At 51.9% G+C, this 121,896-nt stretch overlaps 4 protein-coding genes and 1 long non-coding RNA gene across 7 annotated transcripts; 3 read left to right on the top strand and 2 right to left on the bottom strand.

The window, feature by feature from the left end:
• The first annotated feature begins 2,718 nt into the window (after positions 1 to 2,718).
• On the top strand, positions 2,719 to 19,119 carry DOLPP1 (dolichyldiphosphatase 1). 3 transcript variants are annotated; one of them, XM_054084507.1, is made up of 8 exons: positions 2,719 to 2,845; positions 10,037 to 10,137; positions 11,696 to 11,780; positions 12,037 to 12,136; positions 12,953 to 13,051; positions 14,344 to 14,472; positions 15,313 to 15,402; positions 16,279 to 19,116. In XM_054084507.1, exons 1-8 carry the CDS (start codon positions 2,770 to 2,772, stop codon positions 16,313 to 16,315), a joined length of 717 nt encoding a protein of 238 aa, XP_053940482.1. In that variant the 5' UTR covers positions 2,719 to 2,769; the 3' UTR covers positions 16,316 to 19,116. The 3 variants fall into 3 exon arrangements, 2 of the variants coding, with proteins under 2 accessions (XP_053940482.1, XP_053940483.1); XM_054084508.1 differs by lacking the exon at positions 2,719 to 2,845 and adding an exon at positions 6,578 to 9,927 and having other exon boundaries at positions 16,279 to 19,119; XR_008453023.1 differs by lacking the exons at positions 15,313 to 15,402; positions 16,279 to 19,116 and having other exon boundaries at positions 12,953 to 13,403; positions 14,344 to 14,470.
• A 107-nt stretch (positions 19,120 to 19,226) lies between these two features.
• On the bottom strand, positions 19,227 to 36,335 carry CRAT (carnitine O-acetyltransferase). Its single transcript, XM_054084505.1, is given in 17 exon segments — positions 19,227 to 22,459; positions 22,989 to 23,126; positions 23,631 to 23,693; positions 24,169 to 24,304; positions 24,660 to 24,782; positions 25,288 to 25,407; positions 25,785 to 25,885; positions 26,904 to 27,082; positions 27,563 to 27,737; positions 28,309 to 28,474; positions 29,438 to 29,491; positions 31,590 to 31,708; positions 32,179 to 32,442; positions 33,766 to 33,868; positions 36,167 to 36,208; positions 36,210 to 36,266; positions 36,268 to 36,335. Coding segments are annotated over 17 exon segments (2,109 nt in total). The 5' UTR covers positions 36,321 to 36,335; the 3' UTR covers positions 19,227 to 22,243.
• A 259-nt stretch (positions 36,336 to 36,594) lies between these two features.
• On the top strand, positions 36,595 to 61,902 carry PTPA (protein phosphatase 2 phosphatase activator). The gene is made up of 10 exons (XM_054084506.1): positions 36,595 to 36,736; positions 39,262 to 39,362; positions 41,146 to 41,232; positions 46,382 to 46,507; positions 47,263 to 47,380; positions 48,881 to 48,980; positions 50,151 to 50,275; positions 50,779 to 50,879; positions 55,437 to 55,544; positions 61,299 to 61,902. Exons 1-10 carry the CDS (start codon positions 36,640 to 36,642, stop codon positions 61,371 to 61,373), a joined length of 1,038 nt encoding a protein of 345 aa, XP_053940481.1. The 5' UTR covers positions 36,595 to 36,639; the 3' UTR covers positions 61,374 to 61,902.
• Positions 61,903 to 76,727: 14,825 nt separating this feature from the next.
• On the bottom strand, positions 76,728 to 78,016 carry IER5L (immediate early response 5 like). Its single transcript, XM_054084195.1, has one exon. The coding sequence runs from the start codon at positions 77,676 to 77,678 to the stop codon at positions 76,743 to 76,745; it is 936 nt and encodes a 311-aa protein (XP_053940170.1). The 5' UTR covers positions 77,679 to 78,016; the 3' UTR covers positions 76,728 to 76,742.
• Positions 78,017 to 113,549: 35,533 nt separating this feature from the next.
• LOC128854109 (uncharacterized) lies at positions 113,550 to 116,542 on the top strand. Its single transcript, XR_008453006.1, has 3 exons — positions 113,550 to 114,132; positions 115,974 to 116,104; positions 116,320 to 116,542. It is a non-coding gene; the product is annotated as an uncharacterized LOC128854109 (long non-coding RNA).
• The last annotated feature ends 5,354 nt before the right edge of the window (positions 116,543 to 121,896 follow it).

The following is a 121,896-nucleotide window of genomic DNA, read 5'->3' as shown; positions in this document are numbered from 1 at the left end:
TAGTATCACACATGGGAACATTCATTTTGGTTTGGTCTCCAAAGCAGATGTTTTCAGTGGCCAAAGGGAGATTGGGGGAAGAAAAAAATAAGGTATTGCTTGGACCAGGCGTTGCGTGGTCTTTGTGGTACCTTTTAAAGGATGTGTTGAGTATCAGCAGAGATATTCCTGAGATTCTGGAAGGACTTTATTTCATGCTTTGCTGTGTTCCCACAGGAGCTGCTGGTCTTTTATGGAGCTATGGAGATGTGGCTGTTAAAACCTATCTTCTTTCTAGTGGTATTTAAAGAAAAAAAAAAAGGCATTTTCAATTTTCAGCAGAGTTTTGGCCCTGTCACTTAATCACTCAATTGCAGAGGCAGGTAGAGGTGTTAGTCCAGAGAAATAACCCCATTATGCAGTAATATCATTTATAAAGCGAAAGATTCCCCTTTTTAAAATTGCAGCACAGCATTCACAGCCAATTGAGGAATGTGATCGTCTTGCTTCACTCTGCACTGGTGCAGCCCCTCTTCAAGTACTGGGTGCAGTTTTGGGCACCACAGTATGAGAAGAATATGAAACTGCTGGAGAGCGTCCAGAGTAGGACACAAAGCTGGTGAAGGGTTTAGAGGAGAAGCCGTATGCGGAGTGGCTAAAGTCACTTGTTCTGTTCAGCCTGGAGAAGAAAAGACAGAAGGGAGACCTCATCGCAGTTTACTGCTTCTTCGCAAGGGGAGGAAGAGGAGCAGGTGCTTATCTCTTCTCTCTAGCAGCCAATGATAGGACACAAGGGAATGGCAGGAAGATGTGCCAGGGGAGGGTTTAGGTTGGATATTGGAAAAGGTTCTTCATGCAGAGGGTGGTGGAGCCCTGGAGCAGCTCCCCAGGAAAGCAGTCATGGCACTAAGCCTGACAATATTCCAGAAGCATTTGGACAACACCCTCAGACACACGGTGTGAATGTTGGGGCTGCAGTTGGACCTGATGATCTTTGTAGGTCCCTTTCCACTCAGGACATAGAATAGTAGAATGGTTTGGTTTAGAAGGGACCGTGAAGGTCATCTAGTCCAATACCCCTGCAGTGAGCAGGGTCACTTCCAACTGGATCAGGTTACGCAAAGCCCCATACAACGCGGCCTCGAATGTTTCCAGGGATAGGGCATCCATCACCTCTCTGAGCAACCTGGGCTAGTACCTCACCACTGTGTGTGAAAAATTTCTTCTTAATATCCAATCTAAAGTTCTCTTTTAGTTTAAAACCATCACCCCTTGTCGTGTTGCTACAGACCCTACTAAAAAGTTTTTCCTTATCTTTCTTATCAGCTCCCTTTAAGTATTGAAAGGCTGCAAAAAGGTTTTCTCGGAGCCTTCTCTTCTACAGGCTGAAGAACCCCAACTCTCTCAGCCTGTCTTCATATGGTAGGTGCTCCAGCCCTCAGATCATCTCCGTGGCTTCCTCTGGACTTGCTCCAACGATCCATGTCCTTCCTGAGTTGAGAACTTCAGAGCTGAATGCAGGTCTTCGGGTGGGGTCTCACCAAAGAGAGGGGCAGAGCATTCTATGACTCTATGATCTTCTCACCCTTGAAAAGGTGATGGGAGAGAAGGGTCGGGTTTTATTCACCAGCAGGGCAGCCCCTCATCACAGTAATGAAAGCAGTAAATCACTCCTGCTACCCTGTAACAGTCATCTGCAATGAGTTTCTGCAGTAAATATTTCCTCTTTCTTTCCAAATAATACGACTTTAATGCTCTTTTTCTTCCTGCAATGCCAGGGAAAGTGTCACCTTTGAAGAGGCCGTCTGCTGGAATCCCCTCTGTTTGTAGCCTTTCCCCAGCTCAAAGGTAAGGTCAGGCAGAGCTGGAGCCGAACTTCCAAACTAGCAAGAGATTTGACTGTTGTTTGGTTCATAACAACATTAAAACGAGGCCTTGGAAAGTAATAGAATATGCATAAGATTTCAAGGAAAACTTATCCATGTAAGTGGAAAATCCATCCTGTCCCAGCTCTTGTCTCGCTGCACAGGATTGATGGGGATCACTCCCTGTTACCCAGCCCTGATAAAGGGCTTTCGAAAACTCCAAAACCAGCTTTAGCATTTTCAGTATCCCTTGTAGGGATGGGATGAGGGGGGATGGCTTTGGAGAGGAAAGAATGGCTTTAAATCGGAGGGAGAATGGCTTCAGGTGGAATATTAGGAAGAAATCCCTCATCGCTGGGGATCACTCCCTGTTGCCCAGCCCTGATAAAGGATACTCCCTTTCTAAAACTCCAAACCCAGCCTTGGAGAGTCTATTTTGCCAGCGTTTTCAGTATGACTTGTAGTGATGGGGTGAGGGGCGGGATGGCTTTGAATTAGAGGAGGAAGAATGGCTTTAAATTGGAGGGGGAATGGCTTTGGGTTGACTATTAGGAAGAAATTCCTCATCGCTGGGGATCACTCCCCGTTGCCCTGCCCTGATAAAGGATGCTCGCTGTCTAAACGCCCCTCATGGCGCCCCTTTCCCACACCCCGGCCCTCAGAGGGTCCCCCCGCTGCCCCCGCCCCGCCCTTCCCTCAGCGCCGCCCGCGATTGGCCGAGCCGCGCTCGCGCCCTCCTCTCGGGCAGCAGCAGCGGCCTCCGATTGGCTGAGCGGCTCCCGGGCTGCCGTTTTGATTGGGCAACGGCCCGGCAGGCACCTCCTGCCATTGGCTCGCGCCTCCCCTCGCCCCCGCCCATTGGCTGCACCGCCCCTTAAGCGCGTTCCCATTGGCCGCCGCCGCCCGGCCCGGTATCCGGGTAAAGATGGCCGCAGTCGGAGAGTGCTCGCTCCCAGCTCCGTGGCGGCCGGTTTCTCTCACTTACGTCGAATATCCTGCAGGTAAAGCTACGGTTTTATCTCAGCCCGGCTTCCAGGTCGGCCGCTCCGCTCCAGCCTCTCCAACGGCGTCTCTGAAGGCTTGGCGGGCGGCTGCCAAATAGTGAGCCATTGAGCGGCCGCCGCGCGTGCGCGCTGGGAAGGCGCTGGGAGCCCCCCCGCTGCCAGATAGTGAGCGTTGGGGTCCGCATGCGGTTGGAGAGGGAAAAGAGGGTCGCCGGGCTCTGGTCTCCCCCGGGGCCGCCCTTCCTGCCTTCCCCGCCCCACAGCGCTGCCTCGTCTGCCTTGCAGCCCCCCTGCAGCCTTGGCCACGTGTGGCTGCCCTTGGGCATTGGGGCAGCAGGCCCCAGTGCTGCCCCACAGCAGCTGGGCAGGGCCAGGAGTTCCCTCCCTGCTGTGCCCCACATCCCTCAGTGCTGCCCTACAGCAGCGTGGTGGGGCCAGGGGTCCCCTCTGTGCTGTGCCCCACAGTCCTCAGTACTGCCCCATAGCAACATGGTGGTGCCAAGGGTCCCTCCTTTGCTGCACCCTATGACCACTGTGGTGCCAAGGGTCCCTCCCTTGCTGCACCCTGTGACCACTGTGCTGCCCCACAGCAGCATAGTGGAAACAAGGGTTCCCTCCCTGCCGTGCCCCACAGCCCCCAGTGCTGCCCCACAGCTCTTGTGCTGCCCCACAGCAGCATAGTGGGGTCAGGAGTCCCCTCCCTGCCGTGCCCTACCGTCTCTGTGCTGACCCACAGCAGCGTGGTGGGGTCAGGGGTCCCCTCCTTGCTGTGCCCCACAGCCCCTGTGCTGCCCCACAGCAGCGTGGTGGGGTCAGGGGTCCCCTCCCTGCTGTGCCCCACAGCCCCTGTGCTGCCCCACAGCAGCGTGGTGGGGTAAGAGGTCCCCTCTGTGCTGCGCTATCAGGCGCACAGGTGGGAGCAGGACCCTCTTGAGTGAAGAGTCTGGAGAACGAGTCTTTTGAGGAGTGGCTGAGGGAGCTGGGATTGTTTAATCTGGAGGAGGCTGAGAAGAGACCTCACCCTCTCTGCAGCTCGCGGAAAGGAGGGTGTAGTGAGGTGGGTGTTGGTCCCTTCTGCCAAGTAGTAAGTGATGGGATGAGAGGCAACGGTCTCAATTTGGACCAGAGGATATTTGACTGGATATTGGGAAATACTACTTACCTGAAAGGGGTCTCAGGCAGTAGAACTGGTTGCCCGGGGTAGTAGGGGAGTCACTTAGAAGTGTTTAAAAAGATGTGTAGATGTGATTTGGTTTATGGCTGTACTCTATCTTAAAGGTCTTTTCCAGCCTAAGTGGCTGTGTGATCTGGGTCGGTGCTGGAGGTCTGGCTCAGTGTGTCCCAGGGACAGTGAGCCCTGCTGTGCCCTCATGGCACCAGGAGCTGTGCCAGGGCAGCTCAGCCCCAGGGATGGGCTTGGCTTCTATGTTCTTCTGCCATTCCTCTTTTCAAATATATTGGTGTGACAGTCTGAGGGAGATGGGGGAATTAATCTTTCCAATAGTTCCGATATATTCATCTTTTTATCCTGTGTCCTTATCGGAACCTGGCGGTACACAAAGTGTCCTGTGTACTGTTCTTGGGATTGGATTGGGAAATGAAGGTGGTTGGCGTTGCTGCGCAAGGGTTATCTGTCAGACCTTAAAGAATGTGACATAAAATGATTATTTTCCTTTCTGCACTGAGTGTTTTTATACAGGTCATTGAAGGTGGTGGTTGCGTGGAGGGGGGTAAATCACCACTGAGATTCAGGTTATGTATTGAGGGGGTGAACACTGCGTTTGTCTTGGATAAAACATGCAATTACAGAAGGCTATAAAGTGCTGACAAAAGGCTAAAATGTTAAAACAGCTGGAGGTACAAAACTATCTGAATTTATTGTGTACTAGAGAAACGAGTTGCAGGAAGGTGATGAGTCTGTTCCTTTTACCTGGATTTTGGGAAAGTACTCTAACTTTATTAGGAAAGCGGTGTACGGCTGAAGTCCAGATCCATAAAGCCGCTAGATAATGTATATTTATAAAACAGTGATGTTGGCAGTCTGCTCAGCACCATGGAATTAATGCAGCCTTGTGCTGATGGAGAGGAGTCAGAATGAGAAATAGATCCTGCTTTTACCAACATACATTATTAAGCTGTCTTGGTCTGTCCAGTGTTGTGTGGCAAACGTCTTTTGCTCTTGGCTGATCCTGGAGGCTGCCAGCCTGGAGCACAGCGTGCTGAGCCGCTGTGGTAACCGGCTCTTAAAGTCTCACGTCTTTAAAGACTTTCAGTGCAGAGCTGCTGTCATCCCAGCTTTCATCTGCTGAGAGCAATGGTCCCTCTCGCTGTGATCAGGTGAAAAACAGTCACTGCTGATTTCTCTCTGGCAGATGAAGCCCATTACTGAGCTTCTGCTTTTAATCGTGAAGGGGAGAGGTGTCTCCAGAGCAGTGCTTGCCCTCCTTGTCTTTACCTAATGCTCCTTATCAGTAGTGCAAAAAAACTAATGCCCATCCTTACTGCTTGTGTGGCTGCTCTGTTCCCTGGGGCTATATCAGGATATATCATCCTGATACTGCTTTCAGGAATGTTTGGTCCTGGAGCTTTTCCTTTTAGCAGCTGTAGTTTGGTGAGACCAGGGAATGATCTGGCCTGGTGTTGGGTTGCTGGCAGGTACGTGTTTCCAGGAATCAGCTGAAGATTGCATTGGGATTGTTAGACCTTTGGTGCATGTTTAAAAGCTACACTTTGAATATGTCTACTTGCTCTTTGAACCCATTTCTGCTTTGGATCTCTCGGTGTCTTTGGCACCAAGCTTTGTAACTTAATGTGGTGGTTGTTTCTTCTCTGCTTTTAAGTCTACTGCTCAATAATTTCTTCAAATGCTATCTCATATGCAGTGAGAGGTAATAAATGTTTGCTCTCTGTTTTTCCATATCTTTCATGACTTTCTACAGCTGTTGTATCTTCCGTTTTCCTTTTTCAGCTGAAAATTTGAGCTATTTGATATTTTTTGAGCGGCTGCTGTTTCGTTCTTGTTACCTTTGTTCCCTTTCTGTTTGTGTTTTCTGTGTTCGTTATCCCTTTTCAGGGGGTGACACCAGAATCGCATAATAAGTTTTTGCAGTGCTGTAAAAGTGTCTTGTTTTGCTCTTCAAAATGTTGTTCTTGCCTTTTTGATGGCTGCCGAGCATTGGATTCTGCTCTGAAGGTATTGGCTCACACTAAGCCTGAGGGCTTCTTGTTTGATAACAACTAAACTGAATCCCCTCATGTTGTGTGTATAATTAGGGTTGTTTTTTCCCGTATGCATTGCTTCGCATGGGATGACTTTTTGTTGCAGACTTAAAACTCATCTTCAGGGACTTCCTGTCTGCAGGGTGAGTTTCACTGGAGAAACATTGAGTTCCTGGCTTGTTTGGGTTTTTTTATTATTATTTGGAGAAAAGAAAAACAACTTCCTCTCCTCAGTGCAGCTGGGATCCTTACAGCTCTGGGGCCTTCTGGGCCTCCTCGCAATGAGCGAATCCTTTAAGGAGAGAAACTTGGTGTGCGGACACCTTTCTCTGCAGAGTGATAAGGAACCTTCCCATTTTCTCGATTGTGGAGGGTGTTTGCCGCAGTCGGGCAGAGTTGGAGAAGCAGGCGTGCGGAATCAACTCATCGGAGCAAAGGTGCTCATGCTACATGCTTCTGCTCAGCAGATCTCATTGCTGTTTGCTGTCAGCACATGCTGCTTCTCTAGGAATGTTTGTCCTGATAACCTTTGCTGTGATGTCCGTTCAGGACGTTAGCTTACCAGTCAGGGCTTGTTTCGTGGCTGAGTAATAATGTCTGTGGAAAGAAGCAGATACTACTCAGTTCTTTGGCTTCTTTAACACTGGGTTTTATATTTAATCTTCCTGCAGAAGTCTCATGTCTGATGTGTGCCTTTTATGCGGTAATTTAAAGCCTCCTGAAGGTATTTTTACTGTCCCCCAACTCGTGATACCAGGATATGCGCAAACAGAGGAAATGAGGATCCATCGTGAATATTTACTGGTGTGAACGCAAGTGACATACATACGCTGCGTGTTGTCTGTGCAGCTCGCATGCATGCATCTCGTCAGGAGCATCCGACAGCGGCTGTGCCACAAATAGATGCTTCAATAGGAAGCAGTGGTGGTAAAGCTAGATTTTGTGGTAGGATGTGGTTTAGACTGCTGTCAATTCACATTTTTACATTCGATACAGGTTAGGCTTGGATGTTTCCGCTGAAAGAATGCTGGGTAAAATGTTGAATTGGAGCAGAAGTAGATGATGAATGAAGGCTGAAAAAAATAGCGTGCTTCTGAGCGAGCTATTAATAGTGTTTCATCCTATTTATGCCTAAAAATGAGGTGCTTGGGTTCTTTATTTTTGCATCTCAAGCACCAAAAGATGACCAGGGGACACTGGGCTTTAAAAAAGGAAAAGTACAGACAAACAAAACCCTGAAATACATATTACATGGATTTTCCTTTTGCATTTTTCCAAAGGTTCTAGTGGGCTGTCTTCTTACTGGTAGGAGGAATTGCTCTGAAATTCCTGAGCTTAGTAAAATGAAGAAAAATTAATTTAAAAAAACCCAAACCAACGGTGTTGGGAGCATGTTTTAGATCTGACTGGACTGCAAACTGTCAGCTCTCCTGCAATTCCCCTTTCCCTGGAAATAAGTCTCTGAGCGCACTGGAGCATGAGAGTGGATAGAAGTGACACAAGTAATCATGCTCTAAGGCAGCACTGTGCGGTGATGAGTGCTGGCCTTTTTCTTGGAGCTTGCTTTGCCTTCTTCACTGGGGATTTCCCATCCATTTGGAGCTGCTGTAGTTTGTGTAACTCTGCCTTGAATCGCTAAGCTAGCGCGTACTTTTATGATGGCATTAGTGCATTCCTGGTGTAGCTCCCAGGGCAGAGCACAAGCGCTGCCTTCAATCAGTGCCCAGCTATCGATTTGCCTTCTCCTCTAGAAAAAGCGGCTTCGGAATGTGATTCTGTTTGATTGCTGTCAGGCACAGCAATATGAAATATTGTTAATGCTATCTCTGTTCCGTTCTAAATGGGCAGTTGAAATGTTTGTGTTAAGATCACTGGAGTAAAGGACTTGGTAGTCTGCCTGCAGGCAGTGTTCTGGAGTGATGATTTCTGACTTTCCGTCTCAGGCTTGAGTGCGGGTTGTGTGCAGGTGAAGTCTGTGTGTCTTTATTTGTTATAGAACATAATAAAGAAGCTTGCGTTTGATAGAGCTAATGCTATTGAAATTAAAATACTGCTTCCTTAAGTATTCTTCCACCATCTGCGCAAGAAATGGAAACCCCTGAGAAGACGAAGAATCTGGTTTGGTTTTCTACTTGGCAAAATTAGAGCTTTTAGTCTTGAAATGCAGAGCCTTTATGTGCCACGGATGAACAGTGAATGATCTGAAACACGGCGATTCCTCTGTGAGGAGCTGTCTTCCATCGGTGACACTGGAAGCGAAACTATCGGGATGTATTCCTAAGGCTTTCAGGGAGGTGTTGATTGCCTGTTGGCTTGTCTCATGATTCTCCTCATCATTTGAGACCAGATCCTTTACATAGGGAGTCTAATTTGTGTAAAACCACAAGGGGTTTGGTTCTCCATTTCCAGGTAATGGGTACTGTCGCCTGCATCCACTTGGTGTAACCATAACCCATTGTTGTTCTGCTCTGGGGGCATTTGGAATCTGCCTGACGTAAGGCTGAGCTGCCCTGGTGTAAGAAGACTTTCAGATTCAGTGTCTTGTGATGCTTTTCAGGTTAAAACCAAAGTAGAATGTCCCTGCAGTAAAAATCCAGCATCCTTGGAGGTTTCGTCCTCCAATTCTTCCTGGTTTCACTAGTGTTGCAAACTAAAAATCTTCAAAATGATCCTTGCTGATGGTGTTGCTGTTCCCAAATCTAACCTGGTGTCTGGAATTTAGGAGGGATCTGTGCGCTGTACCTGATGTAACCACAACCATGTGCCAATACCATCAGCAGAGTGAACTTTGTAGCAGTGCAATAACCGTTTTTTCCAGTTCCCGTATTCAGTGGTGGAGGTTAAGGTCCAGTTTGCCAAGTGCTGTTTTAAAATGTGAGTGCGTGGGCTGGGGAGACTCAGTCTCTTGCAGTAGAATTGATCTAGGAACGTGTCCAATGCTCAGCCTTGCAGAGGCATCCTGTTTCCTTTTGAGAGGAGAGAGGAAGGATAAATTTATGTGGGGGCTGATCCTGTTGTGCTTGTTGATGGGATGGAGAAGATGTGGTCTCTGAGAACCCAATATAAGAATTATGCTTTCTTTTAAGCTGCTCGCTGGGTTCATACTGCGTTGTTGTAGCGACTGCTGCCTCTCTGGTAGTTTGTTCTCACTCTCCTGATGTGAGTTGCCAATCTTAGAGCAAAATTACTCTGATTTTTTTGTTTCCTTGGAGTTTATGCTGACATTTCTCCAAGGACTTTTGTGTGTGTCCAAGAGAAATGGAGACTGAAAATGCGTAGTTGTTCTGTTTGCCTGTTTCTGTGTCTGTGACAGTTCAGGATGAAGCAGATGGTTTTGAGGTGCCTTGCCTGCCCCCTGTTCTTCCTGGGGCATGAAGCTTGTTGACTATTTGAGACAGAGGCCCAAAGTCACTGGAGCGATACTGGTTTGAAGAGCAGAGCCTCCTTCTTTTATCTCCCTCTGTGTTTAGCTATTTATTTCCTCCCCATTTTGCTAATGCTAGTGTTCGTGCAGACACATAGTGAGACAGATTAGGGAGCTGATCCAGCTGAAAACTAACCCATTTTAGTAAGGGAGTGGGAAAGGATTTGTTTGGGGAGTGTTTGCTGGTAATTGCTGGTGCAGGGAGGTGATATGAATGAGGGGGAGGGAAAGACACTGCCTCTTTTGCAGCAGCCTGTGCTTATGTTGGATTAAAGTGACTCTGGACCCACACCCATGGTCGCTGCTGTAAATTGCCTGGCGGTAATCTCTGCTGAACGATGCCGAGCTCCTCTCTTGTGAACCTGCATGTGGGCACTGCTGCCTCCTTGCCTCGGCTCCTCAGGAGCAGTCGATCTGCAAAGTGAAGCAGGGCTGGGTTTGTTCTTCTGCTCTCAACGATTCAGAGTCCTGACTGACCCACGCTCTGGTGGCAGGTGGTATCTGTGAAGTTCAAGCTGATTTGTTTCTCCTGTTTATTTCCCTAGGTGATTTCTCTGGTCAGCTTTTAGCTTATTTGAGTCTTGGTCCGATATTCATTATTGTTGGCTTTGTAACACTCATCATATTCAAGAGAGAGCTTCACACGGTGAGTCCTTCTCTCCCTTCCCAGCTTCTCCTTATGACAAAAGTCTTTCCCTTTGTCACCTGGTGCTCCTGTTTTCACATTTCTTTTTCCGCCTTCAAAGAGCGGGCTTAGGTGAGGTGATTTTCCTGCCAAGGAGCAGCAGGAGACACTTAACACTTGCACCTTATTTAAAGACTGCTTAGCCTTTGCTGACTTCTCTGTTGCTCTGTGGTGTGTTTTGGGCATTATGTGTCCAAAAACATCAGTGGAGCTGTCTGAGGAACTAAAGAAAGCTGCTGCAGAGTGGGAGCGCTCCCAGGATCCAGTAGGATGGTAGCACTGGTAGGTCCCTGCAAGATGGGCAGTGTGTGCAGAAGGTGGTGTCTGTAACTCAGTGGGATGTAGTGTCACAAGGAAGCAGATCTGTCTATAAGGGCTGATTCCCAGCTGTTTGTTGAATATCAGGGACAGAAGAGACTCTTGCTTCTGTCCAGATGACCAAATGAGACATTTTTTTGTAATACAAAATGCTTTCTGTCTGTTCTGACAGGTAGTTGGGAATCACGGTCACGGATAAATTCCCTTTAGGAGGTGTAAACCATTACTTTTATTTGCACTCAGGAAACAGATAAAATGAGGCCAGTGAAAGGATTTTGGCAGCAGATTTCTAATCAAACATCTTGGAAACAGTGGCTCAAGGGAGCTGGGATTGGATTTTGAGATTACGAAGCTGATGATGGCTTCGCTATCCAAAGGCTTCTTGTTGACCCAAAATAGAGAATAAACCCGAGTAACTATTGCAGAGATTAATAGTTTTTTTTAACACAGGGGTTTGTTAGGTGTCGGTGAGGAGGCAAATGGGTTGATTCCTAGTTCTTTGTGTGGGAAGTCACTCTTGAGCTGGGGAGAGCTGCTAGCAGCCTAACCCACAGCTCAGGATACAGAGTGAAAAATTGCTTCATCATCTGCAATGAGACCAAGCACTAAGGAAGCAGAGTGTCATTGATCATGGCAGCAGGACTAAATTAGGGGAGGTGTGTGTACCATTGAATTGAGGAGTAAAAATAAACTCTACCCATCTGGCTTGGTTCAGAATGTGACTTCATTTTAGACTGAAGACAGCGAATTCAGGATTAAAATGTTCATAGATGGAAAAGCCAGAAAGCCTAAAAAGTCACCTTTTTTAAGCTATTTACCCAAGTAGCGGTGTGTGCGCTCCCCCTGTTGGTTGTCGTGGAAAGACAATCCTGTAAAACCTGTCCTGGTAAAAAATGTCACTTTACATACTTGCTGGTGGAACTCTGCTAACATAACTGCTGTTGAGCATGGTATTTGTCTCTTTCTGTGTTATCATTTGCTGAAAAGCTGCATGTTTGTAATGTGTTGCCAAAGACACAAAATCAGCTGAAATAGAAATGCTTTTCTTCCTCAGGGAGAGAATTTTGAAGCCGTTGGTTTTAACTCTAGTAGTCAAAAAAAGAAAATTAGAAAGAGATGTTTTGGGATTTTGTTAATAGAGGGAGCCTGGTAAGTAGATGAATCTTTTAGCTGGGATGACATGGTTGTCTTGCCTTCACAGATCTCTTTCTTGGGAGGGCTGGCATTCAACGAGGGAGTGAACTGGTTAATAAAAAACGTTATTCGTGAGCCTCGGCCCTGTGAAGGTATGGTATGGCCCATCAGTATCACAGTGTTGGTTGGGTTTTGAGTAGATTGCTCACTGGGGGGGGGTGGTTAGAGGATGTTTCCCCCTTTGCCTCATGTTGGCTTTGGTTGTTTGGGTGTCAGGGGTCTGGCAGAGCCATCTGAGCAGAGACGTGTCCTGTGGACTCATGTGCTCGCGGTCTGGCTTCACATCTAGAGTGTTCTAGCTGCTGCGTACAGAGTAGACCTTGACCATGCTCTTTCTTCTCTTCCCAGAAGCCCATTCAACAGTGACCACAAAGTATGGGATGCCGTCCAGCCACTCCCAATTCATGTGGTTTTTCTCTGTCTATTCCTTTCTGTTCCTTTATTTAAGGTAAAAATTCTATGTCAGTTTTGGTTGTTAATATATTGAAACACCTCAAATGGATGGCTCCCTTGGTGTGTGCAACCTAAGTGGAATAATGGGATTAAACAAGAGGACTGCACACTTTGCTGTGGCTGAGCTGGATGGAGCATGTCTGACTGAAAACCAAAGGGTATGGGTGGGCCTCTGATGCTTATCTGGGTACAAGTCTCCTGACTTGCTTTTCCTAAGCCATGGTGATCCACCAGTGTGAGGAAAAAGGGAGCGGGGATAGGGAGAAGGAAAGAATTGCTGCGTTCTCATTTGTCTACTTGGTTTTGTCAGTGGGGTTGTCTGCAATCCTTTAGGTAATACCTGTTGCCCACTTGCATGACTTTTTAGTTCATATCCCTACCAAGTACTGGTTTTATACGCTGTGCTGTGCTTTCCTGAAGTTCTTGCTGAGGCATGGCTCTGTCTTGTGTCTCCACGTGTGGAGGAAGACAAAACTCACAGTTCCTCTGAGCTTTGTGGACAATGGAGGGACTCTGACGTCTTGGCTCCCTGTTGCATATGCTCAGCATGTGCCTTTTGCATCAGTCGCAGTAATTGTGAGCATTCTGCCTTCCATCACAGCAATCCCTGTTAACGGTTGGAGAAAGAGGTGTGTGGCTTTCTGGCTTCTCTGTAACTACTGCCAGTGGGACCGATTGCTGCTGGGATGGTATTGAGCTGCCTGTGACCCCGCTGAAGTAGAGCTTCCCTCCCGCTGCAGAGATAGTGAGAACAGAGATAAGGACCGCTCCGCTCCCTGCCACCGTGCTAATGGCTCTCCATCTCTTTCAGAATGCACCAAACAAACAATGCGAGGTTTCTGGATTTACTATGGCGACATGTGCTGTCCATCTGCCTCGTCACAGTGGCTTTGCTAGTCTCATATAGTAGGTATGGAGCAACTGTTTGTCTTATGCTCTCATACAGTCCTGTGGCCTTTACCAGCCAGCAGACCTGTCATTCCTTATCCGGCGCTTCTGATCTAATTCTCGACGACTGCGTTGTACAAGTCAGAGCTTTGCAGAAGTCGCTGTGTTGCCATCGGACCCTTCAGATAAGCAAAGGTGGTGCTTCACAGAAGCATTTGTAGAACCCAGGACCAGCTGAGCTTGCACCAGCTCCCCATCGGCTCCATCGCCATGCTCTAGCCTCACTGCCTCGCCCTCCTTCCAGCACTAATCATGGAAGCATTGTCCCATGCCTTGGCACACCAGCATCTGCAGCATGCCGGTTGCTACAGTTGGTCAGTCTGATTGTTTTGCTTGAGCCTTAGTGAATAAAAACGTTTGTAGCTGTTTGACTGGCAGGATTGAGCTGTGTGAAGGTGAATAAAGACAATGTAACTTTGATAATGATCTTTCCCCCGTCTAGTAGATTTTATAAATAAATATATACACATTTATCCATAGAATGAGCTCCAGTGGTTGGAAATCCGACAAATTCAGGCTAGAAGCAAGGCCATGTTTTCCACAGGAAAATGATTGCCTGTTGGCACAGCTGATGGTACACCAGAGCTGGTTTCTCAGTCCTGGTTCTTTTTAAAATGCCAACAGGACAATTTCATAAGGATATATATGGTCTAATTGAAATAAAAATTAATTTGAGGGAGTCCAGTGGCCTGCACTGGGCAGAGAGTTGGATAAGATGGTCTTAATGGCTTTATGATACAGAAGTGAGAAGAATGTTGAATGTGACTCCATAGCTCTTGTGCCTGGTAACTGAACAGACCATTAACACAGCTTTTTGAATGGCTGCTGTCACATTTGAGAGCATAGACAGCATTATGTTAAGATTTTGCTGTTAAAAGCCTTAAGCTCCAACTTTGGTGGCTTGGAGAGGACCTGTCCTCTCACTGGCTTTGGAAAAGTCTCCTGTGAGAACCAACAGTAGTAGTTCCTCAGCTGAGCCCCGGATACATGAAGAAGAATGTGGAGGGCTATTGAGTTAAGCTCAAGGGAAAAGTGCTCTAAGCTGAAGCTGCTGTAGCAGAGAACACATTTTTTCCTCTTCTTTTCTCCACTTTTTTTTTTGCCAGCTTTTTAGTGAAAAAAGTCAGATATCCGCTTTTAACATCTGGAGGAGAACGTGCTCAGAAACTCTGAGGGTCCAGTGAAACATCAGCCCTTGAGTTTTGCCTTCTCTTGTTTTAAAGCCTCTCTGGTGACTCTTCTTTTCCACTGCAGGGTTTATTTGCTTTACCACACCTGGAGCCAAGTCCTATATGGAGGTGTGGCAGGAAGCATTATGGCCATAGCCTGGTTTGCCTTCACACAAGAGATATTAACTCCTCTCTTCCCAAGGATAGCTGCGTGGTAAGTCTTTCTCTTCTGTGGAGGTTTCATTCCTGCAGGTGTGCACTCTGTGGTTTGGTGTTTTGCTCATTAAATGAGTCCCTTGCACTGAGCTGGTCACACAGGTGGAGTGGAATTAATTGGCAAAGGAAAATTTTCATTATCACTTAATGTGAAAATTATACCTTGCATCTGAAATAAAACAAATGTAAAGCTGCTTCAGTCTCTAAAATTTTAGTTGTAGCTGTGCAAGCCCTGACCACCCAACATGGGCTGATGGTTGGACTTCATCTTAGAGGTCTTTCCCAACCTTTAATTCTCTGATTCTGTAAATGAGCTGCTCAGACTCCTATGAACAGCCTAAATTAGGGATGTCAGAACTGAGAATCCCCGTGTTCCGTTCCAGTTTCGCGTCCTGACTGTTGTGTAAGCTGCTTGTACCTCTCTGTTTTCTTGTGCATGCATATATGAAGGATCATAGATCCTTGCCTGATAGGGATGATAGAGAGGGAGGGTTTAAGCAACTGTTAAGTTTGTAAAGCCCTTCTCAAGTTGTGAGGTGTGGCAGAGCGCTGGAGGAGCTTTCAAACAGAACAGACCTTTCTTAATGAATGTCTGGTGACTTGGTGAAATTGCAAAGCCATTTAAATGTAATGTAGTCTGAAATATTGTGTAAGGAAAGAAAAGAAATCTGTGTTTTTAAAAATTTCAATTTAACAAGGAGCTCCTTGCCCAGACTGAAGGGCGGTAGGAGAGTAATGTTAAGTCTGGAGCAGTTTTTGTGCTAGTTTTTCATTTTAATGAGAAAAGTGAAGGAAGTCTTAATTATTTATCCCTTTCCCCTACCTCGTCTGTTCCCAGGCCGATTTCAGAGTTCTTTTTAATCCGAGATACCAGCCTCATCCCTAACATCCTGTGGTTTGAATACACAGTCACGAGAGCAGAGGCGAGGTGAGTGACCCTGGGGTGGAGGAGCTGTGTATGGTTCTACTCTGCAAAAGTAATTATTCATTCATTATCCAATGTCTTGAGAGCTGCTGTGGGTAGAACAGTGCAGAGAAAAGAAACAACAAGTTGTGGGTTAACTACTGTATCTGGTGAGTCTGTTGGGGGGTGTTCGGAGTTAAAGGAGGTTTCATTTAAATTGCTGGTATTCCCGCTCTCCCTGGTCCTTGTTCTTTGGATGCCATTGTTTATAACCTTGCATCCACATGTCAGAGGGCTGGAGAGAGAGCGTTGGGGTTATTCAGCCTGGAGAAGAAATGGCTCCGAGGAGACCTTGTAGCGACCTTCCAGTAGCTGAAGGGGCTACAAGAAAGCTGGGGAGGGGCTGTTCAAAAAGGTCTGTGGTAATAGGACGAGGAGGAATGGGGTATAAACTGGAGAGGGGCAGATTTAAACTAGACGTGAGGAATTTCTTCACTGTGACAGTTGTGAGGCACTGGAACAGTTTGCCCAGGGAAGCTGTGGCTGCCCCACCCCTGGAGGTGTTCGAGGCCAGGTTGGATGGGCCTCGGGCAGCCTCATCCATGCTGCCAACCCCCATGGCAGGGGGGTTGGAACTAGATGATTTTAAACGTCCCTTCCAACTCAAACTGTTCTATGATTCAATTATTCTATGATTCTATGTGAACTTGTGCACAGTTAAGACACAGTGGATGTTCTGGGTCTGAAAAGAGTAAGGACTGATTGATCTCCCTGTAGAGTGGAGGGAGGGGCAGGTTTATTTTGTGTGGAGCTATTAGAGCCTTACTTTAACCCTCCTGTCGTTTCCCCCCGTGGTAGAGTTGGGGTCCCCTCTCACTTTGCCCTCTGTTGCCCTTGCAGAAACAGACAGCGCAAGCTGGGTACGAAGCTCCAGTGACTTGGGCAGCGTGGGGACCAGAGTGCACGTTTTAACGGAGATGGCGAAGAGCAGAGACCTGGGAGCAGCAAGGAGCCTTTTAACAAATGGACCAAAGGAACAGGCAGGGACCATACCCAAAACCTGAAAGCCTTTGCTCTGCTTTAGCAGCTAGCTGGATGCTCCCTGATGCATGTGGGACTGTGCAGGAGTGGAAACTCATTTTCAACACCGATGCACATTGCTGGTTGGAATGTACCCATCATGTCTACGTCAGGGGAGGGGGGAGAAGATGCCTGGTGTCGTGTTTGGGGGAGGGAAAACCAAAAACGAATTCTTTCTGTGACTTTTCTTTTTTTTTTTCAGCATGAAATATACACATTATTTATTTATTTTTTTAAACTGAACTATTGTTTTTGGGGTGGGTGAGGCATCGTGTGTTTTGGTTTTGCTTTTTGTTTGGGTTTCTCTTTTTGGAAGAAGATGACAAAACTAATCTCCACTCGATCATGCATAAATAGGGCTTTTAATTTTTAAGAACTTCTTAGGAGGGAGGGGAACTGGGATGGGGTGACTTAGGTGGAAAGGGGAGGAAAGCTTCCTTGCCTTTCTGCAGCCAGTTTGGGAGATCAAAATCGATTCCAACTGCACTTTGTACAGATAGAAAGAGAGACTAAAGATCTGATTTTTAACACTAGTGATGGTTCTGCAGGGAAGCCTGCACGGATACCAGTAAGGGGGAGTGCGTGTGTGTAAAACAAAGGAAAAACTGAAATATACTGACTATTCTTTTTTCCACTGCTGCTCCTGTTGTGTAATTAGCAAGAGTGTTTTTCTCAGAATCTCTTCTAGGTGGCAAGGCTATCGTGCATATCTCACATTTATTCCATCTCTTCCTTTATACTTTTATTACCTCAGGGTTGCTGTGATCTGTACAGCTGCTGCTGCTGTGCTGAGCGCGCTGCCAATGGCAGCAGAATGCCTGTGGGTTCTAAGCGGTGCTGTGCTCCAGTGAGAGTCAGCCCAAAGCCTTACACAATTCAGTCTTAAGCACTGGAGTTTATTTTTTTTTTTTCCTGTTAAAGGGAGGGATTTTTAAGAAAGAACAAAGTGACAACTGTGAATAACAAGGCGAATGAGCAGGAACTGGCTCAGCTGCTGTCTGAGTCCTGTTAGAATCCAGCTGTGTACTCGAGCACTGAGCTTGTCCCAGCGGAGACTCCCACCAGTTATAGCAGTAGCTTGGTTGGGGTTCTGCAGTGGTAACCTCGAATGCTGAGCTCCTGCAAGCAAGATTTGCTTTCTATCCTCCTTCCATTCCGGTTTTCCGTTTGGCCGGTCAGCTCTCGGGATGCTGCATCTCTGTGGGAGCGTGCCTGCCATCTGTGTGTGCTGGTGACGCCTACGACTTCTGCCATCTATGAGTTAACCTGGCAAGGGCTCTACTGGAAGTGCTTCAGGGCTGTGCATGGACACTTTCTGCCTCTCAAATGTAACTACAGAGGAGTATTTATTCAAAGCACAATTGACTTGAACTTTCACAGATGAAGGACAGCTTCTGAAGGGGCTCAAAGGTCATCGGTGTGCCTTCAATGCAGTCATTTCAGCAGAGGTAAAACGACTGTCACAGCTCGGTCTTGTTGCCTGTTTCACTATCTCCACTTTAATCTCCTGCACTATAAAGCTCGTTGGAGTGAGATGTGTTTTTGTTCATCTCGATTTGGATTGTTTTTATTTTCTTTAAGTTTTCATCTGTGCCTGTTGCCATAGGAGTTTGTGTGTGTGTGTACGGAGCGGGAGCTGCTCTCAGAACTGTTGGCTGAGCAGAGTGTTAACTGCAGAAAGCAGTGATCCTGATCTAGGAGATCAGGAATGAAGGCTGTTTAAATTACTGTGTTTAAGTAGCTATGGGCAGTAAATTAATTGTTTTCAGTTGTTACAGCAAATGCTTTTTTTTAAGAACTGTTTAGTATTTGTATAAGATGAGCGATCCTGGTAACGTCTGAAGGATGTGGGCACTGGATCTGCTCTGGAGGTGCATCAGAATAAAGAGGCATCTCACAGCTTTCGCGAGGAGATTTGGTCAGACTGAGAACAGCCCTGTTAGGACAGGACATCAGATATGGCGGTACTGTATGTTTCGGTTTGTGAGCTGGTACTGATCACTTGTTTCTTGCAAACCTGTTTCTTTTCTCTTTATATCTTTTAAGTTCACTTACAAAGCCAGAGGGGAGATACAAACTCTCTTCCCCAAGGACAAGGCTGAAAGAGTGGGTTGTTTAAGAGTGGCTAGCGCTTCCCTAGCCTCTTTCAAGCTGTTATGACAGACTGCTGGAAAAACGATGTGTGGAAGCACCTTCTGAGAACTAGAGCGCAGGGAAGAGGTTTTACCTCCTCATGGAGAGCAGTGAGGTGTATAAAGCTGTTTGACTTCGTTGCCTTCAACCCCAAGCTTCCTACACTAGTTCTTAGGAGTAAGGGAAAGGAATAAGAGCTCTTGTAAGACATTGTAATAAACTCTCCTCTGTTCTCTGAGTTGTGTGTAATCTACATCTTCTGCCAGCTTCTGCTGTACCTGTCGGGAAACCTCTGCAATAATTGATATGGTAGAAATTCCTTAGCGATCCTGTGGATTACCTTAAGTAAATGGTGCTGTGCAGGAAAAAAGATGTGAGCTCTGCCTTATTCTCCTACACTTGTATGGAGTCTCCTGGCACTAGTTTTCTGAAATGGAATATTTTCTTCGCAGTATGTGGCTTTCTGTTCCTCCCCTGTACTCAAGGGGGCTGGATGGAGATGCTAAGACAATTAAAGGAAGGTGACAGAATGCTGTGGTTCACTGTTCCTGCTGTCCTCACACAAACATCTCCCCGTAAGGGCAGTTACGCAATTTCTGTAGTGTCTTAAGGAGACTTTAGCCTTTTCTTTTTTTTTTTTTTTTTAGCACTTCTGTTTATTGTGTCTCAGTTTATTCAAAGAACATCTCAAAACTTTGCATGACATGGATTACGCTACCGAAACAGTACTGAACACAGCTAACCAGCAAAGCATGCAACACCACCAGGCTGTGTCACAAATTGCACTCATCCCCCAAGAGTTATCTGAGTATTTTCAGTCTATGCGTTTCTTTGTTTTCTCCAAATTGGTAATTTAAGTTTCCTTCATTTATGTGCCCTTACGACAGTGGACATCTCTCGATAAAACAATCTGCAACAGGGAGGAGAATAGTATCCTCTAAGCTGTCACTGAAAAGACCAAGAAGGTATGAATCAGGACATCACATTTTAGAACTTGTACAACAAGGAAAGACTTTATAAAGGAAAAACTTTGTACTGATTTTAGTGTCCTTTCAAGCACTTAAAAAATCGGCTTCATTCATCTGAATTTCAGCTCCATCTGTCATTAAGGATGCATTAAGTGGTTTATGGATCTTGTATCTCTTTCCATGTGGCAGTCTGCTTCTTGCAGCTGTACTCTGCTGAAGCTATTGGGATATACAGATTTAGATCCAGAACAGATCAATCCATTCTTCTGCGATGCAGTCACAGCAGTGTGTGCTTCTGCTTAATCTTTAATAGGCACTTTCCTTTTGAGAGCCTTCCCCTTTGAGACAGAAGTGGAAAAGGGCCAGCCTCAAATACTTCAGAGGCAATACCGTAGCCTCAGTGGTCGAAAGCATTGCAGACAGTGAAAAATACCTCATCCCCTAGCAAGAGAGGTTGGAGGTTGATTCAGTACAGGGGGAAGATTACTTTGGCAAAAGGAATATTATTTTAATGTAAAAGGCTCCTCCAGATGTTATCTGGGCAAGGTTTGGTATCTTGTGTAGTATTTGCACGATCACTTACACTGTGATAATATGGAATATCCTCTTGCAGTTTTCAGGCTAATTCAGACAGAGGAGTCAGGAGAGCAGGGTTGTAGGGCTCCTGCTGTATCTCAGTCCACTCGGGATTCTTGTAAAAGATCAACTAAATCCATGTAGATGACATGAAAGTGGCAGTTCATACAATCACTGGCTGTGCAGGTGAGTTTCAGTTAAATTTTCCATTTTAAGAATTGTTTAGGTGTAGAAGCTTTGAAAGGACATCCTTTTAGGAAAAATGGAGTAGTGTTGGCTTATGTCTTTCAAGAAGCAGATGAGGGATTTTTTTCTCTTTTACTTTGAACAGATTTAGTGCAAATTTCTTCACAGATGTTCGCTAAGGCACTTTGTTCCTATTCCTCGCTGTTCTATGATCAGAAAAGTAGCAATTATGATCAAGTATTCCCCTGTAATGAACCAGCCTGTCAGACTCCTACTGCTTCTTGTTCGTGGCGATGTCCCAGCAGCCGCAACTTGGAAGGTGCGCAATTTAAATATTCAATTCCTCTTGCAGAAAAAGCACTGGGATTCTTCGTTACCATATACTTTTAACAAGTAAAAGTATAGTCGGGAGCTTGGATCCTGGCAGCTTCATTGGAAGAATGCTTACAAAAATTCCTACGCTACAGCTGTATGTTAATTATATAGTCTTTTCCCGTCTCAAGTTTGACGGCTGAACATGAAAACACTGTCATGAGATCATTCTCTCGCAGAACAGAGCTGACACAAAGCTGAGTTGACACGGCAGTAAGGAAAAACTCCCAAGAATGGCAGAAAAGGTGCTGTAGTTACTACAGAACAGTGGCTGCCACAGTGGACAAACATCTACAGTGCCCACGTATTCCTAGCTTTTTTCCCCGCTTTCCAAGGCCTTCTGCCTTCTTAAAGCAGAGGGATGTAAAAGAAGGGTGGTTTTGCAGGTGTTTCTCCTTTGATTCTAAAAGATTGGGACTCTGTGGGCCAGAAACGGAAGTTTGTTCTGCAGTTCCTGCTCAGAAACATTCTCATTTGTCCACAACTTGAGCACAACACCTTGTGGACAAATATGCTGTTTCTGAAAGCAAGGGATAAACCCATGCTGGGTTAACGTCTGCGCCCTGAAGGAGACAAGGTGTGTGGCCATCTGGGCAGTAAACAGAAGGTCAGCATCTGCTGCTTTTCCTCAATTCCAGAGGAAGGGACAACAAAGCAAGTGTCCTAAATGCATAGGCAATCCCTTCTCACCTCTCCAAAGCTAGCAAAACCTCTATGAGAAAGAAGTTTTGTGAAGCTTTGTGGGGAAGCAGCTTTATGCTGAGCCTGAAGATCCATGGCCAGGACCACAACAGCAGCTTAACAAAAAGCCCAGAACAACAACAGCAATAACAACAAACCCAGATTAGTTTGTAGCGAACCATATTCTGTTGTTAATGGGGTCAGTGCAACAGAAAGGAGATCCCAGCATCCTAAAACAAGGGGAAGGGAGTGTTCCCAGGCCTGTACTGCATGTAATGGTTGGAGTGCGCAGGATTAGTGCACTGCACTCTTAACAGGACTGGATTTGCTCTGACTTAAGAACTTCTTTCTCCCCTTGCCGAAGTTCAATGGTGGTGTTTTGCTGGAGCAGCAGAAAAGTCCTCAGTCAGGTTTGAAAGACGCTGCGCTCTTCGGAAGCTAAACCAGCAAAAAGACTTGGTCTGACAGTAGTTCCATCATACAAAAAACATTCTCTGCTTTTCCTGGAGAACAACCTTCCTCACCAAAAGGATTTAGATACTGGTAAGGACTGTGCTTTCTGTATTCCTTTACAGTAAGTTCCATACAAATCATGTGTTGGTCCTCTTTGAGGACAGGAAGGTGCACTTTGCATTGATGGGAGAGGACCAGTCAGTTATATTTCAGCTTAAGACAATGTTTCTTCTCCCCACAGAGTCCGATATCTGCGGGTGACCACTCTGTAACCTCTTGCTGACCACAAATGGTAGATGCCCTCCTAGGTTCCAGTCAGGGAAAGCCATCCTCTCAAATAATTTTCTGAGGAACTGGGAACTTCAGCGCACGAGGGGTAACCCCTTTAGTTGGGGGTTTCACATCGTGTTTGCCTCTTAGAGTTTGGATCTGGGAGTGGACTGGAGCAAGACCCTCAGGTCTAGCAGTGCTTTCTCAAGATAATGTGCCATGCGGGCTGCGTTTGTTTCTGCACAGCTGTTGAACGCCGAAATTGCGAAGTTGATGTGTTCATCCATAGGGTTGTAACAGACTCCATAGCCATCTGGAACCACGGGACCAAAGCACATCACACAGTCTGTCTTTGCTGGGACCTGTGGAGACAATGTGATTAAAAACCTCTATCCGGACAGAAACAGAGACATCAAACGCTAAATGGTGCTGTCAGCAGCACGGGAAGCTGCCATCTCCTAAAGATCCTCTGGAAGACGGCATTTTTGGTCAGACCCACCTACGTGCTGGATTCTGCCACTTTGCAAAGGCACATTGTGAAGGAACACTTCTCCCCAGGATTGTAAGTCAGAAGCAGAACTAGATCAGTAAGAATCACAGCACAGATGAACATAAAGCTGTTCTGGCAGCTAACTTCAATTGCTTTTGCTTCCAGGTAGAGACCAACCGCTTCTGGTGATGTTGGCCTTGGCTGTGCTGGTGTTTTACAGGGTTGAGACAGACTGAGGCAGCCGTAAATCAGATCTGCAGCTTTATGGGATGGATAGGAGGCTTAAAAATTTCTGTCCCTAATGAAAATTAGTTTCTAACAGAGGAAATGAAGGAGAAAAGTGGAGAAGAAAGGCAATGAAAAGAAACAAAGAGCATTTAGGTTTTGCAGATGAGTCCTACCTGGCTGGTTGAGAGGTTGAAGTGCATCGCAACAGCGTATGCAGTGTCCATGAAGAGCTCTGGCATGCTCACTAGGTCCTCGATGGCTTGAAGCTTCAAGCCCAAGAGGTGGCGGTCTATTGCATGGCCCCTTATTGCCTGTAAAGAAGGGAGATGAACGCCCGATAGCAGGCAAGCGAGCAAAACTATCAATTCCTTAGGGTTAAAGAAAAGAACACTTCTAAAAATCTCTAAATGTTTAAAGTTAGATGGAAACTACATCTTGCCTTTAGGATCAGAGGTCAGTCTTGTTGGTAAGGGTTGTGAAAGGAAATATGCCAGTGGAACCAACCTTACGGCCCCTGCCTAGGGGCTCCCAGTTTTAAGGGGTCCTCATGCAACTCTGGCATTTACCACCCACAATGACAGCAGGAACTGAAGCTGGTTTTATATTTGATTTTCTCCTTTGGGTCAGTGGCAAGGGACACACAAGCCACTGGCTGAGAGAAAGGGTTCATCTAGAGCACTGTCAGCTGAGAGTGAGGCAACAGTACTAACAGCCATAGCGCTACACTGGCAGAGAAAGCTCTGAAGGTCTCATCTTTCACCAGAACCCTCCCCTGCTATGTAAAACCCCAAGCCTGGCTGCAGCAGGGCACTCACCATATCCGTGTATTCCCTGTGGGCCTGGGTAGCTCGGTGCAGCAAGTCTGCTTTCTCCTGGTCCTGAGAACACACAGATCTGTCTGTAAGTTTTGATGCAGCATGGAAACCCTCACTTTATCTGCTCCACTAGGATAGAGGGCGTTTCTGCCCTGTGTGTCTATATTAGACTAATTCTTAGATTTACTAGATTGAATTTTATATCATTTTGCTTGGCTGTGTTACTTCATTCTGAATGGAGTCCTCCATCAGTCTGTAGCAAAGCTTGAGTAGCTAAACAGAGACTTTTAGAAGGGACATGCTTCTTTTTGGTGGGATTAGAAATGTCCATGTTGTTTCCCAGGCTTTCAATAAGTGTGAAAGAAAAGCCACATGCAACCCAAGGTGTGTGACTCTATACTCCAAGCTATCTTTCAGCTCAGCATCGTACTGGATGCAGTTCTTAGCTGAAACTGGCTGACAAAGGGTTGGCCAAGTAAGCAGCTTTCCTCTTTTTCTGGAATGGAGTCCTCTTACTCCACAAATTTGAGATCCTCACCGATTTGTCAGGGCTGTCCATTGCTTGCACAAACTTAAGGGAGGCTATAGAAGTGGAGCGGATGGTGTCTGTGCGGCCCAGGCGGAACATTCTTAGCGATGCACTCTCATATGTGGCACAGGGGTGGCCATACATCCTGGGAGATGGAAAACAAAAGTCACTGAAGTGTTTGTCCTGAGAGGAATGGCCTCTCATGAAGCCAAAGAACTGAGAGGCAGGTGAAGACTTTCTGTGACTGTGTCCCACTGACAGCTGATCTCTGATGCTTCTTTACTACAACGTGTACAGGCACAGAGTGGTTAATCTTGTCTGTTGCTTGGCAGCTGCCACAAGTGAGAGCTGCTGTTCAGCCCCAGTGCATAGGGAACACGTGGAAACTGGGAAGCAGGCAATAGCAGCCTGCGAGAGACTCGTCTGTGCCACCTTTATCAGGGTCACAGCTTTGAGCCTGGTGGTGAACATGCAGAGAAACCAACTCTTGGCGGTCTTACCTGTAATACGCTAGCTGCAAGGCAAGCTGGATAAAGGCATCAGGGCTTATCTTCTCTGACTTGGGGAAGGTCTTCCCAAATTGATGAAAGACCATGACTTTGATATCCAGGTCTTCAACCATTCTGCACAGAAAGAAAGAGGAACTGTTCTTTTACCTGCTGCTTGTTCTTGTAACATAGAGGTACGGACTTTGCTTTCATGAGGCTCAGAGAACAGACTATTTGGATCCGATCTATGCAGGGACAGAAGGAGCTCAGCCACGCACAGACTTGTTTGGGCAGTGCGACAGAGAGAAGCTTTTAGCCGCTACTGAAAATCTTCACCAGGTTAGATGGGTGTGTGCGTGCGTGTATGCTCTATTATCCCTAGTTTGATCCTGTAAAGCCTTGCTCTTTGTCAGTGAAGTGGGATGGATCAGCATTTACCCCTTCCAGCAACTCTGGCTTGATTCTCAGCCAGTGGTTTTAGGTTGACCTTCAGGTAGGTTTGATGTTGTTGACCCAAGGAGTCACTGGGAAAACTCCTCAGCTGCACTGGGGGAAGCCTCATTTAAACCACTGCTGCTTTCCAAAGGGAGACGACAATTACTCAGTTGCTCACCCGACCTCTCCACTGCTTTGTACTTACATGTTGAGGTTCTGCTTTGCTTTCTCTATGTCATTCTTGATTTCTGGGGTGATGTTAAACCGCAGCTTTTTGGGCATTGGCAAAGGAATCATGGGTGATCTGACCAGCTCAGGTTTCTTCCTGCATACAGAAATGATCATAATTTAGGTAGAACTTTTAACGCTACAGCCTTCACAGCGCTACTAGTGTTTTTGAAGAGTATGAACGAAATGTTTTCCGTGCCTTCTGTCCAAAAGAAACTTCTCTGCCAGGCAAAAGTCCTGTTAAGTCTGTACAGTGTAATTCCCTGAGAGTGGAAGCAGTAGCAAAATTTACCAGATTAGCTTGGCCACTCCATTCTCATTACAATTAGAACTGCAATATGTAATCAGCTGACCTTTACCTTTCCTCCAGAACAAATTCCTATGGGCTGAGCTGTGAAGAGGCCTGTTGCTAGGGAGCAGGTGGTTTAACACCTATCTCCAAAGATAAGGAGCAGTAGAGGAGGCAGGACTCACGTGTACTCCACGATGTGATCCAGAAGAGCGACAATGGGTGGCCCTTCTGAGGGAGCATGTTCGTACACCAGACCGCAGGAGCCATCTTCAGCGATGATGAACTAGGAGAGGAGCAGGAGAGGACAGTGTTGGAGACGTGCTGTGTGTGAGGCAGGAGCGATCGGAGAGATCTTAGTATCTCCCTGCTTTGTATCAGAACGGACAGCAATCCTATGCTTGCACACTGGAAGGGTAACGCAAGGTCTCATTTAGCACAACTGCAACGCGAGCCTTTCTGAAGGCCTAGAAGATCTGGTGGCACTGTAAAATGAACTGGGTAAGAGCGTGCCTGATGGATACACTGGTGTGCTCAGTGTCCTGGAAGTACAGAGCTGTTCGATGGCTTTGATCTACTGCAATGCACACACAATAACAGGAATAATATCGCCATGTGCTGGCTTACCTTTACTTTTCAATTAACATCTAAGCTTTATCCTAACAATGAAGAGTTCCAAATAGAAATAAAATAGCTGAAAAGATTGAAGAGTTCAGCAGGTAAAAGAAGACTCTTAAAGCACTGTTGCTACTATCCATAAGCCAGGATCTACCAACTAATGAAACTCGAATAGCAGCTGCTGTTGAAGGCTTGACAAGGGTGAATTGAGAAGAGATCAGAGCGATGCCATGGGATGGCAGCTTGTGTTTGAAAATAACAAAACAAAAAGCCATTGGGCAGCTCCTGGCAGAAACAGGAAAAGCGAGCCTAGAGGAGACACAGGGAACAGATCTCCCTATGTTTGGGCTGTCTCCAAGCAGATGAGGCGTTGTTCACCGCAGGCAGAAAATTGATTTACAAGGAACACAAAGAACTGCTACACGGAATCTGTGTGGGCAGAGGCAGTAAAAGAAACAAAGCCCTTGAGGCAGGAATGAGTGCTTGTGGTGGCTGCAAGGGAAACCCTGGGATCTCATACTGCCAGCCACTACACCTTGTCTCCCCTGTCCTTTTGCTCTCTTGATATGAGGAAAAAAAACCTTTCCAGCAAAAGGTTTGTGGCATTTCTTGGACCTTTGCCGTGTCAGGGAAGAGCATCTCCTCTAGACCCGTGTCTTCAGCACCTTGGGAGTATCAGCACTTACTTGGAGGGTTTTGTCGAACCATCGGTTCCCACTGTTCCAGCGACTGCCTCCGCCGTGCAGCATCTGAGCGGCCACGCGGCTCTTGTAGACGTCTTCAGACACCCGTGGCATGGGCGCGTCAAGGCAGACGGTGCAAATGCTCTTCTCAATCATACGCACGGATTCCTTGTTGGTCTTATCTGAGAGAGAAACGAACAGCAAATAAGGAAGGGGAGTTGAAAAGCTTTCGTTTTAGTTAGAGGGAGACTGAAAGTTGGCAGAGCAGGTTTGAAGGCCCCGGTGTTGGATTTCTACTGTACCTCAATGCCATACTGGTCATTTAGGGGTGCACACAGTTATTAAAGCTGTTTTCAGCTGGGCGGTTACAGATGGGAGCATGCTGCATTTTCCCTTCTTTTTTTCATGTTTCTTATGTCCCACCTATTTGCAAAGCAACAAACTCTAGGATTTCAGGTCTAACAAACCAAGCTGCACCTGCGTGCCTTCCAAAACAGGAATAACAAAACTCTGCAGTGAAATCAAATCGCTTTGAGGTGGAAAGCTCACATTATCTGTCCAGAACAAGCTTCCAAAGGAAGAACTGAGCAGAGCACAGCGGTGAGGTTGGTAGTTCAAGCACTTGTGGTGTTTGGTACTTGGATGTTAGGGGCACTACAGACCTTTCAGAAGGTTGTTGTAGGCTTTTGCCCAGCTGTTCCGGTGGTTGGTGGTGAGGATCCCAATAGGTTCTTTGTTTGTTTGGAGAGAGGTGTTCCATATCTTCTCCAGCTGAATGAAGAGCTGGTCAGTGGTAAGGGGACTTCCATCACTGTTGTAAACATCCAGCTCAAAGAACTGATGGTGAGAAGAGCAGAGAAGGACAGAGAACGTGAGAGAAGATCTTTATTGTCCAGCCCCAGAAAAAGGGAACAGCCACTTTGAGGAGGTGAGACCTGACCTGAGGAGGGAAGGACTCTGCTTGACCTTTGAAGGACGCTCAGAATTGGGAGACTGAGGTCCAACATCCCTTGCAGGGCATAAATACAGTCCAGGTTTTAAGAAGCTTGGAAATCATGGTAACGAGGGCCAAAACACACCAGGAATTTCCATTCCTGAGACTCACCCGGGTGGCAGGTTTTATTATCCAGTTTCCCCTGGGACTTTCCAATTCCAGACATGATCTCTGGGCTTTGAGAGATGGGAGTTGCAGGGACAAGAGACAGAGGAAGAAAGCATTTTTCTGCCTCATACTCTGTTGCTCTCACACAGCAATCCCAGCTACGGCCAAAGGGGATGAAGGGAGCAGGAACGAATCCCTGGTGATGCCAACTTTGTGGGCAGGGGCTTTCTGTTGTTCCCTTTCCTCAAGACCACAGCTAGCTGAAAGGGACACCTGCATCCAAACAAAAACTGGGAGCTGCCGTACCTGGAAGTTGTGAACCACTGTGATGTGTCTGGATTGCTTTTTGCCTTTGGCATAGTTGACAATGGAGTCGCGCTTGGGCCCAGGAATGCGGCAGGATGAGAGGATCTGGTAGTACTGGTTCATGCAGAGGGGCTTCCCACCCATGTACTCCACTGGGAGGGTCTCACTGGAGACACAGCAAGGGAAGAAGGAAGGGGAAGAGAAAACACAGCAGTGAGAAGGCTGGCACTCCCCAGGTAAGACAGGCATAGGCTCAACCATGCAGCTTCTGTCCCTCGCTCCAGCAAGACCTAAGTGTGCTGGTGGTATGAAAAAGGGGCCGTCCTTCCCCATTCCTACTCTCTTCCGTAGAAGGGACTGCAGAGAAGTCCCTATGTCCTACAGCACCAGAGAAACAGAGCTCTGGATCTACTGCACAGCTTAGCATACGCTGTGTTGTCTGCAGAGGAGAGAATCAGGGCACAACATACGGGGAGATGTATTGTTTCCACTGAAATAGCAGAAAGAGGTTTTTGGCTATAATCTCGAGTGGGTGTCTGATGTGCTGTTGGTGACTCACCAGCTCGACTGGGACTCAGTCGATCGTTTGAGCAGTCGTATTTCAACTGCCCTTCTTGCAGCTGGCCCTGAGCCTTGTCTGAGTTGGCTGTAAAGGTGTGATGTTGGTAATATGTTGGTAAACATGGTTGGAATATAAATAAGACACGGTCAGCAAAGGGTGGTCAGTGACTGGAGGAACAAGTTTCTCTAGAGCTCATCTTGTCTAGCTAGGAGATGAGAAACACCAGAAACCCAAATTGAGAGGAACAAATTCCTGTTGCCTGAGCTGTAAATTGTTCTGTGGGCAAACAACAGCACGTAGCCGCACAGGACTGTCAGCTAGGCTCACTCCCTCTAAGCACAAACACGTGCCAATGAAAGCATTAAGGTAAACAAAGAACATGAAGAAAAGTAAAGTAAATTTGCTTTTTTTCTAGTTATGGTGACCTTGGCAGCGATGTTGATTACAATATCTTCAAACGGTTTGTCTGCTCTTGCCTTCCTATTCGGAAGAGAGATTTACTGATTAGGCTCAGCCTCTCTGGGACAGTAAGGAACCTGGAAGAAGTCAGGAGGGTCACCAACTCACTTGTCAATCATGGTCTTGAAATCCAGGATGCCCTCGATCAGCTTGGCAGCAAACCTGGAAAAGTATAAGATGTGACACGTTGAAGTTGAAATGTAGAACATCTGGGGTGGGGAAGGGCTTGCAGAGCTTCTCTCTGCTCCTTACAAAGTTTGGCCTCCACCAAGCCCCTCTTGTGCCCATCTCTGGTTTGTTGGTGTGGCCACTTTGGGGTTGTGACTTGAGATTGCTGATAGTCCTACCATGTGGCACTTCTTTATGGGTCTTACTGAGCAACCAAGGAACTCTGGACAGCTTTCAAGGAAGCAGGGTTCAGTCCAGATGCATTAATGACCTCTAGCAGCAGCATTTTTTACTGATGCATTGTGATTTTATGGCATACTATTTTTAAGTCTTAGCACTAAAACCACACTGAGAAAAGAGGATTTCTGCCCTAACCTGTCCAGGGGCCACCTGGATCTCCCTGCATCTGAGTCGCCACTCCTGACTTGGTTCCTCCCCACTGAATATTCTGCTGATGCAACTCTTCAGAGCATTCCTCTGGCATTGAGGGATCTGAACCAAATGCAGGCACACTGACACCGAGGTGTTGTGTTTACCAGGATCAACATAAACACCGCCACTGCCAGCTCCCAGCAGGAAGGGGGGCTGTGACAAGGCACAGACTGCTTCGCTTGGAAGGGACACGATGGCCTACTCTGACCAGAGAGCTCCCACCCATGCATGGGAGGAAGGAGGCAGGAGGTCACTGTGACGAGAGGTTGCAGCTTCAAAGGCTTTAAGGTGGTGCAAGCATTTGGCATTAGCAGGCAGGGTCATCTAGATTTGCCCAGCCTACTCATCCCTAGCAAGGATCAAAGGATGTAACTCCAAGAACCTTAAGGGCTGCTAAACAAATAATATCCTGCAAAGTAGTTTCAATAAAAATTTCCCAGCCTCACTGCAAAACTTGAGAAGGTAAAACAGTTGGGAAACAACAGCAAGAGACTCCGTGTTCCCTTCCAGAGAGCAAACAGCCCGGGAGCAGAGTTAGGGATTGAGGGGGAGATGTTAGCTGACTTGTTTTCAGCCAGCAGTGTTGCCAGATTAAGGAATGGAGAACACTTTCTAAACTTGCTTTCTGAAGCTTTAGTCTCAAGCTATGCTGTCAAGCTTCTTTCTACAGCCACAAACTATACCAACATGCATTTAAATTGTATTCTACGTGGGAGGCCAGCGCAGGTGCTCGATTCCCTGGGCTGGGGCGCTGCTAGTGCTCCAGATCTTTTCTTCTCTTTAGATAACTTGAGAGCGAACAATGTGAGAGAGAACTTTCAAAGATGTTTGTCTAGTTTTGGTGTCCCTGTAAGGCTCACTCTCTCCACCCCTGCTCCGGGGTATCCAAAGGAGCAGAAGAGAGGATTCATTCCCAGCCTCGCTGCTCCCTTGGCTCGTACTTTGGATCTGCCAGAGCACTGGTGACTAGTAACTGCGGTGAAGGTAACCCTGTATAAAGGTCAAGGCAGAAGCTCTGCCAAGTGGATTTAACACACTTGTAGCTGTGGTTAAAAATTAAAGGGAGCCCACAAGGGAGGGAGGACATGTCACGGTTTGATTGCAAATCAAAACTAGGGGTGGAGAGAGGCGGGTGACTTGTTTTCCAAAACATAAATCCACAAGTGACAGGATAGAGTAGGGCACAGTCCTCGCAGCAGCTACCCCTTTAATCCACCTGACTCCAGAAGCATTTCTGCTTGCTCTCCCTCACATGCCAGGGCTAGTTTTCATGCCTCCTTCAACCACACGCACAATCTTAGTGCCTCCTTCTCTTTAGTGTGTCCGATATACCCTCACCATGCCTCCAGCCAGCAACATGGCCATCTCACAATGAAGATCTGTGCCAGAGCAAAGACCAAGCCGCTGGTTTTCAGTCCCAGTTTAGCACCTGAACCACTGGACTTTTTGGTTTTTCCTCCTGATGAAATATTTTGTCTGGTGCAACAGCCTGGCAGCCTTTCCTTATCTGTACAGCCCTCCTGCACAGCCCAAACAACTATCAAAATTGGGGGCCACCTGCTAATTACTATTTCACAATCAGCTTGAACACCCTCCTCTCTGTCCAGCAGAGATACCTCATCTGATCTGAAACCCACGGAAAGGCAGAAAAGGACCTTACCTGAGCTGACCTTGTCGATCTAGAAAATCCTGCTTAGGTAGAACCACACCTGGGCTGGAGTGGACCACAACCGGCAGGCGATATTCCAGGTAAGCTGTCTTCAACCACCAGTCTGAGAGCTGGGAGGAAGAAAGGCAACATGCAGGCACAGCTCCTGCTTGTTTGACCCAAGCCCAGCTTAACAGTCTCCCCATCCTGCCCCAAGCTCTGTCCCACACTTGGTAAACAAACTGTTTGGGCTTTATGCTTTGCTCATGGAAGGGTAGAGGGGGATTTGAAGGTGGCAGCGGGGGGCTCTGGGTGCAGGGCTCGAGCAGAGGATTTCCTTCAGCTTCTCGAGTCAGCTGTGTGATGCTGACAGCTCGGAGGCTTCAGCAGCCACAGGTAGGGGCAGCAGCTCCCAGTTCTGCCATAAATCTCTGCTCACCCAAGTCCCGGTGAGGAGCTTGCACAGCTCGGGGAGGGCAGCAGCAGACTGGTGGTGAAGGTGATGCCATAGAAACACATGGATGCACACCAGACATTGGAGAGGTTCACATCAGACCTCCACCCTCCCTAACCAGAACCTGGGACCAGAGTCTCGACCTACCCAGTTCTCCGTTTTCTTGGCTCTTCTCTCCAGGCCTTTCTGTAGCCTCTCCCCAACGCCTCCAGGCTTGCGGAACTCAGCCACCAGCTCCTGCGTATGGTTCAGCTCCTCCTCGCTGATGATGGGCTGCAGAGCCTGTAGGTAGCGGTCCAGCGTTTGCTGGAGCGGTGGCACAGGGAGATGGGGCAAAGCTTCCTGGTGAAGTTGGAATCTGCCTGGGATCTTGCCTAAGGCCGTCGGCTTCAGCAGGCCGTAGGGCCTGGCCTGCAAAGCACAGAGCAAATGTCGAGACAAAAACTTCCCCCCAAAGTGCACGAGGTGGCAAACAACCTGGGAGTCTCCATCCCAACCTCTCTGAGGGCACACAAGTGTTTCAGCATGGAAGCAGAGCACATGAAGCGCAAACACAAGGCGCAGATCTACTGGTTGCACGCTAGAGACGGTTGTAGGACATCCAGAAAGGCTGCAAAAGAGAAACTTAACCTCCCAAGATACCAATTCTCAGCTCATCAGAGGAAACACTGCTAGGGCAATGATACATCCCCAACTCTCTGGGCACCTTCCAGCTGAGAGTCTCTGTGCATTCAACAGTCAAACTCTTCCATTTCATGGTAAATGGGAAGAAAGCAAGTAATGAAAGAAATATCTTGTGTACTGTCAGAAACTGCTTCATTACTTCTTACAGCAGTGTAAAGAGATAAGCAGAACCCTTGTGCCAAACCAAACTACCCTTTGGTCTTTGAGGAGAGAGAATTTAGTGAATAGCTCTTCTCTGAGCGACGAGGGATGGTCCGGGAAGAACTGGCTGGGAATGGGCAGGTGTTGGGGCAATGCTCCCTCATGCTGGTGAACCTCCTGGTTACTGGAGCACCCAGCTACATCGCAACCTCTATTTGCTTGTACCAGTAAGGGACTGGCCAAATCACAGGAGTCGTAGAAGAGGGAAGAGTGAGAGCTTTTCAGGAAATTGTGGGTGACGCCAGCAGTCTTCTGGGATCTGATAGAGCCACGTGGGAGGGGAAAACCTTAGAAAGCACCCGAGCATTTCCCTGGGTGAAGAAATGAAACAAAGCAAACCCAGCTGCTAACCATGAAATGAACTTGCTAGTTTTGGCCTAAAAGAATGACATCCTCCTCTTGGGTGAATGAGGCTGGACATCTAGAGGATGTCAGAACTGAACTGTTTTCAGTTCCCTCTGTTCCTTCCGCTCTGCTGGATCCACTGAATCAGACACTCTGCTGCAGGACTCCGGATTTTGCATCCTCAGTGCATTGAGAATGAGAAGCCAGAGAGAACATGCCCTTTGATTTCCACAGCAATGAGCAAATAGCCGTCCTTGCGCCTCCTTCCAGGAGTTAAGGACAGAGAAAAAGAAAGAGCGAGCTCAATCTGCAAGGTGACAAAGCCTCTGCGTGGTGCTGAGCCTCCAGAGAAAACGCTCTACACCCTACCTGGCCAGAACTACGTGATTGAGTTTGGAGAAGAAATGTTAAGAACAAGAGAAGGGGGAATTACAGAAGCATGAAAGGAGAGTGGAGCTGGGAAGAAATGAAGGCGTTAATCATGGTGGCGTGGGCATACTGTACCTTCTCTGCTTGCTTCTGCTTGCTATCCATGGCTGGGAGGACAGAAAAGATGGTAAACCTCTCCCTCGGCCTCTCTCGGTTTCCTCTTCCACCTGGCAATGTGCTGCCCGTGCAGGGCGTCAGCTCGTTAGCAAACTGCCCCCTGACTGCCTGATCTGAGGGCTCACGGCCTGGGAGCGGCCAGGGAATTGGACCTTCGGACTGCGTCAACGCCACGAAGGTGCCTTTCTGGGAAGCCCTCCCACAGCCACCGATTGTCAGCCCCGTGTTGCCTGGCTGGTGCTGGCTGATCAGTACTGTGTGGGCAGAGTTCCTTTCTGCTCGACACCTCGGGGCTGCCAGACGTGGCAGAAGATACTGAGGACTTTGTTCCCTCAGCCCTCACCTGCACTGTCAAACTACAGCAGCCATTGTGAGAGATGCCTGAACATCTCCAGGCAGGAGAGACCCCAATTCCATGTTCTGGAATGGGGTGGTGTGGGCAAACTGGTCCCTTTGCTTGGGCAAAGGTGGCCATAGGGTGTAGGAAGAGCAGGGATAGGATAAGGGGCAACGGTTTTCAGCTGGAAGAGGGGAGACTGAGATGAGATCTTAGGAAGAAATGTTTTGTTGTGAGGGTGGGGAGGCACTGGCCCAGGTTGCCCAGAGAAGTGGTAGTTGCCCCATCCCTGGAGGTGTTCAAGACCAGGTTGGGATGGGGCTTTGAGTAACCTGGTCCAGTGGGAGGTGTCCCTGCCCATGGCAGGGGGTGGAACTGGGTGGGCTTTACCCAAACCATTCCACGATTCTAGGACAGCTTTCCAGCAGGATCTCAACAGCGATCCAGCATCGCTGTGGGTGATGTAGGATCAGTTAGAGATGAGAGTAGATTCGGTTTGGGGCAAAAGGTGGACCTCTTGCATGCACGGTCATTGTTGCAAGCAGAGACTTTGGGGAATTCTGGGTTGTCAAACCTTAAAAAAAAGGTATCTCCAAAGCAGGTCAACAAGCAAACTGGGCAGTCACACAGAATATCACCCCCTCCTTCATGTTGGTTTGATTGACTGAGGGGCAGATAAACACAGCCTCCCATGCAGCTATGCTCAGGTATGGTGATTCCAAACAGTTTCAGGTTTTCCCTGGGGTAACTGTGAGAATCCCAAACCAAATGAACTGAAAATACTGCCTGTTAAAATGTGGAGTGGATTTGTATCTTTCTGTCCTCTGCCGGTTTGGTTTGAGGTCAAATTTGAGCGTTTGGGAGGACAGACAGTGATCACAGCTGAGCAGAGGCGGCAGCTGGCAGCGGACAGAGCAAACAGTCCACCTTTCTCCACAAGCAACAGGGAAGAGGGACACCAGCAGAGTGCGAGGCGTGCAGCACGGCCAGCTCACGGGCTGGCATTGCTCCCCAGCCACGTTCCAATGCGGCAGATGACCTTTTCCAGAGCCTACAAAGCTGGTGGGAAATCCACCAGCAGCCTTGGGGGCAGAAGGAATTTTAGAGCAGTGTCTGATTCCCAGCACGGCCACCACGTTTCGTGTCAAATGACAGAGGTTTCTCTTTTACTTTCAAATTAGAAGCCTGAGAGCCCCTCAAGCCCAGAGCCAACCAGCCCTGCCTGGCCCCAAGAAGCTGTCATGGGGTGAATCCATTGTGGAGCTGCAGCCGTCCTGCTCTGCCTCCTCCTCCCTGGGATCTCTCAGTGTTTGCAATAAGCGGTTGCCAAGACCAGGCATGGGGCTGATGGCATGTGCAGGGAAAGCTGTGTTCCGCAGGTGGAGCCTGCAGAGCACCGCTCCTGGGCCTGCCATGGCCATGGCCAGCACCCACCTTGTCCAAGACTATGGCCACCACCTCCCTCACCATGGCTATGGCTACCACCTGCCATGGCCACCATCCACCCTCTCCAAGGCCATGACCCACCCTTGCCACGGCCACCAGCTGCCTTGCCATACCCATGGCTTCCAACCCTCCTCTCTGTGGCCACCATGCCCCCTCGCCATAGCTACCATCCACCCTCACCATGGCCACCACCCACCCCTGCCACAGCCACCAGCTCTCTTGCCATACACAAGGCTACCACCCCCCCTCGCCATGCCTATGTCCACCACTCACTCTTGCCACGGCTACCAACCACCCCTGCCATGGCCACCATCCCCCCTCGCCATGGCCACCACCTCCTTCACCATTGCTATGGTCACCACCTGGTCCCTTGCCATGGCCGTGATTACCAACCACCCTCTCTGTGGCCACTACCCACCCTTGCCACTGCCATGGCCACCATCCCCCCTCGCCATGGCCACCAGCTCCCTTGCCATACCCATGGCTTCCACCTCCCCTCTCTGTGGCCACCACTCCCCTCGCCATGGCTACCAGCCACCCCCTCCGTGCCCCCCCGGCGCTGCCCCCCCGACTCACCGCGGCCCTGGCCACAAAGGCCAGCATGGCTCCGCGCCCGCCCCGGCCCCGACAAGGACACCGGCTACACCGGCCGCCGTCACCGCCCCCTTCGCCCGCCGGGGCTGGGCCGCCGCGCCGCCATCTTGGAGCGGGGTGAAGCCCGCGCCGCCATCTTGGGGAAGGGCAAACCGGCTGCGAGGGGCGGGAGAACAGCGGCCTGCCTCCCGGCTCCTCTGCCAGTCGTCTTCACCGACAGTCGGTGAGAAGCGTTCTCCTGCTCACAGAGGCACGCGTCCCTCCTCCCACGACCGGGGCGGGCCCGTGTGGGCAGAGAGGGCCGTGCCCTACACAAACATGGCGGCCTCTCGGGCCGCTGTGGGCAGAAGGGGTCATACCCTACACAAACATGGCGGTTCCCCGGGTCACGACGGTGGCCGGGAGGGGTCAGCACCGCCCGCTGGTAGCGCGGGGGCCGCGTGCCCTGCTTAAAGATGGCGGCGGTGCCGGCTTCAGCATGTCCGGAGGTGAGGGGTGAGGGGTGGCGGCGGCCGGGCTGCGGGAAGATGGCAGAGAGTGAGCGGCGAGCAGGTGAGCGGCGCTCGGGGGCTGCGGCGGGGGTCGTGGAGGGGCCGAGGAGCCAGAGGGCCGGGACACGAGCAGGGAGCGCTTGGGCTGCGGGGCGGGCGGGCGGGAAGGGGCCCTGGAGGCCCTGGGTCTCAGCGGGGGGAGGGGCCGGGATCTGGGAGGGGATGGTACCCCCTGGAGGGGCTGCGTGTGAGGGTGTGAGCCCCCCTCGAGGGGCTGAGTGAGGATCTGTGCCCTCCTCGAGGGACTGAGTGAGGGTATGGCACCCCCTGGAGGGTCTTGAGAGAGGGTCTGACCCTCTGAGAGGGGCAGGGTGAAGGGCTGAGCCCCTCAAGAGGGGCAGGGTGGGAGTCTATGCCCCCCACCAGGGGCCTGGGTGAGCGTCTGAGGCCCCTGAGGGGCTGGGTGAGGGGCTGTGCCCCTCTGGAGGGATTTGGGTCAGGGTCTGAGCCCCCCTGGAGGAGCTGCTTGAGGGTCTGTGCCCCCTTGGAGGGATTTGTGTGAGGGTCTTGGACCCCCAGGAGGGACCTGGACGAGGATCTGGGACCCCCAAGAGAGGCTGGCCTGCGTACTCTCAAGGGGTCTGCACCCCATGTCTAGGATGGGTGCCCACTGCGGTGAGGCAGCCAGGATTCCAGCTGCTGCTAGAGCATCGGGAGTCAGGGCACACTGGTGGCTTAGTCCATGTTCTGTGACTCTTGCTGAGATGGTTGGTGTTTGCTAGTGCGGAAAATCAGTTTCTTGGCCGAGTTTGGTTCTCCCACACCACAGGTGTGAGAGGGGGAGTGTCTCCCTTCTCCAAGTTGTTTCTCATCATAAACCAGATTTGCTTCTGCCTTCATCACATTATAGGCTTCGGACTTTTGCTTATGTATCTGTTTGTAGTATTCTAATGGCTGCAGCCCTCCCTCTGCTTCCTTCCCTGAGTATCTGTGGTCTCCTCTGCGAGAGGAAACACAAATTGCACCTCAGAGAAGTGGTGGTTGAGAAACAAATGCAAAGAGATGAAATGAGTTCCACGATGGGACAGAGGTTAGGATAACATCTGGATCCCCTTGGTGCAGGACGCTGCCCTGGACGCATCTCTGGGCTTTACGTATCCTCTGTATTAATGGATAATTCCATGTTATCTGGAGTTTGTTTTCACATTATAAGTTCTTTTAAAGTAAGAGTTCCATCATCATGGTGCGAGTCATGAGCACGTGCTGAATTTTCAGCAGAGAGGCATGCGTGTCTTTCATTTAAATTTTTCGTGCAGTATTCCTCTCGTCCCTGTACTGGGAAGTTTAACTTATGTGCAGGATTGAACTGAATGCTGTAACACCCTAGACAGCGGATGAGACTGCCTTCGTTCTGTGGGTGGGCAACTGGAAAGGCAGAGAAGTTAAATGGCTTTCTAAGGTGATGGAACAAGTCTCTGCGTGGTTCCTGGGATTCCTTTTCTCCTAATCTGCTTCCTCGACAGTGCTGCTCTACTGCAGAAAAGGCTGCTCACGCTTCTGGGTAGTATTTTCTATGTAAATAAAGCTAGTAATACTTTAAGGAGTTGGATTTTGGTGTCTGTTAGGAAGCCGGTGCCTGAGCTTGCTGTAGCATGGAGCGCAGTCGCTGAAGTGTCGCCAGGGGGCTGGTGCTGAACAAATGCCTTTGGATTTTCTAGGATCAAAAAGATGAACTAGGTGACTGTAACAGAAGTCAGAAATTCGCATTAGCACCCTGTTTCCTTAACAGCAGTCGGTCTGCTGCGCTGCCTTCTGTTAAGAGTTGAAAGCGTAGGAGCACAGTGCAAATTACCTCTAACCTTGTGGAGCATTTCTGGCTCTGCAGTGTCCTGGTGTGGGACTGCTGGCTGAAAGCAATGCTCCGGAGAGCCTGGGGTCAGGCTCAGCTTCTTGGTTCCAGGAGAAAAGAGCCCCTCTAATGCCTTAACAGATTGCATTAAATATTATATTCTGGACTCTGAGAGAGTTTCAAAATTAAACTTTATTAATAGTTTCCACTTGGAAGAGGCTGTGTCCTGCATCCTCCGGGCTCGCCTGGAGGGGAGATGTGGCTCTGGGCCGCCATCTATTGAATTGCTCTGCTGTGTCTTTGTGGGACTTGTCCTTTTTAGAGGAAAGCAATTCAGGCTTAACATCCTAAAACCAAGGCACAATTAGTTTGTAGGAGAGCACAGAGTTTCAGCACAACCCAGGCCTGTCTTCACAAGACAGAAATAATTAAACTAACTGGGTGTTGTCTTCGTTATCTCCTGCACCAGCCTCGCTGTCTGGACAGGAAAGGCATCTTTAGTGGTGCAAACAAGCGTAATGCCACTTTGTGAAGTCTTGTGGTGTCCTTAGGAGTGTATTATCTGTGGATCGATAGGACGTTGTTTGGTGAGGAAGACTTCTAATAGAGGCATAAGCTGGGCTGGATTTGTTTGCTTTCTCTCTCCTGAGAAATTAATGTTGATTTCTAAGAAAGGAAGAGAAAGGTTTTCTTCTCTTCACTGCCTTTATTTTACCTCTTGTTTTTGCATCTCTCAGGCACCTCTGAGGAGATGGCTCCTCCCATCCAGCAGAGCTTCATGATCCCCAAAAAGGAAATAAATATGGTTTCCGACATGGCCAAGTGGAAGCGCTCTCAGGTATGGTCTGGGCTCAGGGAAAACAGTTAAGTGCTCTTTGTGCTTCGGTAGCAGCCAGGACTTGTATGGGAGCAGTCGGGGAATGAGTAAAGCAGGTATGGGCAAATCAAGGCAAATGAACTGATTTGTGTTTTAAAGCAGAACTGTTTTAAAGCTGCCTGTCGCTGCCAAGGAAAAAGCCTTGTGTGGAGTCTGGCAGCCAAACGCTCTAATGAAGGAGTGAGCCAGGGAGAGCCTAGAGGCTGAAGGAGACCAGAGGTACTTAAACTCATTACTGCTCTCTCCCAACAAGCCAGACAGGAAGCTGGTAACTATTTCCTCCCACCTGTCCTGTACATTACGTCAAAACTGGGTTTACCCAGTGCTGTTTGAACTCAGCTTGAACATGGTCTTGCTGCTTGGCCCTCAGTCGGCATCAGGCTGGGCTTGTTCCTGGGCCCTTCCCACCTTGCTGTGCTGGAAAGGGCTCCTGAGCCCAGGCTTTAGGTTTCCTGGATAATTTTTGTTTATAGTCTGTGTGGAGCTGGTGGAACAGGAAGGTTCTCCCCACTCTGCCTTGGAGGGATTGGTGTGTTAGCCCAGACATGTCCCACCTCTTAGGAGCAAGGTATCGCATGATGACTGATCTGGGATATCTTAAGAGAAGCTGAAGTTATAGCCGGGTGTCAAGCAAACCTCTGGGTGCAGCTTCCTCTGTTAAATTTCCTGGGTTTAAGGACTTGTTCCTAGTCAGGATTTCTGTGCAAGAAAGGCCAAAGGAGGGAGAGGTAGCAGTGAGCTAGGCTGGTGTTTTCAAAGACTCAGAACTGTGCTGGATATGATACTTAAAAAGCAGTGAATTTAAAGAGAAGGAGCACTGAGGAGCTGGGCTGTGTCTCACTTCTCCTGTGCTTCTGCGTGATGGAGAAGAGTAGAAGGAAGAAAGGGGAGAGAAACACACAGGTCTGGGAGAAGCAGTGCGGAGCAGGACAATAGAATCATAGAATGGTTTGGGTTGGAAGGGAACCTAAAACCCATCTAGTCCCACCCCCTGCCATGGGCAGGGACACCTCCCACTGGATCAGGTTGCTCAAAGCCCTATCCAACCTGGCCTTGAACACCTCCAGGGTTGGGGCAGCCACCACTGCTCTGGGCAACCTGGGCCAGGGCCTCCCCACCCTCACAGGAAGACAAGATCTCATCTCAGTCTCCCCTCTTTCAGCATAAAACTGTTCCCCTTCATCCTATCCCTGCTCTCCTTGATCAAGAACCCCTCCCAGCTTTCCTGCAGCCCCTTTCAGTACTGGAAGCTGCTCTAAGGTCTCGCTGGAGCCTTCTCTCTTCCAAACTGAACAACCTCAACTCTCTCAGCCTGTCCTCGTATGGGAGGTGCTCCAGCCCCCTGATCATCTTTGTGGCCTCCTCTGGACGCACTCTGAAAGATCCATGTCCTTTCTGTGCTGAGGATGTTCACAGCTGAGACTGCAGAGCCGAGGAGTTTGAATTTGACCTGATAGGAGGCAAGGAGCTGAGGGAATGATTTTGGGGGCAGTGTGGGAATTTTTAGGATTCTCCTTGCTGTAATTTTTACGGTGTTCTTGGTGCAATCATCATCTGCCTCTGAGCTCTGCCAAAAATAGCAGTATCTTCACAGCAGTCCCTGTATTCCAGGTGTCTCCCAGAAAGCAGTGTTACATGCTGGCAAGGATTCCCTCGGTGTGCAGGAGTGCTCCCATGCTGCGTTGCTAGCTGAAACAGACCATGGATATTCACTAATGCTCTGCTCTCTCGGGTGTGTTTGCAGGCATACGCAGATTACATGGGCTTCATCCTCACTCTGAACGAAGGTGTCAGAGGCAAGAAGCTGACCTGCGACTACAAAGTTTCAGAGGTAGGAAAAGAGTTTGGATCCCCTTGTTTCTCCTTTTTTTGACTTTTTTTTTCGGCTCTACAATGAATATTTCTATGGCAAGGCATGAGTTGGCAGCTTTTCTGGGAGCCAGGGAGGATAAATGCAGTTGGTTTATGTTTGGGGATGCAAACGTCACCCTGCAGTCCTCCCTGCAAGATGCAGAAGTTCTGTGTGTGCTTGCTGAGTGGGAAATCAAATAAGTTACAAGCGGGTAGGAGCTGTTGGTGAAAGGAGGATGCAGAAAGGACAAGGTTTGACCCTGCTTTTGCAGTCTGACTTCAACCAGTGATGTTTCGGTATCCCTTCCTGCCTGCAGGCAAAAGGCTGAGATGTCTGTACCATTCTGTTTCTCCCACTGGTCCTCCTCTGTCTGTTTGTCCCTGGACGTCTTCATTGCTCGGACTATGTTAACAGCACTGATCTCACTCCACGCTGTGGCTGGTTTGACAGCGCGTGGGCTCAAGGCATGTCCTTGTTGTGGACCTGAGGGCTGCGGGGGCTGCGGAGCTCGCAGGAGGGCTGGGATGAGAAGGTGCTTTTAGCCTGTGGGGCAGAATTGTCCCTTCTGAGGTGTTAAACAGAAAGGACCTATTTTTCCCCTTGCATTAATGTGATGCCATCTAGTTCTGTCATGGCTCGGTTTAGTGCCTGTTCACCTTATATCATTTGGAGCTGGGGGGAAGAGCAGGCATCTTCAGCCCGAGTCTCTGTGCTGCCCTGATCTGCAGAGCATACCTTGGCCACCAGCTTGGCTTCTGTGTGGCACACTGGATCCCGCTCCCTTTTTCTGCGCTGCAATGAGGAGATTCTTGGGTACATTTTTACTGTTTAAATTTGGCTGTGCAAGAAAGAGGGCGATGGTCTAAAAAGATCTGGGTGGAATGGGTAGCAGATTGTGTTTCTAGCTTCGTTCTGGTGAGGGAAGCAGCATTAGATGGTCTTTAACCTTATCGTTTATGTTTAAAGCAGGCGTGTTTTTGATCTTTAACCTAATCATTTATGTTTAAAGCAGGCGTGTTAAGTCCAGCCTTCTCTTCTAGGAGGCCTGTGTGAATAGCAAACTTGCTTGTAATTCGTGGGGGGGATCAGGGATAACGAATCTCTCCCTAACAGGCTTTGTGTTCCCCTTTTGTTCCTTCGATTCAGTAGAAACTGCTGTCAAATGCTGCTTTTGCTTTCTGCTGTTTGCATTTCACCTTTGAGTTCTGTCTTTGTGGTGATCTCGCTCATTCCCAACCATTCACAGAGCAGTTCTAGGGAAACAAAGCATTAAAAATGAGCTAAACAAAGAGGGGGGAAAAAAACCCTCTTCCTCCAACCCCTTTGAGCTGTCAGCTGTGTAGGAAAAGCTGTATCAGGGCTGTGTGCTGTGCAGCGAGTCCCTCTTGGAGTGAACGTTTTCCATCCGCACTCCCAGTCCAGGTGACAAACAGACACGGGCCTGACTGCTTGAGAAGCGGCAGGGAACGTCTCATTCCCCTCGTGCTGGTCTCATTCCCCTCACAACGGTCTCATTCCCCTCACACTGTGGAGTGCAGAAGCCTGTGACTTGCGGCACAGGTGGAGCATCCCCAGGGTTGCCTTGTTGATGAGGTTGCCTGTTCACGCGGGTTCGTTTGTAGATCAAACTGCTTATCTGTGCTTTTAAAAGCTCAGCCCCTTGTGGCCTCTGCTTGCATCTCTGCTCTGCTTTCTTCTCTTTTGCTGTACCTGCTGCTGATGCGCTTTTGTGCCGTCCCATCTTCCTCCCTGATCAAATGCTGGGGACGCCTGCCTTTGGCAAATGACCTCCTGGAATCCTTTCAGCTGAACACAAATCCTCTCCACGACTTTACCGGTATTGCTTTGCCATGAAAAAAAAAAGCAAGCATGGTCTGCCCTGCTTTGAAAGAGACGGCTTAATGGTTTCCAGAATAGTGTGTGTCAATACCAAACTGTCTGCTGGAGTGAGAGCTGAACCCTTGGGGGGCTGAGCCCCCTTGGAGATTTGCTGAGCCTGCTCAGCTCTTATGGAGAAATTGCATGGAGCTGTCTGGGGTTTTGCTGGAGGCATCTGACAAGCAGTGATAGCCGAGCTGTTGTTCAGGACTCCAGCGTAGACGCTGTGTCTGGCATAAGGTTGTATGAGTGATAGGCTGTGACCTGCCTTCTCCTCCTGGAGGAAGTGCTTTTCACGTGGGATCCGTGCAGTAACTGCTAGGGCTGCAGCCTGGAGCAGTGTTTCAAAGCTGTGGCTTTGATCAGAGGAACAGTGCAGCACAGAGGAGGTTAGTTTTGGCCATGTGAGGAGCAGACCTTCCCTTCAAACAGTTCTCTACATTGGGGGAAACTGGCCAGCCTTTGGGCTTGCTCTGATTCCTGGGGAGTGGGTGAAGCAGCAAATGCCCCAATTTTAGCATCACCCACCTCCGACAGGGCCCAAGGAGCCTGCAGGGATGAGCTTGGTCCCTGTGGGTGGCTCTGGCTGCTGCGATGCCTTCTCAGCATCTCTGGCTGCCTGGCCCCTGTTCTTGAGAGATGCTGACAGGTCTATGCTCTGTCGGAGTCTCTGTGCTTTGCCTTTGGGACCGGTGGCAGGATCAGGGTCAAGGGGATGCAAAATCAGCACAACGAGAAGAGCAGGGAGAGCGGGAGGGGGAGCTGCCCTTGCTTTGATCACTGGAAAGGTAAAGCAAAAATAGAGCTTAAAAATCCAGCCAGGCAAAAGAAGGCTGCAAAGGTGCTGATGGTTGTGTTCCCGTAAGCTCTGCTCTTCCCCTCCTTCTCCCGCACTGGGGTCAGCCCTGGATGCACAAGTTTTCTCTGCTGGACAATGGGAAGCTGCTTCTTTTAGCAACCCCCTTTCAAAGGGCCTTGAGCCCAAACCGAGCCTCATCTCTTTAATTATTTATTGGCTTGGCTGAGCCGGCAGCTGGGTCCTGCTCTCCTGTGTTCAGCCGGGCTGGGCTTTTTAATCCCTTTAAAGCAAGCGAGTGGGGAAGCGGAGGTTGGACTCTCGCTCTCACCAAGGCCTGCGGGCAGATCTGGGGAGGGGGAAGGAGCCGGTCCTTGCCAGCCATTTATCCAGGCAGCACTGAGTGCTCTCTGAGAGGGGTTTGAAATACGGTGGCTGCTCGTAATGAGCTGCTGGTGCCGGCGGATAAATCACCAGCACGATTTAATTATTTAATGCAACCCAGTGCTGGGGATGGTGTTGCTTAATTGGAGGGGAATGCAATTGCCAGGAAGGAGTAGAGCTGAGTCCGAACCTGGCCCAGTGCAGCAGAGAGACACCGAGTTTCCGCAGCGTTTTGTGCAGCAGGGAGCTGAAGCAGAGCAGGTCACGCTGTCTCAATCCACGTGAATCTGGGGCACTGGTCTGTTAGTCGCTCCAGGTTGTAGCCTCACAGGGCACCCAGAACTTCTGCCCTCAGCATCTCTTGTCACTTGGGTCTTTTCTGTTCCTGCTGTGTCCAGGTCTTGTCCTCTATCCCAGCCTCTAGCCTGGTGCAGTGGCCAAATGTCAAGGTCCTGTGGAATGGGTGGATCCCTCCTCTACCTGATCCCTCTTCCTGCTGGCTGATCCCACCATGCCCTTAGGATTGCACCTCGGGAACTGCTGTCTGTGGTGCCATGAGACCCTGGGGGCGGAGGGCATGGGGAGCGATCCACAGCTGGTTCAGCGGCAGCACGGCTCTGCCATACCTGTCTCTCTGCCCGCCTCTTCGGGTGGCACTTCAAGGGCTAGAAACTTGCTGGGCTCGGCTGTTTCCTTGTCCTCCCGGCAGGCAGCGTGAAGAATTGAACCACAGCCCAGGAGACCAGCCGGCTTCACACGGTCGATGCCTCCAGCAAAGTCAAACCAGCCGCTGCTTCTGCTGTCCTCTTTGTCCCCTTGAAGGAGGAATCCCCTCTTGAGACAGAGGAGCCTACATTGCCCGGGGCCTGGCCAGCTGCTATGGCGGCTGATGGCTCTCCCGGCTGCTTGGAGTTGGGTGAGGAGAATCCCAGAGCCTCTAGCAGGCTTGGCCGGTTGTCGGCAGCGCCTCCTAAATCTGTTTGGAGCTGCTCAAGGTGCTGCCTGTGGTGTCGCCTCTTGGTGTGTGGGGTATAGCCGTTCCCCAGCTGTACAGGCAAGGCAGGGAGGAGGCTGTGTGCACTGGGCAGGCCTGAGCCAAACCGTATGCCTTGAAATGTGGCACTGTTGCATCTCTGTTCTCCTTTGTGTGCACAGCAGTGCTCCCTCCAGTCACTCTCACACATCCTGCAGAGGCTCTTTGCTTTCTCCTTTCAGTGCTAGGTGTAAGGAAGATGTCTCTTTTGTCCTGCTGTTGTCTCCCCATCAGCTTTGTGTTTGTGTTGAGACCTTTCTCTGAGAGACAGGAACTTCTCGTGCTTGCTTTGATGAGACCACTGGTGGGCAAATCAGACTGCCTCTTCGCTTGAGTATGTTGTGTTTTGCCATGTGCACTTGGTATCCCTGGGTTGGAACTGCGTGGCAGTCGGGCTGGTAGGAGTTTGGAGCAACAGAAACCATGCTGAGAAGACTGACTTGTGATTAGGCCCTGCTGTGCTGGGCACTGTACAAATGCTAACACCATCACTGCTAATCCTGGTACCTTAGAGGCAGTTCAGGACAAAGATTAGAGGCTGTGAGAAGGGCCTTTAAATCGCATCATTAGCCACTGGTGAGGATGCTCCCACTGGTGAGGATACATGGTATGTGCTGAGCTGAATCCTGCGGGGAATGCAGGACCCTCAAGATGCAGAGCCCGAGTTTTGCATTGGGAGAACGCTGAATTGTGTAGCTCTTCCCTGCTTCCCAGCCCCATACACCTTAATGTAGGAGCCTGCTGGAGCTCTTCTCCCAGAGGTTTTAGTGCTGTCAGAGCTCATGAAAGGCTGTGTGGGCGACTGGAGAGCCTGCCTCATGCTGGGCTTTGTACTGGGCTGATCTTCTAAGGGGAAGGACGCTTTTCCCAGCTCCTCTACATTTCAGGGAGGGTTGGCACATCCTGTTTCCACTTGCCACCCTTGGGAAGGATGATGTGGGCTTTAATGACTCCAGTGCAGGGCAGAGATGTCGGAGCCTGAGGGACTGCTCTGTTTTATGTCACTGTTGACTCTTCATCATCTTTGTTCTCTGTAGCCCATTGAAAAGCTGGTGGCTCTTTTGAACACCCTTGACAGATGGATCGATGAAACCCCACCGGTGGATCAACCGTCTCGCTTTGGGAACAAAGCCTTCAGGACCTGGTATGCCAAACTGGACCAGGTGAGCATGTCTTTCATGTGTGGTGTTACGTGCAGCACTTACAGAAGAGCCGTGCATCCAGCAGGGGTAGCAGAATGGCTCTGTCATTGTGTGGCAGCCAAGCAGCCTACAGAGGAATTGCTTGGGTAAGCTGTGAAGGATCCACCTCTTGGTGTGCATCACTTACTTCTGATCCGGTGCTGTCTTCTCCTCTTACGAGAGCATATGGCCCGTGTAAATGCTCTTGGCTGGGTCTCCAAGTCCTGGATGAGCCATGAGGGCTTCTCCAAACCCAAGGAACTCCTTTGCTCTGTAACTGCCCATTGTGTTTGCCAGCTGATGATGACACACAAAATCAGAGGAAGGTTGTGAAACTGCTCAGCTTCCTTCAGCTCAGAGCACTTGCCCTGTGCTCTGGAGGTGGCACAGGCGCAGTCCTAGCAGCGATGAGCTTGCAGGTGGTCTGGGGCTCTGTCAGTGCCTTTGTCCTGGAGATGACTCTGGGTAACTGGGTTGATGTACTTGGATGGTGAAGCTTTGTTTTCCCTGCATGATACACGTGGCCTGGATAAGTGTCAGAACAAGTGCTCCTTGAATTGCTTCATCTCTGCAGATGAGCTCAACAGGAGAGCTCGCCCCTCTGTCGTGCTGGCTCTGGCCATTGTAGGAGTGCACCATTGCAGCTCCTACTCTGCAGTACTGTCTGAGCAGGGGGTGACTTGTTCCTGGGACTGACAGATCTGCGCTCACTCAAGAGAGTCTCTTGTGTCTTTCAGGAAGCAGAAAAGTTGGTGGCCACAGTAATTCCCAAGCATTTGGCTGATGCTGCACCAGAAGTGGCCGTGTACCTGAAGGAATCTGTGGGGAACTCCACCCGCATTGACTATGGCACAGGTACAGGGTGTGCATACTGGCTGAGGCTGGACTCCCTCACGTGGTCACCCTTTGGAGCCTGGTGCTGCATTGATTTTAAATAGATTATTGCCACTGTTTTTAGTGCCAGCTTGAAACAAACACCTTCCTTCCATGGCCTCCTCTCCTCTATGTCCTCTGCGGGCCATGACTGAGAGCTGGGCTGTGCTAGAGCTGTGACTCCCTTTTCACCTCTAATCCGAGGAAACATGAACCGAGCTATGCAGGCTGTTCTGGCATAAGCTGTAGGAGCCGCTTTACTGCATACAGCAGTCCTGCACTCGCTGGTCTGCAATAGGCAGTTTAAAGGCATAAAATATAATTGCTTGAATTGGAACCGCAGTGGGAAACAGGTTTGTGTTCCGTGGGAGGTATCTTGAGGACTGGTACTCCCTGGAAGTGACATCACTATTTGCAGAGGGACTTCAAATACCCAAGGTAGAACCATTTAAGCATTCTGCACTTAAGGAGATACTTAACTGCAGTATGAAATAACTACACTGGCTTCAGTTAAATGTAAATCAAGAATTGTCTACATGCTCTGCTTCTCTGTCTGGAGGACAAGGATGTCCTCACCAAAAAGCCGGAGAGCAGGACGCTGTGGGTGCAAGGGACCGTGACTTAAAACCTGGGCAAGGAGAGGAAGAGGAGGACGTGGGTAGAAGGATGAAGAGCTGGAGGCTGTGCAGTGCCTGCCATGAGAGCTGCGGCTCGCTGGCACCAGGGGGAGATGTTGTCTTTGGAAAGGGACCCACTGGCTGGGGTTTAGTCAGCTCGGGGAAGGAAATTCAGCCTTTCCTCCCCTCCTGTGTCCCCCAAGCCAGAGGTCCATGTCGTAGCTGACAGTGGCTAGACCATAGGTGCACTTTGTTCCTGTGCTGGAAGCTGTGCTTCTTCACAGTGTGGAGCTGCTGGTCTTGTACTCTTCCTTCCTCTGTGGTCCCTTCCACTAAAAGTAGTTTTGGGGTTTGCTGGTGTTTCTTTCCATTGCTGTTAGCTGGAGGACCAAGCTGCAGAGGCTCAGCCTGACCTCCCAGTACCTACTGGGACAGACTGTTCCTGGCAGCATCATGGAATCTGCATCCTTCCGGCACAGAGATATTTTTGAAGCGTGAGGGAATCTGTTTACTTGCAGATGTGAGGTTCTCTCACATCCCCAGAGCAGACGACTCTGCGGTGCTCCGCTTCCCCTGCTGTGCCAAGCTCCTGGGAAAGGCCCTGCCTTGCTCCCAGCATGCCCAGAGTTGGAACTGTTTTCCCTCAAGAACTTTTTCTTTTCTCAGAGCTTGTAATCACCTTATGAATATCTAGAAGGTATTTTTGGGTGAGTGCTGTGTGGGGATGAAATATTGTCAGCTCATGGCATTAATAGGGACAGTAGGGTTGGAGCTCTTGAGAGAGGAGTGATTCTTGAAGAGCTATTGTGTTGTCCTGGGGACCAGAGACACCAGTGTTACATCTCTTCATGTCTTTTAACTCTAGGGCATGAAGCTGCATTTGCAGCCTTTCTCTGCTGCCTCTGCAAAATTGGCGTGCTCCGAGTGGATGACCAGATGGCTATTGTCTTTAAAGTATTTAACAGGTGAGGTGATGGAAGAAGGGCTGGAAGCACTGGGCTGTTTGGGTGCAGGTCCCTGACAGTGTATCCTCCCAGCTGTCTGAGATGTGCGAGATGTTACTGCCTGTCCTGTGTGCCAGACTCCTCTTGTAGTCAGGGCTGATTGTGCCCCCTTTCTTCCACGCATCTGCTCCCATTTTGGAGTGACAAGTTATAAGAGTCTCCTCCAAGGGTGTGAACTGGGCAAAGCAAGGTCTTTCTACAAAGACGTGTACGTATTTAGAGAATGTGAGTGCTTAAGGGGTTGTGCTAGGGAAGAAGGGCAGAATGGGAAGACTGAAGGCAAATTTAGACAAAATTAGGAGGTAGGTGTCTTTTTTAATGGACTGTATGGTGACCCATTATAGCCATCTCCAGAAGGTGACGGCACCTTGTCTGTTAGAGGCTGAGTGTCTTTCCGGAAAGTTACTTTAGCTGACCACAAGTTATTGAGTTCTGCAGAGGTATGTGGCAAAGCTCTGTGCTTTGTGATCGGCAGGAATTTCTGATCAGAGGACTTAACATCTCTTCAGGCATTAAAAAAAACCCCAAAACTATGAAACTTGCAGATATCTGCTTGTCCTCTAGATGTGTTTGCAGCTCAGGAGATAGAATTGGTGATGATGAAACTGGTGGAATGGGTGTTTGGAGTGCAGAGATCTAATCCCAACTGTATCGCTGTTTGGTGGCATGGAAACAATTACCTTCAATAGTACTTCCAGCTTTAATTTTCTACCTGAAAAGTGAAAGTAGCGGTTGCTGTAAGGCGGAAAGCTTTCTGAGCTCTTTTGGAAGTTGTTGAAAGAGAGTGAAGTGTCAATGTTTTCAGACAACAATGGGCGTGGGGAAAGATCTACACCAACATAAGACACTACAGATAAAATAAACCTCTGCCACTTGATTTCTTAATGAATTTGGTGTAAAAAAACCCTCAGTTTTTATAAGATGCTGATGCTTTCTACTATATGAACCACCAGACTGCTTTCTAGGGCAAAAGAGATGAATATATCTTCTATGTACTGTGCTGTATGTGGGGTCCTGCTTGCAAGTGATGAAGCTGTGTCCTTCTCCAGCCTGGTTGGTTGTGTCCTCACGTAAGTCAATGAAGACAGAAGGAAGCCTTGTCTTAACTCTTCCTTCTTTCTTTGGTCTCAGGTACCTAGAAGTGATGCGAAAACTTCAGAAGACCTACAGGATGGAACCTGCTGGCAGCCAGGGCGTGTGGGGCTTGGATGACTTCCAGTTCCTTCCTTTCATATGGGGCAGTTCCCAGCTGATAGGTACTAACAAAAATCTTCTTGTGTCACAACCTTCCCCGTCTGTCTGGGTTGTGAAGATGATAGTGTTTGGGACCGACTTTTAAATGTGTCAAATTTGTGTATGATACAGCAGAAGAGTTTGCTTGGAGCTTGGATTTATTTATTTTTTTTTTCACACAGGTTTCTAAATAATGCTACTTGCTTAGTTTGGGATATGGGAGGCTTCCTTGTACAGTAAATTTGTCTTTATTACAATGACTGCAAGCTTTTGAAAAGGAGAGTTTTGGTTTCGGTGCTAGAAAAGATATTTTCTGCCCTGCTGAGTTTACCAGGTGCTCTCACTGCTGAAGCACTGAGGTGGGAGATGAGATGGCAGAGAGGAGCAGCTCTGTGCTGACTTCTGAAGAGCTCCGATAGGAGGATTGGGTTTCTTTGGGAGGAGGGGCAGGGCAAGACCTGGTTGAATGTGGTCTCAGAAGAGGGTGCCATATAGGTCACTTCCTCTTGTCTCTTACTCTTTTTAGATCATCCAAATTTGGAGCCCCGACACTTTGTAGATGAGAAGGTGGTAAATGAAAACCATAAGGACTTCATGTTCCTGGAGTGCATCCTCTTCATTACAGAGGTGAGGTTTGTCCCACAGCAGAGTTCTTTTGACGTTGGATACTTGGCTTTGACTGTGGCTTTCTCTTCCTCCTTTGCTTGTTTGTTTGCTCTCATGGAACTGTGCGGATGAACTATTGTTGTGTGTTTGAGGTGCTCTCCTTGAAAGAGTTGAATGGGGATGTTGAGAGGGAAGTACAATTAATCTAGAGGGGCTGTGGATTGCAGTTGAAGGGAGCTGTAGCAAAAGCAAACAAATAACCTTGTATCATCTCTTGGATCACTCAGTTAGAGCTTGGATGGAGAAGACTGGAATGCAGGTATGCTAGGAAGGTGGAGTAGGAGCTGTGAAAGGATGGGGCTTGCCAGGATAACTTCCTTTCCCTCCAGCCACTGGATGCTCCCTGGCAGGCCCTGGCTCTCCCTGTGCTTAGGGCAGGCTCCCAGCCTCCATGCAGCTTGGTCTCCTCCAGATTCTACCAAAAGAGTCCCCCATTAAACGCATCCTCTTTGCAAACAGTGTAGAGCAGTGATGGTGCTAAGATTCACCCAGCTGGCAGTACTATTAGGACCATGTTTGTGCTCAAGCACTGTGGAGTCCCTAGGGTGAGAGACCCGTGATACTCAGCTTGTCACCAACCGTGGGTGGTGGTTCTCGGTGGGGGAGCTCAGGACTCCCTTCCCTCAGCTGCAGTGGATGGTCTGGCTGTGTTTCTGCCGTGCTGCATGCCCTGGGCAGTGAGAGCACGAACCTTACGCTCTGTTTTGGTGAGGGATTTCTTCTGTCTGGTGAGAGAGAGTTGATGGGATTGATTTTGAAGGACAGAGTGTGGTTCTTCCCCTTTGTTCTGTTCGCTTCTCCCCCCATCCTTGCCTCTCTAATTTAGTGATTAGATGAGAAGGGAGGTTACCAACTATGAACTTGGCCTTTCATGTAGAACATTTTCAGGTCCCAAACGCTGGGAGGTGCTGTGTCAAGTCCTGCTGTATATAGTAGGGTTTGTTGGTGCTCAGCACCTCACAGGGTTTAACCCTTAATGCAGAGATAAATCATGCCATGGGTAGTAAAGAGGCGCTGGTGGGAGAGATCACATGAGGACAGGAAAGCAGGAGCCAAGATGCTAAAAAATGTATTTTAATACATGCCTCTTTAATAACCAGATTGCGCACTAACCTGTTAAAAACATGGAAATATCCATCTCGTAATGTGTGTACAATGCTCTGCAGTACACAAATGACACTTAAAGTTTAAAATACACAGCACCGTGCTGCTTCCTCAGGTCACTCTTGCTTTTGCCTGCAGGAAGTTAGCCTTGTATTAGGCTCTTAAAATCAGCGATTTCACTTCTTTTTCTGCACATTTGCTGAGAATCATGGAATTTCATGTTTCTGCCAAGTTCCTCAGTGCCACCTGGTGGCAGGGAGCCCTCCTGTCCGGCCCTCCTGGCGTGAGCCGCTGCTAAGGGATGGCAGCGACCTGGATTATCAAATGCATGGCATGTTCAATCCATCTTCATGCAAGCCCTTTTTATTTTTATTGTAGAGATTTGGCTTTTAAAATCTGGATTTTTTCCCTCCCAAATGCCTGGGAAGGCTGTTACTGCCACTAGGGGGGGCTGAAACAGCCCTGAGTGCCCTCCAAATGCTTTCTCTCCAAAATCAACAACAAAACAAAATAGCAAGGAAAAAGACAGAAGGGATTAAAGACTTCAATAAATGAACGATATTATTTTCTCTTGAGCTTGTCAGCTGGAAGCAGCTCTCCTTTAAAGGTGTTAAACGTGTAGCAAGCACCACAACAGTTCCCATAATGGGTCTAGTACGTCTTACCGACATGAGAGCAGGTTTTGTTTCAGCAGGCTACAACCGAGGGAGGTTGTTTTCTTTCAGCTGAGAGAATATTCTCTTGAGCAGGTATTTTTCTCAGCCTCTGAGTGACGTTTCAGGGATATGAAGGTACACTGCTGTGGTGTTTGCCAGGCGTACGTTTAAACCTCAGGCTCTTAAAGCAGCAGCGAGATGATGTCCAGGCTGCACCCGCTGAGGCATTCTCCCTACAGCAGCACCACCCTGCACCGCACGCAGGCACGGCAGCGAGCCTTTGCGTAAGCTGCCTGCTGTTGGGAAATCTGCAGGGTGGGTTTGAACCATGGTTCGTGAATAAGATGGGATTTGTGGAGCTGGCTGGGACTTGAGCTATCCCCTCGCTGCCACCTTGCCTTGCCACAGCGTGCTGTGGTACCTGTAGGTGCAAGGATGAGGGGGATTTGGGAGCATCTCTGGTGCCAGCTGCATTAGGGGCTGTGGACAGCAGTGGTGGCAGGGCTGTGTGTTTTTGTGCAGGAGAGGGGTGCCGGGTATGTTCCAGCTGTTACACTGGATCAGTGCAGTCGCCCAGATGCTTCTCCAAGGGCCCACGGCAGGCAGCAGGAATTTCAGCTTCAATCTGGCTTCTAAATTTGGAGGTTTGGGAAGGGAGGGCTCAGGTTTCGACTGGAAGGGAAGGAGCTGACAGGAAAGCACGGCCTCAGCCGTCCCCCTCCCCCCGGCACTGACAGAGGAACCATTTACAAAAGGCCGATTCTCTTGGGAACCGAGAGGCAGGAACGCCGCGTCTGTGAGTAATTTCCTGCTCAATATGGCTGCTCTGACTCACTCCGTTCCCCTGGGGTCACTGCGGGACTGCAGCGCACTCGCTGCCTCTCGCTCTTCCCCCCAGCTCTCCCTCTTCGCCCTTTGTAGCTGGAAGGAGATGATTTTGTTATTTCCCCCCCTCATCCCCCTTGTTTTTCCCTCTCCAGTTTCAAACCATAGCCAAGCTGTCCCTCGCTGGGTGCCCTGGGTGAGGAGGGCCACGGTGGCAGCCGTGCCAGGCACGAGTGTGGGGCTTGCCAGCCGTGTTTGTTGCCTCTGTGCTCTCCAGTGTGCCTGTTCCGGCTTGGGAAGGAGGGGAAGCAGCGCATAATAGTGATGGCTGATGCAAGCTGTGCCCCTGCGAAGGGCGGTGATGCTGGAGGAAGGTTTGGTATCGAAACGCATGCAGCCACATCCCCTGTACAGGGAGCGGGGATGCTTTGAGTTGACCCGCTTGGTGCTGAGCTCCGTGGCAGCCTTTAATGAGGGTGCCCGCCGGTGCCAGATCCTTGTGCTTAATAACACGCTGGCTCTGTCGAGTAGCATCGTGCTTTGTGTTTCATCTTGTATCTGCAAGGAAAGCGCGCACGGCAGAGGGGAGCGGGAATGGCTGAGTGGCTCATCCGTCATCCCCCAGCTCGCAAGAACTGCCGAGGGGAAGTGGGGATGTGTCTGTGTTCTTCCAGCAGCGGGCAAAACTACAACCCTGCTTCCTCTGGTGCTCCAGCCTAGGGGTCAGCAGGTTTGGAACATGTTCTCCTCCAAGCAGTGGGTTGAGTTCCCCCCACTCCTTTCACTCTCTTTCTTTCTCTGCTGCAGGCTGGTGCCACACAGCCCTTGCAGAAGGGCAGCAGCAATTTCGCGAAGCAGATTGATTGGCCTTACTTGCTTTTACAGCAGGCAGAGAGGAGGTTTTGGAGGCTCTTTTCCTACCCTTGCTCTGGGCCTGTGCGTGCATGGAGGGAAGGGGTTAGTTGTTCGAGCCCTGAGTCAGGAATGAGAGTCCAAGAGATTCCTCTCTCCCCACACTCGTTTTTAGCGTGAGCTTCGGCCTTGTGGTTTCTGATGTCATGGGAACTTCACTCAGTCAGAGAGGCTGTGTTGTATTTCTTTTTCTCCCTGAGGATCTGTTTTTGTTCATGGAGGAGAAGGAGAGACAACTACCCAGGGAATCCACACGCAACAGTCCCTGATTGTAATGTCCCCCCTGCCCTCCTTCCTCTGAACCCCTCACCGTGGGAGGAGAAACGCTGGAGTGTAAAAAAATGAAATAAAACTAAAACCATTTAAAGCATCCGAGGCAAGCCTGCAACTTGCAGCTCTGGCACTGGTTTGGGAAGCGGGACTGGAGCATGGCCCCTTTGCTCCTGCCTCCCACAGCGCCCTCCTCTGCTGCAGGCAGGTGTGGAGTGGGCTGCGGACACCAGAGCTGCTGCCAACTTGCGCTGCCCTCTGTTCGGGGAAGGCAGCAGCGGTTGTCGCTGTTGTCGCTGCCGCTTGTTGTTGATCTGAATGGGGAATGAGTCATTTTCTTGGAAAGCCCAGCAGTGCTGCACTGGGAGGTTTCTGGGTAGAATAGGAACAGCACTGAGCCAGGCTCTGCTGGGGGGGAGAACGGAACTTATGTGGGGCTTTTTAAAGCACTCATTAAAAGGGGGTGTGCAGAGGGAGGTCTGATCAGGAAAGCGTGGCAGGAAAGGGCCTAATTCTGTCAGGGAAGGAGGGGGAGCTGGATTGCCACGGCTTCATGTGATGTGGCTGTGGAGGGAGGGAAAGAGGGAGGAAGGGAGGCAGGGAAGGGAAGGCACGGTGAGGTGGCTGGTGTGTGGGTCACAGGGCTTGGTGGGAATGTTTGCTTGGAGAGAGCGTGAGTGTGAGTCACTGCTGGTGCACGAGCTTCCTGGCTGGCCTGGCTCCCTCAGCCCTGCTCTTGTGTCTCTTTCAGATGAAGACGGGCCCCTTTGCCGAGCACTCCAACCAGCTCTGGAACATCAGTGCTGTGCCCTCCTGGTCCAAGGTCAACCAGGGCCTCATCCGCATGTACAAGGCAGAGGTGAGCGCTGTGGGCAGGGGGAGGCTGCTCGGCCACACGCCTCTCCCCTTCCACTTCACTGTACCTCAGGCCTTCTGCTGCTCCCTGGGTGGGGGCCCTGTGCTCAATGTGGCTTGGGAGCCTTTGGCTGTTCAAGTGCTGCTAACTAGAAGGAGGCTTCTGCCTGCCTTTTGTTTATCCCCAAACCAATCCCAAAGTGGCCATTCCTTGCTGACATGAATTTGCCATTTCTTGTTTTCCCATAGTACATGTTGCAGGTCTCCAAATTAGGGACAATGTCTTGACATGCTCATCCCTCTTGTTCCCACACTGCTTTTTTACCAACTGGAGGAGACTTAAATTATCATCCCATGTTTTGAGAGCCCCAGAGCAGGCTGAATGCTGTCTACTGACCTCCCCTTCTCTGTGCAGTATGCTGGACCAGGGAGGCCAGTGCTATCTCCATGGCTTGGCAGCTCTCCACCTGCCCGGGCTTTGCTGGCGCTGCCCCAGCAGGCTTTCCTGGCGAACCCTGACCTGGGGAACTGGGCAGTTTTGGCTGTCCCTTATCTCTCCTTCCTGCTCGAGCTAACTCTGAGCATGAGGAAGCAGGACAGGAACCATTGCATCTGGGCCTCTGAAGGGAACGGCTGACAGGCGGCATCTCTTGCTGGGAAGGATGGGACTGTGGTGACTCTGCAGGGAGTCATCGTTGGAGGAGCCCAGGTGGCACAGCTCTCTGGTACACCCGGAGAGACTGATGGGGTTTGAAGGACTTAATCCTGTGTCCTATGTTCTCTACTCAAGGCATCCGTGCTCCTGTTGCTGGGACATATGGCAGAGGCTGAGAGGGCAGCTCCACTTAGGCCCAGCGCACAAAGGGGTTAACTGTGCTGAACTCCACGCTCCCTCCCCCAGCCCTTCCTCTGCACTGCACATCCTGTGTTTAGGTTCCAGGCCACATACCTCTCTAATCTGCGAGGTGTCACTCCCAGGCCCGCTGGCTCCTTCCGCCCCCAGCTCAGCTTTCCTCCTGGCCTCCAAAGAGGAGAAGCGGGGCTGGCAGTCGACCCCCTCCACTGGCTGCTCCTCGGAGGGGTGCCCCTGAGTTCCCCCTCCGGGACTGCCACCACTCACAGCTCTGTCATGGGGGCTGGAGATGCTTCCAGCTGGGAAGCCCTGAGCTGGAGGGGCTGGAGGGAGAGCTGGAGGGGCTGGTGGGAAGACCGCAGTGTTGGGAGTGCTGTTAAAGTGAAACATTGGTCCTCTAAAACCTAGAGCCCGAGTATGGTCTGCTGCTGCCTGAAGAGCCCTGCCTCGATCCTCACTTTCCTTTGGCCCAATTCCTTCCCCCACTGTTCAGGTGCGGCACCTCCTGTACCGGTGGTGTCTGATGCCCTGCATGGGGGATCCCAGCTCACGCACCGTGAACTCTGCCAGAAGAACTTGGCAGTGGTATAACCAGTGTGCAACACGCACATCCACTTGTGTCTTGGAGCCACCACATCCCAGCAGATAGGAGGACAGCACGGCTCAGGGATCCTCTAGAGACTGGGAGATTCTTTTAGGTACCCCAGACATGGGCTTTTCTGGAGGCCTTGGTCTGTTTTGAATAGTAAGTGATGTTCTGTGTAGAAATGCTGGATCCAGTACTGGTGGGTTTCTAGAAACATCTAGACGTGTAGGTATGTCAAAGGAAGAATGCAGACACTTCTGGAAAGAGTAATGGCATAAGTTTAGGCTGAAGTGTGGAAAACATTGAGTCAAGCAGAGCGCTTTAAATTTATTTTCTTTTCTCAAAGAACATTTGTAGGTCTTGAAGGACCATTCCTAAGCACGTGATCCTCATGCAGCAATGTCTTCTCCTGCCACTGCAGGGTGCCATGTTCTCCTGGACAGGCAGTGGAGGTGGGGATGCCTGCCGAGGAGTCTTCACTGGTGCTTTAAATCTGCTCTGGGGAGTATTCCACCCTGCTGCCGGCTCAGCCCGTTCCTGCATGCCTTGGGAGATGAAAGGAACTTGGATGTGGCAGCGTGGCTGGGTAGAGCTTTTAGTTATGATGTGCTGGTTTTATCAACATTTGTAACTGGAGGATCTCTTTGACTAATTTTCTGGGAGTGACACAATGTTCAGGAGTCGCTGAGGCTTCGTCCTTTGAAAACTGAATCCTTATGGATGTTTCAGGCTAGGCACCCAGTCACTGCTGAAGATGCTCTCTGCTTGTTGCTGGGTCCTGGACCAACTTTCTCCTCACCGTACCCAGCTGTGTAGCCTTCACCATTGCAGTCTTTCTCCAATGAGCCGCTGTCAATGTTGGCAGAAGATAAGTGAGCCAAGAGCCCCCAGGTGCTGATGTGGCTCTTCATCCAGCTTTTCTGTGGTATTGCTCAGGGCATGTGATGGAAAAGAAGGGAGGTTTGGGGTTGTGTTGCTTTTTGTCTAGCTGGCTAAGGTGAGAGCAAGATTGTGCAGAGACAGGATGAAGAGTAACAGTTTTAAGCTGAAAGAGGGGAGATTTAGATGAGATATTGGGAAGAAATGTTTTTCTGTGAGGGTGGAGAGGCCCTGGCTTAGGCTGCCCAGAGAAGTTGCGGCTACCCCATTCCTGGAGGTGTTCAAGGCCAGCTTGGATGGGGCTTTGAGCAGTCTGATGCAGTGGGAGATGTCCCTGCCCATGGCAGGGGGTTGGAACTGGATGGGCTTTGAGGCCCCTTTCAACTCAAACCATTCCATAATTCTGTGATTCCCTTCTTTGTTTTCTTCTCCCTGCCCCTCTGTTCACCCACTGCAATTAGATCAGGTGAAATCAGACACTCGCATGGAGGCTCCGGCTCCTTAAGACATCTGTGGTGACTGAGAAGTGCTCGATGCCAGACAGCCCTGAACACGACCAGGTTTTGAGTGGAGGCAGTGGCAGGGCGAAGGGGTCACTTGCTGTAAGCAGAAGAGGAGAAATCAAATGCTCACTCGCAATCTGCTCTTGCTTGGTAGGAGTGGGATAGTCCCCAAACCTGGTTCATTTAAAAAGCACTCTAGATGCTTTATTTTTGCTCTGTTCCCTTCACAGCATGGCTTTAAACCAGCATCAGGAAGATCAGGTGTGTCCATGTGGCTGGGAGCTCTAGCCTCGTTCCAGGCACTCCACAGTGCTTGCTGCAGGGCATGTGGATGGGCAGTGGACTGAAGGCGATGTGTGTTTAGCTCTGGGTGTTTGTGAAATCTCAAGCATGTCACTTTATACTGTATAAATATAATGGGTAAAGATGTGTTCACTTGGAAGCACAAGGGCTTTTCTTATTCTCTCCATCAAAGAGGAGTGAAGAAGTTGATGGAATAGAGTGTGGTTACAGCAGCAGCCTTCATGTTTCTCCCCTGAGCCTGCCTTTGAGTCTCCTCACCTTTCCTTCTCTGCTGAGTAGGGCTTCAGTGTGATTGAGGTGGTGGCAAGAAATAAATAAGCCTGTCCCCTCCACTGAGTGAGTGTTGGCTAAGTTTCACCCAAAAGTGATGCAGGGAAGGTCCTATCTCTTGGCATGTCTAATCATCCAGTAAATTTGTGCTAAACCTGCTGTCTAGAGGAGAAAAATTTGTGTCTTCTTGGGCTGGCGACGGGTCAAGTAGAATGGATACCCATTCTTCCTGCTGATGGTAAAGTCTCTCCATCCAGAACCCAAACCAGGCTGGTCTTCGTGAGACTCTTGGACCTGGTTGGGCTGACATTTCTGGCTGTCAACATCTCCAGTTTTCATTTCTCTCCTTCCCTCACGTCACTGCTGTCCAGCACTGCTTCCTCTGAGGCTTTGTCTAAGTGGTTGTGCTGGGAGACGGCAGCAGCTCTGAGCATCCCACGCATTAGGAAGCTTTGAAGGGGATGTGCCCTAATGGTCATAGAGTTTCTTTCTCCTTGGTGCCTTGCCATAGATGCTTGTGGGTTTCCGCATGGCTCTTATTCCCTGGGAGTGGATGCAGCCATGCTGTGCTTTCAGCACCTCCAAACTTGCTTTGGCTCCTGCATGCTTGCTAGCAGTTCAGTTGTGGTGGAACCCATTGTCTCACCTCTGGCTCCAAAGGGATTATCATAGGCATGGGCTTCCGAGAACAAATCCTCCTGCTTGCTCATGATGACAGCATGAGGGCAGGCTGCCTGCCCTTGCCTGTGCCCTGCCTTGGGATGAAGGGCTGCCCAGAGCACACCGACTGCTTCCTTCCCACCCCAGAGCTGGGATCTCTTCTGCTGCAGCAGATTCTGCTTGGCCCTGTGGAGGGCACAAAGCTCCTTCCTTTGGAAAGGAGGCTGGTAACATCGGCATGGCTCTTGCCTCCCTTTGGTAGGAAGGAACTGTGCTTCAAAAGTAGTGCCTGGAGGAACCGAGCCATGCATCTTGTCCCCAAGATCTGTCTGGGAGGCTGCTGGCTGCAGGGCTTAGACACCCACCTGCTTTGGCGTCTGCAGGTTGTGGGGAGCTGGGTGCCTGCCTGGTGCAGCACCCCATACCCCTGGCTCTGAGGAGATCCTCTTTGTGCCAAGGAATGTTGGGGCTGGATGGACTCCTGTTGGTTGATAGCTGCTGTGCTTTTGTAGTGTGTACTTCACATCTCTGGTAGAGCAAGACTCCCATGAGCAGACTGATGCCTCGGCTGGGTGCAGGGAAAAGCTCTCCTCCCAAGACACAGGCACTTGGATTCCCTTTCTCCTCTTTGTATCATGCTGTCTGGGGAGGGAAGAACTTGACCCTCTGCCTGCAGCGAGGAGGTGGCCACCATCTCAGTAGCCATGCCCCGGGTGATGAGTCCTCATTGCAGCGCTCTGAGGTGATTATCACCCTTGTTTAGAACAACTGCCGTGGGGATGTTAGTGCAGGCGCAGCAGCTGGGTTGGTGCACACGTACGTCTGAGGTTTGTGTGTCTGGAGGTGAGTCTGCTCTGTGCTCTGAGTTTTGGGCAGTCTGAATCTGCAGTGAAAAAAACAGAGCTCTGAGTGGCTCTGCCAGGCGAGTGCTGGCAAGCTTTGATGTGGTTATTGACCACAACCACTGACCTTCCTGCCCTGGTGGGGTGATGAGCAGAAGAGGCTTTGCCCTTGCAGCCCAACTCTCCCTGTGCGGAGCAGGGCTCAGCTGGAGGAAGCAGCTCTGAGCTCAGCTGCCCTGTAGTGGATGTGTGTGACGGATCTGTGATCCACACCCCCTCTATCATTGCTCTGCAATGCAGGGTGGGAATTTCAGGAGAGAAGGGACGTTGGGAATAGGGTCACGTCATAAAACTATGGCAGCAAAATCACTGGTGCTTGCCTAACAAAGACCTGAGATTCTGGAATGCAGTTGGGGCAGCGCTTTGCAACTGTAGGATGGTGCCTTAAACCCAAAGCGTGGGCTCTGTCCTGGGGTGGGAGAGTCTCTTCCCTGAGGGGTTTCTGCAGCTCTGAAAGTGTTTGTAGGTTGAAGCTCTTCAAAGAGATCAGCTTGAGCAAGGAGAAGTGGTGAGAGAGAAAGCTGCTGACATACACATGCCTCTTCTGCTCATGCTCCAGGCCTGAATTTCAGCAAGGAAAAGGCTCTGGCTGAAGGAAAGGGGATGGGGCTATGAAGTGTTACTGGCCTGTGGAGCCTGGTGGAATGTTGGGGGAGACATGGGGCTGATCCCTCTGCCTGGGGCTGAGCTGAGTGGCCCCACTCTTGCTGCCTCCTGACCCGGAGGCAGATTGTAGTTCTGACTGTGTGCATAAGGTGGAAATGTCTCCTGATTTCACCTCTCTTTATCTCTCCTCCTGCAGTGCCTGGAGAAGTTTCCTGTGATCCAGCACTTTAAGTTCGGCAGCCTGCTCCCCATCCAGCCTGTGACGTCCTAAGGAGGCTGCGGGAGGAATCAAGGCAGCGGAGGCGTAGCGCGGCGCTCTTCCTCCTCCCCTCACCCCCTCCTCATCACCTTGCCCGTTACACACAGCCCGTTCATTCCTGCACATCCTCATCGGTAACCACAGATCCAAAGCACTCGCTGGCCTTGCACGGGAGACAGGACCTGGAGCAGCTCCTCCTGCACGTCCCCAGTACGGGGATGTCTCGCCAGCGTCCGAGCTGGGGCTGTGCCTCTCTGCTCTGCTGTGTCCACGGGCAGCGTGACTGCCGTTTGTGTGGTTCTGGGCACGTGAATGGGGTTTGAGTAGGGGCTGCCTTGCCGCAAAGGCCCTCTGCTTCCCTTCCTGGGAGGAAGGGGGTGTGGAGGGGAGGAAGGCACGCGTGTTTGTATTGGGCAGTGGGAACTGCAATTTCTCTTGAATTTCATTGAAGTTTCCTGTTGCTGTTTGGTTTGGGAAACCACTGCGAGGGGTGAGTTGTGGGTCTGCACGTGCCTGTAGGCAGCCACCTCTGCTTGCACTAGGGGGTAGAGGAAGTTGTAGGGAAGGTCTGTGGGTTGCTGGAAGCCCAAGGTGCCATCTCTCCCTTATTCTGGGTAACTAAAGCCCCCTCCTTCCTCCATCTCTTTTACAAGGTTCCCTAGGTCTTCCTTTCCCGCCACTGCCTCTTCTCTTGGGTGAAGCTGGGAACCTTCTGGGCTGTGGGGGTCTGAGCTGGCTCTGAAGCCAGAGATAAAGTCCCTGGAGGGACCCAGCTCTGGGGGAACAGCTATGCAAAGACACTGCTCGAACGGCGCCTGCTCAGGCCCCCTCTTAATGGGCACAAAACCTCCTATGCTAACGTGTTCATCGCTGGGTCCAACCTGCCCCCTGCGCTCCCTGTTTCCTCTCCGTGCTTTGCTGCCCCGGGGCTGGGCTGGCCTCAGTGGCACAAGGTGACTGTGGTTGCTACTGCTTGGTCGTAAATTGTAGTGACAGCCCCATCATGAAGGGATTTCCCCACCAAGCAGTGTGTTCCCTGGCTCTTTTAGGGAAGCATCTCTGGAGCAAAGGCAGCACGAGGGGCGAGCGAGCAGCTTTACCTGCATTTATGTACTTGTGCTGGAAACAAAAAGCATGAATAACCCAAGACAGGGGATTATACCTGGAGGAAGCTCTTTCCCTTTGCCATTCCCTGCTGGACCTCGGGCAGAGGGACCACCACATTTCCATTGCCAACAGCAGGCAGGTGAATGAATGGGGATGTGGTCCAGATCACACCAGCAGCATCACTAGGAGGGCAGAAATCGCTGGTGCCGTGTTTGAATTGAGCCATTGTGTCCACCAAGGTGGTCCACAACTTTGCAGCTGGAGAGGAGATGTTTCTTCTTTGGGTTTCTGGGCTGGATGTGGGGAAACAAGGCTCCGGTCTGGTGTTTGCTGGGGGTCAGGGCAGCAGGAGGGGACGGTGGGGCTGCCCCCTGCGAGTCTGCTTGGCTTTCGCTGCCGTACGGCTTTACTGGGTGGGGGGGGAAGGAAAAACAAAATGCCTGCTTGTGAATATTTTTACCCACAATTTTCTTTTTGCCAGACTTACTCGTTCCCTCTTGTAAAGGTTCTCGCAGGCGCTCAGGGCAAGGAGAGCAAGAAGGGAGTTGAAATTAAGAGCCAGTGAAATGCAGGTGTCTGCAGAGTGAAAGCAGGGCTTTCCAGCACTGCTACTGTCCTGTCTGCTCCTGGCTTGGCCCTGGGCGGGAGGGGACAAGGATATTCTGACCAGCCTGAAACAACTTTATAAACTTGCATTATAAATGAAAATGGAAGGCTGGAATTAAGTCTTGTTTTACTCCTAAATGGAATGTATCATTTATCTTGGCTTTCCAAATGGAGCAGTGCTGGAGATCTGTGTTCTTGCTGGGACTTGATGAGTCTAACTCCAGCGGAGCAGTTTAGCAGCCACTGCCTGGATTGGAGACCCCAGGTGTCTCCACTTGTGTTCCCTCTCGTTGCTATGTGGCTTTTGGCAAGTGTCACCGTGCTTTAAAGGGCTGTGCAGCATCTGGCCAGCAGCAGCTGAGCTAAAGCCCATGGTTTCCAAAAACTGCCCAAGGGTTGGGTGTGCATCTCTCCTGGTCGTGTCATGGAAACGGGGCTTCCATGCAAAAGGATGAGTGGAAATGCTGACATCCATGCATGGGAGGGACATCAAGAATGTGAAATACAGCACCAAAAAAGGGTGGGGAGACTCACGTCGTGCTCTGTGTTTCTTGCTTGCCTGAGTCTGCATGTCCTGCTAGGGATTTTTTGGACTTGAAGCAGCTAATTCTTGTTCGAGGCTTCCCGCTTAGGATGTGTCCCCGTCACGTGGCGGTCAGCAGCTTGTGCTCCTCTCACCCCCACCGGTGTCCGTCTCTGGTTCTTGGGGCTCTGCTTCTCTCCTGCTGGGTCCATGCATGTAGCAGCACCCAGGGCTGCTCAGTGTCTGAAGCGCCACTCCGCCACCTCCTCCCACATTGTGGTTTTAATTAAAGTCTCTGTGTTTTGCACTGGTGGCTGTGTTGGTCTCTCTCAGCCTGGGGTTTGCTCCGCTTTGGGAGCAGAGCCAGCGAAGCTGATGGCTGGAGCCTTTGGCGCAGGGAAGAGGCTTTGTGGAGGCACTTGCCTTGACAGTGGTTCATCTCTTGCACCAAATTGACTCGTTATTTAACTGCATGAATCAAGTATATCCAGTCTGTCTTTGTATCCTTCCGAGGTGTCTTTTTCTCAGTATAGTATGTTTTATTTATTTATTTAACAACTTTGCTGTGTCCACCCGCCCCTCTCTCCCAGCTTGGATTTGGCAGGTAGGTGATGTGCAAAGCCTGTTCCCAGGCCAGCAAATACCTCTTGGAAGATCAGAGACTCATAACCAAAGGACGTTTTGAGCCTTGTTTTTGAGGCAGGGTGAGAATTGGAACCTTTTCCTTTAGATGTTTTTCCTGTCCTGCTGCAGGGGCTGACTCGGGACTTCCAGCACCAGTTTAGAGCAGCAGTTTCGTTGGATTTATATAGAAAATTATACCTGGACCTTCTTGGGAGTGGTTGGAGGTAGTGTAGATGCGCTTAGCGAATGCTGGTTTCCTTGTTGCTGGGTTAAATCTTCTCCGTCAACGCAGGCCAACTGTGTGAGCGCACGTTGCTAAAAGTGGCAGCAGCGTGGAGGGACGGATGGTGAGCAGAAATGTCATCTTGGATCACAGATGTTTTCTTTGAAGGCGCTTAAATTCATCTTGAATGTGTCCCTTGGTGAACGTGACGTGCAGTGAAGGGGAAGCAGACGTCGTGTGGGTTTCTCACCATCTTCCCGCTCAGCCCACTGCCCAAGCCAGTTTTTGTTTAAATTGAGTTTTCAGAACTGGATCCTTCGGCGTTGCGATGCGTAGGCCGGTTTGTGTTCCTGTTTAATAGTCCTTGCCTTTACAAGGGGTGCGTTTCCGAAATCGCTGTCAGCCTGCCCCCGTCTTTTTCTTTGCAGCCCTCCTTTATAAATGAGCATTCATGGCAGCCAGTAATAAATGAAGAGTTAAGAAGAGCAGCCTCATCTGGTGACAGCAGGAAAAGAATAAAAGGTGGAACTGTTTCATGCCATTGTTGCTGTATTTGCTTGTCCCTGGTGTGCGGCTCAGTTCCATTACGCAGTGCTGGACTCCTGCTATTAAACAATGAAGTCCCCACTGTAGGACCAGTGTTTATTGAGCAGCAAAATCTGAGCTGGCAGTTTCCAGGATGATGATGATGATGTTCTTCCTACCCCAAGAAGCTGGTGTTGAACCCCACAAGAGCCCTGGATGCTACACTGTGACCCTGCAACTGCACTGACTTACTTCCCGAAAGGGAGAAGGAGCAGAAATGGGTGGGAGAAAGTGGAATTGGTGTAGCGATAACTACTAATGTAATCTGAACTTTCCTACTGCCAACATGCTGGTGGGAACCTTCTATGCTTGAGAAGCTCACAGGGATCTCAGTGCTTCAGCAAGGGCTCTTCTGGCTCAGATGCAGAATTTAACAGGGCGTTTGGAGGTCATTTCATGCTCTAATAGCCAAGAGGATTGATCTTCTCCTTGAACGTTGCTTCCCCGTAGGTGGATGAGCACTCTTCCCATTGACAATGGAACAAACTCCTTGAGCATCTTGGGTTCAGACACGTTGTTTTCCTGGACTGATCTTCTAAAAATGGTGCCAAACTTCAAACTAGGATGAGCTCAATTGAAAAAGGACTGCCTCCACATCAGATTTAGCGAGGGCTGAACCATGACGGGCATCTTCAGCTTGGAGATATGCTCGTTGGAAAGAGCAGAAGGCTGTGAGCAGGCTTTGGAGGTTCAAAAAGGCTTTTGAGGGGGTGGAGTGGGAGCTTTTGCTTGCTATAAAAAGCCTGGGCTTGGGAATGTCTATATCGGCCGGCACTACGCGGGGCGTAAATACAGTTGTCGCTAAAATTGGAATGAGTCACTCCCCGTGTTCCCAGTTGCAACTGTAACAGAGATAATAAATTACGTCGAAATCCCTCATCCGAAGGTGGGCTTCGTAATACTTGGTGTGTGTGAACCCAGGGAAGCGGGAATGGGGTCCTGCGGGCACCGAGGTGTTGCTTAAGTCCTCCTGAGCGCAGACTTGCTTCCTTTTGTAAAAATGGATTAAGGATGTGCTCGAGGATTTGCTGAGCATATGAATGCAGGAAGGGGAGAAAGCAGAGGAGCAGCTTCCTATCACTTCTGTTTCTAAGACACTTGGGAGAGAGAAACCCAAACAGACCGTGCAAGTCAAGGTACCCAAGTTATCTATTTTGATTTGAATTCCTCACAGTGTGGAAATGTTGGGTTTGGGAGTTTTTTTTTGGAAATGGAGAGGTCTGTGATGCTGGACCCAGCCTGGTGAACGGTAACGGTTCATAGAATCATGGAACGGGTTGGGTTGGAAGGGACCTCAAAACCCACCCCCTGCTATGGGCAGGGACACCTCCCACTGGATCAGGTTGCCCAAAGCCCCATCCCACCTGGCCGTGAACACCTCCAGGGATGGGTGAGCCACGAGTGCTCTGGGCAACCTGGGCCAGTGCCTCACCACCCTCATGGTGAAGAATTTCTTCCTAATGTCTGATTTAAATCTTCCCCATTTCACTTTTAAGCCATTTGTGGAGCGAATGAGGTGCCCAGCACTGCAGCCTTCATGTAGACAGAGCGCTTCGGGATTCAGCTGGAAGTGGTTACGATGCTAAAGGAGATAAAGGAGACGTGTGTGGTACTACTGCTAAAAGAGCAAAGCATTCTCATATTCCTGAGTCGATTTGTCCTGTGATGGCTACGAACTGTATAAAATTGACTGGTATGATGGTTGGAAAGGAATCTCATCTAGAGTGAGATGCTGGAGCGTGTTCTTTCATTGGTACCATCTCATCGCTAAACGCAGCGACTCTGCGCCGGGTCTCACTGTTCCTTGTTTGGAGCATATACCTTTAAAAATATTAGTTTAGGTATTACACATCCCCTTTGAAAAAATTCCCTTGTAGGCAAGAATAAAACTTACAAAAAGGCTGTTAGAGAGATCATCAGCTCTGTATTAGATAGTGTGGAATATGCTCCACTAGCACCAGAGTTTAGTCTTCTCCAAATTACTGTAGAGGATTTGACTGTATCTTGCTGATCCATCCACATTTTAATTTCCTCTGCACGGATACATATTGCAGGATGCTGGAAATCCCCAAGCCCACTGGAGCTGCAAGACTGGATGTTTCATCCTGTAACACCAATAAAATGTTAATGCATACTAATAGCAACAGCAAAGGGGTTTATGGAGCGAGCGGGGAAGTGTTTTATAATTGCCAGGGTATCCGTGTCACAGAGAATTTGGGGTTAGAGTCATCAAGTGTTGAGCTTTTGTCAACACAGGGAAAGGAAACCCCTCAAATATACCTCAAACCTACTAATTTTTATAATTAGAGGGAAGACGGGAGATGAGTCCCCAGGGAGAGTAAAACATAAATTGCATATAGATGTGAGAGCTGCCCAGTGCTTTGGGTGGAAGCAGATGTGGGTTCGGTTGTCTCCTCTACTGCCAACCCTTCTGTAACCTCAACTAAGGACACCACCTCCGTGTCCCACCTGGAGACTGAGAGGAAAAGCACTGTCCTGTGAATCCAGGCATGAGGTGACATCCGGGAGTGCAGGGACTGAACGAGGAGTAAAGGCTTTAAGCTGAAAGAGGAGAGATCGAGATGAGATTTTAGGAGGAAATGTTTTCCTGTGAGGGTGAAGCCAGAGAGGTTGTGGCTGCCTCTGGAGGTATTCAAGGCCAGGTTTGATGGATCTTGGAGCCCCTGATCCAGTGGGAGGTGTCCCTGCCTATGGCAAGGAGTGGAAATGGATGGGCTTTGAGGTCCTTTTCAACCCAAGCCATCTATGATTCTCTATGTACAGCAGTGATGTGAAATCTAGGGAGCTGAGGCGTGGGTTGGCTTCTCCATGCGTTGCACTGCTTGGCTGGAGCATCTCACAACTTCCAGCAGCTCCTCCCATTTCTGCTCAGCCCTGCCTGGTGGTGCAGTCCTGTTTACTGCAGTCTAAGATACAAAAAAAACCCCAAAAAACCAAAACCCAAACGAAACAGAGATAAATTTGAAATTGGGGTCGGAGAGACCAGGTTTCTTCCATCTTTCGACAGCTCCACTGTTTCTTGCGTTGGACCAAAGCACATGGTCTCCGTGGTCCACAGGCAGAAGAGGAAAAGCCTGGATGATCACAGCGCTGCTTGTTTTAATGGAAATGCTCCAAAACCTGAGGATTTTCCAGAATCAACGGATCCCAAGCCAAGGTTTAAACCAGAGGCATTGCCTAACCCAGCAGGCACGGAAGGGCCAAGCTGAAGAAGCTCTCCATGTAAACGTTCCTTAAACAATATTAGGCTGAGTTAATCCAGACGCAGCTCTGGAGGGACAAACTGAAGGCTCTATTCTTCCCATTATCTCTCCACTTGTCTCAAAGCCTGGGATGTCCGTGTCCCAGCTTTTGAGGCTTTTTAACCACGTTCTTGCCTTCTGGTTCACCCCAGAGCAGAAGAACTGGAGTACTTGTGGTGCTGCGGGGACCACAGGCATGGCTTGAGGGGAAACAGGTGATGGAGGAAAGCAGCGGTGGCACCTGGACATGGGGTTGTCTCCTGGTCCTGAGAGTCCTCCAGGCATTCCTTTTGTGGCATCTGTAGGACCACAGCCACAGTGCTGTTTTGCCCCTGCACGGGGTCATCCCGCATCCTGACCTGAAGGAAGGGACGCTTTCCCTTGCCTTACTCCACCACGGGGTGATGGAAGACGGACACTTCACACACATACTTTGGGCTGGCGTTTGCTCTCCAGCGCCAAAGCAAATCATAGAGTCATAGAATGGTTTAGGTTGGAAGGGACCTTAAAGCCCATCCAGTTCCAACCCCCCCTGTGATGGGCAGGGACACCTCCCACTGGATTCGGTTGCTCAAAGCCCCATCCAACCTGGCCTTGAGCACCTCCAGGGATGGAGCAGCCACAGCTTCCCTGGGCAACCAAGAAATAAGGGGTTTCCGGAACACCATTCCCTGAGCTGTGCATCCAACGAGCCCTGGCTCTCTGCTAGGAGGGAGCTCGTAGAGATATCCCTGAATCCTGGGCACCCTGGCACTGCGTTTCCCAAAGGTTTAGGAGCAGGAACAGGTTCCTGTTTGAGATGTTTTGTTCCGTGTGTGGAAACACTGGCAGTGCCGGGTGGGATGCAGGCAGCGGTGGTGGGACAGGGAACGGCATGGTGTGTCCATCCTCCCCAGGGAGAAGGGGAGAAACAAAAGCTGGAGCAGCGCAGGGCACGGGGCTGCCTGGGCGAGGAGTAGAGGAAAATCATTGTGCAGGATTTCATCGGGGAGCTTGAAAAGGAGGCGATTTTGCGAGCAATCCGTCGCCTCTCGGAGCAGAACTTCCCAATCTCCGATTTCAAAATTCCATTCACATCAACGTTCACTTTCATGTTGTAAAACCTGGGGAAAAAGGGGCAGGGGGGAAGCAGCTACACACATTTCAGTGCAAAAAAAGCTTCATTTCAGGGAGGAAAAAGGGAAAAGCATGGCTTTGGTGGCAGTTTATGAAAAAAAACCCCACCAAGCTCCCAGAATGAAACTGTGGAAATATGCAGCGATAAGGAAATTTTCCGCTCCTGCCACTGTGGGGCTGAGCCTGAGCGGAGCTGTGAATTGGCCACTGGAGTCCAGCTCCAAGTTTAATAGATGCAACTTTTCTCTTTATCCAGGCTGGGAAGAACGTAAAGCAGAATTTGTTGGGATCGACCTTAGGAGTGGCTCTGGCTTCATGCTGGAAAGGTGGGAGCACGGGGCACGGTGCTGTTGATCCGTGTGGGTCCTTGTTGGTCCGGTGTGACAGGAGCCGGGGAAAATGCTCCCCTCCTGGTCATGGCTCTGGTCTGAGGGGGACCTGCTGGCCAGGTGGGAAAGGTGGCAAGGAGCAGGAATGGTCCATGGCAGCATCCAGGGCTGCTCTTGGGGTTTCATCACTTTGGGGAAAGCCCTTTTGCCCTCCTCTGAGCAGCAGCACATACTGGGTTAATGGTCCCCACAGGTGTGGGGCAGGTGTCTCTGCTCAGCGGCCCAATCATGGGGTCAGAGAGGAGAATAAGAGCAGCGTTGGGTGGATTTTCTCCTCTTGTCCTTCTGTAGGACATCAAGTGCCTCCCTTGAGGAAGAGGAGCCAAGGCAGCTCGGCTTGCCCTCTCCTTCCAGGCTTGGCTGACTCCTCTTCCTCGTGCTGGCCTCCACGTGCGGTTTGGCATTGGTTAAGATCTGGGCAAAGCTCATGGCTTTCCTGCCTGTCTGGCATAGAAACTCCAAAGAAAAAGCTCAGCTGGAAATGCCTTTTGTCCTGAGGAGCAGCTAGAAAAGCACTCTGCCTCCGAGGGTCTCGGCCAGTGGCGTTCTAGACCTGCCCCAGGTGTTCCTGCAGGAGAACCAGGACCATCAGGAGCAGTGCAGCCTCCTCGCCCAGGGGACACCGTGCCTAGGAGAGCAGGTGAGCTCCCTTATGGATTTTGCTCTGCTGAGCTGGATTAGTCCCAGTTTGGAGGATTTAGCAGCTGAGTTTCCCCGTTTGCGAGCTTGTTGGGGTAGCAGGTCCTTCTCAAGAGACCCAGTGTTGGGTTTTTGCTGTGGAAAGATGGATGAGGGGGTCTGTGCACCTCGCTTTGCTGCAGGGATCTGCCCTGCTTGCGTCTCTGTGGTTCCAGTGACCCTCCGAAGCACCCGGTGTTGGAACCTTCCCGATACCGGAGGAGGCTTTTGCTTCTCCTACCATGCAACCAAGATACTCGTGCGCTGATGGTGGTGGAGGTGGTGCTGCTGAGATGGCTGCTTTGTGCTCAGCGTCTGCTGCTTCTGTGCAAGGCGGTTTTGACTCTCATTTTTCAGTCGTGTTGTTTGTGCTCGTAGAAACAAGGGACAGCATCTTCCGTCACACAACAGCCTCCTCTTAACTTTCCCGACGCGCGCTGGTAAATCCAGGGTAGGCTTAACTCAAGGAGCAACATTAATCATCAAATCTATAAGCAGGATATAGAAAGGCCAAGCGCGAATAATTACTGCTTAGATGCTAATTACCCAGGCTCAGACCAAGCCCAACATATTAAACACGGCGCTAACGGGAGTAGCCTCTCCACCGCGTTGCGGTGACCCCCAATAGCTCTTAGATGTTTGGAGGAGTCCCTTGAAGATCCTAAAATCTATCTCCGCTCTTCCACGTTTGAGCCAGGGAAGCGGGATGGGAGAGACTCACAGCTGATGGGTTGCAGGAAGGCCAAATCCTGCACTGTGACTGGCAGAGCACAAAGTGGCTCTTCTAGGGACTGGGTGCAGACTTGTTCTTGGCCCTCCAGGTTTAGGGTGCGGAGCAGCTCCGTTTGTGGCTCAGCACCCAGGAACTGGTGCCTGATTTGTGATGGAAGGGTGGGATTTTCTTGGTTGGAGCCCAACCCCTCCCAGGGGAGCTGGGTGCAGAGGGCAGGGCTGGGTTGGTGGCCCAGGAGGCAAGAGAGGTATCTTCTCCACCACTGTGTCCATCCTCATCCCTCCCGGTGCAGGGGGAACCCGTTGGATGTGCAGCAATGAGCTGCGCCAATGGCACAAAGACCTGGCTGAGCTGTTGGCTTTGGCACTGGATTTGATGCACGAGTTCCCAATCTGAGCCCACCAAACACCCACCGGGTGTTGCTGGTTCTGGGCACAGCCTCATAACCCGTAAGTGCTGGGGACCACGCTGACCCTCTGCTATGGATGAGCTCAGCCCTGGAGCCACATCTGTGCTTGCAGCTGAAGGAGATGAAGGCAAGAGCCGTGCTGGACCCTCCTGGGCTCCGCAGGCGGCTGCCAGCCACGTTCTGCCCCTCCTGCCCACGAGAAGCAACGTAGGCTCTGGTGATGCACCACCTTCAGGATGGGTTTCTGTCTCTGTTACCAGAAGCAACATCTTTTTCCCGGGGTAGAGTGATTCTTACCCTAAACCATGGGGGCTTCAGTGGAGGGGCCACCAAGGGCACCCCAAGAACTAGATCTGCCTGTGGAGAGGGGATTGGGTGGTGTGAGTAAGGACACAGCTGTCTCACAGCTGGTGGAACAAGGGCTGTGTGTGGGGAGGTGGTTCCCCTGCTGTGGGGCAGTGCAGGACCCCCAACTCCCTTTGCTCTCTCTGATCTCCCACCCTCTCCAGCTCTGTGTTGGCCAAATTCCCTCCCATTTCCCCAGGGGATGCCTCTGTGCCTCGTTCCTGGTCAATGCCCGTTCTCCCCTGGCCGAGGGGGCACTGATGGGAGAGGGGACGTGGGAGAATTCTTAGGGTGTCCCTTTGGCATCAGCAGCACCATCTCTGGGGCTGGGCAGCACTGGGACCCATTGAGCCGTGCTGGGAGCAAATGTGGGATGGGGACAGAAGCCAAGGTGGGAGCAGAGCTGGACTGGGGAGGTCAGGAGGTGGCATTGAGCTCCCCATGACTTTGGGACCTTCTCTTTGCTCCAACCCATCTGTCCAGCATCACCGAGACAGGGACTGTAGCGGTGGGGCATGAGGTGGTGGTCACCTCCTGGGGTGCGAGGAGGTCACAGCCCCTTCCTCACGAGCGCCCAGGGGGTTCAGCCGAGTCGCGAAGGGATCAAAACATTTTGTGCCTGGAAGACGAGGAGCATGTACAAGAGTGAGGACGGGCTTGTGTTGGGGGGTGCAACCTTCCCCTGTCACCTCCCTTCTAGCCTGAATGCTTCTGCCATCATGATTAATTTATCAGGTACTTATGAATATGCAGATGAGACTCTGATTTCCAGGCTCTGCTTTCAGGAGAGAGGCTGTGTGATGGGCTTTCTGCTTGCTGCCGCCTTCGTAGAGAAGAGAAATGTCATGTACTGGGGTTGAAAATAAATAAATAACTGTGCTGCCGAGAGCGTCGGAGTCTCAGCGGCTCCGTGGAGATGAGGGTCTCCTCCTTCCTTGGTGTCAGGGATATTTGAGGGTCCCCATGGCATGTGCACCCCCATCTCTCCCACCCTCCCCATGGTGATGCAGAGGCATCTCGGCCAGTTCCAGCCTTTGAAACCCTGACTGAACCCCCAGAAACTTCCACTGGGAGCTGGGGCGAGGGCTGGGTGCCACTGGGAGGGGGGAGGTTTGGGGAAATGGGTGTCACTGGGAGGGTCACGTCCTGTGGGGATGGGAGTTCTCCCCACTTTAGCGCTGGTAACCTCAAGGTCTTGGAGATAGGGAACGGTTTGGGAGGGTGGTGAGTGCGAGTATGCGGACGCCTCGCTAAGACAAGATCTGCCCCCCCCCGTCCTCAGGGTTTGGGGTGCAGAGCTCTGTTGATCTGTGGGCATCTGCAGAGGGACTTGGGGTTTAAAACGTCCCCCAAATCCTGCGTGCAGCGGGCAGGGCTGTGCGTGCAGGAGCTGCTGCTTCTGCTCACCCCACTGCCAGGGCCCCTCTCCAGTTGCCTCCAGGCTGCGGAACTGGGAACTCTGGAGCTGGGGGAGGACTTGGAGCTGCCCCAGGGTCCCAACTCCAGGGTCTGGAGCAATGAGAGGGCTTCTCTCTGGCTCCATGGGTGAACCCCTCCTGGCCACAGCATCCAACTCCAGGGTTTTGTAGAGCAGTTGTGTTCCCACCAGCGCTCCCGGCAGTGCTGCTGTGCCTGGATGTGAGGCTCACATAGGCTTTATGTATTTCACTTTATTGTATTTTCTGGGGTAATTTGGAGGGGCAGCAGGAGAGGGGAGTGGGGCTCAGCCCTGGGGGGGGGTGTGGGGCTGCCCCCAGCTGCTTCCTCGGCCCCATAGTGGGGTGGAGGTTGCCCCCAGCCCTTTCCTCTACCCCATACTGGGGTCAGAGCTGCTCCACGGCCCCTTCCTCTGCCCCACTGTGGGGCCAGGACAACCCCCAGCCCGTTCTTCTGTTAGGGAGCAAGGGAAGAAGCTAGGGGGCAGGGGCAGGGCAGCCCCCAACCTGCTCCTCTGCCCCATAGTGGGGTCGGGGCAGCCCCCCCAGACCCCTCCTCTGTCTTCCAGACCCTTCCTCTGCCCCATAGCAGGGTGGGGGCAGCCCCCAGCCCCTATCCCTTGCCCCATAGCAGGGTTGAGGCAGCCCTCCCCAGCCCCTTCCTCTGCCCCATAGCGGGGTCGGGACAGCACCCCATAGCCCCTTCCTCTGCCCTATAGCCCCTTCCTCTGCCCCATAGCGGGGTCGGGGCAGCCCCCAGCCCCTTCCTCTGCCCCATAGCGGGGTCGGGGCAGCCCCCAGCCCCTTCCTCTGCCCCATAGCGGGGTCAGGGCAGCCCCCAGCCCCTTCCTCTGCCCCATAGCAGTGTCGGGGCAGCCCCCAGCCCCTTCCTCTGCCCCATGGCAGAGTCAGGGCAGCCCCCAGCCCCTTCCTCTGCCCCCCAGCCCCTCCCTCTGCCCCATAGCAGGGTCGGGGCTGCCCGCAGCGGGTCTCTCCCCCCGTGGCAGCCCGCGGGCGCTGCGGGCCCCGCTGCGGGCGGCAGGGGGCGCTGTGGGCGCGGGGCGCAGAGCGGGGCTGGGGAGGGGGCACCCGCCGAGCCCCCACCCGCCCCGAAATCCCATCCGTTCAACCGTTTTTTTAGTACGGGAAAGGGGAAGGCTGCGGTCCTGAGGGGCTGCGGAGCGGGGTTTGTCCGTGAGGAGGGCTGGGGGGGGGGGGTCCCCCGGCGATGCTGGGGGGGTCCCCGACGATGCTGGGGGGCGTCCCCGGGATGCTGGGGGGATGCTGGAGAGGTCCCCGAGGATGCTGGGGAGGGTCCCGGGAATGCTGGGGGAGGCAGAGGAGCGGCTCCAGGCACTGGTTTTGAGCTGGATGTGGGAAATTGGGATTTAAAAGAAGAAAATCTCTCCCATGCTGAAGTCGGGGGGAAAGGGGAGGGGGGCTCGCCCCCCTTTCCCCCCGGTTCGTTCATTCGGTTTAAAGGAGGGGAAGAGGGCGAAAAATACACACACAAAAAAAGGGGGGGACCTTGGAGGTGGGGGGGAGAAAGGAGGAACCCACCCGCACCACCCAGCGGCCCCGCGCGGGGATAACAAACTCCGAGTTAAAGTTCCCGAGCGCAGCGGGGGCGCGGAGGAGGCGGCGCTGCCCAGGTGTGGGGATGGGGGGGCTGCCAGGTAGGGATGGAGCTGGGGCCGGGGTCCCCCCGGTTCCCCCCCGGCCCCTTCCCCACTTGGGAAGCACTGTGCGTGGCATCCCCAACCCCAAAGAGGGGCTGTTGTTGCCTCTTGGGGGTCGCAGAGGGGGTGGATGGTGTTGGGGAGGGGATAAAGGGGGTTTGTTAAGCTTGGGGGGGGGGGGTCAGGGGGTGGGGCAGAACCTCCAAAAGGGGTCTCAGACACAGGTGAAGGGTTTCCGTGGGCTGCAGCGCGAAGGAAAGTGAGGGCACGGCAACTTTATCATTGACTTTTTATTAAGATTATAAATTTAAACAAATCTGAACAGTTTTACCCGGTGATATACAATTTCATATGCACAAAAATACAGGCTTACAAACAAAGGGGGGGGGAAAAAAATGAGAAAAGGGGAGGAAAAAAAAGGAAAAAAAGACCCCAACAGACCGTTTGGCAAAGCATCCTCAGTTACACATAGTGCTGATACTGTGAAGTTGAGAGCGGGTAGGCTGCAAAGAAACAGGGAGGGGGGGGGGAAACACGACCAGAAAACCCACCTTTTTACAACAAAAGGTTTTTCTTTTTAAAAAAAAAATATATTAAAAAAACCAAAAATAAATCGAGAGACTCTACAGGAGACAGATCTCTTCACAAGACCAAACAATGCTGGTTTTAGGGGTTGGAAGGCTGAAAACCAGAACAGTTGAACTTTAAGGAGAGGGGGGGGAAAAAAAGAAGAAGCTAAAGGAGAAAAAGAAGAGTAGGAGACACAGCAGAGCGGGATGGGAGCAGTGGTACACGGTTACCTGCGGCATCACAGACACACAGCGGGGCGGGGGCTTTGGGGGGCTCTCCCCCTCCCCAGCGGGGAGCAGCCCCGAGGGACCCCCCCAGCCCTGCTTTTTTTTTTTTTCCCTTTATTTCCCCCAAATCCATCTCTCCTAACCCTCCAGCGTTACCCTGGCACAAGCGGTGGGAAGGAGAAGTCGCATCGCACGCGTTTCTTCTGGGAGGAAAGTTGAAATGTTTTCAGTTCTGCCTCGTTTTGTTGGCTTTTTTTTTTTTTTTTCTCCTTTCCCCCCTTTGAAATACATAAAGAAACGCACAAAAGTGAACGGGCAGCGGCTGCCTGGGCCCTCCCCGCACCCCAAAAAACGGCCGAGGAGGGGGTGAGGTCCCCGCCGGGGGTCCCGGCTCTCACGTGGCGCTTCCCTGCCCCGGGAAAGCCTCCTCGAAGAGAACCCCGAGCGGACACAAAGAGGATTATTTAAATAGGTGCTTCGTTGTTTTTTTTTATTATTATTATTTTGTTTGTTGTTGTTTGTTTTGTTTTCGTTTGTTTGCTTTTTTTTTGTTGCTTTTTTTTTTTCTCTCTCTCATCTCTGCAAAAATAAAGTCCCAAGATCTTAGATTTTTTGTCCTTTATTGTACAATTTATAAAACACTAGCGTGGCTCTGCCCTCCCACCTCCCCTGCGCACCCCTCGGCACCCCCCACACCCCCCCTCCTCGCTTCCCCCCAACCCCCCCACCCCCCAACCCCCTCCTCCTCGCCTTTGTTTCAGGGTCCCCCCCCCTCCGGAGCCGCTGTCCCTCGGATCGCACCCCCGTTTTTCAAACCCCCCACCCCTTGTCCCCCTTTTTCCTTCCCCCCCCCCCCTTTCTTTCCTCTCTAAAACGCGACGATGGCCCGAGTCCAGGCTCCCAGGCTCGCCAGCGCCTGCTTGCTGCACAGCTGCCCGTTGAGGGGCTGCTCCGAGTCCTGCTGCCGGCTCACCAACCCCGTGAAACCGGAACCGAAGATGGAGATCAAGTTGGAGATGTTGGAAGAGTCCTGGGGGTGTTCGGCGCTGTATTCCTCGAAACGGGCGCGTTTGGTGCACGGGGCGAAGGGGGGGCCGCCCGCCACCCCGCCTCCCCCCGGCTCCCCTTCCTCCACCCCCTCCTCTTCCTCCTCCTGCCCCGGGTAATACTTGCGCTTAGTGCCCGGCGTGGGCGGCGGGGAGGCGAGCCCCGGGGCCGGTTGGCAGCAGCAGGGACACTGCGAACAGCAGTCTTGGTGCAAGTACCCGTTTTCCACCGTGGTCACGACGTGAGTGTCCAAATCCAGCACGGTGGTTCGGCTGCTACAGTGCGGTGCCCCGAAGTCACAACCGGCGGCGTAAAGCAACCCCGGGGCGGCTCCGACTCCCCGGTAAAAACCGGGTGAGGAGTCTCTGCAAGGGGTTCGCTGCAGCTCCGGGGGTGCCTCCAGCAGCTCCGCCGAACCCCGCAGCGCCGAGCAGCCCCGCGCTTCGCGTTCCTGCGTGTCGGGGGGCTGCGGGAGAGCCGGTGGCTCCGGGGGGGCGGCGGGCGGCGGGCAGGACGGCATGGCGAGCAGCGGGGAGCCCTCGGGGTAGTGGTGCTGCTGCTGTCGGCGGTAAAGCTCGGCGTAGCGTTCGCTCAGGTAGAGCTGCCGGGCGTTGCGGAGCACATAGGAGACGAGCAGGTTCTTGTGGAGCTTGATGCCGCCTCGCTGAGTGCGGGAGCTGTGGATCTTCCGCAGGGAAATACTGATCAAACTCTGCGCATCGAGGGTGCACTCCATCCTCCTCCGGCCCCTCAGCATCTGCTCTCGCCACCCCAGCAGCCAGGCACCCCGGGCCGCATCCACACGGCAGCCGGGAGGGTCGCAAAAATAAAAACGGAGGATAAAGAAGCGAAAGGAGGGGTGGGAGAAGGGAGGAGGAGGGGGGGGGGGAGGGAATAAAAGGAAGGGAAAGGGGGGAAAGAGGGGAAAAGGGGGGGGAAGAAGAGAGAGTGAGGTCGCTGGAGAAGGAAAAGGAGGGGAAAAGAGAGAGGGGTGTCTTCAGGGGGCGGCCAGCGGCGGGAGCGGAGCGGGCATCGCCGTGCGCGCCGGTGGCTCCCGCTGCTGCTGCCGCGATCCGTGCGGGCTCGGCGCGTGCAGCCAGCGCCGAGCGCGCCCCCGCCCCCGCCCGCCCTCCGCGTGTGCGCGCCCGGCACGCCCCCTTCCCCCCGCCCCTGCCGCGCAGGCCACGCCTCCTGCCAGCGCAAGCCACGCCTCCTTCCAGCACAGACCTCACCCTTCCTCTGCATAGGCCACGCCCCCTTCCCACACAAACCACTCCCCTCTCCACACGGACAACATACCTTTCCACACAAACCACGCCCCTTTCGCTCAGACAACGCCCCTTTCTACGCTGACAACGCCCCTTTCTACTTAGACCACGCCCCTTTCTACTCAGATCACTCCTCTTTCTACTCAGATCACGCCCCCCTTTCCACACAGGCCACGCCCCCCACCCCACTGGCCGGTACCTGTCGCGCAGCGGCACTGAGCGCCCGCCCGCACAGCCCTCGCCTTATATAGCGCCGGGCCGGGCTGGCCCCGCCCCCTGCCGCGCCTGCAGCCAATGGGAACGCCGCGCGCGACTTGACGGGCGGGCGCGCCGGCCAATAGGAACGAAGCGGGCTCCTCGCGCAGTTTAAACGTTGACAGGCTCGGCGCGTCCTGCCAGTGCGGCGGGGGGTGACCCACTGGGGGCTGCCAGCCCCTTGTTCTCCTCCTGCAGCCACCAGTGCCCCATTCCTGGCTAGACATAGCCCTTTACCCCCTCCTGGCTGGCCAGAGCCCCTTGCCTCCCCTTTTGCAGCCCTCGGTGCCCCTCTCCTGGCTGGGTGAAGCCCTTTGCACTTCTCCTGCAGCTCCCGATGCTTCCACCCCACTCAGCCCCTCCTCCTTCTCGCCCCCCCGGCTGGATGCAGCCCCTTGACCCTCTCCTGCAGAGCCCGATGCCCCTCTCCTGGCTGGACACAGCCCCTTGCTCCCCTCTGCACCCCCCACCCCCCCCCCCCCCCCCCCCCCCGGTGCCTCCCTTTCCATTTGAGTATGCTCTGAGGTGTTAAAGGTGATAAAGGGCTGGCGCCACTCCCACTTTGCAGATGCTTATCTTTACCCCACACTTCATGGACAGGCATTGGATGTTGCCCCCCCACCCCCCCGAAGTGGGAGTAGGACTGTGCAACAGTCACTGCTCAGAAAGTACCCCAATCACAGCTGGTTTTCGCTTAAAGTGGATGCAGGACAGCGCACAGCTCAGTACCCGGAAAGTGTCCCAATCACATCTGTTTTTCCCCTGAAGCGGGAGCAGGACCATGCACGGGTTGTCACCAATCCAGGGCTCCCACCCCACCTTGTTGCACACAGATGCCTTGAATCAGCAGGGCTCCCTGCTCCAACAGGTGCCCCTCATAGGGTACATCCATGGGGAGGGGGCTAGGCAGGCCCTTAGGGGCTGGAGGTCCTCAGGGGGCTGCAGGGGCTCAGGGTTGTTCCTCTGCTTGTTGCTTGAGGGATCTGCCCACCCAGGGACCCAGCCCTTGCCCAGGGAGCAGCCGAACTTGGAGAAGGCAACGTTGCTGCAGAGGAGCAACTCTTGGCCAGCAGGTAAGAGCCAGGGCTGGGAGTGCAACTGGGGGGCTTTGGGAGAGGGCTGGGAATTGGGGAGCCCGGGAGAGACTGCAGGGCTGGCAACGGGAGCTGCAGAGCTGCTTCTGAAACAGCATCCTCTGTAGAAAGCAGAGGAGAAAAGAGGGGTTTTCCCTCTATGCATAGTTTCCCCAGGCTCGGTGCACGCTTTAGGGGATGAGCTGGTGTGCGTAGTTTAGTGGTGGCTACGGGCAGCCTCATGTCCACATGTTGCGGGGAGCCCACTGGATAACAAACCTCCAAATCCCTTGTTTCTGCCCAACATCCACACTGCAGGGGCAGTCGCATAAGGTGGTTGCTGAGCTTGTCAGCCTTGGGGGTGCCGTGCAAAGTGAAGCTTTGTGGGGGTGCCGTGCAAAGTGAGGCTCTGTGGGGACATCCTCGGGGGGCTCAGGTTGCTTCCTGGCCTGGCTGGACTCTGCTGGCTTGGCTCCCTCATGTCCTCCACCCAAGGGAATGGGAGCAGGTCCAGCGCCACAGAGCGTTTTCTCCTGGTGGATACGTGCTTGGGACAGCAGTAGGGCTGGGGGTCCTCCTTGCTTGTGTAACCTTGCTTGGGGAGCATCCTTCTCCACCATCTACTGTAAGCCATGCAAACTGGGGTGAAAGACACTCTGTGCATTCCCAAGATCTTGTAGGATGCTTTTGACATGCTTTCCTTGTTGGGAATGTGCAAAATAATCACAGCCTTGTCTGGAGGGTGGCTGTAGCTCATGGGCAGCGTTAGAGATGGGGAATTGTGCTTTGTCCTTTCTCTCCACCACCAGCCTGTTTTGCAATACTACTTCGTCTGCAAGTCGCCTTTGCTAAGGCTGTGGCTGAGCTGCAGCTGGAGATGTGGGAGGTGGTACCTAGAGCTGGTCTGTGCAGATATTGTCGACTTGAGCAGCGCTGGGGTTGGGGTGCATCGCACAGACCAGTTCTGAGCTTTGGGTGCTTTGGTGGCTGGAGCCAGGCTCTGCTCCTGCTCAGTCAGATCGAAGGCTCTGCCCTTGCTGGGTGTTGGTGCCCATGGACTGAGCCCAGCTGCAGCTCTGCAGTATTTTCTGTGGCTTCCTGGGTACTGGGGAACCAAAAGAGTGAATGCCACTGCTGCCACCAGCCCACGCCGCATCTTCCACCCAGTCAGCGCAGACAGTGGTTGCCTCTCTTGCTACTCTCTGACCCATCTCCAGCTCTGACTCCAGCCTAGGTGGTCCCAGGTTAAAAGCATGAATAGCCTGGTGGCTGCAGGGTGGCTTGGATACTGTGGATGATACTGGCCACAAAGCGTCATCTTGGTGAGCATCCTCAGGCTCACCATCCCGCTGTGGCTCAGACCTGCAGCGTGGCCTCGGGACACTGCCCAGTGCCAGCTCTCTGCTCTTTAATCATCGTGTGGCCCCTCTGGCCTTGAGTTGTGGCTTTAACTGAAGGGTCAGGTGGACTTGAGACCTCATCTGGAGTACTGTGTCCAGTTCTGGAATCCTCAAAATAAGAAAGAGATGTAGCTGATGGTACAGGTCCAGAGGAGGGCTACAAAGATGATCCAAAGGCTGGAGCACCTTCCATACGAGGACAGGCTGAGAAGAGTTGGGGTTGTTCAGCCTGGAGAAAAGAAGGCTCCGAGGAGACCTTATAGAGACTTTCCAGTACCTGAAGGGGCTGCAGGAAAGCTGCAGAGGGGCTGTTCACAAAGGCTTGGAGTGATAGGATGAGGGGGAATGGGTATAAACTGGAGAGGGGCAGATTTAGACTGGACATAAGGAGGAATTTCTTCACCATGAGAGTGGTGAGGCACTGGCACAGGTTGCCCAGGGAAGCTGTGGCTGCCCCATCCCTGGAGGTGTTCAAAGCCAGGTTGGATGGGCCTTGGGCAGCCTGAGCCAGTGGGATGTCCCTGCCCACTGCAGGAGGGTTCGAACTAGATGATCTTCAAGATCCTTCCAACCCAAACTATTCTATGATCTTATGACTTTGCAGAGCCCTGCCTGCAGCAGTGCAGGGTTTACGGAGGCGCAGATGACCTTGCGGAGGGTGATGCATCCTTGGGGCTGTTTGGGCATCACGGGGCAACTCTGATGCAGGAGATGCTGCCGTCTCTGGCTGTCGGGGAAGTGCCCTCTGCTGTAGCTGCCTGAGAAGCTCCGTGGCACCAGGAATACCCAAGAGCACAGCAGGAGCCTCTAGGAGATGAAGATGGAATTAAAACTTTAATCTTATTTAGAGTCTGGATAATTAATACAAAAGCTATAAAACACGGGCCTGATCCTCTCGCTGACTGCTGGGCACCACGTCGTGGCTGGCGAGACTGGTGGTGGCTGAAGGCTTTCTCTTCTTCCCGACTGGCTCCCTCAGCGGGGGCGAGTGTTTTGTTTGCGGACACAGTGACTTTAATCCTGGAGCCGGGACAGTCAGCGCACTGCGAAAGCTGTGCTGCTTCAGTTTGGGCTGTGGACTCCAAAATCTCATGGAGACAGGAATCTGGCTGATACCTGTCTTGGCACATGACTGTAAGCTCTGCTTTTCTAAAAGAGGATGACGAGTCTTGTCCATTTTCTGGCTCTGCAGCAGCAAGCTGGGGCAGGATGGGATTGTTTGGTGATTGCCTTTCCCAGGAAAATATCTATATCCTATCTGGCATCCCTATTTTCCCATCTCTGCTGGGGTTTGTGTGCCCTTGCCATGCAAAAGGACCTTAAGGACCCTACTGCGGTTGAGGACATTTGGTCTGAACCATCTCAGTTAAGCGTAATTGCGGCTTTTAACTGGCCGTAAAATGGCAAGTGCCACTACTTCCCCAAAGGAAAGGAGGATGGGCCCAGGATTTGCTGTCCGGAGGGCTGTAGCTGCACCTTTCCCGGGGCCAGGTTGTGGTGTGGGTGCTGTGGGGCTGGCCCAAGGCTGGGGCAGCTGTACCGCGGTCGATCCAGCTCTGCCGATGTCCTGGTGCCAGGGCTGTTCTCGCAGCCGTCGATCCCGCAGCGCGCTCCAGCAGCAAAACCTGGCGGTCCGCTGCTCTCAGCTGCAGAGTAAACAAGCTGGCAAGAGAAACCATTTTGCTTCAGCTAGTAGGAGAAACCCTTTTTAGGTAGCACTTCCAACTGGCAATGCTCTCCTTCATTAACCCCCTCCTTCCCTTTCCAATGAAACGTGAAGTTGCAGGGCTCGGAGAGCAGGCACTTGCCAGGGCAGCTTTGCCACCCAGAGCAACAAACACAGACGTGAATTTACTGCTTGATCTCGTAATTTCAGTGCAATTAGACTGGCTGCTATAGAGCAATTTCCCCTTAAGCCTCAGAGTCCTGGGTCTAGGCATTGCTTGGCTTTCCTCAGACGAGGAAGCAGAGGCATTTGGGTATTGGCTGAAACACGAGGTTTTTTGGGTGCACCTGGAACTTGACTCCCTGGAGATGCGTCTGCGAGTTGGAGCTGTGGGTGCCTGGCATGTCTGAAAAGGAGCCTGCTTTTCAGGCTCACTTATTACAAGTCAGGCACCCAAAGCTAGAAGGGAAAGCAAGCCAGAACAAGGTTTTCAGGCTGAGCTCTGGGGGCAGGGTTGGCCTCTGCAACCCCCTCCCCTGTGCCAGGCGGGCACGATGCTGCCTGGACCCCTATGCTGCTCCCTGACTTGGGGGAACCTCTAGCATGGACCCCTGGGGTTTACTGCAGCGAGCAGGAGATGGGCACGTCGGCTTCAGAAGCCCTCGGAGCGGCGTATCCACCCTTCCTGATCAAGTGGGCTGTGGGGAAGGCTGTCACTGTACTGTAGTAGCCGTTACCTTTTTTCTTACAGTTGTGGTAGCGCAGTCAAATACGTTGTATGAAATCCTGGAGAAAACAGAGGCAAAAAAAAAAACATAATGAAAAATCATCCCTTTAATATTGTTCCTCCTCGCTTTGAACCGGCGAGCTGCACAACGCCTCCCGAGCACCGCTGTGGAACAGGGCATGGGTGAAGTGCTCGGTACTTTGATCTGCTCTGTTCCTACCGAACTTCATCGACTCGTCTCCTACATTTCTTGTATCCTGGGCACTGCTGTGCAGGGTATGGGTGCAACGGCTTTGCTGCCGTTGCTTCACAGCCTCACTTCTGCATTGCCAAGCACAGCCTGACCCATCCCTGTGCCCAAAGGGAGTGCTTTCAAACACTCCCAGTGCTTTCTGCGCTCCTACCAAAGTGTTGTGAGGTCCTCTTGGCCAGCAATTGCGTGATTCTTTCTTTGACTGATCCCGGGAGGCTGGAATTAAGGAGGTGGTTGATTGCTACCAGGGTCTTATTGCCTTCACAGTGGGCTCAGCTTATCGTGCCGTGAGTGGGCAAATGCTGGCTGTGTTGGCTTCTCCCAAAGGAGAAGGGGGTCTTTGCTTGCACCAATGTATTTTAGCCCATGAATCCATGCATCGTTTTGTTACTGGCTTGCTGTACCCACACGTCGCTCTGCAGTAGCAGATCTGCTCCTTGCTAGAGCGGAGAGGAATGAGCTGTCGATGATGTGAGCGGAGCTGTGGGTGTTCATGGGGAGGTTGCAGTGTCCCAGTTGGTCTCATCGAGGTTTGCTTGGCTCGCCTGGCACACGGAGCTGCCGGGGTGATGCTCTGCATGGGCAGCATTGTAAAGCTTCTGGCACAGGTGCTTCCCTACGTCTTTAGCAAGCCTATCCTACTGCTTTAGTCTCTGCTGGTGCTTTGTCTCCCTGTTTCCGGCATATGGAGGACACAGATTGCTACGAAACCATTGTTGGATGCTAAAGCTGCGAGATAAACTGGGTGCAGCAAGCTTAGGAGCAGCTTTATGTTTCACACCTTGGACTGGGCGCTGCACTGTACCCTGACACCTCAGGGAACTTGTCGTAGCTCCAGGATAGACATGGCACTCATCCTCCTGGCGGCAAGAGGGATTCCAGGAGCTCCTACACAGGGCAGGCACAGACCCCGTGGCGGCTACCTGGGGGCTTGCACAGGAGCCTTGTGTCAGCAGCATCCTCACAGCTCCCATCGTGTTTCTGAGCTGCTGCAGAGGTCGGAGCACCCACGGCCTCGGCATTGCTTGACAGGGACTTGCAGGTGATCCAAGACCTGCAGCTTGCAGTGGGAATGGCACCAAAGCTCAGCCTGGCTGCAGGGCTGCGTGGCTCCAGGCTGGGCTCTGCTGCCTGGGTGCTTCCCTGGCTGACCTGAGGGAGCTGTGCCGAAGGGTTTGATGATTTGGGGTGTTTCTGTCCATAAAACCTTATTGTGCCCGGCACTAGGTCTCACCTAGGCAGAGCTGTGACGGGGGATCAGAGTAGGACCCTCATCCAGGGGGATTGGGATCATGGTTTGTGGCATCACTGCTGGGAGGATGCTTTTACCTGTGGTGGCTCTTGGGTTAGGGATGGGGATAAATGTCACTTGGAGCCAGTGGACAGGTGAACACCAGGCTAAAAGACAGCTTTGAGCTCGGTGTGGGAAACGTGCTTTTGTCCCCATGGTCTGTGTGTGTGTTGAGCAGTCAGGCTGTCTCTTCGCGCTGCTGTTTGGTCCCATCTTCTGGGAAGAAACCATGACAAAAGCCTCAAAGTCATTTGCTGCATTTTGGTGCAAGGTCCTCAGAGTTGCTTTTGTTGGAGGCTGTAGAAGTGACCACCACCTCCTCGGAGAAAGCAGTTCTGTGCCAGGGGCTCCCCCAGGAGCTGGTGGTGATGTGTTCTCCAGACCCGCTTTGGGGGGGTCTCACTGCTGCCACCCCGGAGCATCACTTCCAGGAGGAATAAGATACTCTAGGCAGCAGCGCTGTTTGCTGGGTTGTGGTGTCTAATAGCGACTCTAATTGAAGGTCAAATATCGCCAAGTTTTTAGTACTGCATAGCCAAGGGTTGATCCGTGGGCTTGGACCCGTTGTTGTAGCTGTAAATGTGGTTGTGTTGGAGCACTGTCCTTACCTTGAGGGAAGATCTGTCGGCAGGACTGGCGCGAATAAGGGATGTCACCTGCAGATCCCTTTCCCAGCTGTCCTGGGTGGACCAGGATAGGACTTGCTGAGGACCAAGTGGGATTTGCAACCATGTTCTCTACAGGTGATGGGACCAGCAGGCTCTTGGAGGAACCCGGCCAACGAGCTTTATATGGTGATGAGCAGGCATGGACAGCAGGCGCATGTGATCCAGGGCTAATTGTGTCTCTCTGCCTCAGTTTCCCCTCCCACCTTTACCCTGTCCTGTGGTCTGTAGGTGCTAATCTGTGCAGGATGGGGCCTGTCTTACTGCACTGGCACTGTCAGGTGCGCAGGATCCTTGGGTGACTCCTGCAAAAGGAATTGCCCATCTCCAGTGAGAGCATCAAGAACAACCAAAGCAGCAAATCCTTCCCTGTTCCCCCTGCCGGAAAGGCGGTTGGGGCACAAACTGTATTAAGTTGGGGCTGTGGCTTGGGTGGTTAATAAACTCTGGGATGGTGCATGGGACCTGCCTGGGCTCCTGGCCCCAGGCACGGTGGTGTCCCCTTCCTAGCTAAAAGTGACCCGAGGCATGCGTGAGCGTTGCTGCCAGGTGACGCGGGCTCTGAAATGGTTAATCGCTGTCTGCTTGTGATGGAAACTGCAGCCTTCTCCAGCCCAGCTGGGGAGGAGCGTGGCCTTGCAATGCCCGGTGGAAGGATGGATGGATGGATGGGTCAACGGACAGATGGATGGATGGAGAGGAGGACTACAATCCCCGTCAGGGAGCAATCCCTGGGGGTTCCCCGGGGGATGCCGGGACTGGTAGTCTGGACCTGGCTTGGGGGTCCCCGCTGCCACTAGTGGCTGGGGCGGGGGACCCAGAGGGAATGTACAGTCTCGGGGAGGAGCCAATGCGTTCACCCACTTTGTTGTTAAATACCTTAAAGGAGCAGTGGCTGTGCCCGAGCGAGCTCCCTAGTGGAGCCGCGCAACCTGGGCTGTGGGCTTTTTAAAGATAAAAATCACTCGCATGGCCTTCGTTATTAATGACATCTCTCGTACTCGGTAACTCCTTCGGTGCCTGGGCAGTGGCAACCCGGCACGGCGGTGGGGCTGCGAGGCTGCAGGAGAGACGCTGGACCACCACCGATCCTTCATCCTCTCCAGAGCATCCTCCTCCTATGCTCTGCGCCCAGAGCCTGGTTCTGCCGGCAGGCAGATGCCGAACCATCCGATGCTCTCCATGCCATGGGAAATCGGCACCGTGGCTTTTTCCTCCCAGGGCAGACATCCCTGCTCGTGAGCTCCACGGATAAAGAGCCATGGAGCGAAGTGCAGAGCAGTGATGGCGTGGGCAGCGAGGCAGATTTCTCATGCCACTGTGGCACAGCTGTGACCTGGAGTTTTCTTCCCCCTCTGGCATAATTCAGTCTGGCACCCGGTGCCTCCAGCCGAACACCCTGGCCTGGCCCTGGCACGTGCCCAGCAGACACCCACATCAAAGCCACCGCGTTTTGCCCAGCCTCTTGCCAGCAGCTACCTCTAGACAGCTTGTGCAAACCTGGAGGGAGATGACAGCAGAGCATCCAGCCCCACAGCATCCCCTGCCTGCGGTGGGGCAGCCAGAGCTGGCTTGGGTGCGTGGTGGGAGCCACGGCTGCGTGGGTGACCCTGCACTGGGATCATGATGGGGGTATCTGTCAAACATCTGCCCCAGCAGACCCAATCCGCCATGGGTTGGCCCCTGGTTGCCTCAAATTGCTTTGTCCCTTCTGCCTTGTCCTGGTGGTCCTTGCCTCGGTGCCTCCTTGAGCTTCGGTGGAAGGGGTTCAAATCCCTCTGGCAGGGAAATGTGCTGGAGAGGGGCTGCTGGAGCACAGCACAGGAACCTCACTGACTGGAAAAGCAGGAATAACCACCAAAACGCAACTGGAGGGAAGGGCTGTGGCGCTTCAGGGAGCCGGCAGCTGGGCCGGCTGGCGCTGGGTGATGCTCCGGGGCAGATGGCCCTGGTCTGCCTGTGCTGCCCGAGGTTGCACGCTACAGCTCACCTGTGGGTTGGCACGGGTGTAAAGGCAAGGGGAGAGCTTAGGTGGCAGGGCTGAGCCCGGTGCTCTCAGCCTGCCCTTTCCCTGCTGGGCTGTTGGGTGCAGCTCAGCCTCCTCGCAGCATGGGCGTTGGGTGCTTGCCTGCCAAGGGGCTGCGCTCTATGCCTTTTTCCTCTTGGGTGCAGGTGTTAGAGAGAGGATTGGGCACGCCTGATCCTGCCTGGAACTGGGCTCCAGCTGGTCCATGCTGTGAGTTCAGGTTCATGTCCATACTGCTTCCAACCCCATGGACAGCACTACAGGTCTTGCTTGGTTTTGGGGTTGTCTGGGTTAAAACTCTTACTCAGAGCAAAGAAACTCTTCCCTAGCACGCAGAGAGCTCCTGGTGCATGTGTGGCACCGTAGGAATGGAAGAGCTGAAGCCCATTAGAGCTTGTGGCTGTGGAGGCACCTGTGCTGGCAGGACCCGTCTGTCCAGGCGCGGCTGCCCTGTGCGCTGGGACTGTGTGTGGTTGGGTGCTGGATCGCAACCCAGGCAGCTGTGACCTTCTGGGTGCATTGAAGATAGCATAAAACCCCTTCTGGGCTGTGACGGAGTCTGCGTTGGGTTCTTTCTTGTGCAGAAGGAAGCAGTGGAGTGGGAGAGGCTGCCTGCGGTGAGCTGCCGGCTGCTGCATCCAGCGAGGAGCCTGTGGTGCCCGGGGCACAGGGAGCACATGCTGCTTCTGTGCTGCGGGTGCAGCTAGCCTGCTGTCTCATGGATGCTGAAATAAGGAGCCTGGGGGGCAACTCGCCTGTCTGCAGCCAGCCTGTAGGAGCGCAGAGTGACCTGTGCATCCTTTACGGTGTGCTATGAATGGAGATGATCACGTATGGGGAAAGAAATTCATCTTGCCTGGATGCAAGAGGGTGGGGGGTCAGTCTGACACCCCCTGAGGTGCCTCGCTCCTCGCCAGGGGCTGTTCAGGGACCGGCTGAGGTAGTATGTGCTGTGTGCTGGGCTGCACAACTTGTCCTGCAGCCACTCTGCCTGACTTTGATCCAGTCGCTTGGTCCCTGTGCTCCCTACGCTCCCTGGTGCTGCGACGCTGACATTTGCTCCTGTGTGTGTGCTGTGCCTGGCCCAGCAGGGACCCTCCTGCAAGGCTGTGTGAGCCCTGATACAGCATCTGAGGAGGGGTCCATGAGCTGCATAGGGACCTGGTGAAGGTGTCTGGTGGAGAAAGGCGCAGGAAAACTCCCCTACAGGCTTGTCTAGCTCTGTTGCTCGTTCCTTTTTGCTTTTTCATCTCTTGCCTGCCATTCGGGAGCCTTGTACCAGCAGCCACACGGCTGCTTAATGCATTGTGATGGTTGTGTTGCTGCAGGCGCCTCAGAGGAGCCCTGCACCAAGGCTGCTGGGGTGTGAACCCCTCCACGTCCCCCAAGCTGATTGCTTCCCATGCAGTCCTACCCAGAACCGAGCCTGGACCCTTCTTGCTCTGACGTTGGAGCAGAAATCCCAAAGGGTGAAACGCAGCCACTGGAGGCAGCGGCAGGAGGTGCAGGTTGGGGATCCTGGGGTGAAGCTGGCTGTAAACAGCTCCTGGTGTGCTGCTGCTTTGCATGCCGCATGATTTTCCCATGCGCACAGGCATTCCCAAACCTGAAAGGAACTTTACCCGCTCTGGAAAAAGGGTAGAAATGAAATGTGGATAACATTGCTAAGGTAGCGTTGCTAGAGGAATTAAGAGCCAAGCAACTGCATCCATAGGAACCTCAGTTCTTCCCTTATCCCCTTGCACATCGAAGTTAATTGCATTTCCAACTGACACTTCAGGCTGTCCTGCCACGGTCGTCTGCAGCAAAGTCAGCGCGTAGTGGTTGCTCTGGGATATAAACTTCACCTCTGGTGGCTCTCTCTCTCGGGGATAACGTCTTTCCCAGGGCTGTTTGTGCTGTGGTCAGGTCTTAGGTGCCTAGGGCTCAAGCTGAGCGTCTTGCCAGGTCTTTACGGGTATCTCTCGAAGGTGAGACTTGTCAGGCTTAAGCAGTGGATGAAATTTTTTTAATGGGCGTTCAGCAGCCACTGTGGAGATGCTTAAGGGCATACATTTTTTAAGAGCGTAATGGATGTTAAGCTCTCAAAAATAAATCCTAAGTCTCTCTAGCCTGTGTTTCCCAAGCTATTGGTGCCTAACTTAAAATGAGAGAGCAAGTGAAATGAAATAAAAGGCTTTTAGATGGTGCAGAGCACCAGTGTAGGGCTTCTGCTTTCTTTGTGTGTCTGACTTAGCCCTCAGTGTTTCGAGATGCTGAGCGTCAGGACAGCAGGGTCTTGGTCTCCAGAGAGTGCTTTGAGGACCCACGTTAGAGAGCAGAGTTAAGGGTTTTCCCCGTGCCAGGAAGATCGGTTGAGCAGAGTAAGCAGTGCCAGGCTCTAAAAACCTCCATAAGACTTACTGATGGCATCAAGAGCCTTCTGCAGAACTTCATGGAGGCTATCCTGATGAAGCACAGTGAGCAGACCAAGGGTGTGGAGCTGAACCAGCGCCTTCCCACCTCCCGCAAGGGGCAGGAAAGCTTGGACACAGCAGCTCTGCCCAGACTATTGTAGGCAGCTGATGATGGAGCTGGAAAGAGCTGGTTTCATCTCAGAACAGGAGCCTCCTCTTCCACTCTGTGCAGATGAGCCTTTCCTGGGGAAATGACAGCCCTGTGCAGGGGTTTCCTGCCTGGTCCTTGTTACAGCAGGAAGAAGACACTCTTTTTTTCTGGCTGGTGCAGTGACCCAGGGCTGGGAAGTGGGGAGGCACTGTCTCCATCCCTCCCCAGCTGCTGTTACTCCCGGGCTGGGAAGAAGAGACATTCCCTCTTTGCAGACACAAGGAGGAGAGAGGGAAGCGGAGGAGAACTGTGCAGGCATGGGTGGCACTGCTGAGGGTGCTGGGAAGCCAACAGCCCAAAACTTGTTCAATGCTGCTTTCTTCTCCTGCCTCTAGAGCAGAGACAACAACAGCACCAGGATAACTGAGCTCCTGCCTGTCTCCTCCTGCCCGGGAAGGCTGGCTCAGGGAAAGTGGGAAAAGCTCCGATCCTGTGCACAACCCTAGGGAAGCAACGGGTGAATGCGTTTGCTGGCATCCTGCAGTGCTGCACCCTTGCGTTGCTCTTGCCAGCTCCCCTCCCAAGTCTGGCTGGAAACCTTCCTCCCTTCCCTTTGAGGTCAGCTCCACTGTGGCTCTGCTCTCCGAGGTCGACTTGTACTCGCTGGGGGCTTGGCCCTGTTTAATGGAGCTTTTCCATGAGGTGTGCCCTGCGACTGCCCTCCTTTGGGCTGTGGGAACAGCGCTCGTCTCCAAGCAATGCCGGTGCCTTCAGGAGCCTGATGAGGTTGGGGTGCAAGCTACTTGCGCCAGGTCTTCCTGCTCCTTGCTTGGGTTTTGAGGCAGATGTTGATCTGCTTTGAGGTGGCAGGTCCTGAGCGCATCGTTGTGCGTGTCTTGCAGGCAGGAAGAAGTAAGAAAAGTGGAAGATTTGGAAATGACCATGGAAAAATGATTCCTTGATGTATGTTTTGATGTAGAAATGTCACTTGCTGCTTCTCTAGTTTGGCCTAAGCCTCTGCTTCGGTTCTAGCAGTGATTCGTGTGCAATTAGGGGATTTGGAAAAGAATTTTGTCCTGATTTGGAAAATCTTTGGCCTTGCTTGGGAACATCTCCCAGAAAAAAATGTCTTTGAGTGGCTGAGCACCAGGAAGTCCCAGAGAAGGGAAGTACACTTCTAGCGCTGGTAGTGAAGGTTTTTGATGATCCAAAGTCCTGTTTTCCACTCCTTTGTTGGTAGGACATGTGTGGGCCATGGTAATCTTGTATCTGCCCGAAAGGCTGTTGTTTATGGGGTCTGCTTGGCTGCGTTCACCCCAAAGGCAGCTCTGCATTCTCTGCCTCCGTCACTTTCCAAGTCCCAGGCATCCATCCTGGTGAACCCAAGGGACAAAAAGCTCTATCTTATCCCCCTTCCTGAAAGCTGTGAGAATCAAGGCCCCTCAAAAACACAAGGTGAGGGTGCACCACAAACTCCTGACACCCCAATGCCTCCTTACTCTGTTTGGTTTGCATGTCTGGATTTTCTTTCCTGCTTCTCCAGCACGCTCCAAGAACCGCTCATCCCTGCTTAGGCTGGGAGAGCCTTTCCGGATAATTGCTGCTGGAGTGACCAAGGGTGGAAAAATGCCCTCCCACCCAGAATGAGTTTGCAAGTTCTCTGGGCTCCCAGTTGTGCTGCTGCTGCCTCGTAAGGGAGGAGAGGAGGAACCAAGCAGAGGTCTCTGCTCCTCGGCACAGCTGCACTGGAGCTGTCTGCAGCTTCCAGGCACGACAGCTCTCCCCCAGATGGAGGATGGGGGCCTGGGGGCGTTGGCCGTCTGCTGCTTTTCTGCCCATAAAGGCCTGGAGGTTGTTTGACGCTGCTGCTCTGCTGTTATCCACTGAATTGCACCGAAAACCATGCTCCCTTCCATTATCCCTGAAGATGGTTGCAGATGACTCTCCTCCTGACATGTGCATGATCTGTACACGCTTGGCTCTCCCCTCTTCCCGGGCAGCTGGCAGGTTATTTTTGGTTCTGTAGCGGCCCAGATCTGGTTTCTGCTGGGGCGAGTCCCTGCCCAGAACAGCTCTTGCATCCCCTAGGCTCATGGGAGATGCGATACGTTGGCTTCCCTTGCTGCTTGGCCAGAGCCCGCAGGGATGCTCCAACGCTCACCTGCCGGAGGGCTGGGTCTGTCGTCTCTGTGGAACGGCTACAGAGAAGATGATGTCAGCCAGGTCTGCAGGGACTCACCTGGACGTATCAGCCCCAGAAACCCGATCTGTGGGCCTCTTTGCGGGGAGAGGGATGGGCAGGAGCAGCTGGTGCTGTCGCAGGGCTTGGAAATCCAAGCCAACACCTAGTCACGTGTGTGTCCCCTTGGCTCAAGGCTGGAGGAATGGCAGCCCCCTTCTCTCAGCTCCTGGCCTCCCGCCTCGGTCCTGCAGTGGAAACCCCTTTGGAGGGGCATTTGGGGGGCTGAAGAGTTTGCTAGGGGCAACCCTGGGGAGATGCTGAGACCTCCTGCTGGGGTGTTCCAAGGGAAGGGGTCACGGTGGGAAACGTGGGTGCTGCTATTTGGCTACCTCGCTGCAAGGATGTCCCTCCTCTCAAGCCCCACTGCAACTCCAGGATGCTTCAGCCCTTTCTTAGAATCAAGGTTCACCTCAGCAGTCCTGGAGCAGACCGGTATTCTGTATACCCCAATATCTGGTCTGGTGCTCCATACGGATGCTCCAGAGCCTGCGTGTCTGGCAGTGCAGGTGGGGTAAGAGTGTGTTCCCAGGTCGTGCTGGCTGCCGTGGCTCAGGACACCACAGCCAAACATTCCAGGCATCCAACAGGGAGAAAGGGCCTAAAATGGTGTATTTTCAAGATGATTGTGGGCAAAGGTGAGCTGCCCGAGCTGCTGCAGGTTGACCTGGATATCAGAGCTGCCCTGAGCATCAGGGCAGGCTGCAATACTACCCTGTCCAGTGCTCTCCATCCTCCCTGGCACAGCTACTGAGCCAGGACAGCTTTTTCTCACTCAAAACTGTACCCTTTCCTCCAGGGAGGGAGCATCCACACATCCTCCCACGCGCCTGCTCATCCCCTTTTCAACAAAATGCCACTCAGACGTTCCTCTCTGCTCCTGGCAGGGATTGAAGCTGTTTCCAGTCTCTAACTGTGGGGCTGCTGGTGTAGGCTCACAGGTCTGGGCTTTCCTGCTCCAAGCATCCTCCTTTTTCCTCTCTGTGTGGGTTTTCTGACTCGCCTCCCAGGGCTGACCTGGCTCCTAACTCTGCAAGGCTGACTCCTGCCAGCTCTTCTGTGGGGGAGATGATCTCCCCATGAAGCTTGAGGGTCTCAAATGCTACCAAAACCAGAATTAAATCAGCTGTGACTAGGCTTTAACTTACTATTCAGAAATACAATAGAAAATCAAATAGATGCTACATCTCCTTCGGCTGTCTGTGTGCCCGTTTTTCTTTGTTGTAGGTGACTGGGAGAAAGAAAATAGGTTTGTTATGAAAGCACCAGGTCCAAACTGCCCCGCGCTGTTAATTTGGAAACCAGGAGATGTGAAAGAGGTGGCTTGTGTGGTCCAGGGCTGCTGCAAGTGGGAGCAACGTGTGCCTGAGGCTGGTGACTCTGCAGTGCTCAGAGACCACCTGAGCTCTGCGTGGCACGATGGGTTTGGTGCAGACGGCTTTGTCCAGCTGTTCAACCACACCAAAGCCCTTGCAGAAGACAGGCTGCCTCCTTGTGCCTCTTGGCTTTTGGCTGTAAAGCACAGAGCACATCTCGTGCCTCGGTGCCGGTTTGTGCTCTGCTTATTCCTTGGCCCGGCCGCTCTGTTTGGTTGGGCACAGTCTTTGGCAAAAATTGCCTGGACTGAGAGTGAAATTCAACTGCACAAAGCAAAATATTTGGTGTGAAGCATCTCGGTGCCGCCACGATATCGCATGGGGTGAGAAAGAGGGCTATGTTGTGCCATAAAGATGCTGTCAGGGATGTGGTGCTGAGCAAGGAGGAGAGGACAAGGGTTTCTCTCTCCTTCCAGCAGAGCTGATTCCCAGGAGCTCTCCTTTTGGGATGTGTTGGTTGGCTGAGGGCTGAATCCCATCCCTGCAACCCCTCCCTGTCCAAGCCTTCCTCCCACCTCTGGCTTTCCCGGTGCACCAAATGGGTGGACAAATGGATGTCCCTGCCTGAAGGGGCTGTGAGGCAGCAGCGTTGCATCCTTTGAGGTGGCCCTGGTGTGGGTGTGGGCAGGAGCCTATGGTTAGGCAGTGCTTCGGACAGGAGTGCGATGGGAACTCGAGTTTCCCTTTTGAATCCACACCTGGGATTTCCCCCACCCACCAGGAGGGATGAAGACCAAATAGAGCAGTGAAGAAAAAAAAAAAAAGAGAGAAGGAAAAACAAAAAAAGAAAAAGTCGTCTTTAAAGTGCTCATGAGGACACGTCAAGGAGGCAGAAGTTAAAAAGGCCTCTGGGGGAGGGCTTGGTGTGTGTCTTCTGGCCAGCCAGCTCTGACTCGCCGAGTGCAGGTACAACCCTGCCGCAGCCTGGTTTCAGGTTGAGCCTCGCTTGCCATGTGAAGCTGAGCGGGGTTTGCAGAGGTAGGTGGGAAGAGGAGAAAAGGGAAGAGCTATCACAGCTTGCACTCAGCTTCTTGGCATGTGATAGTCCTGAATAGTGTCCCCTCTCTTGCCTACCATACGCATCCCCTCCCCTCCAAGCTGCGCTGCAACCTCGGGTGAATCAAGACATCCAGAGTCTGGTCCCACTGATGTAAAGGTTGCAGGATTAGGCTGCCTTAAACAACAAAGACTTGCTCTGCCTGTCAGACAGATACCCCAGAGGCAGACTGGAAGGGTGTGGAGTGGAGGCTTCTCTTTGCAGAAGTAGGATGGGAACGTTTTCTGCTCTTGCCTGTCTGGTTTAGCACTCCTGGCTGGGGTTGGATGATCCGAAAGAAAGCTTGATCTGAGATGCGAGGCTATGACATTATTATTTAAAACTTCTAAAGCGTGAAGCTTTAACTTGGGCCCAGATTCACCTGATAGACCTGATCTGCCAGGGATAGGGTGGTGGACACAAGGTGGGATGTGATGCCTGTTTGTGGAGGGTTGCGCTGGTGCGGCTGCAAACAAGACCTGCAAAGGTGGTGATGGGATCACAGGCTCTGTCCTTTGCCTTCACAGAGCTGTGGGCTACAGCTTTTAGGTTTGAAGTCAAAGCTTTAGGGGATTGAAGCTGGCTGCCTTTGGCGTCCCAAAAACCCAGGCTTGACTCACACCTAGAGTAAGGTGTGTCCTCATCTCTCTGGAAAGAAACTGGCATTTTATGTGGCTGAGTGTGGCCAGGTGAGTCTTGCCAGTGATGGAGGATCCACTTGACTCTGCTAGAGCCTAAACGATGCCTGTACCCATGTGGAACAATGCTTGGTCCAGCTTGCCTTTCGGAACCCTGAGAAAAGACAAAAAGTGGCATTCTAGTCCCTGATACCCCATCCTGGGGCTTAGGAGGAGAAGATACCATTGTCAGAGCTGCTGTCACCACACGTGCCCCTACTGGGAAAAAGGGCTGAATGCCAGTGTGCCTCTGTGACCAGATGGTGAGAGGTGTCCCAGCTGGAGCTCACAACAGCTTGAAACAGCCACCCTTTATGGGGTTGCCCCGTGAGGTTAAGCTCTGTAAGGCATCAGAGGGATGCAGCTCCTGGAGCTGGAGGGAGCTGCTGATGTCTTCTAGTCCTCAGAAGGGCGAATGGCTGGGCCATCCCCCATTCTAGTGGCGTCAGGACTGTGCCAAGCTTTGTATCTAGGAGGTATTCACTTGGTGAAGTGAGTCCACCCATCCATGGCAGAAGGAGAGGCGCTTTGTGGTCTGGAGGCAGCTGGGGTCTGGCTGTACCGTCATCCCAAAAGCTTGGGGTCCCTTCATCTTCCCACCTTCTTGGCCATGCACAACCATCATGAGACCATGCCCTCTTGTTGCGGGCAGCAGGGTTCAGCCTTCTGAATTTTGCCTCTCTGAATGTCACGGTCCGTTTCTCCTTTGGGAACTTGCAGACTGCTGCAGAAAAGAGCAACCGCCTGACCCTGCCTGAAGGCATCCTGCCCCTGGCACCGCAGCCGTGCCAGATGCTGAGGTGTGGGGAGCTACACCAAAATCACTATTTCAGCTGGAGCTGCTTGCTCCTACCCTTGTGGGAGGGATGTTGCGTACCAGTTGTTCGCTGCAAGAACCCTGTGAGTGCAAAGTTGATCAGAGAGCTGCTGGGATGCCCACCAGAAGGGAAAGACAAGCTTTGCCCTTGCTCTCAATCCCAGCGCTGCGGACTGCAGGGTGGTGGAGGTGGTTGTTTACCAACAGGGTACAATAAATGTGCCTGGATGCTGCTGTTCAACACCCATGTTTTGAGCATTTCCATGTGAGGGGAGGCTGCTTTGCGGGTGGCGTTGTAGGCAAGTGCTGTCTCTGTGCCACGGGTGTGTTCCTTTAGGTGGAGAGGAGCCTGATCCGTGCTGCAGAAGAGGGGAGCTGATCTGGGGAAGGCTGCCTGCGCTTGGCAGATGGGTTGCAATAGGAAGAGTCTCTTCCAAGAAGCCCTTGATGGAAATGAGCCTTGCACAGCTCTGAGGGTGGGCTGTGGGGGTGAAGGGTTGGGAGATGACATGCACGATGGCTGCTAAATTTAGGAGGACACCATTTTGTTGGTTATCTCCTTGCCTGGTGTGCTCTCTCACGGCCACGGCTCATAGCCTGGTCCTGACTGTACCTGTGAGCTCTGTGGTGCCTATCTTTGGCCATGCATGGGAGGAGATTCTTTCCTTCCACCTCCCCTTGCATCCTTAAGACCTTTAATCTTTCGTGCTATCTAAACCAGTCCCCTTGGGGAAGGAGATGGTTAATTAACCCCTTCTCCCCCAACTCCTCACTGTCCATGTTTCTGGACCCCTCTGGCTGGTGACCCCCTCTGCAATGTGTCTGTGAAGGTTGTTATCTGCCCTGTACAGATTTCCCTGGTGGGAAGGAGAGGTGATGCTGCAAAGGCTCCAGCTCCCATCACGTGTGTCTGCCAAGGCATGGGGAGCTCTTCTCAGCCTGGCCAGCTTGTGAAGGTGTCTGGGCTGCTCTCTGCGCCCAGATCCCAGACAAGATGGGAGGACATCATCCCTGAGCAGCGCTGGTCCTGAGATGGCGTGGAACCTGGAGGGGACAGGCACTGCTGCGCTCCTCTTCTGAGTGGGAGGGAGGCAGGCGGGCATCCCTCGCTAATGAAGCAGGATCCTGGAGAGCTGGGCTGCTTTAGGGCCTTTCCTCCAATTCTCTGGTCAATGCTGGTTCTTCTCTGTCCTCACCTGTCCTGAGAAGGCTCAGCTCATTGCAGGTGTGCCCTACCTGAAGCTAATCCCAGCAAGGATAAAACTCCACTCCAGCTGGCTTTGTGCCTGGGGGATGGTGGGGTGATGTTTCTTGCCTTATCCAGGCTGTAAAAGAAAAAGGAGAAGGAAGAGGGGACTGGATCCACAGGCACCTGGGCTCAGCAGCATCCTGCTGCGTGTGCAGGAACTGCTGATCCTGCAAAGGTGCCATTGCTGTCTCCTGCTTGTTTTCCTCTGAGCGGCATGGGATCGCGTGTGTGTGCATATAGCGGTGCTCCCATGCCTCTCTGTTTATGATGCAAAGGGAAACCAGCTCTGCTCTCCCCTGGCCAGGCTGTGCTTTGGGCACCAGTGTAGATGATGGGGTGCCCGGGAGAGGGGTGCTGCCAGCGGGTTTCTCCCCCTCCATGCCAGGGTTAACCTCCTCTAGCGGTGTCTCCTGTGGCTGGGCCAGATCTGCCTTCTTCAGCTGGGGCAGCAGAGGGGAGGAGGAAGCTGGCTGTGCAGTTGTTCGTAGAAATCAAATGTGAAAGGAGTGGGAATGCAGTGGCGCAGAGGAGGGCATCTTCAAGGGGAACCTGCACTGGGTCCTTCAGCCTCCTTCCAGTCCGGATGCTGAGCTCAGTGCTGCTGAGACACAGGGAATGGTGTCCCTTGAACCCTCCTTCCCTTTCCTCACACAGTGTGGATTAGGGTTAGCAGTAAAACCGACAAATGCCTCATCCTAGAACAGTGCTTCCTGCCAACTTCTCTTACCAGACCCCGTGCTTTCGCCTAGAGCCAGTAGCTGTAAGGATGGAGATGGGGGGAACAGACTGCTGTTACGCTGCTCTCTTGCCTGCAGCCTGTTTGCATTCATGATTGCATCCGTGCATTAAAGTGCTTTGAGCTCCTCGTTACCAAAGTGCAGACTCTGAGTTTTAATGAGCCACCCGTGGGAGCTGGGACTGGGAGAGACGAACCACCGTCCTGCTGAACCGAGGCAGAGCTTGACAACAGGCACTGCTGCCTGGAAACGGTGGGCAAAGGCTTTATTGACCACTGGAGGTCACTTTTTCAATAATGCAGTACAATCCAACTTTATTTTGTCAGTACCTTTCATGCAGGCTGCTTCCGAGCTGCTCAACAGATCCAATGCAAAGGGAGGGAGAGGAAAGACGACTTCTCTAGCTGGGGAGGTGGAGGCTGCTCGGCAGCGCGGGGTGCAGAGGAGAAGGCTCTTGTGCTTCAGCCAAGAGCTAGAGGAGAAGAGTAGAAAATAAAGCAGCCTGGTGCTGCTCCCCTGTGCTCTAGAGTCACCTTCAGGGTCTTCATAAGCAAATGAGCACGTTTGGCCCTGGGGGGGCTGGAGGGATGGTGGAGGAGGCAGGAGGGTGCTGGGGAGGGATGGCAGCTCGGCACAGGGTGGGTGCCACACCGGGAAGGTCAGCCTGCGTTTCTTGGCTAAAGCCAGCCAGCTGAGGGGGAACGAAGGCCCTACAGCAGTGCAGTCAGAAATCCAGCTTGCTGCAGCTGTTTGCTTCTAGAGCGAAGGTGCTTCAGAAACACTGTGATTTGAGCTCAAGAAAGAGCTCAGACATGGGCAGGTTCAGGCTGTTTCTGAGCCAGAAATTGCACCTGAATTGTGATTCTTTGCTCTCCAACTGATGCCCAGTCATTCCTGAGGAAGGATTGCGACCCCACTGCCTGCACCGCCTGCCTTTTCCAGGCGTCAAAGCGAGGTTTCTGCACAGACTGATGCCCCACAAGGGCTTGGTCATGCACCTCCTCTCAGCCCCATGCAGGCAAAACCCTGAATGCTCTCCCTGGACAAGAGGAGCTGTGGGGGATTGTGAGAAGAGTATCTTTGGTCACCCCAAAATCCCATCTTGGAGTGAGAAGGGACATCCTGGGACCCTTTGGTGTTGGCAACTGCTGGTTTTGTGGAAGTACTGGGGCAGTTTCTGTGCTGGGGAAGAACAGAGTCCCGAAGCACAGGAAGAACTGGAGGTTGGAAGTGGAAAACCCACTGTGCTGAGTGGAAAACAAGTGCTGAGTGGCTTGGGGTGCAACCCTGCACCCACTGTGTTCTGAGGTCTCCTTGCTCTGCTTCCAGCATCTTCTAGGTGCTCAGGCTTAAATTTTCCCCTTCTGCCTGTGTAAGTCTCCTCCTGCCTCAGCTGATAGAGCTGCTTGGAAGGATCTCGGGATTTCAGCAGGACTCTGAAGCCCAGAGGTATATAGCCCAGCACTGGAGAAATTCAATCTTCTCATGTTTCTTTTTGCTGTGTTGGAAGTTGATTGGGAAGCCAGTTGTGCCAGATCTGCCAAGTGGGAACCATTTTTCCCTGCTGCCCTTTGGGTCTGGTGTTCAGGCTTGCCCAGGGCTGCGAGTGAACGTAGATGTCCTGGAGGATCCTTGTGTCCAGCCTTCAGGCCCCTGAGGCAGATGATGGCATTACTCTTGTGATGTTGCTTCTTCCGTTCGCCATCCCCCGATTCTTAATTCTGGAAGTTTGTTCAGATGGTGATGTTTCCATCATCACCAAAACGAGCAGATCTATTTCTTTTTGGCTAACTTGATACTATCGTTCCTCTTTGAGAGGTGGGAAAGGAATAACTGATTTTCACATCTGCTTCTTCTACAGCTCAGGGAGGAAGGGGATGGGTTTGCATGGAAAACTCTCTTGGATCTGGGCAGGGAATTGCAGCCTTGCAGGAGCTGCCCTCCACAAGTTGCTTTGGGAGCTGGACGGGTGAGGACTATGAGTGTTTAACCACCACAGCAGATGGGACTCAAGACACGTCAGAGCAAATATTTAAAGATCCAGTTTTATAAAGCCGCTTTTTGGCCTATAAACCGTGCGCTCCGTGGCTTCCAGTGCCCATTGCTGTGAACTCCGCTGTTTGCTGCCCTGCCGATCAGCAGGACTCAGCTAAATGCGCTACTTCGGTTTAGTGTTGCATTTTTCCTCTTTCCTCCTACCCTGGGGTTTTATTTAATGTATTTGTTTGTTTTATTTATGGAAGGGTTTTTTCCTGCTCTCAGCAGAGTGGAACGGGAAGTGATTGCTCTGCCAGGGGAGTCTATATCCCACTCACTGCCCAGCTCTGTCCCTCTCTCCTTCCTACTCAGGCAACAGTTTTTACCATCTCAGCTGCCGTTGCTGGAGCAGCAAATGGTGAATCTCCTGTGCTGGGAGGCAGGAGCGCTTCCTCCCTGTGCTGCCTCTCTGCTCTAATACAGCCTGGGAAGTGGGGGTGAAGGAGATGCTGTTGGAGGGGAGCTCCGAGCCTCCCTTTACCCTGTAACTCTCATATGGGTTTCCCAGGCTTGGAGAGGCACCAAGGCTCCGTGACATGTAGCCAGATCCTGGTGGGTGTCTTCCTGCTGCCTCAAATTCATTTTGCAAAAGGCTGAACTGAGGAACCGTGTCTCCAGAAGGTGGTAAGGCTGGGATCTCGTGTCCTCTTTCACTCCAGAGTACATCAGGCACAAGCGTTGGGTTCCCAGAAATGATCCTTGACTCGTTTACACAGCGTGGAGTGGTCTATGGTTTGCTCTTCCTTTGTTGCTTCGTCTTTCGACCTGGGTCCCGTGGAGCCAAGAACTGACGTGGCTGCAAACACGAGCAGCTCTGCTCCTGAATGAGCAGAAGAAAAATAAATAGCATCTCAAATTGCAGCCTGTGTGCAATGGGCCAGGTTTCTGCTCTCTTTCCAGGTCTGCTACTCGGGGTAGTTACTTCTGTCTTGCGTTTGCAGCAAAAGTAAGATGGTGATTTGGCCCAGGGATATTTTGGGATAGACCCAGTTTAATCTCCTGGTGCTTCCATTTCTGCCTTGTGTTAGACCCTGCTCAAACTCTCCTAGGAGAGTTGCTAACATAACTCGCTGGTATCGCTGCATTGCTTTGAGATCCTCAGATGCGAGTGGTTATAGAGGTTTTAATAGCAGTTAACTCCTCTGGTTATGGAAGTCCAAAGGAAGGGGAAATTCATAATGGATAACAAAAGCCATGTTGGTGTGCTGGGTTAAACCCAGCATCATGCCCTCTAATTATGTAGCGGTGGCCTAGGCTGCCAGAGTAACCGGTGAAGATGGGATGGTTGTGCTCGGCTGGGGGGAACCAGGGCTTGATTTAGTGCCTGTTGAGATCAAGGGGCCTTTGATTTCAATGGGTATTGAATCAGGCACTGCAATATCAAATAGGCCAATCAGATAATGACTTCAGATCGTCTGAGAGATTCCTTTCCCTGAGTTGGGGCAGGCGGGATAAATTGGGCAGCCAGCTGGGCGAGGCTGCGTGAGCCGGCAGGCTGGCGACTCGTCCCTAATGAAACGGGATGTCCAGTAACAGACTGGTGACAAAGATGCTCTGGTAGCTGGCGTAGGGTCAGGCACTCTCCCTGCCAGGAGATCCAGTATGGGCCTGTGCTCCTCTCCCACCTTGTTTCTGGGTGGGACCTCATGCAAGGGCTGGCGCGCAGGATAGCGGCTAGAGGAGCTAAAGACGGAGAGGCCTTTGGGGTGATCTCGCATTGTTAAGCCCATTCTTCCAGGCTCCCACATGCTTCCTGCAAGAAAGGTGGGTGTTTGGTGTTTTTTTTTTCTGTGCAGCCCTCAAAGTACCGAGCTGGCACCTGAAACAATCTCTGCTGTCTTCTAAATGGGGAAACTGGGGACAGCAAGAGGCGTGCTATAAAGGGAAGGATGCTCTGGTACTCCTCAAGCACGTTACGTCTTCAGGGTGCTTGTTTGCAGGGCTCTTGTCTTGAGGCTTGAGGTTTCTGATCTTGAGTCTGGCTGTCCTGGCAGGAAACCCATTCTGGAGCACGGGGCATGATCCTTTTCCCAGCATCCCCAGGGAATTTTACCCTACTCTTGCAGGAACGTGAGATGTTTGCAATGTGCTTGTCCTCTCCCGCTCTGTACCTGTGGTTCATTCACTGGAGTTCTTGGTTGATTTTCATTTGGCAGTGCCTGGGAAAGAGTGTGGTGGCTCACAAGGTATTCTGGGATGGGGTACATCTCTACAGTGACTGTAGCATCACCCACCTCTCTGCTACTAAATTTACCACATGCCACGGCTGCTCTTCTGAGAGAATGGTGGCTGTTGTGATGTGACCAGCTCTGAAAGAGCTCCTCCAGCAAACACCCAAGGCCCAGGGTCTCGCTTCATTTCTGGCGAGAAATGTAGATGGAAAGCGTTGGGTGTGCTGCTTTGCAGGAGTTGGAGCCGGCAAAGCCTGGTTCCTCTGGCTTCGTCTAGCAGTTGGGTTTTAAGCCCCAAGCTCTAATTCTGAAGCTTGTTCTCTTTTTTTTCCCCTGTCATCAGGGAAAAATAATCCTAGTGTCTTGCTTTGTGTGCATTGTATGATGTCTTAGCAGAGTTTGCACCCCAGTCCACCCCATGATCTCTCTCTGTGGCTGCAGGAATGTTATCTCTGAGGTCTTTATCTGCCCTGATAAATTTGGCTGGAAGTGGGTCAGTAGATTTAAAAGTTCTGGGGAGATACGTTGTGACCCTATCAGCATGATGCCGTGAAAGAAGCAGGCTGAAGTCAAATTCAAGGCAACAATGGAAACTTGGAGAGGAACGGAGAGAAGAGGCAGTGGATCAGCAGATGCAGAAATCCCTCTGGGTCCTATCAAGTGTTTTGCCAGGGTTTAATGCTGAGTAAAATATAGTATCTGAGGGATCAGATCACTGGGTATTCCCTCTGGATGGGGAGACCCGGGCTCGAATATCTGTCCAGTGACTCATCTTCTGGAGCTGTCAGAACAGAGATCTGGCGTGGGGTTATCGCTGTGTCCAACTGGCTGCAAGGGGTGACGTTGCTTTCAAGCTATTTGGGCAAAACTACTTGAAGGAGATGCTTGAACAGCATCATCCAGCTCTCTGCTACTAAAGCTAGGTTTCCTGGAAACTTGGATTCAGCAGCAGCAAACAAAGACCTTCTGGGATGGCCTGAGCATCCAAAGCCGAGGTTAACAGGAGAAGGGGCAACCAGAGTGGTTTTGGCAGGAGTGTACTCAGCTGCTGTTGTCCAGAGAGGGCTTGGGGGAAACCAGACCGCAAAACTTGCTTCACAAAAGCATCTCCTGAATTTGCAAGACTCACTGAAGGGCCCTTCCAAGTCTTCAGCAGCCTGTGGCTGTTTTGCTAGATCCTCCTCTGTGAGCCAAGAGGTGGGTCTGAAAAGACAGAAGAGGCCAATACAGGAGAAGGAGGCAACAGCTAAACAACCTTCGTGAAAGGTGTTCAAGAGCCAGTTAGATTTTTTGCTTTGCTTTTTCCTTTAATCGATCACAAAGACTCTTCCAAAGTGGAGAGCAGACGTGAAAAGTCTGTTCTCTGCTGTAAGGAGAGTATGGTGGGAGAGAGAGGACAGCACAGCCTTCATGATGCTGTAGTGATGGATCGTCCTTGCTCCAGAGTCTGGTCTAGGGGCATGCTGCCCCTCTCTGTTGCTTTGGAGAGCCATGTGTCAGCTGGAGCCGGTCTTGACGACTGCCTGGCTCCATTCTTTTGGGATCAAGGAGTCGGAGACAATCTGTGTGGACAGCATAAGAGTTGCAGATGGTCCTCTTGCAAAGCTGCAGAATTACTGGGAGGGGGAGAGGGTTTAACTCGTATCTCTTCCAATAAATCATCGCAGTCTGGGCCTCCCTGCCCCCACGGGCACTCGTGTGCACGTATTTGAGAGAAAATCCAAACCGCCCTTTGCTTTACCGATCCCTGCTCAGGTCTGCCCAGCCTTGCACCAGGACAACGATTGCTTAAACACCAATAATGTTGTCTCAAGCCGTAAGTAAAGCAAAGCTTGCCTGCGCTGGGCTGCTCTGCGACTTCACTCTTTCGATTACAAACAGCAAGCTGTTCCTGCGCGTGGGCTACCATTGCTGCCAGGAAAGCTATTCTCAGTCAGGAGAGAGAAATGAGCTGTGCAAAACGAAGGCACGTCTCATATTGATAGGCATCGCTTGCCAGTTCAACCAGTATGTGCTGGTACTGCTGCCCAGGACGGGCTCGGTAGGTATGATACGGGCATGTGTTTGATGCGGGTGAACCTTTGGACTGTGCCGATATTGATAGAGAATTGCTGTGGCTAAAATCGGTGTGACCTGTCCTGAGCGGGATTCTGCAGCGGTTACTCACAACAGGAACAGAGTGAGACACTGCAATGTGACACAGTCCCTGTGTGTCATGTTGGTGTTAAAAGAGATGTCCCAGTGCTGCTCCCAAGGCATTTTCACCCCTTCTGGCCCCAAAAGAACAATGGCATAGAGATGCCTTGGGCTGCTTTTTGGGCTGCTTTAGTCTCTTGAACGTTTTTCCTTGGGTGATGTTTGAAGCTTGCTGAGGATGCTGCCCTCGCGCTGCGTGAGGAAGGGATTTTTTTTTCCAGCCCTTCACTTGCATCTTCTAGGAGGAAACTCCTGGGAGTTTAAAAAGAATTATTGACACTGACCTTCCTTTTGGAAAATTTCAGCTCCTGGTGGAGGTGTCTGCGAGTCGAGCGGAGCCCTTGAAGCTGCCGACTGGGTGGAGGGTGACGGAGCCTCTTTGTGCTGTAGCTCGAGGGCTCTGATTTTCAGCAGTGCCGGGCTGGTGGGGTGCCGAGCTGCGGGAAGGCTCCGTGGGTGCCTGGATCTCCTGCAGATTTGGGATCTGCTGAAGTGTGTCCACCCCGATGCCAGCCTGCCCTCGGGTCTGCTCTTGACTGCTTGGAGGGTTCGTGTGCGTGCCTGCCCTGCGATCCCTTGGCCCATTGAGGAGGTGGAGGCTGCCTGTGAGGTTGCTTTCACCCTCAGTTCAACATGGGGAAGCAAGACAAAAGGAGAGGACTGGGGTTGAAGGAGAGATTGAAAGCCACGTGTCTGCGTTGGTAGAGGAAAGCTCAACTCCTGTATGTCTCATCTTGCTGTATTCCCCCCTCCTCTCCTCAAAAAAAGTCCCCAAAAGCTAAGCAGGGAAGTGGGAACCATTGGAGGAGAAGACCTCAACCCAACTCTTCCTTGCTGGGATGCAGCCCCATCCTCTCCCAACCCTCTGGGGAGCTGCAGGGTGCCTTGAGTCAGGGAGCTGGTGTGTTCCCCACCATGGGAGAGGCCCCCGTCCTGCTGCGGGTCCCGGACCATGCCGGATGTCAGGGAGCCAGACGGGCTGCCCCAGCCTTCGCCACAGCTGAGCTCCCGGCCCCAAACAATGGGGCCATTGAGGGGCTGGAGCTGGGGGTGAGGCCGGCCGCCCCGGCTGCGGGCTGCGGAGGGGGAGGACAGCTGAGCCTGCTTATTCCACCCCAGCCAAGCTAAGACCCAAAATAGGCACCTGGTGGCCATTTGGAGGCTGGGCCTCTTTGTCTGGAGGCCACGACTTGTTTACGCGTGGGGATTTTGTGGAGTATTTAAAGCTTGGAGGAAGGAGGAATCCTGGTATTTGCGTGAACTTATTTTTATTTAGGTTTGTTTTTTTTTTTTGGTGCTAGAAAGGCAGGATCGCTGGTATTTTTATTCCTTTTCTACACCTTCCCATAGGTGCTTACGCTTCCTTGCAAGCTGAGTACCTCTGTCCTGGTGCAAGAGTGAGAAGCTTGGTTGCCGTGACGGCTGGGTGATGAGGATAAAGGGCAAAAGCCTCATGGTGGGCTTGTGGTGCTGCCAAAAGCCCTTGACCACAATGAGTGAGAGGGTCTAAGGATGCTGTCAACAGCTGGTGAAGCCACTAAGTTGTCCCTGTTGTGCGTGTTTGCCGTTTCCATCCACCATCCTGGTCTCTAGTCCTGGGCTCCCCTGTGGTTTCCAGAGCCGCCTGCTGCCCCGTGGGGTGTGCATGGGTGTCTGCAGATACCAATTCCCTGTCCTCCCTCACCAGACCCCCTCCGATCCGCTTTCCTGGCGCTGAAACGGATACTGTCTGGCTCTTGTAGACAGCAAGCATCTGCTGTGCCCAGTGACTCTGAAAATCTTACCTCTTCCATAGCCACGCGTGGATTTAAGGACTCAACGTGAGGTGGTTGTGGTTCGAGCCCGCTCCGAGTTGTGCTGCTGGAAGTGGGGGGGTTACGTCTGCATTGGGAGGGGTGTAAAATTAATGCAATGTTTGGAACAGCTCATTAACTAACTGTGCCGGTCCAAATCTTGCCCTTGGAGGCATGTGTGTTGCTGCCAGCACCATCAACATAAAGACTCTCCCCAGCACAGCCAGGGATAGGATTTGGCCTGTTTATATTCATGGTGCAAAAAGAACCGAAGGATTAATGACTGATTACTTCTCAGGCCAGCGGGAGCTCTGGGTACCCATCTAGTCTGCAGATAAAACGCAGGGTAGACCAAGACAAAGCTTTGCAACAGAATCCTCCCAATTACCTCACCGATCTCCCCGAGCGCCGTAAAATGCACTGTCAGCTCTGCAACCAGTTAGCCAGCGCTCAGCCCCGAGACGAAGCACCTCCTGATGCTGCCCTGAGCTGCTCTGCGAGGTTTTGGGGGGAGCAAAGCCTCTATCATCCCTCCACCGTCTTGCCCCTCTTCCCAACCTGGGCATCATTTGAAGGTGGTTTGATGGAGCCTTGACTGGTCCCTACCTGCCTGTTCATGTGTCTGAGCATCCTATCGGCCCCCCCAGCAGAGCCTGCGCGTTGGATGCAGTTTCTATGGTTACTGCAGCTACCGAGCCCGGGAAGAGCAGTTGGATGCTGGAGCTGGCAGGACCAACGTCTCCCTCTGGATCAGCCAGAAACTTGACAGGGAGTCGGTGTGTGCGAGAGTGGCAGAGCACAGGACAAAGAGAGGAGGAGAGTGGGAAAGAAGGGAACCCAGGAGAAAAATCCGGTGTCTGCTGGGTACCAGGGTTGCCCCCAACAGGTTATCCTCTGAACAGGCTTCAAACAGGAAAAAAACAGGTGGGGAGAAAAAAAGGGATGATGAGAAAATTGCAGTTCTGGTGCTCACATGAAGGTGACATTTGTTACAGCATCTCTAACAGTCGATTCGGGGATCTAAACACATGGAAGTTTTAGCTGCTGCCAGAGCCTGACTATTCTACCCACATTTGTTTTCTCCCAGCCCTTCTTTCCTCTTATTTGATTTTTTTTTAGTGGTTTTTATTCTGATATTTCCTTCCCTATACACGTGGGTTTCCTCTCCATAGCGATATACCCTTCTCCTGTTGGTTAGGTTAAAAGTTGAAGGCACGTTTAAATCCTTACTGCATACTGTCTTGGTGCCACTTGGGAACTGATGGGACATTTTTGGCAGAGTTTTTCCCTGTTACAGGCTTTCTGCTGCGGCTGTGCTGGTTTCTTGCCCACGGATGTGAGCACCGAGCTGTCTGCCCCGCTTGCTGGTGTGTGTGGGTGCAAACCCAGGTGGAGGTTTGCATCTGCAGTCAGGGACCCTCCTGCTGCCCTCTCATCTGCCCTCCCCCAAATATGTTGGTGGCTATGAAATTGGGTTCAACCTCACAGGCTGAACCTGCGAAGCTCTTTCTTTCCAGCTTGGCCGCTTCGCCTCGTCTAAACTGCTGGCAGACAGGGCAGCGCCTCCGAAACGCTTCTGCTGTAATAGGCATCTTGATCCCTGCTCTTATGGGCAGGGTGTGGGGACAGGAATGAAAATAATTAACGTAAAAGCTTGGGTGATGAAGAGCCCTCGTCCTGACCTGCTCAGGAGGTAACTGAGAGCACAGGTCTCCTTGTGCTTCCCAGGTGAGCTCGCCCAGGGAGCTCTTGGTGAGCCCTGAGCCAGTCCAACTGGCTCTCCTGTCTCCCTGGAGCAGCTCCGAGCGCTACGGCGCTGTCAGACGTGGGGTTGCAATGGGCCGTGGCTGTCCTTGACTCGGAGAAGAGAGGGCAGGCAGGGGAATGCTTTGCTGGGCTCCGGCTATTTGCAGAGCTGGCAAGCTGCAAAAAAAAAAACCCAGAAAAATCCCTGCAAAGGCAGGAAACTGTGCCCTGCCTTGTGCCTTGGAGTGGTGAAAGGATGGAGCCCAAGCATGAGCTGAGCGGCTCTCCTGGGTTTGCACAGGGAGCTCTTTCTGCCCCAAAGCAGCACTGCCCGGCCATGCCCGTGTTAGATGCGGGTCAGCAGCTCCCGGGGCCGCACAGGTGGTGTGGGGTGTCAAGTCCCTTCCATGAGCAGGGTCAGCCCGGCTCCTTGCCCTCCCTGGGGACGGGAGAGGTGGCAGTGCCTGAGGAGGCATCGCGTGACTTCTCCAGAGCCCTGGCCTGGTTTTGAGAGAGTTGCTGCCCTTCCCTGCCTGTCTGGCCCTTTCGCCTCGCCTGTGCCATGTTTTCCTGTCTCCGCTTGCACTCCTGCCCTACGCTGGGGTTCTTTGCTGGGCTGACACCTGATTCACCCAGGCAGAATATCCCTGTCTGGCTCCCCGGGCAGGTTCCCAGGTCTTGGGCAAGGTTTGGGATACTTCTTCAGCGGTGCGGTTGCAGTTGGAAAGGCTCCCTCACCCCAGGGGCACCTGTCTCTGCAGCTGGATGAGGACCAAACGCCTCTTCATGGTCCTGAGCCTTTGTGTCTGGAGCCTGTGCAAACTCTGGACTGGATGCAGTGGGGCTCAGCTCTATCTTGGGGGTTTCCATGTCCCAGCAGAAGACCTAAGGGTTGATATCTGTGACTTATTTAAGAACCCCACATCAAGTCATCAGCTCTTGTACCTAAAGCCTTCAGTCACATTTTTGGGGAAAATGGTCTTTTATTCTTCATTCTATAGGATTTTTTTCAGGCTGTGGAAAGGCTGATGGAAGCTAAGATAGAAATTAGCCTCCACCTGGTTGAACCCAGTCTCTTTGTTCTGCCAAGGGTGAGGAAGCTGTTGATGCTGGAATGGGTCAGTGGCAAAGGCCAGCTGCCTGGCAGAGAGCTTTGGGGAGGTAACGTGGTCCCACAGAGCAGAGTAAGGCTGAGGAAGTCGGAGCCGTGGCTGAGGCTATCGTACAGCCGTGTTCCTGTAGGGACAACTCCACGGGAGGCTGCAAGATCTGCAGCAGCTCTGGATGCTTTGCTGGTACAGGACCTGCTGATGCTCAGCCTCTCTTGTCTTGAGTCCTGTGTCCTTTGGGTGGGATCAGTCTTTGCCGGGAGGCAGTGAAGCAGAGCAAGAGGCAGGAATTTACCCCAGACTCTGCAGCACAGACTCTCCATCCAGCCATTGCTGGGCTAGCGATAAATACTGTGGCAGTCAGCATGTTCTCCCCAGCTATTCCCAGGCTGCTGCCACCACAGGAGATAGAATCATAGAAGAGTTTGGGTTGGAAGGGACCTTAAAGATCATACAGTTCCAACCCCTCCTGCCATGGGACACCTCCCACTAGATCAGACTGCCCAAGGATGACTTCCAGGGATGGGGCAGCCACAGCTTCCCTGGGCAACCTGGGCCAGTGTCTCACCACTCTCATGGTGAAGAAATTCTTCCTTATGTCTAGCCTAAATCTGCCCCTCTCCAGCTTATACCCGTCCCCCCTCATCCTATCACTCCAAGCCTTTGTGAGCAGTCCCTCCCCAGCTTTCTTGTTGGTGGGAGGTAGAGGACAGGGTGTCTGCAGGCCCCCAGCTCTCTGAATCACCTGCTCAGCTCTTTGGTTGCTGGGACTTGCAGCTGCCTAAGCTGTGTTTACCCTTCCCCAATCCCTTTTCTCCCTTTTCCCCAGGCAGATTAAAGCCAGACAAGAAAGGGCAGATGTGGCTCCCCATCGACAAGTCGCTGCAGGTGAGAGGGGAGCTGCTTGGCACGCACACCTGAGCCACCTGGCCTGCCTGCCGGATTAACCGTTTTGTGCAGGCGGGCAGGACCAGCGCTGCAGCGCGTTACACGCGTGGGAGCAGAGGCCAGGGGATGCTGCAGGGAGAGGGAACGGCCCCAGCAATGAGCCTCCTCCTCCTGCTGCTGCAGGCGTCGAGTCGAGCCGCTCCCAGTCTGGATGAGTGGCTGACGGCAGCCTTTGGAAATGGAGCATCAAGCCCATCATTTTTGTATTTTCTCTTCTCCTCCCTTACACCTGGCAGAAAGGAGCCAGTGGAGAACCCAGTCCATCTTGGGGACAGTTGGGGACAGCAGGCAGACCAACCCATGTCGGACAGTGAGCGAAGCGTTTTGCATCGCTGGAGCTGAGTGAGAAGTGCCAGGTTTGCTCAACACCTTGAATGGCTCGTGTCTCCTCAGCTGAGCTGGACCCAGACTGGTCCCCGTAGGAGGTGCGTCATGGCTTGACGTCGAAAGTGGTGTCCCCAGAGGGCATCGTGTTCCTTGAAAGGAATCATGCCTACAACGCTGTCCGTGTGCCTTCCTGGGGTTTCAGTGCACCTGTGTGGGCGGCAGCAGGAGGAACCTCCCAGAGCTGGGTGTGGGTTTTCTCTCTGCAGGAAAGCTGCCTGGAAAGTAGCCTGGTTTTCTGAAAGAACAAAACTTGTACTGAAAACAAGGCTTTCCCCTCCAATCGATTTTCATTGTCATGAAGGAGCTGCAGTGACTTCTGTGGAAGGAAACTACATCTAGTTTTAGTTCCATGTTCTGAGAAACTCTTAAAATACCGTGGAGAACATCTCTGGATTGGTTTTGAGCCCAGCCAAAGGGCAAAATCTCTTGACTGATTTATATTTCAAGCTCTCTCACCCCACTCGTCTGCCTGGAGTTTCAAACCCCCAAAGTGCCTAGCTCCAAGGAAGGGAATATTTTGCACGTGACTAGTTTGGGTTTGAGTCAAGGTTGTTTTTGTTTGCTTCAGGCAAATGTCATTGGGCTCTTTTTGGTGTCACTTTGCTGTTCCCGAGTAGGTTCCTGCAGAAACAGTAGGAAGCTGAACATGTACATACATCTCTGGAGCAGCTGGGTATTTCCAAGTGATGCAACTCTCAGATTCCTTCCCCACCCCCTTCTCCTTTTGCTTCAAAACCCTTTTTTTTGGCCTCAAAGATCAGGTTGTGTTTTTCCTTTTTATTCTTTGCTGGTTTAGACTTCTTGAGGCAAAGCCTTGCCTGGTGGGAGGAGGTGGGCAGCCCCAGAGCAAGGGTGGTGCGGGCAGGCTGTCTGGGAAGGTAGACACAGACCCTTCAGGGAGACCTTGTTCCAGCCTGTAGGTCTGTCTGTGACTCTGGGACCAACTGTGTAATCCTCCCGTAGTCAGGACCCATCAGCAGGTGAGAAATAATATCAGATACTTGCACGCTAGCTAAACGCATGGATCAGGCTGGGAACATGCTGTTTCATGTGCGAGACCTGTTGTCTTTCCCTGAGGAGACCTTCCAATCTGTGTGTTAAAACAAGTTTAAGTCATCTCCTGCTCAGATGTTCCATGAAACTTAGCCATTGCTTGCTGGAATATCCTGGATTTCTACCTGAGTGTTGCTTCAAAATGCATTTGCCAGCGTGACGCTGCAATGTGGCTTCTATCTGGCCGGTGTGTGTGTGCTCTGGTGTAAGGTTTTGCTTGCTGAATCTTCCTTGCAGGCTGTTTTCCCCAAAAACCTGCACCGTCGCTGGACATACACCAATCAATCAGTCCACGGAGGGACCATTCAGGTTTTGCTCATCCTCCAGCCCTGTAACCAGCCGTCAGGGGTGTTGAACAGGACTTATCCCTGTAGACGAAGTCATGCTCAACGTCACTGTAATTAATCCGATTCCTCGAGGTTGTGGTTTGAACGCAAAACTAATTGTCTTGGGGAGGCAAAACCCTCTGGCTCATGCGGTGTCTGCTTGCAAGCGTTAGTACTGCGTGAAACCTGGGAAGCAGCTGAGCTTGGAAGGGGCTTCTGACCCTGTGCTATATCCCCCAGTGCTGGAAATTCTGAGTGAGTGGTTGTGGGCTGCAGCGGAGCTGTGTTTTCACGTGGGGACCTTTCTGCTGCCCACCTTCCTATGCAGCTCAGTCTCACCATGAGGGAAAAAATGGAGTAACCACTTGTTTGCTGCTGGGAAGAGAGGTGAGCGGGACGGCTGCGTCCTGTGGTTTAGTCTAGCAGAACATGAGACTGAAATGGTGAGCGCAGAAGCAGGAGGGAGAGATGTTTTCCTGCTCATAAAAAATCTTAAAAGTAGAAAAAAAACCCCGAAAATCCTACCCTCCTACTGCCTAGGACAACCCCTTCTGAAATAACCTGTCAGAAATTTCCAGCAGGGCTCAGGCTTTCCGAGCCCTCCTCTGGAATAACCGGTGATGTCATCTCTAGCGTGGGCTGAGGGGACCCAAGTTTCACCCCCACGATGCTCCGTGTGGGACTGACATGGTTTGCTTGCCCTGACAGCCCCATCCTCCGACCTCAGTGGGTGTTTCCTGGGGTTCCTTCCTTCCCCATGAAAGTCCTTGTTTCCTTCGTGCCGAAACAAGGTGACTGGGGTCACGTTGTGTCCCCTCCCCGGCTCTGCCTCTTGTGAACAGGCGTGCATGGTGGAAGAGACGGGGAACTCCAGTGTCTTGGTTCTCTATTTCCTTTGCTTGGAGACAGCTGGGGTTTTGCTTCCTGAACTGCCGCAGCTCGTTGCATGGGCAATACTCTGTATTTTGAGCCCTCAGAGTGATGTTGTACACGAGTGTAGGTGTAGGGCCCCGATCTCACTGTTCCTTCGTGTTTTACACCTTCAGGGGAAGGAGTTTGGATTCCCTTTTTTTTTTTTGCAGGGAACAAGAGTCTCAGCGCCGAGTGTTTTGTTTCGTAGCTCCGTACATGGCAGCGTGGCTAAACGCAGAGGCAGATTTCAAGGCACGGTTGTTTAACTACACTGGGAACGCCTGATTCCAGGCATGCTTATTTCACAGATTTTAGTTGCACATTTCCTGGGCAACAGTTTGGCAAATGTAATTTCGCAGGTAGGCTTTGGGGGGGCTGAGGGCAGCGGAGGCAGCTGGGACAGCGCTGGGTGAACGCTTGCCGGTGAAGAACACGAAAGCCGCTTCCCCTGCATCTTGTGGGTTTTTAGCGTTGTTTTGTTTTCCCTCTTCAAAAGAAGTGTTGGAAAACATCTGAGACCAATACTGGGATAGAGTGGGAGGAAAAAGAGATTTAAAAGTCCTGGTCAAGTCAATGGGAGTCTTTTCCTTTGTGGATTACGAATTTGCTTTTGTAGCTCAGCTCTGGTTTGTTTGCGGAGAACATAGTTTGGCTCCCACTGCCTTCAGCAGAAGCAAAGCTGGACCAAAGCAGCTCTCAGTGCAAGACGGACTCGGGATTCAGCTTTATCTCCTAATGGGTCCGTTCCGTTGCCTCTTCGTGAGCCAAATTTTGGAGCTCTGACTCAGCCTGAACTTTCAGTGGCTTTTGCACCTGGAGATTTAAATATCTGTCTGCAAGGGAGGTGAACACCAAATGGCACCCCTACCTGCAGCTCCTGAAGATGTTACCACCCCTTTTACCCCTCCAGCTGTTTATTATTTCCCTCCTGCTGCTGCCTAGCGCCTCCGTGGTGAGTCAGAAGAACGGGACATGGATGCTCCCATCTCAGCCACTTCAGTACAAAGTCTGGCAGTGGCTTCCTTCCAGCTGCTGGGGAAAGAAAGGGGGTTGAGGCAAAGCTTCCAGTCTTTGCCCAGGAGTCACAGAGGAGAATCTGAGAGCTGTTCCACCAGTGCTGCGCCAGCGGTAGGAGCCTCTGGCACAAGGGAGCAGATGAACAAGCTGCCAGGGGTAGCAGTGGTGGTGATAACATCTGGACCCACCTGAGGAGAGCGCATCTCCTGATGCTGTAAGTGCAGGGCTGGGACCTTTTGCCTCTGAGCCGCCTCCGCTCCCACTGAGTTCAGCAAGAGTTCAGGGTGCTCAGTCTCTCGCCGGAGCGGGGTCGTGCAAGCCGCTGGTGTTGGGTTTGATAGGAGCTGTGCCTGAGGGAGTGCACTGGGACTGATGCCTGCTGGGCTGGGTGAGTCCCTTTGTGGTGGCTCCTGCCAAGTTTGCAGATACAGCCTATTCCAATGCAAGAGGGAGTCCACTGGAGCCAGCTGTTGAGCTGCAAAGCTCTTCCTGGGATGAGGGGGTGGCTAAAAACCCTCAAATGGCCTTTAAAAAAGAGTAGCTGTAAAAGCCAGAGAGTCCCAGGGGAGCTGGAGCCTCCCCCCACCTCCCTTTTCTGGCTGATGGGGGGCTGTGAGCGAAGCACCCTCATCATTCCACTTAGGGCTCTGTGGTGGAGATGATGCCTTGCTGCAGCCAGGGAGGAATCGATGCTCTGCCAGCTCTCTCTTCCCTCCCTTTCATCTCTCTTTCCTCCTCCCATGGCCCCCCTGCGCGTCCCCCCCCCCAGCCTCAATCCAGCTTGAAAATCTCAAGGCAAATCCTGCTAAATAGGGAGATTTCACACGGTTTCTTCCCTGCCCTCCCCGATCTCTCACTCCCTTTGCCGTTTCTGGCCTGCTGGGTTTTGTGTTTCAGTTGTTATAAATAAAGCTCCAGGCACTGATTTGGGTATACAATGACACCTTGTGTTATTAGACAGCACAGGACAGACTTTGCAAGGGGAGCCTTCTCGCCTGCCCTCCCTCTGCTCCGCTGTCTGCGGGCAGCCAGGCGCACAGCGCTGGCAGCAGGTGCTTCTGCCTCCCCAACGCTGCCTAAAATCACGGCCCTCGGGGGAAAAAAAAAGCAAACAGAAGATCCTAGCCCTTGCTTGGAGTGGGCTGGGCTTGAAATTAGGTGTTCAAGGGGAAGTTTTGCACTGGAGAGTAATGGGGAAAGTCTGCGTGTCTCTGGTTTTGTGCAGCCAAAAAATGAGTGGGAAGCGTTTGCAGGGGTGAAGTCAGGGCTGATGTTGTCAGCCAGCAACTCGGCCCTGCTGGGGGTGACCTGGGCTCCCCCCAAATCACCCACCACTGTGATGCTGGGCAGGATTTTACCCTGCAGCCGTGTTGCCTGGTTCCTTCCCTGTCCAGCCATCATACACCTGGCAGAGTTGGGAGTCCGAGCATCCTTCCTCCCCTACTTCATCCCATCACTGCATCGCATCCTCAGCCCCGGGAAGGACTTTGTCCAGTAAAGGCCACCTCATGCCAGCTGTCCTCTTGTCTCTTGGTCCCTTGGGAACCGGCACTAGCTGGAGTGAAGGAAACCGAGGCAGATATTGAGCTCCATGTGCCCATTTTTGGCTTCTCCCTCAGCGTTTTCTCAGTAGCTTCGGTACCAATGGTGTGTGGAAGGGCAGCGGCCGGCAGGAAAGGAGAGGAAGGCAGCAAATAAATAGAGTGACGGCTTGCCGTTGTGCTGGCTCACTGGAGGTGAGGGCAGCAGGAGCTTGGGATGCGGGCTCAGCCTTGCCCACCTGTGGCTCAGGTGCTGCTCTGTTTTCTGGGCTAAATTCCTGTTTGGTTTTTGTTTTATTTCCCCACCCCAGCTTTAGATCATAGAGGCAAATGCTGCGAATCTCTGCTTGGGGCATCCAGTACAGGTGTCCCACAGCTCCAAAATGCCTAAGCTCCTCTCACCCTGCTCCCCTGGGACCTAAGGGAGCTGTAAAGCTGAGCTCTGGGGACAGGACCCTGGAGCAGCTCCTCTGAGCGATCTTCTGTCTTTCACCTCTCTGTCTTCTCTCTGCAGGGAACCGGAGCCAATCTCCAGGTGCCCAGGCTGTGGAGTCTTGGAGGCAGCGATTTAAAGGCAGATAAATAGAAGTCCAGCCTGCAGACGAGGGAAGCCGCCCCTCATTAGGGCTGTCCTGACTTATCCAGGTTATTTTAATTCTTCTGAAGACTTTTGGAAGTGATTTTTCTTGTCACCTTGCTACGTACTTCTGGTTATTATAATTTTGCATCATTTGAACCATATTCGAGAGGTCAATGAAAATATTGAAGACTGATAATTCCCTCTTGGAAACTGCTGGGTTTTTTTGTTTTAGTTGGTTTTTGGTTTTGTTTTAAATTTTCTGTCTTTCTTGTCACCTCAGGATTTGGGCTGTGAGGAAGGGGCACCTGAAAACCTCTTTTTAGCCAAACGAGTGGTGGTTCGCACTTGCCGGCTGTCGTGGCTGTAAAAGCAGGCTGGGATTGTTGTTTGGAAATTGCTGATCTGAATTTCTCCTGAGCAAAAACGTGCCAAGGCATCGATGCCAGGATAACTGCTGCTGTCCCCTCTCCTCTGTCCTCCCCACCTCTTGTCAAAGAAAGATCATTCAGCAAGATCAGATCATTTTCTTTTTGTTCCTTTGGTTTGTGGAGATGCAGACTTAAAGAGAAGATACTAAATACTCTCTTTTCATGGTTTGTGATGCCCGTGTTGCTTTATAAGGTAAATAAACCAAACTAGCCAATAAAATCCCTACACTGCGCGTTAATAAAGTAATGGAGATATTTAACGCATGCAGTAAAGCTGCTATTCCAGAGCCCTAGGCCTGCTTTAGTAGCTGTAACAGGAGTGAATAAGATATTTTCCTGCTTTTATTTATACACATATAATATCAAATATTACTGAGTTTTTTGGTTGTTAATGTTAGCCAAAGGGGTTAAGAGAAATAAAAAGAGATTTTGCAAACATATCTAGGGAGAAAGAGCAAAAGTAGGCCCATTAATAAATGAGGGAGCTGAATTCAGCAATGATATCAAAGCGGGGAAGTTGCTGAGCTGCTTTTAAAATCAGTCCCTGGTAAAATCAGTGGAGACAATTAGGAGACCTTGTCAGATACAATCATGGGCTCCCAAATAGAAAAGCAGCCCATAAGGGAATAGAGGAGCCAAGAGGAATAGGGAAATGAAGCCAGTGGACAGGCTCGCGTTGAGTGCAAGTATCTGGTTCTAGGATATTGTGCTGGCAGGTTGGAGACGTTCCTGCTGTGGGACAGGAGCTTGCATCTTGTCTAGGACCTAGGAGAAATGTGGGACGGGGTGGGAAAGCCTGGGGAAAGGGGGCTGGAAGGAGAAAAATAGGTTCTGCTGGGCAATTTCCATCCGGCAGTGTGGTATGAGTCTCTAGCAAAGAAACAGGGCTGGTACTGGGAGAGAGGTGGTGTTGAATGGCTCCTGGAAATGCAGCTGAAGTTGAACGTTTGCTTCTGTGACGTCTGAGCTGGTGGTGTAGGAGGTGGCAGGGCTGTGGTAAGGAGCATGGCATGGCATGAAATAGGGCTTGTTGTGGGTCTGAGCAACTCCAGGGAAACTGATGGACACAAGGCTCCATTGCCAGCTCTACCCAGCGCCTCTGGACGTCTCCCTGGAGGTATATGCAGCCATAGGTTGAAACGCTGCAGTGAGATGCTGTAAATGAAAGATGTGGGTAAGAAGGCACAGACTGAGTGATGAGGAGCACTGAGCACTCATCTGAGAGTTTGACTGCAAGCCCAGCTCCGTTTAGCAGGTCACATCCCCCGTCATGGGGAGTTTGCTTAGTATGGTCCACGCTGCTGTTTACAGCCCTCTCCCAGATCATGATGAGCATGTTCGTTAGATGCAGAAAGATTGAGAAGCCAAGGAGGAAAGAAATACAGGGAAAGCTTGGGAAGGTCAGGTGTAAGAAGGCAGAAATAACCATGCAACCAGGAAAACGGCGAGTGGATGCACCTGCAACAGAGACTCAGGGGGAAAGACCTTCTTGCAGAAGAGCTGAAGGGCTGGAAGACCTGGAATAAAGGTCACCACAGGGCTGGAGAGTACAATGTAAGTGCTGGTCAAAATGGTGTTGGTGAGAACTCAGCTCTGAAGCTACGTGTGGTCGCAGAAAGGCTAAAACCTTTTGTGCATGTCTTGTATAAGATCTGCCTTTCGGTATTTTTTGGGTAAAAGACACCGAGGCCACGCATCAGACAGCCCTGGAGATGCTAGCCTGGTTCTTTCTCTTGCTCGTACTCACATCCCTGTTTTCTAGTACCCAAGCCTGGGTGCTGCAATGATGTTTGAGTGTAAACCCACTGGGAAGGGCTTTGGAGAGAAGCATGGCACTGACATGGAGCCTGAGGGATAAGTGTGGGAGGAGAGGTTAAAAGAGTTAAGGCCTTGGATTCAGCTGGTTTCTTTGTAGGGATGTCCAGAATGTGGGAGAACAACTGCAGCCCTGGGTGCAGTCCTCAGTTAAACGATGCGTGGCAAACACTGTTGTTGTTCTTTCTAAAAGAAGGGTGTAAACGCAAGGAAAGAGGCTTGGGGGTACCCAGCTTTTAAAATTTCAAGCTAAGGTGAGAACGATATGATTGAATCACACAAAGGAGAATGGGGATTGAATAGTCGTGAAAAAAACCACCCGAACAAACGAGCCAGCAGCCAGAAAGCGACTCTCAATCGAAAGGCTGGCAGTGCCAGGTTCGAATTGTTTAAAACACAATTATGTGAAGCTCTCGGATTTAAGGATGTTTTGCAGGATCCTGGTGAAAGGCTGCACCAGCCTTTTCTCATTGCTTGCCTCGAATTCCTTTGGCTAAACTTGTTGGCACGGGAGGAACAGGTTGTTGCGGAGCTCAGCCAGGGCTTGTATCTCTGGAGACGGTGGAAGAGCTCCCTTGGAGTTCCCCAACTCCTCCTCGGTGGGAAGCAGGTTGGTTGGTTGGTTTATTTATTTATTTTGGTGCAGAAGGATGGGGATTTGGGATGTGAGCTTCATTCCTAGCTTGTGGGCTGTTGAGTAAATAGTGAAATCCTTGTTCCTCAGCTCTCCTTGATCTGTAAGGGGGAAGATTACCTTCCCCTTCATGCTCTCTGCTCTGTCCTCCTGAGGTCTCATCCAGTGTCTGCTCCAGTTGCTGAGATGGCTCATGCTCTCTGAGTCGCGTCTTAGGTTGACCTTCGGGTTAGGAGCCATGGGAAACTGGGACACTGGAGCCCAGATCTCCATAAAATCCCTGTTCCTACTAACTGCTTATACCCACCTGTTGAAAACGTTTGAAGGCTGCTGGAGAAGCTGCTTCTGAGTGGCACATGCTTTGCTTGCTGCAAAATTTCAAGGAAGGGAATTGCTGGTGAGGTTTGAAGAGTTTCCCAGAAAATGTAAAAGAGCGTAGGGATAATTTCTTAATTTTTCTTTTTTTTTTTAATGGTGTGACTAGGAGGTTCTGCATAAGTATAACAGGACAAGCAAGCCTTTCTTTGCAGGTATGAGACATAATTATGACTTCCCAGGCGGTTGGGGTGGAGCCAGGGGAGCTGCTGCAGGGGTGAGCCCTAGAGAGGGGTCCATAGTGTTGGGGGGATGCATCAGTCCCAGCTCTGCTGGCTTTTACCGCAGTCTCATAGCGGCTGCAGCTGCCACACCCTACCCTTCCCTCGGCTTTATCCCATCCTTGCTCCTCTTTCTTCTTTCTCTTCAGCTGTTTATTGAATATATTTTGTTATGTGGCTCCCTTGCATCTAGGTTTCTTTTCTCTGCTCTCTGCAAACCCTTTTCACTCCCTTGTGTCCCCGAGCTGTGTCCCGTGGCCCACGGTCAGTGCTGGCCATGGCGCGTTTGGCCTCCGTGCTACAGTGCCGACAGCCGGCCCTTTCTTCACGTGTCACTTTGGAGGCTCCGTGTCTCTTTTTTTTCCCCACCACGTGACTAAAGTTTGTGCAAATCTGTTCTGGTTTAAATCTCAAATATGCATTGCAGCGAAGGAGCGGGGGGATTAGGGGTGGAGGCATCCAGACCTCACGCCTCAAAGCCCAACCCATCCCCACTCCCAGATTCCTTCCAAAAGGAAAGGCAAAGAAGAACCTGATCCCTGTTTCTTCTAAGTCTTAAGATTTACAACCTTTGGGCTGTTCTTTGGTGGTGGGCTGCCTGATGGGGTTAAACTTCTGGAGGATACCAATTTCTGTTGGTTTGCACACCTTGCCTCCTCCTGAAAGCCACTCGAACAGCTCATGGAGGAGGGCAGCGTCTTGGCCTCGGAGACACCGCTCACATTTAGTGTGTCCATTTTTTTTCCAACATGGGAAGGACATGAATCTGTTAGAGTGAGTCCAGAGGAGACCATGAAGATGATCCAGGGTGATCCTTATGAGGACAGGCTGGGAGAATTAGGGTTGTTCAGCCTGGAGAAGAGAAGGCTTTGGGGAGATCTTAGGGCAGCTTCCAGTGCTGAAAGGGGATGCAGGAAAGCTGGGAAGGGGCTCTTGATCAGGGACTGCAGGGGTAGGATGAGGGGAAATGTTTTAAGCTTGAAGAAGGGAGATTTAGATGAGATCTTAGGAAGAAATGCTTTCCTGTGAGGGTGGGGAGATGCTGGCCCACGTTGCCCAGAGAGGTGGTGGCTGTCTCATCCCTGGAGGTGTTTGAGGCCAGGTTGGATGGGGCTTGGAGCAACCCAAGGGAGGTGTCCCTGCTCATGGCAGGATGTTTAGAACTGGATGGGCTTTAAGGTCCCTTCCAACCCAGACCATTCTATGATTATATGATTTTAGGGGTTGGAAGCACCAACTGAGCCTTGTCTTTGCGAGGCTGACCTGCCTCCACTGCCTGCCCTAACGTTACCTCCTCTTTCTGGGTGACCCCATGTAGTTAACTGGCGAAGCCACCCAGAAAACAGAGATCGACAAATTCTGGACTTGCGGAGCCACTAAGATGTGAATTTTGCCAGATTTGGCCCCTTTTTCTCTCAGCTGGGACCTGGCTGGATATGTGCGTGCTGGAGATGTCCCCAAGAGAAAACATCCAGCTTTCCTTCAAGTGTCCAGCTCCCTTGCGCAGGGGTGCGTAGCTCTTTATGCCTCACTTCAGCTTCTCATTTAAACACCCTTCTCTGCTAGAGGAGACAAATTCCATGGGTGGCCCCAAAGGAGCTGGCTGCCCTCCGTCACCATGGTGGGGACCCATGTAGGACTCCCACCAGGAGCCCAGCGTTTGCCCACCCTGCCACCCTGCACTGCTCGCTGCTCCAGCCCGGCTGAGCCGGGAGCTGGCTGGTGAGCCGGGGAAAAAAGAGGCTGCAGCAAAAGATGGAACAAACAGAATTTTTTTTTGCATCTAGAGGGGGAAGCACAGAGCTAAAAATAAAACGGGAAGATCAGTATCTGTCAGGCTGACGGCGGATTGGCTCTTTGGAAATGCATGTAATTACCAGGCTGTAGGTAGACATTTGCATGGAGCGAATAGCAAGCTACTGAGACAAGGTTACGCTTTAACCTTTAAGTCCTGAATCTGCTGGAAAACTAAGACGGAACTGCAGGAAATTAACTTAAATTAATAGAGTTGCTGTGACTGTGTCACACGTTACCTCGGTGCGTGTCACTTCGCGGCACGGAGTGTCTTGCTGCCCCTGTGCCCTGACTCCCAGAGGAGGGAGATGTTTTGGAAGCAAGTTTGTCATGCGTGGACTCTCTCCCTCGTTTGGGGATTCAGCCTGACTGGGGAGAGGAGCTGTGGCTTTTTGTGGTCCATGTGCTTCCCTTCTTACCACCCTTTGAGTTAGCAGGGTCTGAAGTGGTTGGAGGAATTTGCGTAAGGGGATTTGTCCTCATGGATGCTGTGGGGTTGGGTGGTAGGTGCTGGTGAAATCCATCTGTGCTGCTCCAAGTCTCCCAGCTGGGAGGGGACGTGGGGATGGATGTTTTGTTGGGTGCCTCGA

Source organism: Cuculus canorus, chromosome 19, assembly GCF_017976375.1.
Source record: "Cuculus canorus isolate bCucCan1 chromosome 19, bCucCan1.pri, whole genome shotgun sequence".
Taxonomy (NCBI): Eukaryota; Metazoa; Chordata; class Aves; order Cuculiformes; family Cuculidae; genus Cuculus; species Cuculus canorus.
This window is presented reverse-complemented; position numbering and strand designations above follow the sequence as displayed.

What these genes read in the sequence shown, in the direction of transcription:
- DOLPP1 (XM_054084507.1), top strand. Translation starts at nt 2,770, where the DNA reads ATGGCCGCAGTCGGAGAGTGCTCGCTCCCAGCTCCGTGGCGGCCGGTT. An exon ending in TTACGTCGAATATCCTGCAG is followed by an intron (nt 2,846 to 10,036) that starts GTAAAGCTACGG and finishes TTATTTCCCTAG; the next exon opens with GTGATTTCTCTGGTCAGCTT. An exon ending in TTGCTAGTCTCATATAGTAG is followed by an intron (nt 13,052 to 14,343) that starts GTATGGAGCAAC and finishes TTTCCACTGCAG; the next exon opens with GGTTTATTTGCTTTACCACA.
- PTPA (XM_054084506.1), top strand. Translation starts at nt 36,640, where the DNA reads ATGGCGGCGGTGCCGGCTTCAGCATGTCCGGAGGTGAGGGGTGAGGGG. An exon ending in CCAAGTGGAAGCGCTCTCAG is followed by an intron (nt 39,363 to 41,145) that starts GTATGGTCTGGG and finishes GTGTGTTTGCAG; the next exon opens with GCATACGCAGATTACATGGG. An exon ending in GCGACTACAAAGTTTCAGAG is followed by an intron (nt 41,233 to 46,381) that starts GTAGGAAAAGAG and finishes TGTTCTCTGTAG; the next exon opens with CCCATTGAAAAGCTGGTGGC.
- IER5L (XM_054084195.1), bottom strand. Translation starts at nt 77,678, where the DNA reads ATGCTGAGGGGCCGGAGGAGGATGGAGTGCACCCTCGATGCGCAGAGT.